The sequence below is a fragment of the Coturnix japonica genome, chromosome 1 (assembly GCF_054131305.1).
Source record: "Coturnix japonica strain WE chromosome 1, WE-NBRP24, whole genome shotgun sequence".
Taxonomy (NCBI): domain Eukaryota; kingdom Metazoa; phylum Chordata; class Aves; order Galliformes; family Phasianidae; genus Coturnix; species Coturnix japonica.
In genome coordinates, this window is record NC_140663.1 from 117,219,657 (window position 1) to 117,363,835 (window position 144,179).

Here is a 144,179-nt window from a genome sequence, read left to right on the forward strand (position 1 = left end):
TGCCTACCTGTGCAGCATGCTGTAGGGGGCCTGCTTTGCAGAGTGTTGGACTTGATGATCTGTAGAGGTCCCTTCCAACCCCTACAATTCTGTGATCACAGCATAAACCACCCAGACAGACAAAACTTCAGTCTTCTCTTTCAAGGACAGATATTTTAATTCACACTTCAGAGAAGTTGGAAAGTCTAATTGCCTTTAATTCCTTCGTTAAGACATCAGAGAGTCAGCACTAAGTTAAAAGTTGAACCTTGAGATACGGTGAGCAACAGGACTGCTCCTGTGTCTACTTTTGAAAGTTTTCTGTGGTGAAATGAATGGGCAGTTGTAACAGCCTCCATCTGTCTTCAGGGTATCTCGCAGAAGACCAGTTGTTTGTGTCTCTGCCACGTATTAAGTGCTTTGAACTGCCCTCACCTTTCAGATATCTTCTGCTAAGCTGCTTCAGAGCTGAGATATTCTTCATTCTGAATGTAATGCAAGCAATTTCTCTGCCAACACAACATTGCGCTGTGACACTGAACCCTGCTAAAACCTTTACTTGTTTTCTCCCAACAGTCTGTCCCATCATTGAGAAGGGTATTTTCATATACACTTGGAATACCCAAGCATTTATTTGGAGACTACTCCATGTTTAAGAGCCCCTAAAAACACCATCATACCTGAGATTGCCTCAAACATGAAGAAGGAGTTTTAAAAGGGCTAATTCCAAAGTCTTACATAATTTTAATTAAATATAAATTACATTATCACTGCCTAGGACATATTTATCTTTCTGTGTAGGTAGTTCATTCAGTGGTCAATTGGTGACCGCTGTAAGATTTCACCATTATTCTGCATTTCATTCCATATTCTGTGTCATTGCCCTTCCTCTCCTTTACTACAATAAACTCTGGCTTTGCTCCTGCTGAGTCAGGCTTGCTGGTTAACCTTCTGGTCCTGTCTTGTGGAAACTCTATGTCTGTGTTGAATCACTACTGACATTTGGTCCGCTCAATATGTTTGAAGGCTTCTTGAGAAAAGATGTGCCTGGGCAGCCACCGAGCAAATTACTGGGATGGCTTCCAGATAGCATTATTCCATCTCTGGCAGGAGAGGACAACAGGTGCAAAGCTCATCTTTCTGAGCTGGTTTGTTTACAAAGACAGAGTTTATCTCTACTCATAAAAAGACTTCAAAAAGAATGCTGAGTATTCATAACAGTGGAACTAATAATAATGCATGATCTGCCAGCAGCTGTTAACACAGCTAGATAAACACATTTTCAGTCTGTTTAATGTAAAGAAAATCTGAAAGACAATAACCTATTGACTCTGGTGTTTAACAGTTCCACTAGAAAGAGTTAGGAAGCACAAATGAAAGCATGATAGTTATTTTCAGTACAGTAATTATTCTTGGTAAATGCATGTTTACATTTTTTTATAAAACACTTCACAGACTCACAACAGTCTGTCCTTCTGTGAACTGTTCAGAATTACTTCAGTGACTGTATACAATATGATGGATTTTAATTACAGTGGCATATGCTTGTGGTATGACTGAGCACTAAGATCATTTTAATGAAATAGTGTGGCAGCAGTGGGATCTAATGGAGAGGCCACGGGACCAAGGCTGAATAATACCATTTCCAGCTCTACTGTTCCACCTCCTCCTTAGGTGGTCTTAAACAGTCTCCCTCCCTTTTCTGTCTTTCTCTGGTTATAGAGGGGACATAATATTTATCTTTTCTGAAATGTACCTTTATTTAGACAATGGAAAATTGTCCAAAAAAAGCTAAACAGCATTTATTTTTTAAGGTATGACTTAATAGAGATTACTCTACAAGTGCAGTAGACTGTATCTTACAACTAAAACAGCAGGTAAAAAGCCTGAAAGCTTGCCTGAAAGCTCACCTGAAAGCTCTATATGCAGGGACATCCATGGAAGACTGTGTTAGAATACTAACAAGAGTCATTTCTGGAAGGGTAAAGGCATTCAGTCATACCAATCAGTTCAGACCTATTAAGGCTGAAAGTCAGGAAGTTCTAAAGGCATCAAGCTGATGGTTTGAAAAGTAAAGAAATCAGAAGAAATCAGAAGTGCTTAGAGTTTGGAAGTGATGCTGGATTATCTTTAAAATAAATAAATAAATAAATAAAATTACCAGTAGTCTGTTTCTGTCATTATTTATTTATTTATTTATTTATTTATGCATTATACTTGCAGTGTATTATGTCTGAGTAGAGACATCCAAGGGCACATTTTTGAAAGAGACAGGGAAAATTAATAAAACATAAGCAGCACATCTGTCCGACCGCACTGCTACTTTATGGAGGTGCTGAATTGGAAATAAGCGAAGTAATTTAAGTGCAGCAATAATGAAAAGAGATGACAGCACTTCTGAGGACAACCCTGAGAAACAGATTGTGCTTTATGCATTCAGAAAGCATTACCAGGGAATGCTTTTTAGAGCAGTCTAGGGTCACCTGGTCACCTTCAGCCATTATGTCTGATCACATACATCTGGAAAAAGCCATTGCTGAATGAAGTCTTTTAGGCTTAACATACACATCTTTGGAATAACTGATACATTCTAAGAAAATGCAAAAATGTTTACACATTTTCAGTCCACGACTATATAATATCCAAGAAAAGTGTTGGACAGGGCAGAATTCATAGGCATTCAAATAATAGATGTTCCCTGTATGATGCTATTAAAAGAAAAAGGTGCCACAGGAGAGTATTTGCTGCTACAGTTGTCTGTAAAAGGTAAACTTAAAGAAAACACAGCAGTTTTTCCTGTAGATTAAAGCTGTGACAAGAGTAACATTTATATCAGTTAATTTCAGATGTCAACATGAGAGTAACATAACATACATGATAGTAAATAAGGGTTCAGTTCATCTCAGCTGGCTTAAAACCCTGCCTATGTGAGATGAAAAGAGATGAAATGAGGACTGATGAGAAGAAGGGCATCCTGAAAACATGCTTTTCTTTATGCAATTAAGATAGTCACAGAGTAAGCATCTTCATTTAGTAACATAAATTTAAAAGGAAGTATCATATGTTATGAATAAGTGTAAGTAATTGTAAGTGTGGGTCCAACCAGCAAGAGGATCTACAAATATAAAAAGAAAACAAACAAACAGAACCAGAAAACCTTTCTGAGATATTTTGTACAAAGTAGCTACAGCATTATGAGCAGAAATGGAAATAAAATGAAAAGTTTCATAGATAAAAGCAGGGACCTGGTGTACACAGATAAGCAAAGCTACAGAACTGTTTGGATATAGGTAAAATTACCCACCAGCTGGGAAAATAGGAGAATCAGAACAGGTATGCATGAACCATAGCAAGCTTGGATTTAGCAAGACCTCACTCAAAAAGAGTGCAGGCAGTAAGAGGGAAAACTAAGCCTGTGAATGACATCAGCAATGCAAGCAGGAGAAAGGACATTGCTTAAAAAAAACCAAAGTAGATAAAGGAGCCCTGGCAGACTAATATCCAAGTAGCTCTTCTTCATACATCAATACAGTCCGTGAAGTGTGTTATTTTTCCAGCATGGCCTTGCCAATTGCTTTATCTCAGAATGCTGTTCATGAAACACCATATGATAAGAAAGTGTTTAGATTGAACCACCGTGAAAGATTTCAGTGTATAAACAGCCCACAAAAAAAAAAAAAAAAGGGGGGGAGGGGCGGGGGGGAGGGGAATTTGAATTCGGATCTCCTGGATGATCTTGTAGAGGTTATAAACTTAAAGGAAATCAACTTTTCATATGGGAAGACAGCAATAAGAAAAGGGACAATGCTAAAAAAAAAAAAAAAAAAGGGAGAAGTTCTGATTAGATGTCAAAAGGGGAAATTGTCACTGAGAGGATGGTGATGTGCTTACACAGCTGAGCAGAGAAGCTGTGGATCCCTGGAGGCACTCAAGGCCAGGTTGGATGGGACTCTGGGCAGCCTGAGCTGCTGGAGTTAAGTTATTAACTTAAGTTATTCTGTGGTCTGTTAAATTATGGAACTATTTCATCTGAAGAGATTTGGAAGTCATCCTCAGTTTATGTCATCTAAGAGTTTAAATAAAGTGTTTAAATAAGACAGTTACTAATTATATTTTACTTTTGGCATCAGTGTAATTCCTCCAGGGCAGGCCAAATGCTTAAACCAATAGCCAGTGATCACAGCCTGTTTTCATCATTTCACATCAAAGTACACTGCTATGCATCTTTTCTAGGAGCCTGCAACTTCCTGTTAATGTTTTTGCAGTCTCCTTTAATGAAGTAATGACACTGCTCAAGATAATTAACTTTATCTTCTGCCTTCAAGTTACAGCTCTTGGAAAAAATATTTTGCTGTAACTGTCTCTTCCTTTTTGGAATCCACCCAAGAAGAAGCAAACATGATATAGGGATAAAAATTATTGGGAGGGGTGTCCATGCCATTTCCACAGCCTTGAGTAGACTCAAAACAGGCAATAATTTCAGATAAAACTTTTCTTACGAACGGTAGCCTATGCCCCCAGAAATCATTGTATCAAATAAGGAATGACAGATTGGTAGAGACGCATTCGCCATCTTTCTCCACATCTGACTCGTTTGTTGATGGCAGCACAAGAACGACAGACAGTCATCTCTAAATCCTGCAAAGTCAGGGCCACAGAGCTCACTCGCGCTCATGATCTTTTATTTTAGCCTTCATAGCTTATGACTTTGCATCTGCAGGATTCTACACAAGCTCAACACACTTGTTTCTCATCTTAACTACCTTTTTTTCCTACTCCTTACTTATTTCATTACATCTGCATAAATAAAGAGAATAACTCTCCATCATCTGTTGTCTGAGCAATGACGTGATAAGGAGTTGCTAATCTTCCCTCCTATGAGATGCTTACCTTGCAATCTAATAAAGCCCAAGTGACCTGAGTCCAAAAAATGAAGCAGGAATGTAAAGTTTCTGGATTAGCAGGGAAAGCTCCCTGACACAGGAAATTTTAAGAGATTCCAGCTATTTTGTCCATTCCCTTCTTGTGTACTGAACATACAAAGGTTTACTTGAACATAGAAAGGTTTGCTTGAGGCCTCTCTTATATTTTGTAGTTGTACGGTCCTACTCCATTCAGGAAAAATGTTGTATCTTTAGAATACGAGCAAAGGAATTGTTCTGACAATTATCAACAGTTTAAGACGGCTATCTGGGCAGAAAATCTGCATTACCTTGACACCTTTCTCAGCAGGAGAGCCTTAAGGTTCAGTAATATTAGTTTTCATGCCTAACAATTATCCATGGTAGCAAAAATAGATACAGTGTGGGGGGGAATCTACTTATTTACATTGAAACCACTTGGTTTTATTATTAAAACTGCTAGAAGCTGCAGATTGTGTATAGACACTGCATATCATCACCAAAGACCCACTAAAAAGACCAGCATTAATCTTTTTCAAGTGAGTCCCTTGTTTTCTTCCAGATTCTGAGACAATTTATCTTATAGATAATGCTCTGTTATCTAAGCCAGAGAAGTGCTTCAGAAGTGGCCAGTGGATGGGGAATTTATGCTTGAAACACCTGCAACACTTCTCTCTTGCTTGACCCAGACATACAGAAACATGAGGGAATCACATCACTTCCTGCAGTGGGATCAGTTTGCAGACTTATGCAGACATTTACTGTGTCAGAGTGCTCTCCTCTGCTGAGAAAAAAATGCACTCCATAGAAAGATGTGGCTAAGCTCTTACTGACATGTTAGTGGACACAGTGACCGAAGAGAGTCAGAAAACCATAATTTTGAATCTGTGAAGCTCAATTAATTTCTTTATGCACTTGTTTATTTATAAAGAGAGAAACAATTTATGCATTGTGATAAGTGGTCTTGCTGCCAAGTGGAGACAAATAACCAGCCACCTCTTCTATGAAACACTGTAACAGTTTTTGTACTGTTTTATTAAGTGCATAATCAAGGTGAAAAATCCATCTCTGGTCAAAGTTCTCTCTGTTCTAGCTTTGTAACATCCTTCCAAAGCTAAATGAAGCATTTGAGTTACAGCTCCCTCGGGTGTTCTGTCATAATTGATAGGTTGCATGCAGAAAGCTTTTTCGCAGGTTTAGAATGAAGGGACTATGCAGAAATAAAAACTCATTTTCCTTTCATGGAAATCTGTGTTCTTCAGAAACTGTGTTTAGATAGGACATTCCTAATTATCTCTAAAAGGCATTGTGCCAGCAGTCTAAAATATACTTTTAGAATTCAACAATTCACTTATTATTATACTTCACTTGCTTTGTTATCATTAGTTCATTTTTCTTGTCCTCTTACAATAGTGTGCATCTATCTAGCACTAGATCAAGCCTTTTCCCTGGCAGAGACTCTTCAACACTCAGATACAACTCCTTCAGTGCAGCTAACACTCGCTTATAGCTCAGTAGGTATTCTGTGCGCATGGTGGTTTTATTTGGTCTTTTCTATGGCGTTAATAAATGATATTCATGCCTAGTCTGACTTTAAGCATACATTCTCAAAGTCACATTTAGAAAAGCTTCACTTGCTTCTGGATCTGTGGCTTTATGACACCTAATTTCCTGTTCTCAATGTACTTTTGGATAAGAAATCAGTTTTTGACTGATTTCAGATACTGTAGACTCAGAAATCCTACCAAAACCGAAAGAAGCTAAGTGTGTTCAGCATGTCTGGCAGACACTGTATAAACTTTTTGCCATCATATCACCACCATACTGTATAAGAAGTCAGTATACTTTCCTGCTTGTAAGCTTCCTCCAAATACTTCAAAGTCTCCTTGGAGCCTTCTTTGCTCCAGTCTGAACAAGCCCAACTGACTCAACCTTTCTTCACAGGAAAGGTCCTCCAGCCCTTGGATTATCTTTGTGCCCTCCTCTGGATCTGCTCCAACAGTTCCACATCCTTCCTGTCCTGGTGGCCCCAAGGCCCGGACACAGTATTCCAGGTGGGGCCTCACAAGGGTAGAACTGGGGGTGCAATCCCCTCCCTCGCCCTGCTGGCCACCCCTCTTCTGACACAGCCCAGCATACTGTTAGTCTTCCATACTACAAACACATACTGCTGGCTCACATCCAGCTTCTCAACTCCCAAGTCCTTCTTTTCTGGGCTGCTCTCAAAGGGTTCTTCTCGCAGCCTGTACTGGGGTTGCCTCAACCCAAGTACAACACCTTGCACCTGGCCCTGCTGAATCTCATTAGATTCTCATGTGCTCATGTGTGCCCAGGTCCCTCTGAATGGTGTCCCTCTCTTCTACGGTGTCAACAATCATCTCATTACTTCTAAGTAATAAGGCTGTACTTTGCCACAAGTAATGGCTGTTGTAAAGCCACTATCATCATGTAGGCCACTGAGTCGCCACTTTTCAAGTATCTGTTTCCTATTTCCTTTCCTTTTACTATATTTCTTTTCTTCAAGTATTCCAGTTATCTTCATTCCTCATTCCATATAGCAGCTGCAGGATGAGCCTTCACAACACACAAGTGACATCTAAACCAAGACTGAGAGAATCTTGTATTGAATCTTGAATTCAGATTCACAGTTCTCCTACCCTTTCCTGGATGTCACAGTTGACATTTTGTCATCCTGCAAGACAAACTGCTCTAGCGCACCATTCAGTATGTGTTCCGAGGTAGCACTAGTCTGTGAGCCCCTGCTTGGGCTCTTACTATGTGTCTATCTCTGGAGCTAGGTGGATACACACACACACTTCAAATGTAAATGCTTTTTACATCCCAGGTTACACTGCACTTCCTACATCAACTCCTGAAATATCACAAACAGCTCCTTAGAGACTAACAATTGCCTAATAGTGTGGCATTCACAAATCCTTAGCATCTTTTCATTACACATTTTTTAATTAAAAGTTTGCTTTAGAATGTCTAAAAGCTTTATCTCTGCCTTAGTTCCATTCATTTCCCTCTTTTAATCCCTCGTGCAAATTTAAACTGTTTGATATTATATGGACATTTCAGAATTTTCTATCCTGCCTGTTATGTGGGGAAATATTTTCCTATAATCTCCAAACTATGCATAGACAAGAATATAAAAGCTCTCAAAATCATTCTTAGTATACTTCCTTCTCTGAGGTTTGCTGTTTCTTTCTGAGTCTTCCCACAGAAAAGCTGGAAAGCTTTCAATTCCACAGAAAGGATCTAACCCAAAAGATGACCATAAAGCCCAACTGCGCATTAATACGTCAAGTCCTCCTCGAGTTCTGTTTGAAGCAATAGAAGAGGACCAAGTCTTCTCCATCTTTAGAGCACACAGCAGAGGAGGAATGGACACAAGAGACAGTGTCATCCTTTCAGAAAGAAGTCCCCTCTAAAGGTTTGCTTCACGCTGCAGGAAGACCCAAAGTCCAGCTCATGCCTTACCCCAGCAGAGGGTGCTGTTGCTCCTGCAGAGCGATGGGATGCAGCAGCCTGCGGACAGCCGGAGCCCGGCCTCTGCTGCCCGAACGGGAGCTTGAGCTGCTCCGGCACGGGGCAGAGCTGGGGCGTACCATTCTGGAAGTCACGTCTTCAGTGACAACAGGGTGGAAGGGTGGGCAGAAAGATAAGGGTGTGACACAGAGTTCGAAATAAACAGATTAAGAGGCAGACCAAGGGGAAGGAATTAACAAGAGGGAACGACTAAAGATATTTCGTTGAGCTGTGCTAAAACAGTTTCTACAAGTAAGACCAGGATTTAAAAAAAATAAAAATAAAAATAAAAATAAAAATAAAAATAAAAATATCAGATTGAAGAAAAAGAATAGATGATCTAGTGCTTTTATGGCCCAAATTTGTGCATATGTGATTCCAGCAATTTCAAGTAGGCACTAAAATAAAGTCTTGGTGAGTATTCAGTAAGCTTAAAGCTCAGAATAGAATATAAAGGCACTATTCCACAGACACACAAACAAAATAATAATAATAATAATCTGGCCTACTGCAGGTGGCATAAAAACTAACATAAGAATAGAACTGGAGGATTTTTGTGTGTATTTTTAACAAGATGATGCCTATTTGCAGGTCAGCACTCCTTAGTCCCATGTGAAAACACAGAGCAGCTGAGATATGCACAACTTGATGATTCTTGAGGTCCTTTCCAACCTAAGTGATTCTATGATTCTGTCACTCAACAAGCTGTTGTCAGAGCAGAAAAACACTGAATCCCCCCAATTTCAAGCCCATGTCCCAGCAACTGAGACAGGAATACCGTATTAAAAAGACCCTGATGGATATATCTAAAATAGAATAAAATAAAATAATAATAATAATAATAATAATAATAATAATAATAATAATAATAATAATAATAATAATAATAATAATAATCTAACACCTTCTAAGCCATTTAAGTCTTTAAACTAAGCAAAATTCTGTGGTGATGAATTTCTGCACTGAACTTACATAAGTCATGGTAGCAGGGGGCTGTAAGGGCGTCCTCTGTGAGCAAAGCCCAGCATAGCCCCACATCAGAGCAGCTGCAGCTGTTCCAATGGGACCCACTGCTGCCAGAGCTGCAGATTTAAGGAAGGGAACACTGCTGTGCTATAACAGCTGGGTGAGAGGTGGCCTTGTGATCACTGAAGTCAGTGCAGCAGGAGGTAATCCAGGCTGGAGTAGAAGGAATTTTTTTTCAGTTTGATTTTAGTTCTTGATGCTTCTGTCTGTTAATAACAGGAAATAGATTATGTGAATCTCCCTTAAATTGAGTGTGCTTTGGCCGTGATAGTAATTGGTGAGCTATCTTCCTGTCCTTATCTCAACCCACAAGCTTGTTTTCATCACTTTCTCTCCACTCCCCATTCTTTTGAGGGGAAACAAGAGTGAGAAGTGATGGAACTGAGCTGCCCATCAGTACAAAACCACTATGGTTCCATAAATTAATTACCTGTTGAAAAAAAAAATTACTTTCCTTGTTGTAAATCTTCTGCTTGCTACATTAGTATTAGATTATAGCACTATTTCCTCCTCCAGGTTCTAGAACAACAAGAACCTCTCCTATAATTGACTGGAAGAAAGGTATCAACAATTTTACTTGTTTTCACAAATTCTAACTTGCATAGTTCTGCTATATGTGTTGACACTGGATATCAAACAGCAGATTCAACACTGATAAAGATATATGTTGACTTCAATTATCGGTTTCTAAGAAGTTACTCTTTACAACATAAAACACAAAATTTATCAGACTTCTTGTGAGTTGGGAGCAGTTGTTTTTCTGTTTTTGTGTGAAATATCCAGCGTTAACCACTGAGAGAAAGAGTATATCAGCATAGATGGCTTTTGTTCCATTTCTCTAAGCCTGTTACTATATCCCTGTGTTATTTTTAGGGAGGGAATCTGAAACTCAATTAAAGATATGACAACACGGACAGAACGTAATTGCCAGTACCAAGGATGGTATAGTTTTAATTAGCCATTGTCTGCAGCATGTTTCCATTACTTGCTGGTAGTAAAGGGTTAGGTTAGGCACAAAGGGAGCAACTCTGTCTGTAAAAAAGCAGGAACAAAAAAAGATGAGTGGCTTTCGCACAGTCCTCATCAGTCTTTTAGTATTTCCCAACCATTGTGTCATGTAGTTCAGAAAACTTTCCCAGTCTTGTTCTGTTATGTTGTTGCTCCAGTTTTATTCCCCACCACCCACCCAAAGCTCCTCTCTCACTTTTCCAGGCCTTTGTAATTGCAGATAAAGCAGTATTGTGCTTTGTTGCTATATATTAAAAACAAACAAAAACCACTCTGTACTTAAGAACTGCATCAAGCTCTTGACTGATCAAACAATAAAACTATTCATTAACATCAGCTGATACTTCTCTGTAACAATTGCGCTGTATGAGTGAATCAAGGGCTAATATATTACAGATGATTTTGATAATTAACTCTCTTGAGAAACTCATTTTCATCTGGGAATAGAGACACTTGTTATCCAAAAGAAAGAAAAGGACAATTTTTCCTTTACAGTTCCCTCATGATGTAGATCAAACTTGCAATTAGTCCATACAAGAAATAAACATGATTTTAAGGAATAGATTATGATTCTTTATGCTAATTTCTTTTGAGACCAAAAAGGTTAATCAAAATTCCCAGTCCTTTTGATGTTATTTTTAAAATGTCTTGGTATGTTTAGCCTTTAACAATGTCTGATGTGACACAGCCACTGCAACGTTTAATGAAGTTTAATTCAGTGGAGTTTAAAGGTCAACCAGCACTCGTGGGTCCCCTTACCTTCTCATGATTTAGCCCATAGGCTACCTCTGAGGAGGTCTTTGAAGAGTTTAAAGTTGGCTCTGCTGAAGTCCAGGGTTGCACTCCTACTTATTGCTTTGATTTTTCCACATACAATCTTGAACTCTACCACCACTAAATCCCAAGCTGCCCTCAGCCTTCACATCCCCTACCAGCTCTTCCTTGTTAGTAAAAACAAGGTCAAGTAGCACACCCTTCCGCATCAGCTCCTCCATCACCTGTGTCAGAAAGTTATCACCAACGTATTGCAGAAACCACGTAGACTTTGTGTTCTTGACCATGTTACTTTGTCAACAAATATCAAGATGCTTTAAGTCTCCCGTAAAAATAAGTGCTGGGTATCACAAGGCTACTTCCAGCTGTTTGTAGAAGGCCTTGTCTGCTTTCTTCTCCTGATCAAGTGACCAGTAGCATACACCCACAACAGCCACCTATGCTAGCCTGGCCCTTAATTCTTACCCACAAGCTATCCATTTGTTTATCATTACCCCTGCAGTGGAGCTCAATACATTCTATCTGCTGTCTCACGTAAAGAGCAACTTCAGCACCTCACCTTACCTTGCCATCTACAACAGCATGCCAGTTTGTGAGCTATCCCACCATGTTTCCATGACTGCATTGAGATCATATCCCTGTAAGCACACACAGATCTCTAGTTCTTCCTGTTTATTCACCATGTGTCATGCATTGCTATACAGGTGCCATAGGGAAGCAGAGGGTGCAGGTATCTCTAGAGGGATGCAGAAACGTTTAAGTTAGGCTCTTGGCAGTGTTATCTTCTCTGAGAAGTCCTCACAGGATCCTACTGGACAACTGTTTATCTTCACAGTTTACTAAAAAGACAGCATTCCCAGGCTGTTCTCTGTCACAAGGAACTCCATCCCCTTCCTCCATTTTGCTCCAATTTATAGGAGGGAGAAGAGATTCTTTTAGTATATGTATACCTGATGTGAGATTAAGACACAGTGTTAGCCTGACCAGTTTATTACAAAACCTAGTCAGTTAGCGGCAGCTTCTGGCTTTGGGATCTCTGCAGAAACTCCTTTGTTCCCTTCTTCCGGGCCTTGCCAGCAGATAAGAGGGAGCAGGGAGGTGCTCGTCTGCATCCTGTTTTTCACAGAATATGATGGTATCATTCCCCAGTTCTCCTATACCAAGCTGGAGTTTTTGGTCACAGGCCAGATCTTCTGCCAGCAAACAGTCCTGAGCACTCTCTTCCAAAGGCAAACAGCTCCAAAGAAATGCTTTCAAATGTAAAATTGTTCACAAAGTGATGCTGACTGCCAAACGGCAATACTCACCTCTCATCTCCTAGATAAGTTAGAGTCTTATTGCAAGAAATGCCTCAGAAACAAGCTTTGAGTCAAAATCAAAGAAGGGTCAAAACTGTCAAAATCAAGTTTAATGCTCTGGTAATTAATCCAGCCAACTTTCTCTCCAGAACACTGGCCCCAATTGCTCAGTCACATTCCATCTCATGCCCACACACCTGTTCTCTCAAAGGTGTGCCCAAGATCTTGGTACACAGAACCTAGATCCTAATACCATCCTGTCAGCCAATAATTTACCACCTCTATTCTCCTCCTTCCTTCTGGGTCCCAGACACTACTCAGGAGGACAGAGAAGAACACTTCTGGTGCTCCTGATCCCCTTAGCACCTTTCCAAGGGATGCAAAGTCCCTTTCTGACGTTCTGTCATTTCCTCGTGGCAGCCTCCCGTGACCCTACTTGAATGACAACAAGTGGATGGTGATCTTCTTGTTTGATCAGACTCTTTTTAAAAGTCTATTTTGAAGTAATTCAGAACAAAATAAAATTTGGACTGGCTGAAAAGAAAATGTTTATTTTCCTTTTTATTTAATGATAAAACAAAGATTTTCCCCTTGGCTTTGTATTGTTCACTTGATATATGTTCACAAAAAGTGATGGGATGTTTCCCAGCAGCATGCCAACATCCTATAACCACTTTTCTCATTAAATGTTTGGTACAATCTGATGAATAATGTTAATGAAATGGTGCATAAGAAAATAAAAATTAAAACCAACCAAACAAACACATTATCAGTACTTTTTTTCTTTCAGTTTCAAAGCAGGGAAAACTTACAATCAACAAAAAAATGATACAAAATTTTTCTATAGTTTTCAATTATATACGTATTTCATTTTGGACAAACTGCACTAGGGTATGCTGTTACTTTTTCTTTTTTTTTTTTTTTTTTTTTTTTTTTCCCTGAGACTATAAATCCATTTATTTGTAAAAGAAATAAATAATTGTGGTTGAGTTTTGTCTAAATCTCTCAAAGCCTTGCTAAATGTGTTTTTGTTTTGTTTTATTCATATTTCTTGCCACTACATTTCCATAAATTACTTTTTCTATCTTAGGACTTTGGGGGATGTCATTTCTACTCACTGTAAAAATTCATTTTCAAAACAGTCCTTTTGGCAACAAATGGAAAAATGCTATCAGTGGTAGAGGAGCACTGTATCATATTACAAATGTTCACTCCTATTACGTTTTTTACTGTTGAGAACTAGAGACACTCACAACTTGTCAGGAAAGATACAGAAACCCATTTGATATACCTAGCAGAACTAATGAGCTAGGGCTGCTTCATAACCAGCTATAAAAGCATGTGGAAAGACAAACCAACCTTCTCATTTTGGGTGAGCATTTGAAAATGTTTCATTCAAATTACCTCCAAGTCTTTACTTCACATGTTGGCTTAAACAAGTTTCTTGTAATTCTCCTGGGAGTCAAAAACTGACTGAACTCCAAGGACCAAAAAAGACTCTGAGCTGGAAGCAGCTTTGATAAAACATAGAATGTCTTCAAAAATAAAAGAAAGGGGAAAAGGGGTAGGAAAAAGGGAAATGGGAAAATCGGAAAAGAGGGAAAAGAAAAAAAAAAAACAAAAAACAAAAAAAAACAGGGCAGCTATTATAGAATGGCTTGGGTTGGAAGGGACCCCTGAGTACAACCCCATGGCTTCTCTGGGCAGCATGTTCCAGTGCCTCTCCACTCTCCAAGAGTAAATTTCTCCTCTAACATTTAATCTGAATCTCCCTTCTTTTAGTTTAATTCTGTTCCCCCTCGACTATCACTATCCGCCTGTGTAAAATGTCAGTCTCCCTCCTTTTTATAAGCTCTCTTTGAGTACTCTAAGGTCACAGTGAAGTCTCCCCAGAGCCGTCTCTTCTCCAAGCTAAATAAGCCCAACTCTCTGAACCCTTCTTCACATGGGAGATGCTCCAGCACTCTGATCATCTGATCAAATCAGTTTTCTTTGGACAGAATTTATATATATATATATAATATATATATATACAGTAATAATAATAAAGTAGAAAGGAAGAAAGAAAATAGAATAGTGGGATACTTTTGTGTGTCCCAAATGAGTAGAGCCTACTGTTGCAGAATTCATTACCTTTTAGTCCACACATCCTAATGGTGTAGTCCCTCCAACAAGCTTCCTGAAAGGAAAAGAGTGGAAGAGTTGAAGACCACAGGGAATTACACACAAGGCATAAAGAAAACAAATACCAAGTAGAAAATGAAAGGAAGTTTGGTTTGCTTGTTTTTATTTTAAAAAGTAAAAATAAAAATAAAATAGTTAAAGTTGGACAAGAGAGAGAAGGAGCAAAAGAAATGTGAAAATTAAGAGAGGGACATTTGTTTTGGAAGATGCTATATTTCAGTCATCACAAGGAGAGAGTGGAACTAGAGATAAGAGACCACTTTTTTCTCCATATTTTTCTTGACCAGACTGTCATCACATAGCCTTTATGGGTCCTTTTTTTTATTACCATTATCTCAGCAAAGAAAAGCCTTATACCCTTCAACTGACACACAACCTCACAGGTGTTAATACCAGGGATCTTAGAAATCTCCTTACTGGTACATCTTTTCCTCTTCTCTTAAGTGTAAAGTCAGAGAAAATAGATGTGAAAGAAAGAACAGGTGGAGATATAGGGGAAATTATGCTGTCAAGATCAGGAAAGGAATCATTATACATTCTGAGCAAATTTGAGTTAATTGACTACTTGATGGAGGAAAGAGAACTAATTCCTACTCATTATGCTTTCATTTAACATAACAAAAAAAAAAAATAAATTAAAAATGCTGTATCTATACCACTGTTCTTCATACTTGAGGAAAAAAAAAAAAAAATCATACAAGTTTCCAGTTCCTTACAGACGAAGAAAAGCGCAAACAGCTAAAGCACTGTAGGGAAAGAACAAAAGTGAGGGCATTTGTGTAAGATATGAAAGCCCAAAGTTCAGTGATTTGCCATGCAATTCCTAGACTGGAACCTATGGTCAGGCATTCTGACATGCTGGATATAGGGTCCAAAATGCAAACAGAAGTTGAATACATGGTATTTTTTCCAGGTGTATTCTATCTCATCACATACTGAGCTGTAGCTTAAACTACTAGTGAGGAAATAGTGAAAATAATTTGCTTCTGAGATTTGGTAGCTGAAAGTTGAAATCCCCTCCACCTCCACAGCCAGTATATCTGTATCTCTGTGCAATGTGCAATAATGTGAATTTGTCTGCAATATGTATCAACTGACAAGATGATTTTCTTTCTGAAATTTAACAGCAAATAAAGCATATAACAGAAGAAAAATGTTAATATGGAGCATTTGAAAGATATCCTTTTTGAGGATGATAATCACTTTAATAAGACCTTGGTTTGCTGTTTTTCTCTGTGTTCTGCCTTGTAATCAGTAGTGGCATAAATATTAAAAACAGAAGTCAGGTATGAAAAGTCAGGAAACGAAATGACTTTGCTTGACATCTATTGTCTTAATTAAAGAGCAAAGGAGCAATATATTCCCCTACTTATTCTCTCTGTAACACAAATCAGGCTAAAGGTTAGAAGAAACTGACATAGACACAAAGACTCCTTGATTGCCCTTACTTACACTAAGATACTGGGAAGTAGTGCTGTTTTGTACTGCTGCTGGTTGTGCAGGAGGTGAATTTGTGACTCCCAGCGGGAGCATGACCCCAAGAGAAGCTACTCATTACTGGCACTGCTTCACCGCTTGCAGAGGCAGAATCCATCAGCTTGTCTTGCCAGGGTTTTTTTGAGTAGCTTCCATCCAGCTTGGTTCTTGCCCACTACCCTCTTCCTCCAGCACACCTCTAGGTGTTGCCATTTCTTTCTGCCTACACATCAAAGAATTTTTCAGCTTTTGGTCTTCCTCCTTAACAGAACCTCAGTGAATACAGGAGAAACCTTGATCTGTATGCTAGACACAGAGGCAATATTCAAGCAGCTTCTGAGTTACTTTTTTCTCTTCTCTGCAAAACAGAGTGGAAAATTCCTGAATGTTTCCTTGTTTTTTTCTTTTCTTTCTCTTTCTTTCTTTCTTCCTCTTTTATTTTTCTTTCTTTCTTTCTTTCTTTCTTTCTTTCTTTCTTTCTTTCTTTCTTTCTTTCTTTCTTTCTTTCTTTCTTTCTTTCTTTCTTTCTTTCTTTCTTTCTTTCTTTCTTTCTTTCTTTCTTTCTTTCTTTCTTTCTTTCTTTCTTTCTTTCTTTCTTTCTTTCTTTCTTTCTTTCTTTCTTTCTTTCTTTCTTTCTTTCTTTCTTTCTTTCTTTCTTTCTTTCTTTCTTTCTTTCTTTCTTTCTTTCCTTTCCCCCCCTAGATTCCCTAGGATCTGCAAATGTTTCACCTGAGTCAGTTTTGAAATGCAAGATTTATTTGCCTTTCTGGAAACAGTGTAATGGGGTTGCTGTAGGTGCTGGAACATTGTTTGAAAAAATATATTGTTGCCTGAGTTTCATGCAGGCACTCACAGAACCAAAACTGATGTTATGATATGACATAGTTTCTACAAATAGTTACAAAAGCACATTTAATTTATGGCATCTTTCAACGTTCATTTTAGCTGTCACCCTACATAAGAAATATGAAGAATGTAATGGAAAATAAATAATCCACTGTAGATTTGTATATAAATACATTGAAGTAATAAAATAAAGTTCCTACCGTTTAGTCACCATAGGTGTTTATTACAGTTATGAAATAAAAAAGTAGGAGAAAATGAAGTCAAATTAGAGTTAGGTAAAAACATAGACAGCACTGAGGTGAGACTGATAATGCCCTTAAATATATTTAGCATTCTTCTCTTTCAGCTTCTCTAGAGTCAGAGGCCTCATCTTTTTTAAGCAGTCGTTGCTGTTTACAGTGATTTTTCTTTGATCTTATTTCTAACTACGAAATCACATAGCAGCTGCAGAATTATGTTTTTCCCACCAAGATGTAGACTAGTTTTTTTTTTCTTTCTTTATGTTAAAGAATTTACAAATGTAATTCAAATTCTTTACATTTCCAGATAGAAAATTGTAACCTGTCATATGGAACTCCATTTGAAGGTCTGGACTATACTTCTTCTCTAACTAATAACTGGAAATAGTTTCAAATTTAACATCTTGTATTGTCATATTTATCCTGCTTTTCTTGATGTGGCCTTTGGTTTTGCTTCTGGCCTTCTGAAAAACAACTTGATTTTAGGGAACTGTTTTGTTTCCTACAATCCTGAGCTACCTAAGAGTGACTCATCCTGCCAGTTATGATAACAAAGATGCTTGATTTAGAAACACAATATTCCATAGAGCCTTTCCACTTCTGCAGAAGTTTTCTTTTATCAGCCATCTCATCTACATAACTGTCTAGAGACAGCTGAGAAACTCCAAGCACTGCTGCTAGACCAGCTAGGTTTTCCTCTAGCTGGGACAGATATTGATACACATCTGGAATGCTTGTGGTTATTGGTTGTTCCTGTGGAATAAGATTTCTATTTCATGGTTTATTTAAGGAAAGACAAAGAAGACATAAGGACTGACAGAGCACAGTTAAGATGATTCTCTGAGTTGATGGAACCTAAGTAGGCATATACAAAAGAAAGAAAGACGTTCAAAGATGTATGGGTAAGTTAAAAGCTCTAGCACTGAAAAGACAGAAAATGGAAAAGCAGTGTGTCTAGTGCAAATTTTAAAATACATTACAATTTTAACTTCTCTGGACTTATGTGCATTTTTCTCCCCACTAAATTTCTGTCTTTTTCAGGGCACAGACTGACCTGTTTTACTTCTTGTGCTCCTACTACTTCAGACTTTCAAGTAGATGAGCCAGAATCATCTTACCTGCTAAAAATTATTTGCAGCCAATATGTGATACTTGATACCAATGCTGACCTGTCTTCTTTCCACATCTTGTTTACTATTCATTGTCCAAAATATAGCCCACACCCTGTATAATGCACGTGACTCAAGGCCTTCCCTAGATACAAAATTATTATTTTTCTCCTGGGCTTTCCTGCAGCCTGCCCTAGCAGCCAAGTGATGCACAAACATTAATTAAGTTATTTTCACAATATACCAGTGAGACAACAAGGTATTATTATACCCAATTTAGACATGGAGAACTAAGGTATGAGAAACTGTGGTTCTACAGGTAAGCTATCAACACCTTTAACTACACAGCTTGGACCACTCTTGGAACAGGGCTGAGCTATTGACTAAGTGAGGTAGTCTTACTGTAGAAAAAAGAAGTGTTAAGTTCATGTAATTAAAGACTAAGTCATAGCACAAATGCCTGATAGAGTCAAAAAAGGTTTCTCAATCAGCTGTAATTTTGATATTTCCTAACCTTCCAAGCTTAATTTATGGTCCTTAATAATATTATTTCAATATAGTTAATATTTTTAAATTGCAGGATCAAACTCCATACAATATCAGGAGAAAAAAAAAAAAGAAAAAAAAAGAAAAAAAAAGTAAGGAAAAAAAGAAAAAAAACAAACAAACAGGAATTCAGTTTTAACACATTACCCTGACTTTCTCGTGAGTCACCAGAAGGGTGTGAGCACATGCTCCTGGTATAGTCCTGGGTTGCCACAGGGTTCATTTCTTCAGACGTCTAGAACCACCTGCTGCTAGATAAAAAGCAATTTGAGAGGAAAATAACAGCACAGTTTCTATTCTGGATTATCAGAGCAGAGCTGGTTAGCACCCACAGTAGACATATGCAACAAAATGATAACCTAAGAAGAGGAGTAAATTTCTTATCAGGTAACGATGGCCAAAGAATTGGAATGGTGCTAGAAGACACAGTTGAGTGAAAGGAGTTGGTAGGTCAGATTGACGTTTGGATTTGTTGATCTCAAAGGCTTTTTTCCAAGCTACATGATCATATGATTCTAAAATTCTAAAGTCATAGTAGTAAGTTGTTACTTGTTTTTTTGTGTTTTTTTTTAAATTTATTTTAATTTTTTTATTGAGTCTTAGTTTCAGAGATACTATTTTATCAGCCAGTTTCATGAGATTATTTTCTAATATCAGTCACTGATATGGTAAATTTTATTCCCAGCGCTGAAAAGAAAGACATGTTTTTTTCTCAGTCTCCAAGTATGGCCTCTGATGTTCTACTTTTTGCACCTTGGGCTCTGTTGACCAGACACATCTTGAGCTACCTGCAAGAATTCCTTAATAAAACACTACAGATTAGTTTACTTCTAAATAATTAAACTGAAAAGCAGAATTCTCAGGCACAATATCCAGGAAGGAGAAGAAATTTAGTTAAGTTTAGATTTAAAGCTCTGGAAATCACACTGAGAAATAGCAGAAACTTAATTCGAAGAATTGGCCTGGTTTTACTGGATTGTCTCAGTAGGTCTTCAGTAGGTTAAAAGTCCTTTTTCAAACACTGCAGGATGTCTTAAAGAGAGATTCAATTGTGGAGAGGTGTAAGGTGAGAAATAATGAAAGTCAGAATGATGTTTGTGGGCTCCTATATGGGCAAGATCAACACAGAGAAATTGAGTTATTTTAAAACATTACTCTTTCTAGTTTGCTTATATTTCTAGTTTAGTGAAATCAGTGCTACATTTCCTTCAGACTCCTAAAAGTCAGCATCTTTCACGCTGTCAGATTTACTAGGCAATCACAATTATTATGCTAATAGAGTACTCCAGAACCTTATCTAAAAATAGGAGAATCGTAAGATCTCACTGTAGATAAAAGCATGAGACAGATCAGGCTGATAAATACAGCTAAAAATAGACTAGAAAGCAGATATAAACATAGCTGTATATGACATAATGTCCCATCAGACCACTTTTTGCTTTAATCTCAGTTTCCTCTTAATGCAATGGCCACCTCCTTCACCTTCTTTCGCTCCACAGGTACTTACCCTTCATACATTTGTCCATTCTTTTCCAATTGCTTCCCTGCATTTGCCAGTAGTGACTCATTAGCCTACATTTATTCAGCTCGCTGTATTCCAGTTGCAATCTCCCTTCATATTCATTTTCGTGTGTTGTAACAATTTACAATTTCTTCCATTTTTATTGATATAGCTCTTTCTTTCCCACTTGCCACTTCTATCTAGACTTTCAGTTATTTTTACCCTTGCTTCATAATTCTCTTGAGCCAACTCATCCCAGTCTTCAATTTGTTGTGTACTCTTTTCCTAATCTATCTGCTCTTGTGGACTACGTTCATTCTGTTTCCACAGGCTCTTTATCGTCGGCAACATTGTCCCTGTTCTCTTCATTTACACCTTTCCTCACACACATCTTTCCTTATTCAACCTCAGCACATTCAGCCATGATCTAAACAGTGCCTGACACCCATTCCAGCTTCATTTGGTTTAAACCCTTTCTTCCTACACAGATTCTGTATTTACTTTAGAGCTCAGGGAAGACAGATGACATCTGTTGAGTATCCTATAGGTAATTTACAGTTGCAACTGAGGTGAAGACAAGCCCAAATGTTTACCAGACACGAAGCACTGAAGGAAGTCCACAGGAAAATAGAAAAGGGTCCCATTCCACAAACCACTAAGCATATAATGGGAAAAAAAATAATAATAATAATAATAAAATAATAAAAAAAAAAAAGTTTCTGTTTTTCCAGTCTAATTTATTCCTCAGTAAAAATGTTACATTCTTTGTCACATTAAACAATTCCTATTATTTAGCTATAGTTTTGGTTTCGGATGCAGATAGATGGCCTGACACCAGTCCTTCAGTCTGCAAGAATTTATTTACATCATTATTTTGTAAAAAGACAGTGTGAGCAACGAATTCTAAATCAGCAGATTTATTTTACGTTGTAGCTTGACAGCAGTCCGCTCATTCCTCTGGGCATCCAGGCACAGAGGAACCAGGAGACTGCAATGATATCTTGGTAAGTCATACATATAGCTTGTGGCTCGGCATGTCAGCCTAGTCTGTGACTTATGCCAAGATAGCAATGCATCCTGTTGATACAACGGTTACTTTATGCAAGGCTGTTTTTCAGAATGGAACTGTATGGTCTCTAAGCCGAAGAGAGCATAAGAAAATATAGGAATGTTTAATGAATTTATTTTCTGGTGTGTTGGTTTGTTTGTGTTCTATGCAGAAAATGATGCTTTCCTCATATTATTTCAACTTCATGTTTTCTCCTATTTGTACAGCTAAGAAAATCCTGGTAAATCTGCTAGCAGCTGGAGTAGCTTACAAACTGAAAGTCCTAAAAATACCTATTGTCATTCAGGTTTTATTCTGAAATAGCTTTTCCAGAACTATAGAATAGCATGTTTAAAAATGAAATTAAAATATAAATAATTCTAGATCTTAAAAGGATTACTTTAAAAAGATTAGCTCAGAAGGATTTTCCCCTTCAGTGTGCTTTGTTTGCAAACAGTTACTGTAAGTCTCTTCTTTGGCAATGTTTGCTTTCTGAGCATAGAATTCTCAAGGGCTGATCAAGAGTGCTCTATCACTCGCACAGATGCTGACATATAAGTGTTCTGTAGATGAAAAGGCAACACTCCCGCTGGCATCTAGGGACAACACCTGATTGTTTCTAGTTTCTCTTTGCAAAGAGTGACCACTTGTTTCCACTTCTGAGAAACCACCTCTTGCATAAGCACTAAATACTACTATGCATGCCTGGAAAACACTCAGTGTTTAAATTTAAGCATGTGAATATTCACACTCAAATCTTATTTAAATGTAAACAATTAATGACACTTATTTTGAAGATTTATTTTCTCCTTCATCTTTTCATAGCTGAATTCTCTTCCTCTGAGACCTGAAAAACAAGCTCAGAAAAAGCCCCTGAAAGCATTTGCAGGCTAAAAAGCTTCAGGAATATTTGGCTGTGTTTCTAGCTTTGTGCTTCCAGTAAACAATCTTATAAATAAAATCTTATTCACCTGATGCTAGGCTCTTTTAATACAAGTTTGGTTTTAATACGACAGTGTAAATCAATAAGAAATGGGAAGGAAGGAAGGAAGGAAGGAAGGAAGGAAGGAAGGAAGGAAGGAAGGAAGGAAGGAAGGAAGGAAGGAAGGAAGGAAGGAAGGAAGGAAGGAAGGAAGGAAGGAAGGAAGGAAGGAAGGAAGGAAGGAAGGAAGGAAGGAAGGAAGGAAGGAAGGAAGGAAGGAAGGAAGGAAGGAAGGAAGGAAGGAAGGAAGGAAGGAAGGAAGGAAGGAAGGAAGGAAGGAAGGAAGGAAGGAAGGAAGGAAGGAAGGAAGGAAGGAAGGAAGGAAGGAAGGAAGGAAGGAAGGAAGGAAGGAAGGAAGGAAGGGAGGAATTTGCAAGTTTAAAAAGTTCGGTTTCAAGCCCCTGGAGTGCTCTGATCATGCACTGAACAAAGCAGAACTTTCCAAAATAAGCTTGCTAACGTCAGAGCCTCTTGTTGCTAAGAGAAGAGAGTATAGCCTGCTAAAAGTATGCTGTTTCAACAAATCCTTTTGAACTGGCAGCCAACCTGTCTAAAGACAATGGAAGTAGCTTTAAGCAATACATATCAGATTGTTACATCAGCCTGTTTTAGCGGTGTAAGAAAAAAATCCAAGGGTATTGAGGAAAATATCAAGGGAGAAAAAAAAAGTTATCCTTTACTTAAAGAGATGGCAGAATTTAAATGTGTTCCATCAGTCAGAAAACTAATGGAGGTGAGAATGACCTACCCCAGGCTAATAATGTACAGTACAGGAAAGTTCTTAAAAGAATTTCCAATTAAGCTTCTTTTCATTACCATCCTAACCAAAGGCTCCACTACTGCATGGTACATTACTTCTAAGAACTGGACATTAATTTCTATCAGAGATAGGTATCCCCATCCTGACTAGGCGGAATGCTATGTAATACTGGCTATCCTATGTGGAACAGTATGTCAGTTCATAAAGCAATCTATACTTCACAACATGTACAGTTCTCATTGAGCTACTGATCCACTTGAATGGATTTCTGTGTCATGATTTTTGTTTCTCTTCAGTTATTGGACCATTAAAAATGAAACACACTAAAGTCTTACATTCTGACCTTAAAGACACCTATGAACATACACACACTGCTACGAAGCTGGGGATAGAATAAAATACAGGAGGAACTTCAGGATTCACAAATTACAAAATGACTCATGAAGCTGGTTGTATTAGTGGCAATAAAAACCTTGTCAGTTTTTGGCAGGCTCGTAAGCTCTGCACATAAATTTTAGATATCATGTGCTTAACAAAATGTAGTGGAGTACAACTTGTTAAACCCTCTTTGATCATGGCGAGCAGCAGAACTGGCTCCACAGACTGAAAACCTCCCATGAGTTACAGTGTGAGACATCCACCGGAACAGGCATATATGCATATTTGTTGCATTTATAGCCTGTTCTGTAGAAATAATATTTCAGTGGGACTTATTTGTTTTTCTTAGCAAACTTATTATATCTTAAAAGTACTGGATGTTGAAAATAATTACAAAAACTGGTTCTGCCAGTCTGTGTTCTAACTTTGCATCCCTATTTTGAACTTACTGCATCTTAATTCCCTCTAAGGTCATTGTAGTATGAAACACAGAACCCACGAAGGATTAATTTTCATAGCTTTTGTAGATAAACACGCATTTATACTTCTTTTTATTTTAAATTACTAAAATAAGATGTTACTATTTGTGAACAAAAGACCACATGTACACAGCTGACACTTGCAGAATATATCTGAATCAGACACTGTACATGTGTTTCAGTGATATGATTTTCACGGAAGTTTATTTCAGATCCTTGTATATGAAAACTTGAAGGTGAAACATACACTTACTCAATCACAAAGCAAGAATTTAATGTCCCTCTAACCAGAAACATGACCAGTCTTGCTAAATTACCTGAAGGGGGAAAGGCTGTGCAACCAAGTAAGCATTAATCTGGGCCTCAGGAGAATGCCACTCAATTCCTTGCTTTTCCAGGTACCTCCTCTATGACTTTGTATGAATCACACATACTCAGATTCTGAAAGGCATTGCATTATCTGTCATTAAAATCTCATTCATTCTCAGTCAGATGCATAACTCACAGACCTAAAAATAACCATACGAAAAGAGCCAGGTACTTGAGCTATCTCAAGGTATTTCCTGCTCCACTTAAAGAGTCCGGACAGCAAGATATACCAGGAAGCGGCTGAGGTCCCTTGGTACGCTCGCCCCAGAGCAGAGCTGATGGAGGCCTGATGTTGGCTGCAGCTGCTCACAGGGAGCGGAGGGGCAGCGCTGAGCTCTGCTCTGTGTGACAGTGACAGGGCCCGAGGGAACGGCATGGAGCTGTGCCAGGGGAGGGGCAGCTGGGGGTCAGGGAAAGGGGCTGCACCACAGGGCGGTGGGCATGGAATGGGATGCACAGGGCTGTGGGCACAGCTCTGAGTGCTGGAGTTCAGGGAGTGTTTGGACTCTGCTCCCATACACAGGGTTTGTATTTTGAGTGCTCCTGAGTGCAGCCAGGAGTTGGACTCAGTGATCCTTGTGTGTCCCTTCTTACTCAGGACACACTGTAATTCTGTTATTCTATTAGATTCCCTATAGATATCTGCCTAGTACGGACACATGTTTGACCTGTGCATATACATATTCCATTAAAGAAAATGCTTTACTTCCCCGGAGATCCATTCTAGTACCTACTTAACCTTAAAAAGACTTCTGCATAGCAGAACTGAAAACATTCCATGCTTCAGTTCTTCACTTAGCAAACAGTGATTTTTATCACTTAAGTGAGTTGCTGAAGGAATAGATACACTTTCATCAGAGAAAATTCTATTAGAATAATCAAGTTTAGCTACTGAAATCAATGTATTGCATATCTTAACAGCTAAATTAGAAAAGTAATCAAAACTAAGCACTGCAATGTGGCAGCTTTTAAAAACATCCACACAAGGTAGATATCTGTAAGGTTGAAATTTAGCCAAACTACGCAGAGGTGTGAGTAAGACAAATTCTGTTGACAGTGAAAAATGTATGCATTTTAAATATCACATTATATTTCTCCATAGTTATTTTAAGAAAATATAAGAAGGAGTAAATTGTTTCATTTCACTCTGTTATCCTTTGAAATTGCTACTGTGAAGACTGAATGTGTAAATACTGTGTGTGGTAAGAATACACCCCAATGGAAACAAACTCTGTCTCTTCATTAGAGCACAATGACAGGATTCCTTTCAAAACTGGTCTCTACATAAAAGAGCAGCAAATGATGCTAAGCATGAAGATTCAAAACAAATAATGTCATGTCCCTACACTTTCTGAAGTTTATAGTTGAGAATTCATTTTTATATCTTCAATAAAAAGTTTGTTTTCTGGTTCACAATATGAGTTTGCATTAATTTTATTTCTAGTTAAATAGAAATTTGGAATGTAATATTTTCAGATCATCAAAATAAAGTGTTTGAGTGGTTACTTTGGTTTGATCATGGAAATGAATTGAGCCGTGCTTTACTGTTTTGCTGGAGAATTTATTCCTCCTGTGTGGAGGAACGGAAATTTCTTCCTGAACACTGATAAAGTTAATGTTTGGTTTTGGTTTTGTTTTGTTTGCAGGGAATACTCAGTTGAATTTATTGTACAGCTAGAATTCAAATGACAGTTTGATCTTAAACATTCTATCACATATATTTTGGAAAAATAATCTCTTTATCTTCATCACCTTTCCCACAGTAGATTTTAAAATCTGACACTTTTATCCTACGGACAAGTTAGCAACAAAGCCTTTTCTCTATTTCTAGTCTGGAAACCTTATCTGAGTTTTGTAGTAGAATAGGGATTGTTAATTTTTAAGAACTATAATTGAATGCGTTCTCTGGATTCAATTTGCTCAGCTGTGACTAACTCATTTAAAACAAAAAAAGAATTAGAACCCTTTTATCATTTTAGGTTACAAAACACTGAATTTGTACTGTGGCTTGGTTTCCAATCATCTCCGTAAGTACCATCTGTGCTTCTTATTTATGTTCACCTGCTTTCTAATTAACACTTTGCAAAGCAACACACCTGCAGCAGCTCTATTCTCACCTCACTGCACATTACCCATTAAGTCTCCACAGCGCAGCTTGTGCAGGAACAATTTTGTTACCTCATAATTATTTCTCCTCCACTTCAAGGAAACATGGGCAGAAATCCACTGCTTAGCATTATGTTCTGTTTGGGGAGCAAAAACTATTCCTTTTCTTTTGCATATTTACACACTTGCACATAATGTATAAATCTAGCACATCTGATGTCAGTATTGCATAGGCGATGTTGAGACCAAGGTGGAGGTTTGAAAACAAAAACAGAAAGCCAGAGTTTTCTCTTTGATGTGGAGACTGTATCTCATTAATGCCATTCCGCAGCTGAAAGTTTTCAAATGTTCTCTGTGTTGAAACATGGGTTAGACCATCCAAGTTTGGTTTATGAGTAGTCTGTTGTACTGGTAGCTCTTGATGGGGATTGTTTAATCTTACTGTGTTGCATCACATTTCATGTAACTCACACACACGGATGTACATACCACACCACATAAACTCAGTTGCTCACAAGTGACTGAACTGTGAAGTTATTCAGCAAATCTTAGATATCATGAAGACAAAAAGCATAACTTCGGGGAAGTCTGACAATTAGTTAAATTATGAAGAATTTCAAGGAACATTGCTTCAAGTGCATTCTCCTGCAGTAGATGAACTATAAACCCCTGAGCCTCTGCTGTATGATCAGTGCACATTGTTACAACCTTTATTTTCCTCAGATTTTCAAACTGGTGCACATGTATGTGCTTGTGAGCGCAAGTATATAGGGAGTAGAATGATAATCAGCCCTAATAATATTTAAATCGTCATTGTACATCTGTGATTATTAATGGTAAATTCCATGCATAGTAGAACTTTATTTTTTTAATGTGTCATCTTTTTTTCCTGTTCACCTATTTGTCATGTCTTACTTAAATCCAAAATATGGATTGTTCTGTGAATTTTTTTAACCTTCTGGTGCCTTTCAGTCTGTTCCTAGGTGATAATTTCTGCCTCTCTGTAGGATGCTAAATGCTACCCAAGCAGAACTATAATGAATCACTCTCATTCTGTGGCCAAGTGGCATGTTGTAATTGACTTCACGAAAGCCACAAAGCACTTCTCAGACAATCACACATTCTCATAAACTCTAAAAGGATCACAGTTTTCACAAATCATAAAATCACAAAACACTCTAATGGAAAATTATAGCTAGAAATAAACTTGAATCTGCATTGCTAAAGTTGGTGTTCACAAAAACAAGGTGTATGTGTGGTTATGACACTTTTGACATGAGCCACATCCTCTGCTTACCTGGGTCTGTCTGTGCCTCCTGTTTGGTAGATAACTCTTCTGTCAGCCAAGGACTGCCCTGACAGTGTTATGCTTGTGAATTTAAGTGAATATCAGTCTGCTACTGGTATGCTTTGTTGGTCACAATGCTGATATGATTCTGGAGGACATCTGCCCAATAATTTCGATATATAAACACCTGCCTCAAAGAGTATTAAGTGCTCTTTTCAGTTCTAGTACAAAATAAAAAATATTTAGGCAGATTCATGCAATGCTTTGATTGATTCATAGAAGGAATTATTGTTAAAAGGATCTAATGAACATTTTATTTTGTCTTATTTTCAGGCAAAAGACTATGCATCTGATTGAAGAAAGCAGTCACAATATGTAGATCTTAATAGCAAAGCAGAGTTAGAACTAAGAACACCTGCAAAAAATTTTGACTAAAAGCATTTAAATGAAATTGCGTACAGTATTTGAGATGAGAATTTTTAACGATGGAAAAATACTTCAAAAAAAGTTAGAAGCATGCTAATGTATGGAAATACTTAATACAATCTAAATGCCATATACTTATACAGAAAAACCACAGACATTTGTAGAGTTGTTGTTGCTTGTTTGCAACTCAGCAATAACCAAATACTGGCTTCACAGTCTGCTTCTTCTAATATTACTCAGAGAATAACCATTAAAGGATTTCTGATGATAAAGTACAGTTAATGAATATCTGAAGTTGTTCTTATAATGCAAACACGGCTAAGGACTTAATGTAAAATCCTGGGGGAAAAAAAAAAAAAAAAAAGAAAAGAAAAAAATCCCACAAAAACAAAAAGAAAAGAAAGAAAAAAAAAAAAAAACCTAAAAAAAAAAAGGCACAAAAATAAATGTGGACTAGAAAGCCTCATTAATCTGGAATTTATTGGCTAGCAAAATATTTCTCTGCCACACCTTCAGAAGGGGAAAACCCCATCCCTTTTCCTGTCCTTATCTCTGTTCCAACTTGCACAGTATATTTAGTTCCAATAATTGCACTGTGTAGCAAATGCATTCCTGACCAAGAGACCCAGCCAAGTGTTGAGATTATATCTTTATGCAAATACTAAGTTAAAAATAGTGTCTTTTGCATACTTTTTGTTTTGTTTTGTTTTGTTTTGTTTTTCTCTATACCCCATAGTATTAAGGGCTAGATATAAATCTCTGTGTAATAAAAATTCAGTGAAACAAGCCATAATTCCAAAATCCATCTGCACAGAACAGAGTTATTTCTGGAGTTTAGAGGTAACCTCCTGCATTCCAGTTTGTGCCCACTGTCTCTTGTTCTCTCACTGGGCACCAATGAAAATAGCCTGCTTCCTTCCTCTGTGCACTTTCCCTTCAAGAGTTTATATACATTTATAAGGTAATTGGAAAAAGTTCCAATTTAAATTAAGATATCACAAAGACTAGCTCTGACCTGTTTCAGCTTTGGATTAAATTCTAGATGGCTGCACTAGACAGCAAACAATTACTGAAATACCTAAAACATAAACATCTGCCCTCAGCAAGTTGAGTCTCACATACGTAAACTTTCAGGGCTTTCTATATTTACATGAGGGTTTTTTGGTTAGTTTGTTGATTTTTACATTTTCACAAATCATCCTGAGATTCCTCCGCTTGCTTTCAGAGTTGAGTCAGAAGAAAAAAACAACTGCTGGTTTAGACAGGAGCCTGTCTTTGTCTATGCCATACACTCCAGAGGAGGGACAAAGTATTCTGACTATGTAGTTAACCCATCCATGTTGTTAATTCTTCCAACTGGACAGATAATTAGTGGGAAAAAGCAAAATACCTTGATGGGTTATTTCAGCACTTGAACGCTGGAAAAGAAACTGCCTGGAGATGCCTCAAAGGACAGGCCAAGCCCATCCCCTCTGGGCAGTCAAACCAGAGTGATCTCTTGGCCTTTGTTCCCAAATTAGCCGAGGTCCTGATCTGTAAAACAGGAAAAGGAAGAAGTTATTTGCAACACATATTACCAACCAGCTTTTCTAATACCTTAGTGGTTGACAGAGTTAGATGATGTGATATTCTCAGCACCACCTTCTTGTAGTAAAGTGTCCTGGTACTTCAGGATGTACTAGGAGGGACTCACTACTGTTCTGTAGCTGAGACATAAACAGAGACAATTTTCTTCACGCACACTTCTTACTCATAATAAAAATATCGTTTCAATTATACTGATAATGTATAATGTATAATTGATTTGATATCTATCAGTCAGTCTACCCTGTTTTTTCTTCACTATATACATTCTGACATGCAGTGCTACACAGTCAGAGGAAATCACTTATCATACATGAACCAAACGAGTCCCAGCAATTTTATCATTCATAAAATATATCTCTTACATGCAGATACTGAAATGAATGTGGTTATTCTACAGTACCAATAAAATTAAGTCCTGTCCTTTTTACCTACAGCTTTGGAAATCACAGCATCATTTTATCGTTAATCGGAGAAAAGGATACAATGTATGCTAATCTGCTTAAAAAAAATAATTTCTTCGTTTCTCACCACTTCTAAAAATAGATGGTGAGAACATAAGTTATTTATAAAATGTATATAAACTTAGTCTACTTAAACGTAATGCCCCAGTGCTAAGCAAAGGATATAAAATAATTTAGTAACACAATTATGAGGCATAATTACAAATATCAAACTATTTATCCAAAGAACTCTGTTGTTTATGAAAAATGCATCAAATTCACAAAATATATTTGATTTTATTTTCTTTTTATTACCCTCTATCATTTCAATTGAAAACTGAAGTAAAGCTGACTGTGAAAACTTCCATGAAAGCAATTACGATTCAATTGAGTTACTTTCAGCTATAAAGTATGGCTTATGCATTGTGAACAGATGAGTTAATTGTTCTTTTTACTTGAATGCTTACACCTTCATAAAAGACTCCTTGAACATCAGTGCAAAGAATTTTAACTTTTGCACCAGTCTCAACTATCTACACAGGAATTTGCACATGCAAATATAAGTTTTCCATCAAACACACTGCAAACAGTTCTACAGAGCAGTAACGCTTGTATCTACTGAGCAAACTCATAACTTAAAAGTTTCTCTCTGACATCTCTGAACAATTTGAGAAAGAACATATGCACAGAACTTGTGTTCTATATAAAACATTGATAATCCTGATCTCTGAATGAGCATTCTTGTCTAAAAGAGTTATGTCCCACACAAGCTGAATAACAACATTTTTTGACAGATGCTTTACCTTGTTGCTACATAGAAGTATCAGTATGATTCCATTTGATCTCAAAATGTGATACTATATTCAGACTTCCTTTAAACAAGAATATCATTTTGACTGTTATAGCTTTTAAATCAGCATTTTACATTTTCACTGTGGAAATTACTGCACGTTTTGTGTCTTATTTTGCTTCTGCAGAGTTTTGAACAGAGAAGGAAAAATAATCACATGAGAAAACAGGGATTACAGATATATCCATGTGAACTTTCTGCTGGCTGGTAATCATGCTGCTCACTGTTACCAAAAAATGAGCACAGTTCTCACATCTAAACAATTCAAAATGGGGTATTTGTATCCCCTCTGTGTCAGTGAAGTTTTAAACTAGTTAATTTGGCCAAAGTACATGCAAGTAATTTCACATTAATGAAAATAGGTTTCACAATGAAAAATAACCCACAAATGTCTACAAGTAACATTACATTTATCTCTTAAACTTCTAGAAGGCTATGGACAAATATGTTAACCAAATATAAGAGATTCTTCTGTTTTGTAGTTTAACCAGCACTTCCAGTAATTTGTCAAACTCCGATCATAACAAATGCTTAAATTACTTGGATAAGAGGGAAGAGGAAAAAAAGTGTTTTCATTAAAGTACTTCCACATCTACAGCACTATTGTTGCTAGCTGTTTATTCAAGAAGAGTACATTTTATCTCTCTTTGCTTAAATTTACAGTATTAGTAGCCAACTAAATACACAATTGCATAATGCACACAGTTAACCAGTTTTGTGGCTTTGTACTTTCTGAAAATCAAATACATCTTCACTTGTAGTATCTATCAGTGCACTGTAGAATAAATTCCCCTACAAAGTAGCTTGTTGAGGAAGTATAAGCAAGCTGGATTGCATCTACAAATGAGCAGTGTATTTGCATATTTCAAATATGTAAATCTTCATGGATGAGCAAGCAAAAATAATCACTACTGCACGTATATTGTATATTTTCTTCTGCTGAAATCTACAGTTTTTTAGTGTGTAATTACTAAAGTGTGCAGAATGCCAAGTACCGAATTAATATCCAGAAAGCTAAAATAAAAACACTGTACCTGTGACAGTTATTTACACTTAGAGGCTTGTCTGTGGTCTTTTTCAGTTGTAGTCATAAATACAGTTCCAGCCATAAATATTTACGTATGCATAAGCTATTTTAAAGAAGCTCTTATGAAAATTAATTGACATGTTAGCACAAGAATATCTAAACAGCTTAAGAAGGCATAATTTTTAGAAGCAGGTTGGTTGAAAACTGTTCTGGAGTATGAACGTCATCGTTTTGTTTTCATTAAAAACAAAGAGGAAACACTGAATGAATCACTGGAGAAGTACAGAGGCAGAAATGAGCTTTGAATCCAGAACAAACAAACAAACAGAAAACCCAAAGAGTGATCTACATGTGTTCACAAATGCCTCACAGCTGCATTTATTCCTATGGGAACATCTTAGAACAAGTGGAAGGGAATAATTAATCAGTGTTTCATTTAGGTGTTTGGTTAGACTTTACACTTTAAAACCAATTTGTTTACTTATTCCCTTGCGCACTGCACCTTGGTGGAAAACCCAGTAAAATGAATTTGAAATTAAGAAGGCAAATACAAGTTAGAAATGAAGCATATATATTTGTATTGATAATAAGCATATTTTGTAGCTATTACTAAATCAATTAAGATTTAGTAGACAATTGTTTCAGAGATTTTGTGGGATGGTTTAAGAATGCTATGCAATAGGATGAAGGAATATTCATTTACATAGAACATTAGCTTAAGAAACATAGATCCATCAGTACAGAATACAGAATCTTTCAAAACATGAAAAAAATCCAAGTTTTTGTTTGTTTGTTTTATTTAAAGTAGAAGAAATCCTACTGACTGAGGATTTAAAAGATATCTATCATGCATGCCAGGCACAGATTGTGGGTCTGTAACATTATGCAATGCTGTGAAATAACTGTAACAGCTGTGAGTTGTGCTATTAATTGTGCCAATGAACTGAAAAGCAGAACCTATTTCAAAGTACAGATGACTGTAAAATAAAACAGGCTCTAGCAAGCACTGTGCATCTTGCTGTATACTTGGATTAGTCAAACAGATTTTTGGTTCATACAGATTTCACCAAATGAACATTTGCCTAGTCACAAAAAGAAGAAACAACAGTCAGGTAGAGGTAGATTCACAAGTAAGAATATTCAGTATTGTATAAATTTCCTACAAAAATAGTTAGAATGTATACATGCCATTTCACAGCAGCGGGAAATGTGCTGCTCTTTACTGTCTTCTGGGTGCAAAGAAGTTAGAGACACACTATTTTCAGTGGTGCCCAATGGCAGAACAAGAGACAGTAGACACAAACTGAATCACAGAGAGCTCCTTCTGAATCTCAGGAATAACTTCTTCACCCTGCAGGTGACTAAGAATTGTCAAAGGTTGCCCAGGGATACTGTGGAGTGTCTATCCCTGGAAATCAAAAGCCATCTGGATACAGTCCTGAGCTGGCTGCTCCCAGGGCAAGAGGTGGGCGGTGACAGGTCGCACCAGGATGAAGGCTATGTGGTGTGGGCAGGCCAGTCTGTCTGAAGACACACAGGGGAGCCCAGAAACAGTGTGAGAAACATCAGCCTTAGCAAAGCTGCAATGGAGGCCATCATTCATAGGGATGACAGGCAAGAGAATCAGAGTATCGGTAAATCGCAGAATTCATAGAGTTGGAAGAGATATTTAAAGGCCATCTAGTTTACCTCCCCTGCAATGAACAGGGACATCCACAGCTAGATCAGGTTGCACAGAGCCTGGTCCAGCCTGGCCTTGAATGTCTCCAGGGATGGCTCTTTCACCACATCTCTGGGCAGCATGTTCCAGTGCCTCACCACCCTCACCATGAAGAACTTTTTCCTTATATCCAATCTAAATCTCCCCTCTTTAGCTCTGAAAACTTTTCCCCTTGTTGTATCATCACAGACCTTGCTAGAGAGTCTGTCCTTTTCTTTCTTGTAGATTCCCCTTCAGATACTGAAAAATACTCAGGTCACCTTAGAACCTTCTGTTCTGCAGGCTGAACAGCCCCAGTTCTCTCTGCCTGTCCTCATAGAGGAGATGTTCCATCCCTTGGATCATTTCTGTGGCTCTCCTTTGGACATGCTTCAACAACTCCACGTCCCTTCTGCACTGAGGACTCCACATCTGGATGTATTACTCCAAGTGAGGTAAAGTAGCATGAAAGCTGATTGATGTGGATTACTCTCCAGGCCTGGCTAGTTGCTGCAGCCAGGCAGCAACCCACACAAGGATCAGTGTCTCTTTCTGGGAGGACTGGGATGGGCATGGTGGGGACTTTCCCTTGCTGGTAGTGGGCATTAGGGTCTCTGTGCTGGAGCCTGTCCCCATCTTGGCAGTGACAGCAGCTGCCTTCCATTTCAGGACAAAGATGATGGCATTCTTCTGAAGATACCAGGTGATGATGAGCACATAAAAAATGTACAATTTAATATTTAGTGACACTATGTTTGTGTCTCACAAGGAATACAGAATGATTTACCTCTAAAATTTATAAGAGGATGGAAGGAGCAATTTTTTATTCCAAAACCAAAATGTAGCAGTGTGGGGTGCTGCATTTAGTATACTCTGTGCTGAAAGCAATTAAGAGAAGTAACATAAATCAAAAGTCAACTCAAAAAATGTAACATAATAATTAAGAAGTACTTTTTATTATCATACAATCATTAGCTCTTCCCTTTGAATATCTTTCTCCTTAATGACTGAGTCAAAAAGCTGTAAAAAATCAGTTGTACCTTTGCTGCAGCTCTGTTACCTTTTAGTGAAACATAAAAAGAACAAAGTAATGAATTATCAGTTTGGTATAAGGCCTTATATAAAAGCTGTTCAGTATCTTGATATGACCTGTACTAGAGAGGCTCACCCTGTGGTGGGAGGATCATGGAATAAATTGTCCTGGAAGCAATGTTAAGGCATATGCAGACCAAGGGGGTGGTCCAAGACAGCCAGCATGATTTTACCTAAGGCAAGTCATGCCTAACAATGTGGTAGCTTTCTAAATGGAGTGACTGCATCAGTCTACAAGGGAAGACCAACCAGTGTCCTCTATCTGGACTTCCATAAGGCATTTGACATGATCCCATGTAACATTCTTCAGTCTGAATTGGAGAGATTCAAAGAGTGGACCAAGGATTTGAACAGTGGACTAGTCAGTGGATAACTAATTGGTTGGATGGTTGTAGATGGAGGTTTGTGATTAATGGCTATAGGTCCAGGTAAAGGCCAGTGACAGGTGATGTCCCTCCGGATTCCATCATATGTCTGGTACTCTTTAACATCTTTATCAATAACATAAATAGTGGGGAAGAGCAAGTTTACAGACAACACTGGGCTGAATGGTGTAGCTGATAAAATAGAAGGAAGGAATGCCATTCAAAGGTACCTGGACAAGCTTGAGAAGTGGGTCCATGTGAACTTAATGGGTGCTGTACTTGAATCAGGGCAAACACAAACATGTATACCAACTGGGAGAAGAACTCACTGAGAGCAGCCCTGCAGAGAAGGACTTTGGGGTCCTGCTGATGAAAAGCTGGATGTGAGCCAGCAGTGTGCACTTGCAGCCCAGAAAACATATCCTGGGCTGTATCAAAAGAGAGGTGACCAGCAGGGTAAGGGTGGAGACTGTCCACCTCTATTTTGCCCTTGCAAGGCCTTGTAAGTGAATTGTAACACCTTCATAGCACACAAATCCTTGCAATTGCTATCCACTTTGTGTGTTTATGTACAGAGTACCTAATTCCCTGTGGTATAAAACTGAAGAAACTAAGAGAGATGAAGGAAAAGCAGAATGACTTGGCTGAATGTGGGCTGTATTGATGTTTTTGCAGAAGTATTGACACATGACTGAACACTCATAATCAGCTCTTTTTATTAGCACTAGATAATATCACATTCATTGCAAGATTAGTCTCCAGTCTCACAAGGGCACCTTGAAATCCATGTACCTCTGAGGCAAAGAAGTCACTATAATTTTTCTAGCTGTAATCTTTAGCAATAGTTCATATACACATGCATTATTTAAATGGAGATACTCTTTATCATATTGCCCAACTGTCCATTTGCACATTAAAACAGAATTAAGAAATAAAAAAGAACAAATGTCTGAAAGATAATGTGGGGGATAAAACACAGTCTTGATCCAGGAGACAGAGGAAAACGTTCTTTTGCACAGTCACTTTGGAAGGGTGGGAGGTAATTGTCTACAGATTGCCAGCGTGTAGGTGTCTGAAGATAATCATCAAAGTTTATTTTTAAAACAGCATGTTGTCAAAACAGGCATATAGATTGTTTAACTACAAATCCTTATGACATATACAAACAACAAACTAACCATTACAGTGATGTTATCCCCTTCTTAATTCAGCAGGGTGGTAATAGTTATAGCCTAGATGATTTTGAATAGCTACAAAGTTAATCATGTTTATCCTGTAAGTCCCAATTATTTGGACTTCTATTACAGTGTAACATAAATGTTTTCAAAATATTTTGGAAAGAATTTCAGAAGACAAACAATCCAGTCCTTTCTGCCATAGCATCCACACACTGAACCTTGAAAAATCACATCACTGCCTGAGTCAAGCTTCTCTAATCTTTTCACCTGATTCCATTCTCTGATTTATATGCCAAAGATATAAATTTAGAAATGTTTGTAGTCATTGCAATGTTGGACTGAAAATAAGCTCTATATTGTAAAATCAGTGAGTTAAGTGTTGTCATTTGAACCCGGAGAGTAATTTAAATTATTCACATAAACACACACTATTTCTGGATGCTATTTTTACCACAGCTAGTGCAAGATCTAATTAAAGACTTGGATGCCTTAAACAGAGCCTAAGTGTCCTATCTTTTTTTTTTTTTTTTTTTTTTTTTTTGCCTTGTTTTGATTTACTTGTGACTGAACAAGGCATTCCCAAGTTTGAAGAGCAAATGGTTCTTTTTTTTCTCTCAAGCAGCTGAAGAATTACTCAAGAAGAAAATGAAAACAGAGTGTGTTATATTGAGAAATGGGCATGTTCATGCTTGAAGTTCAAACAAAATATGCTGGCAACACAGAACAAAGTTCACTGGGTAATTCCAAATACATTCTTTGGGTAATTTTTCAGAGGGTAGTGATCACAGAGTCAGCATAATAGCTCTTTCAATAAGTAAGTAGACTGCTAAAGGAACTAAAAATGCCCTTATTCTCACACACTTCTCTTGAAGTCCAGATGTACTGCCAAGACTGTGCCAGCATACTGGAGTTGTTTGCTTGTTACGTCGTTTTGCACGCCTGCTACTCTGCTTTGTATGGTCTACTGGCCAGCTTTTTAATTTTTTTTCTTCTTTTTTTCTTTTTTTTTCTTTTTTTCCCCTCAGTTTTAATGTCCTCTGTTTAATTTTGCTCTTCTCCAGGGCATGAGTTAGTAAAAAGATGATCCATTCTGACAGGCTTCATCCCGCTTCCTGTTAGAGTGTCTTTGACTAGAAAGGACTCCCCCTGATAGCATACAGAAACACAAGTCACATGCAATCTATTTTGAGCTAGTGGAATGCTCTCATTATAGTTCCAGGTCTATAGGTGTGGCCTGGGAAATGAATACAGCTGAAGCTTTCAGGGTCAAGATATGTAGTTTAATTAATGCACATGACGACCACAGGTATAACTATATTAATGCAGAACCCCAAAAATGAAAAGGAAGTTTGGAGTTGATGTTCTCAAATGTATGCAACCCCCATAAACATCAGAGAACGTGACTAATAACATTTAGTCCCCTTGAAAATGTTACCAAGGAATCCAAGAGTTAGCCTGGTGTAAGGTATATCAGAATATCCTTGATGATAACAGACATTGTTCTGCACTAAGCTGAAAGGAATAATACAAGGGAACATGTATGTAATGACCAGTCACCCTTGTATCTTGATAGGATAGCCACAGGTTGATCAATTCTGTATCTTTGGTGTGAGCTAGCCTATACCCATGTGCATATTTTAAAGACATTAATCTACACAGGATCATGAAATTATTTTTTCCCTCTATCTTGTGAATATGCAAATACATTTTACATAAATATTCACATATTTTACAATATTTACACATTTTAAATACTTTTAAACAGTTTTTTTTTAGCTCTGTATGCCTTAAGATATGTAATGATAATCAGACCACAAAAAAGTACGGTGGTAGAGCCAATCCACTGTATATTGACAAAGAAAGCCTAAAGCTAAAATATGTACATAAGAAATGGAGATTATTCTATGAAGCACTTTTCAGTAATTCTCTACTGAATAGCCATGAAAAAGCATTAGGCATAGAAATGGTTGAGTACAGCTGTGAGCTCCTATGTGATCTTGTATCAGGAGCTAGTCTATGGATAATCCATTTAAAAATGCTCTTTGGCCTGAGCTAGCACGTGCCAAGATTCTGCGTCAATCACGGCATTCTGCCTTGTCCAGATAGAAGCCAGTCAATAACTAATGCGATTACACAGCCACGATAGCTTTTAACAGGAAAATGGGGTTAGAAACTCGCAATTGGATTTGAACCAATAATCCCTTGAAAGCAAAGGTAGTTTTTCTCATGATGATGTTAAATGACAGTTTCTGGTAAAGGCAACAGGAGGCAAATGTTAAAAATATTTTTTTTCTTGTTTTTTCTTTAAGGCTTCCATGTGTTAAAGTGTTCATTGCTTAGTTTGGAAGTTATAGCTCAAACATTTCACTGAAAAGATCAGAAGATCTGTTGAGATCTAGCGGGAATTATTTTTACTGTAAGCTGGCTGTGTTCTTTGCAATCTACATTGCAGGCCATTGCAACTTTATTAGAAAGCAGCAATATTAGAATGTGTCATTTTATAACATTTAATTCCTTTTGAAGGTGCAATTATGATACAGTGAGGTTTATAAAGAAAATTGCTTTTTAGCTCTATATGAAAATGTAAAATATTATATCTTAGCAGCACTATTCTAAGTCAATTTAGCAATACTAAATTCTATTTTTGTTTAGAAGAATTAATTTTATCTACACAAAATTCATTACTTTAGGCCACAGAATGAATAAGGGAGAATGCAGATCACTCCAGTAATGCAGTTGTTTTCAGCTCAAATCTGAGTAGTCAGAAATCACTGCAAATCCAGAATAAGATGAAGAATAAGTATGAGGAATACCTGAGCAGATGCAGAAAGAACCTACATTTGTCTACTTCCTTTCATCTATCACATACAGCACTTTCAGTGGAAAAAGTGGGAACCTTTCCTGCTTCACAGAATTATAGTCATAGAATCATCAAGATTGGAAAAGACCCATAGGATCATCCAATCCAACCATCCACCCATCACCAATAGTTCTCACTAAACCATGTCCCTCAACACAACATCCAGACATTCCTTGAACACTTCCAGGGTCAGTGACTCCAACACCTCCCTGGGCAGCCCATTCCACTTCCTGAACACTCTTTCAGAGAAGCAGTATTTCCTAATGTCCAGCCTGAATCTCCTCTGGAGCAGCTTGAGGCCATTCCCCCTAGTCCTGTCACCAGTTACATGAGAGAAGAGGCTGACCTCTAACTCACTACAACCTCCCTTCAGGTAGTTATAGCTATAAGGTCTCTCCTGACCCTCCTCTTATTCTTACTATAAATTAATAGATTGCAATTACTCCATAAGTTCAATTATTTCATATTTACTTTTTAAGTCCCTCAGCAATTGTAAAAATATGCATTTTCCTCACAATTCTACCCAGGAAAAGCTATTTTCAGGAGCTGTCCATAGTCTGAGGAGCTCTAGGCAAGTGTAAGCATTGTGAATCCAGGAGTCCTTACATGACCTTAGGTTGCCCCTTTCTTGACTCAAGTAAATCTAGGCTATGAGGCTATGGCATAACACTGTGGCTTCTCTGCAACATGATATGTAGAGCACACCCCTCATTTTAGGTTCCACTCCCGTCTAAAGTTTTATCTGCCTGCCCATCCTCCATCACTGAAGAAATAGAGAATCCATTTTCTATGGTGACTTTTCATTTGTCAGTTTTCTCTACATTTTTTGCTCTGCTACTGATATTAGTACTTCTTTATACCATGAGCTTTGGGGTGAATAATGTTTTTTGGGTTTTTTTTTCATTTTTATATCAGTTTTTTTTTCCAGACTGTTTATTATAGTGTTTAGTTTTTTGTTTTTTGTTTTTTGTTTTGTTTTGTTGGGTTTTTTTTATGTGAGCCTTTTAAATATTACAAGTGAGTTTGTTGTTGGCAAAAGACACAGAATTTCTTGCATTAAAAATAGAATCAGTCATCATTCTCTCTTTTGAATAATTTATTCATCCAAACTCTAAGAGTATCTAAGAAAAACTTGAAACCGTACCTCCCATGAACATACCACACCCACACCCACAAATGCTGAGCAGCTGAACTCAACTCCTACTACCTCATTAGTATATCTGAGCCATTTGCTTTTGTGCCAAAGTAATCTACGGTCAAAGACTCAGCCAAAAGAATGTCAACTGTGAGTGTTTTTTGTTGCTTTGCATCTGAAGTTAAATGACTTTTCAAACCACACAACATGTTCAAAAAAGCCTGATAAAAATGCATTACCTCTTCATATGGTTGGAAAGCTGGCAGGACTGTGTAAGTTCTCTTCACCAAAAGTTCCTGGGTCTTGCTTCAATATAACGTGTGAAATGTGGGCACTGTCTGAAAATGGTGGGATTTTTATGGGTGGGATTTTTTGGATTTAAACAGCACCAAAAGTTTCAAAGGGCTCATTCACATCCAAAGAGTTGATGTTCTGTTTAGAACTGTGAAGAAATCAATGACCTAAAACTAGTCTCTGCACTAGTCTGTGTCATATCTACCATCTTCCTTTTTGCTTTCACTTTTACTTTTCTTACATCAAAAAACCTGCAGTGATAGTAGTCCTCAGGATCAGAAAGAAGACAAGGGAGGTGTATTCTCAGTCATTTCCCGCTGGACAAAGAAGTGATCCAACTGACAAAAGGCATGCATGGTTTGCAGTTTACTCAAGGCAAAGAATTAAAGAAACTAAGTCAAATCCATCTATCCTTCTTTTTTCTATAGCTCTTTCATTTAAAAGCAAAACAAAAAAAAAAAACCTTCTAGCCAAACGAGGTCAACAGACTACTGAGGCTGCCTATTATTTCCTCTTTCATCTTAATTATTTTACATTTGTTTAATTAATTTTGAGAATATTAACCTTAGCTTTAATGTTAAGGATACTAGTTCTTTGTAATCAGATTAAGTAATTCCAAGGTCTTTCATGTGCTTTCTGCTTCTCCTTTCAAGGGCTTTCATAACTACTTGCTTCTATTTATATTTCTCCTACCACAAAGCCAGTGTCACTGAAAGACTTCTGCTTTTGCTTGTAAGATCTGCTATTTTTGGAAAGGTGCTTGGCAGCATTTGTGCAGACTAATTACTTTCATTTCTTTCATCTTGTTTTCTGTTTTCCGTCTCTTTTATTTTGCATTAACCCCTGACTGCTAACACTGTCTGGGCAGCACTCTAGGAGAGCCATGCTGCCATGGTGCTGACAGCTCCTTAACAGCAGGCAGAGACATGGGAGTATTCCAGTGTGACAGGCTGCAGAAAGCATCCTTGATAGAGTCACATGCAGAGATAAGCCTTGATGGGTAACATGTTTTCCTTTTGCACTGTTTGTTTCAGCCCAGTTGAGCAATGGCAGCAGGGAGACATTTTTCTCCTAGTACTCATCAAGATGTAATAACAGGGTTCCTATTGTCAGAGAGACAAGCCTTGCTTTTGTTGGCACTGATAAGGGTTTTAATGTAAACACCAGCCTTGAAAGACAACATACTTGTAGTTAAGAGAATACAAAAATGCCTAATAATAACACAGCTTATTTCTGACTTCCGACACGTGGTTCTGAGATTGGCAGCCTTTCCTGTTTTGAATCACAAGCCTAACACCATACCCTAAGTTACAGCTACACAATAAAAGACATAGAGGTCAGAATACAAGATGTTTTTATCCTCATGAATCTTGTTTGAGGCCCAAACTGACAACAGCCAGAGCCTACTCACAAAGAAAAGGATGAGAAAACAAAGGTCAGGATCCTGGCTCTATCTGCCCCTTTCTTGGACAGAAGAACCTCAAAAAGCTTAGCAAGAGTGACACTGACATGTGGTATGCACCAAAACACAGTGCCTTCTGTTCTTTGGTATTAGCTATCAGAGTAGATTTTACTTTGCTCCAGGTCTACAGGTGCACAAAACACTTCAGGAGCAGCTGGTGCAAAATAACTCCTAGCTTAGGACATGCTGTCCTTATTCTGCTTGCAGACAACAGATCTCAAGACAAGATTTGGCACACTGGAAGTATTTTCTAACTATTAAATATTGTTTAATATTCTAGGTCTACCTATTAAATCTTTCTACAAACTACGTAATTTCAGATGTAGTTGGAGTGAAAAATATGGAAGGAATGAAAATGAAGCCACCTGGTATTTGGCCACTGCTATAGTTCTGACTCAGTGGAACAAGATTATATCATAGTGAAATGCAAACTTCAGAGAGAAAAAATAAACACCTTTAAAATTTCAAGCTTTTTACATCTAACACTAGTGATTTAAATCTCTGCCAAGGTAAGAAAGCCTAACACCCACCACTGAGGTCACAGGACCTACACCAAGCACTGGTTTTGCTGATTTGGTTCCAAAGCACAGTCCACGTGTAATGAGGTCTTTCAGGGCATTATGTAGTTTACTTTTAAAAGTCACTAGTTGCCTGAGAACAATTAGCCAGAAGATTCGTAATCTCATTTGAAACTAGGGAGACCTGTCATAGCGTCATTAATTTTTGCAGTGCCCACATAAAGCCCAGGGAAATAGATATAGCCCATACATTTTGCCTAAGTCTTATTGTCTGGGAATGTGAATAATATGATTGTGAATCTGGGCACTTTGCTGTATTATGTCAGATTTTTTTTTAACTTTTTTTTAACTGTCATATAATTATCTTCCAAATTCATGATTTATTTTTTTTATATGCCTCTAGTCACAGTACTTTAAAACATAAAATGCAGGGGTAATCAATGTAAGGACTTCTCTCTGAGTTTACAGACTGGAACATTGGCTTGAAATGGGATAAACTGCCTTGTACTTTCCAGCGGGATGCTATTGCTAAAGTCTAACAATAGCTTAATTCTCTTAACATCAGTTACTTTGCTACTGATTTTTGTGTTAGATCATTCACACTGAATGGACATAAGGCTTCTAGCAAATGGTAGATGGGCACAGTTAAAGACGTTCACATATTTTCTCTGCACATTTAAAGTCATTCTGTAACAGCACATTCAGGGAATGAAAAAATAAGTTCCTTCCAATACAAAACGCTCCCTTGATACCAAAAACCAAACATCCTTTTATACTGTATAAGGTGCCTGAGGACCCAATTATTCCTTGTCTGACTTCCAACCTTCAGCTTTCTTTCAGCTTCTTGCATGCCTCGTGTTGCTGTGTTTCATATAAACTATATGTAATACGAATGTAATACTGGAAAAACAAATGTATATTCAATACAGCTGTGCACAGAATTGTAAATACAGAAGAAAGGACATCAAGTGATGCAGATGCACATTTTAATGCCCATCACTCATTTCAAATCTAATGTCTGTAAGTCACCATATGTACATTATATTAAAATCATCAGTGATACCCATGGACAGATACTGATCAAGATACAAGATCCAAGAAGTTATTGCTTGGTCTACAAAGACACATCTAAATTGCCTTCAACTATCTAGCAAATACCGCAACATGCCATGCATGTACGACCATCACCTTTCTGTCTTCTGTCAATTTTATGAGCAAGCTTTTGTCAAGAATAGTTAATATTTTACTGTACAATGTGCTACTGTACCTGTGGGAGAAACAAGCCAGAAATATTTTTATTTACTAAAAATATATGCTGCCTTTTTTCAGATCACTTGTTTTCATTTGGTTAGTATAATGGGAAGAGGGGAAAAAGGAGAGAGCTAGTAAATGTAGAATAAACCACATCATGCTCTCTCTGAAAGCAGATCACTACTAAGACATTCTTATTAGTGATAATCAGCAAGTTAGCTTCTCTCTGCTTGTCTGTCTCCTGTTCAGCTGAGCTGTGTTTTGTTGACACAATAGTTCCAGCCAGCTTCTTTTTTATCTTTTTTCTATGAAGCATATCTACCAGCAGGAGAATTATTCTGTCACAATTTAATAATTCATTTTTTTGCAGTGTCCACAGGGTTTGCATGTACCTATTTTTATAACACGAGTGAAATTGCATTACACTCTGATTATTTCTGAACATTTGCCCTGACACATCTTTTGCAATTTTAATTTTTGTGGAGGATGAGGTGAACAAAGTAGTTCATGAGCTAGATATAGCCTCTCCTAAATGAAGGAGTAACTTGCGGTAGCAGCAGAATTCATTGAATTAGAATTACAGAATGGTTTGAGTTGGGAGGGACCATTAAGTGTCATCTAGTTCCAACCTTTGTCTCTGACATTCAGGTGAAAAAGGGGGAGCATGGGCCTTGGAGAGAATGACTTTACATGTCTTCTAGAGATTATAGAGACCAGTTAGTCCTTTTTTCTAAATGGCATTTCTCATGTACAGTGCTGCAAGCACATGTGTAATGACAGCTTATCCAACACTTATATAAAGGAAACATTTAGGAAAAGACAAGTGTGCACCTTGCTAATTTTGAGGCCTTCATACACTGAGGCAGAGTCTTTCAAACTATTTGCCCCTTTTTCTCTTCATGAGACACATTCATCTTTTACTAGGTTTCTTTCATTTTTCTTTACTCATCTATATTCTTGCATTCTACTTGATCTAACATTTTATAGAATTTTTCATTCTATTTCCACTAATTCTTCCTTCAGTTAACTTTTTATTTTTTCAAACCAGGGTGGAGGATAGGAGGGTGGTTGAAATCGTGATCAGTTATTTTCCCTAAATGTCAAAATAGTTTGCTTCACACTCCCATGATGTTTGAGGCAGAGATGATCAAAAATTCTATTTTGCTTTCATGAGCCATTTAAAAGATTTTTAAAATCTTACCACTATTCATCTAGATATAATCAAGACATACATCCCAAGTGTGGTTAGAAAAAACTATGATGAGAGCAATAAAGCTGCAAGATCAGTAGTAAGCAGTCAGCAAGGCAAAATGGCTCTGCCAGACAAGTGTTTACAGCTTTCTTGAAAAGGCTGGTTTGGAATAATGAGAACAAACATAGCTAAGAACATCTAAATACCTGGAAAAATTCAGTGGACAAAATAAAGCTCCCAGAAATCAGGAAGTGACTAAATTAGGGTCACCTATGACACCTCACTTCACACTCCCACTATGTCATCTGCATTAGCGTGGATGCTACTTATTACTTGTTCACGCTAACTGAAGTGCACAGAGTAGATGGTGTTTATTCAATAGGAAGTGAGACACTAATTTTTCAAAGCCTCCAGCTGCAGTGAAAATAGACTAAAGGTACTGTGATTATAATCATCTTCATTATAAGAGTGGGCCTATAGAAATAGTTTCTGCATGTGATCATGCAAATAATGGTAATAATGTATCATAAGATATATGCCTCTTAATTTTGAGTGCTTGGAAACATGGTATTTCCTTAACAGGATCTTTCCTGTATGTGTTTTCTAAAATGCAAAATGAAGTAAAATCGAATAGACCAGAAACCATTGTTTCATGCCAATGGTTTGGACAGGTCATCTGTATAATGGGGAGCTACAACAGTTTTGCTGACACTCAAATAGTGCTTGCTTCAACTCTAATTCCTGAATAGGAACACATGACTGTGGTCCCAGAGCCTTTTGTAATCTTTACCTATTCTTTTCCATCTCCTCCAGTTTCTTCTGTAATAGGCTTTTCCCTATTATTTTTCCCATTGCACTTGACTGCATAATAACTGTACTCCCTTGGCAAGCTTCTTACTCCTCCAGTTTTTTCCATCTTGTCTCAATACTTATCACTCTTTAGTGACAAGTAGATTTGTTGCTGGTGATCCTAGCCTCTAGGCTCAGGCTCCACCCTTCCTTATCCATGTTCTCCTGAATTGTGCATCACAGCCTCCTCCTTCTCTTCCAACGGACAGTTCAGGACTTAGAACCTCTGTTTGAGGCAGGCACTCAGACATTTTCATCTCTCCTCCAACTCGTGGCATCAAGCTTTGAAGCTAGATTCCTGAGGTTACCCATTTAATCAGTGCTGAGCAGGGAAAAATGATCCCCTGGTTTAGACAAGAGGTCTATTTTAGAAGCATATCTCTCTTCAAAGACTCCAGTAATTTGTAATTTTCAAGCATTCTTCAGGTAGTACATACATAATCTGTAGTGCCTGGACACTCACAGCAATCATGGGACATAACAGAAGCTAATGGGAAACCTATTCTTAGATAGGTATTTAAATGTGATCATTCAAAACATCATAATGTAAAAGTGCATAAATATACCTCTACTTGCTATAACGGCAGTCTCAGTGTAAAACTATCATTTCTCTGTCTATTCAGAGTGAGCCAAGAATTTGTGTGGCTTTACACTTTGCAGTTTCAGTGATGTAATGCTTACTTGCTGTTATGGTATGTACTTTTCGTCATAGTAAGTGCTGTTATTAAAAATGTGTTTGGGTGATACTTATTTTTTCTAGTTATATCTCCTAGTCAGACAACATTACTGCAGGCTGAATTTCAGAAGTGCAAAAACTGCTTGTAGAAAATTCCTCTGTAGCAGTTCTGACCCTCTCTAAAAATAGATGGTGATTTGAATGGGCTATTAAAACGTTGTATTAATTATAACACTGGTGGCCTCCATTATACAAGGCTAGTTCTTGAGTGATAGCTTCTGTATAATTCATGACTGACATTGCCTTGATAGGGAGACGTAAGTACAATTTTCTTCTTGCATTTTAAAAATTTAACTAAGGAAGGTTCTAGTGCTCAAATTTTCCTGTCATTTTCCGTAGAGTCGGTCTCTCTTCAATATTTAATGTGGGTAATTTTTTAATTTAGAACATTATCTGATAATGAAAAATACATTTTCATTTGAATTTATTCATTTATTTATGTTAATTTCTGCATTTATTCCAATTTAAGTAAGATTTAAGTAAGATTGATAATGTCACTCAAAAGAATAAGAGTTTATTGGAACGAGTCAGTTATAATGAAAATTTATAATTTTAATCAGAAAGAAAGCACTCGAGTGGGAACTATTTTTAAAAAAATTGTTAGCATTAAACTGAACTTCCATAATTTCTTATAACAATGAAAATTTTCAAATAACATGATGCAGTTGAGCTATGTGATTGCACACTCAAGAGAACTTTCTGTCTAGTTTCAGGTAGTTGTACGCTAAATCCTGTGACCTAAGGATCCTGTATAAAGGCTGACCAGAGGTAAGGAGGCATACAGCTCACTCATGCATTCATTCCACCTTTATGTTTTCATGCACTGAACCAAATCCCAGTTCCCATTCCCTGATCTGCAGAATCTAAACTTTATATCAGTTTGTAGCTCCTCTTCTAGTCACATCCAGTTCATTCAGGAAGTAGGCTCTCCAGGGTCACAGGTGGAAATGTCAGACCAGCATTAGAACAGTTACCAAGTCTATCTTTCTCTACTGAGACAAACTCAACTATCCTTAATATATATTCACCTCATCTCTCTTTCAAATCTTCCAGTGACAGAAATACTATTTTTACCCTAGGCAGCTCGTTCCAGTTATTAGCTATTCATGTATTTGGGACAGTATATTTTCAGTTTATCTTAAATCACTTTTGTTGCAAATTCAGCCAGTTTTGACCTCCATGGAAATTATTCATGTTGTTTCCATTGGACATGGAAAATAACTGATTTCTACATAACAGTCTTTGTACGCTGTGTGCATTAATATTTATATACTTGTCTGTTAGCAGTCTTATTAATCTAGACTAAGTTAACTTAGCTCTTTCAAACTGCACTCAGAGATCATTTGGCAACATCTTTTAGCATTTTTAGCTCTATTCTGAACTTAGTCTTCCTTGTCTACATCTTTTACAGAGAGTAATTCCTAAAATTAGATGCATCACTTGAGCCAAGGCCTCAATAGACACGGAAAAAGCACAATAATTACTACCTGTGTAATGTATAACATAGATGCTAATATCCCCCTAGAATGAAATTTGCATTTTTTAACCACATCACACTGTTGATTTACATTTATTATTTAGCTGTATGCTAGATCCCCAAAATACTTTTCTATAGGTCTTCTGCTGAAGAACTGAATCCCCATTTTGTATTTGTGCAATATATATATTTTTGCACTATTTTTTTAATCTCCAAAAGCACATTTATGGGATTTCATTTTACTGATTTCAGATAATTTCTCTAATTTATTCTATTCACTCAATTCTCACTTTGTAAAAAATACAAATATTTTGCTGCTGTAGCTCTAATTTAATCTCTTTTGAGCTACAGCTTTCTACATTGCTTGTTATCCTTTCATTTTGTCTTCCCAAGAGACTCTAACAACTAGATCTTTGAATGTGTTGTCTCTTAATTTGCTAATTTATTTATTGAAATATACATCTGTCAGTCTTTTCCTCCTTTTCCATCCATTCATTTTCTTCTCTTCCTAGAATCCCAGATATATTATGATCATTTACACGAACATGCCTCCTATATTTTCAAGTGTCACTGTCTGAATAGTTTGAATCTCACTTAAAACAGATAGCACTAACCATTTCACAGAATCACAGATTATGATCATTATTCAAATAAAAATATTATGTCCATATGACAAGTTGCTATTTCTTTTTTGAAAAGCAAAATTCTTCTTCCAAAGACAGACTTCATTAAAACCACCTATTGCAGCTTTGCTATTTGGATACATTATATAGCTACATAAAAATAGCTTGATCCACCTACACCTTCTGTTTGGCAGTTTATAGTAAATCCCTAGCATTATATTAACCTTATTCTTTTCTCCTTTCATCTTCATCCAACTATCCAAGCACACTGCCTCCTTCTGAACTTCAGAGTAGGTATGTGTACATTCTTAATTCACAGAGACACTGCTCCCTGTATTTTTCGTTCAGCATGGGCAGGGTTTCACCCTATATTTAAACTAGACTTGAGCACTATAACTATTTCACATAAATGCTGACATATCCTGAAGCCTCAAAACTCACTTGGATACTTTTTGGAGTAAACAAAAGATGGGCCACTGTAGTGACCTGCTAATCTACCAGCTTAAGAACAATGTAGACTTGATGCACATGTAAGGAGAAATTGGATGCATAGGGATCAAAATGTATGAATGTAAAAAGGCAGTATTGTATTAATGGACAAAATGTCACACAACACAGCTACACAAGAAAACAAGACAAATCATCAGCAGTCCTATAATTGCAATGTAAATTAAGATGAATAATAGCAGAAATACTCATCCCATGCTCTTCTAATCAACAAATAGTAGATTACAGGGTAATTAGTAGAGATTTTCTATATGGTCATTATGCTCTAGATTATACAGTGACTAATTATAGTAGCAATCTGAAGGCATGTTAATAACAACAGAATCATCTGACAAAAAGCACTAAAGCTACTAAAGGTGTAGCATGTCCGTGAATTGTATACGTGACCAAACATGTATAGAAATGCAACAAAATATTTTAATTAATCAGTTTCTCCAAAATGATGAAAAATAAGACATCTAAGTAATATTTTTGAAAAATATAGATCATAATAGAAGAAGATAATACTGGCAAGTTATTGAATGACCATCTGCATAAGTTTCCACTTCATTTGCAAGATGATTGAGAAAAAAAAAATTGAAACATTAAGCATTGAAACACTGGATATTTGTGCTCCCTAATTAATTCCAGCGAGTAACATATAGGACAATTTTTGTCTTTCCAAAAGAGAGCAGATCCCTAAGAATTTAAAAACAAAATGCTTTCTTCCTGAAAATGTAAACATAAAGTGTATGAGATTTACAACACCAAATAAAACTGGGTTTCTGTGTTAACACATGGACAACAGTAGCATGATTTTCTGAAGTAGAAGTTATGCAGAAAATGTCTCAGATGAAACTTTCAGATACTGAACATTAATGGAACTCAGCCCTTAGTTTAAGAGCCAAATGTGAGCTTACACTCTTCAATTTAGACAGCCATTAAAACAGTCTTCCAAAGAAATAACCATAAAGCACTATGGGATCATTATTGTAGTGGTTGTTGAAAAATGATAATTTATTTCCTGAGAAAAACAGAAGAATGGGTTATTTCCTGAGTAAGAGAAAACATGTGAACAGGCACTGCTACATCCACCATCTAGCAGTCTGCTTTCTACTGCTATCCAAAACAATAGCAATTATCTTTAAAATTGATACAGACAGTAAAATGGTCATGAAAAGAGAGAAGAGGAGGTTGTGGAACAGAGTATGTACTCAGCTAAATGTACTTAGAAGAATGGAAAAGTTAAATGCTACTAAAATGGAATAAAGCGTGGGAGAAAAAACATCTCATGAGAACTAATATGGAAAGATTGTGGACCATATTCCTGTAGCTGCCTAAACCAGCTTGACTTTTATGTTCTAGCTGTAAATGCTTCACAAACAGGATCAAAAGACTTGTTCTCAGGTGAACAATTTGACATAGCATGCTTCATTCTCATATTAATAAAGACCTGGGAATGTGCTAGAGAAAGCAAACCATCCACTTCTGCTTAGCCATATGGAAGATGCCTCGGGAGCTCTTTCTTAGCAAAAAAGACACAATTCCATTTATCAATCAGCAATTCTCATAAACAGTGAAGAACATTTAGAGACATACAACATTTGATCTATGAATCTTCCATTATTCAAGGGAACAACTGTTTCCAAAACCATAGAACTGACTGATTTCTTGAGGAGACTTGCAGAGAAGGACTTAGGGGTTGTGGTTAAGAAAAAACCAAATGTGAGCCAGCAGTGTGCACTTGCAGCCTGGAAGGCAAATGGTATCCTGGGCTGCATCAATAGAAGGGCAGGCAGCAGGGAGAGTTCTTTACAGAGAGTGAGGTGCTGGAACAGGCTGCTCAGAGAGGCTGGGGATGCCCTGTTCCTGGAGGTGTTTAAGGCCAGGGTGGATGGGGTCCTGGGCAATCATATCTAGTACTAGATCCAGCAGCTGGCAGCCCTGCTTGTGGCACAGAGAATGGAACCTGATGATCCTTGAGGCTTCTTCCAACCCAAACAATTCTATGATTCTGTGATTTTATGATTCTATACAGTTCTTCCCCTACAGCACAGAAGACTGCCCTGGTTGCCCCTCTGGGGCATTCAGCATTCTTAAGCAGTTATAGGAATGTTGTGGCCCTAGAATTCACAGAGAATAAGAAATGATTATTGAATAGCCCATTTTCTGGAGCTAGTGATACAGAGATAAAAAATAGAGGGTTGTCCTCAACCTCAAGAATATTGCCAAGCCTGAGGCTATTTCTTTTTATTTTGTGATAATATTTTACACCTCCTCCGTCAAGCTTTTCTCCAGGGCCTTTTGCCAGACAAAGCTTAGCTGTGAAATGATTTCAGGATTTCTGTGAAGAGCACAGCAAGGCCAGCAGTGGAAATGGGGAAATGAATACTCTGGATTGCAAGACTCAATTAAAGCAGCAGTCTCTATAATGACTTGTATGGCTTATACAGTTCTCTGTCAGCAAGTTTTTCCTCTTCAGCTGATTTTTTTTTTTTTTTCCACATGTACTCTGCACTATTGTTATTTAAAAAAAGAAAAAAGAAAAAAAGAAAAAGAGAAAGAAAAACCAACACAGCATTCCCATACTAAGGCGACAGTTAGAGTTAGTACATTCACCTGGCATAAACCAGAAGCAGCACTGCTGCATTAGCCATCTGTGCACCAGAGTTAAAAAAGCCCTAATCAGATGGGTACTTGCCTGACTGCACTATCTCTAGAATACAGATTGAAGATAAATACTGACTCTGATCTACCTTCCCTTTCTTCCACGATGAAAACAAATTATTTTCCCAAATTTTGCCAATTTTTTGTTGTTGTTGTTGTTTTGTTTGTTTGTTTGTTTGTTTTTTAGGGAAAACCAGTTGCAAATATTTACTCTGTTCTTACGGGAAAGTTCTGCCAAATGGATTAAAAAACAAAACAAAACAAAACAAAAAAACAAGAGTTCAGCTGGTAATATAAATATACATGAAATAATGACAAGGAAAAAGAAGAACAATAGTAAAGGAAATCCAATAAATATTAATATTCCTACAAAATAACAACACAGAAAAAAAAAAACAAAACAAAAAAAAAACCAACAAAAACCTTGAATCGTTGGGATCAATACATTTTTAAAGACACATACAAGATTGAACAGCTGCTATAGAAACTGAAATAAATCTAAAACTGCAAACACCAAAACAGTCATGAGGAAGAACAAGCAAAATATTCCAGAAACAGTTACATGTTCTACAGAAGTGAAAATTAATAGGATAGAGAACTGTTCATAGGCACCCAAACAACAAAAAGTAGACAGAGATTCAAAGAAGACTGTATTCCAGAACTATAAAGGGTATAAAATAGAAAGAGAATTCACAGAAATAAACATGCATTTCTGGGAAGAACAAAAGCTAACACAGGCAAATTTAGATGTATTTTAGAGAAGAGCAGGATTTAACCTTCAGACTTACAACCGTGCAAGACTGCACAAATTTTATAACATAAATGCTGAGATCCAGTTAGAGAAGAAAGGAAAAACAAAAACAAAAACAAAAAACAACTGTTAGGAAAAAAAGAGATGTGAAATAATGGAAACAGTATTAAAAAAAAAAGGCAAAATTTAGAAAACATAGGAGCACTTTGTTATTAACTGTTGATGCACTCTTATAGGGACCTGTCCAATATTTGTGGCAATATATCTCAGAGGAAGATAGTAAATAATTAGGAATGATAAAAGGAAGTCAAAACTGGCAGGATCTTGGGTTGAACTTGGCTCTGATGAGTGATTGCCGTAATAAGGTCACAATAAAACAAACAGACGTAGGAATGTCAATTATTTTTTAACTATATGAAGATGGATCCTTCCCAAATACTTGTGAGGATTAGGCCAAAAAATAAAAAAGAAAAAAGAAGAAGAAAGACAACAAGAGATATCTATGGACTGTGAATGCAGTCCAAAGTATTTTTAAAGTCACTTTAGACAGGCTTCACTATCTTTGTGTCTTTTCTGACTATTCTCATTAATACTGATGAATCAGATTATGTCTACAGTAAAATAAAAAATTACACAAGTAAAGGTAGATAACCAAAAGTAACATCTTTTTCTAAGAATGACAGTCTCAAAAATCATTTTGATGATAGCTAGATTCACCACAAAATGTGTGTGAATCCATTCTTTAGTGAAGCACTGGGAAAATAGTTTGACAAAAACACATCAGCATTTTGCGTGGTTTTCTTCAGCTGCAGCACCTTTATACATTGGGTCACACTCATCCCCTCTTCCTGACTGCCTTATTCATGTCATTGTTCTGTGGCATTACATTAATTTGTGAACAACTGTTTTCCAGGATAAAGTACCAGAGGAAGAAAATTTCACCCAAAATCTCTGATGATTCTTAAGAATTCACAGAGAATTTTAGCCACTTCATCAAACCAGCTTGATATATTAGTTTCAGAAAAACAAGGTCAAATATCCCACTAGTTCTGTGTTTTTGTTGCTTTTTTTTTCTTTTTAAAGAAAAAATATTGAAGATTAAAATAAATGTTATTACTTACATGCATGAACTTTATTAGATATTTTATGAGAGCTACTCTGAAAGTGAAGTGTGCTATTTTAAAGTGCTGTGTCAGAGGCAGATGGTGGTGGTACAGCAGTAGAGGTTGAACCTTCCCACAATTTTCCATTTCATTTTGTTTCTATGCAATAGATGACAACAGAGGGGCACTGTGACAAAATGGTGTCTGACAGGGAAATGCATATGAAGCAAAGGTGTGAAACTGAATTTCCACCATGTGGAAAATATGTCACCTGTTGATATTCTTTGACAATTACTGAACACTGATGCAGACTAAACAGTGGATGTTAGTACACTGATGCAGTGGGTGGTGTGTTTCAGTAGTATGCCCTGGTGCATATCTTTGCAAGCATGGCATGCAGGCTCTTTTTCATTGCTAGCAAAAATGCATACTTAATGGTGGTGATTTTGTTGGGAAATAGTGTTTTGTAGCTGAGATTTTGCTCTATGAAAAAGTGTTATCATGCTCTTTGTACCTCTTGTAGTTTCCATGGAAATAAATACAAAGCATTACTTTTGGAGTGACCTTTGTGTATGCAGCCCAAGACAATTCCTGTTCACTCAGTGCCACCCAGGCAAGCCAAAAGGTTGGACATCCATGGACAAGAGGAATAGCTTTAAACACTAAAAGAGGGGAAAATTAGATCAGATGTCAAGAAGTAATTCTTTACAAAGAGTCCCTGGCACAGCCTGCAGAGAAAGACTGTGGAGCACCTGAAGGTGTTCAAAGCCAGGTTGGATGGGGCTCTGAGTAGCTTGATCTGGTAGGCAGCAGCCCTGCCCATGGCAGGAAGGGTTGGAACTAAATGGTCTTTGAGGTCTCTTTTAATCTAAGCCATTCAACAGTTTTGTAGCAGGAAGTTTCAAGAGGCTCTGGAGCTCATAACATTTGCACCATTTTAAAATAATTTCCTTAAACCTTACCAGGCCCACTTCAGAGAAATTATTCTCCTTTCCTTGAATGATTGGCATTGCTTCCTCAGAAACGCTTTTCAAAACAGCAGACTTTCATACAAGGAGTAACCTTTTCAGGATATTTTTATAATTGCACTTTTATTTTCAGATAGTAAATGCATAATCATTTCTAATGATAACTCGTGTTTTTTCTTCAATACGGAGAATATATATATATGTACATATAGAATATATTCTTTAGGTAGTAACAACATGCATAGATTATTAGCAAATTTCCTAATTCTTTGCCTTAGCAATAGAGATTTAAATGAGTCAATGATGTATCATTATCTAGTCTTTTATCTGTGAAATACATTGTAGGTTTCAGATGACAAGAAATGACTATGTATTTTCAGCAGATGTATAAAAAGAAGAAAGAAAACTTCTAATCTTGTATTTCCTTTGAATAAGTAGTTACTCTTTAATATTTTTCCTTCTCTGTGAATTTAAAATTTAGTGTAAAGAAAAAAATGGAACAGAAAAAAAATTGGGTAGTAAAGATACACTTGAATGTGACTTTTCCAGCAAAACTACAACATGAGTGCACTTTTTCCCTCTATCAAATCATTATCCTGTCAGAAACCATCAGTGTGGTATTTTATAAAATGTGCTTTTCTGTGTGCTTATTTCATGCTTGTGGATTAGCAGAAAACAATTTCACACCCAGTGAAATTAGTGTTACATGTAATAAGAACATGTAGTTTCAAGCTTCATCCTGCTGAATCAGCCTGATTTGTTAAAAACACTTCTTACAGAACTTTGCCTGTAATGTACTGGTTCAGTGAGATCAAAGGTAATTTTTTCTCATCTTCTTTCACTGTATTCACACATCAATGGGAAAAACTGTTCCAATTGTAAGAGTTTCAACATAATAAAACGCTTACTGTTTAGTATATGCTCAGTTTTTTGTTAGTCAACAAAGTACTTAAATATTGATTTCATTCCTACAGATTTCAAATCATAAATAGGTTCAAACTTAAACATATACATATCTGCTTTCATGAAATAAAGCCCAACTGAGAAATATATTTTGTGTTAGATCTATCCAAAAAAAACCTTCAAACTGTAATCTGGTTGCATTAAAATTCATTAAAGATTCTATCCTGCTGAATATAGCTGAGTATAGCTGGAAACATTAAATTGTTTGCAACCTTCACAACCTTTCCTAAAGCTTCATGTCAAAAAACTTTAGGTATCAGATTCATCATATTATGTTCATCCTATCCTCACTGACTTTAAGAAATAAACTATGCTGAAATCAAGACTGATCTGAAGTATTTATAATAGTGCAAAATGGACACTAGTAATGCTTTTCATTGCTCCTCATTGAGCTGTCTCAGAATAACATCACTAATTATTCTCGTATCTCTTCTCAAATGCCCAAATCATCCTTGTGCTAACTTTATTTTTTCATCAAATATTAATAGCAAAATAATTTAGGTAGAACAGCAAACTATGTTGCTGAAGTTATTGAATATTTATAGGAAAAAGACCTATCAGTTGTCAGATAAAAGTTATTCTGTCTCTCAGAGTAGAATAGGACACTGAGTAACTCTGAAGAAATGTTTGATATCTCCATCTTCCACCGTTGCTTTTTAAATCTCTTATCTGAAAAACTTTCATAACATGATTTCCATACCTCAAACTTTTGATTTTCTAACTCCTGAAAACCTGCCTGCATTTATTTTGCTAAGATCATCATTCATCTTATCTGACATCGTTTGGGGGCATATGCTGGCACAGTCAGGTACTATCATCTATCACTGACAAAAAAAAACCCAAGATGGTCAGCAAACTGTCCAGCTGAATTGGGCTTTTCAACATAAGGAGCATGTGCTCATTCAGAAACAGGTGACTGGAAAACCTCTCATCAGGTATTAATGCCCTCAAACTCTTCTCTTTTAGGGAAGTACTTCACTCTTTTCATCAGTGTTTCTTCATGAAATCTCCATATCTCCTTACTGGCATTTTTTTTTTTTTCTGAATGATAGTAATTTTCTTCTTTTTGATATTCCCCAAGTTCTAGCTGTCAAATTCAGATTCTAAAACAACAACAGCAACAAAGAAAACTGATGAATCCAACTTAGTCACTCCAAAAGAAATTCATAATTCTCCAGTTTACTTTTGAACCCACTTAACATCTGAAATCTGAAGAAATCAAAGATTACATACACTACAGGCAGCGCAGATGCCCTGAATGCAATGGATTTGGGTATCTTTTTTAATGGAGAAAGTATAAAAAATGGTTTCACAGAATCACAGATTTGTAGGGGTTGGAAGGGACCTCCAGAGATCATTAAGTCCAACCCTCCTGTAAAGCAGCCCCTTACAGCAGGCTGCACAGGTAGACGTCCAACTGGGTCTTCAGTATCTCCAGAGAAGAAGACTCCACCACCTCCCTCGACAGCCTGTTCCAGTGCTCTGTCACCCTCACTGTGAAGAAATTCCTTCACCTATTGGTGCGGAACTTCTCATACTCCTGGTTACGGCCATTTTCCCTTGTCCCACCCTCACAGACTCCTGAAAAGAGGTTGACCATGTCCCTTTGACTCCCACACTTAAGATATTTATAAACATTAATCAGATCACCTCTCTTCTTTTATCAAGGCTGAACAAACCCAGGTCACCCAGACTTTCCTCATAGAAGAGATGCTCCAGACCCTTTATCATTTTTGTGGCTCTCCACTGGACTCTCTACAGGAGTTCCCTGCCTTTTTTGCACCAGGGAGCTCAGAACTGGATACAGTACACAAGGTGAGGCCTGACCAGGGCAGAAATAGAGGGGGAGGATCACCTCCCTTGAACTGCTGGCCACACTCCTTTTAATACACCCCAGGATCCCATTGGCCTCCTTGGCCACAGGGCACACTGCTGGCTTATGGCCAACTTGTCATCTCTGAGGGCTCCCATCTCCTTCTCCACAGAGCTTCTCTCCAGCAGGTTATGCCCCAACCTGTACTAATACTTGTGATTATTCCTTCCCAGGTGCAAGACTCTACACTTGCTTTTGTTAAACCTCATCTGGTTTCTTCCTGCTTAGCTCTCCAGTCTGTTCAGGTCTTGCTGAACAGCTTCACAGCCTTCTGGTGTGTCCGCCACTTCTCCCAGCTTTGTATCATCAGTGTACTTACTGAGGATGGACTCTGTCCCCTCATCTTTCTCAGCTTCGTTATCAGGATGTCATGAGAGACAGTATCAAAAGCTTTGCTGAACTCAAGGTAGTCAACACCCACTGCTCTCTCCTCATCAACCCAGCTGGTGATGCCATCATAGAAGGCTAGGAGGTTGGTTGAGTACAATTTTCCCTTGGCATATTGTTCATTTTCTAGTAATTACTTTTTCAGCTCTGTAACTCTCATTGGGAGATATGAACCTTGTTCTATGCAAAGAGACTGCCTGACTCTCTGTGAAAGGGTGTGTAAAAACAGAAGTAGGTAAGAAACCTGCAGTATATAAACATTAGGTGAACACCTTTTCATAATGTGAAAGCATCACCACTGGTTAAGACAGTAAAGTACCTGAGGAATAACAGTCACAAAAAAAAGGAGTAACCAAAGATCAAAACATTCTGCCTGTCCTACAGGATCTGTATGGCTTCCATGGAGCAAAGAGGGCTTCCATGGTACACAGAGAGAAGACAAAGAAGAAAAATAGAACAGTTCTAATGTCCATGAATGTGTCAAGAGCCATCTGTGGCATTTCAATCTGTTACAAGAACTGCCTATGATAATGGTGAAGAATAGACTTGGTTTATTTCAGTGATAATGCTTCAAACTGAATTCCAAGTTACAACAACCAAAGTAACTTTAACACAAAGTTATAATTTATAGGTAGATATCACAGTAAATACAATTAAACACATAAAACATTTTAGAAGTTTACTAAAAATAGAGAGACACTTCATAAATAGAGATCCTTTCTTGTCTTTTGTTGGTGAAACTAAAAAAATCACTTCTTATTTTACAAATTCATATTATCTACTCATCTTTGTCAACAAAAGCAAAAACAAACAAAAAATGCCAAATATGGATTATATTTGGTGCAAAGCCTCAGTCATTACAATTTCCCTGTGGCTTTGAGGAGGGGGCAGGTGGATGAAGAAAAAAAGTCATGGCAAATAAAGATAAATATGTTGAGAAAGCTCCCATAACACTAGGAATAAGTCTTGAAAAACTGAATTTCTTAACAATAATATGATGCTTCTCTGCCTCATGATGGAAATGGTCTGATTTCTAGACATACTAAACTCAAAGCTAGTGGAAAATACTAACACTTATTTTTAGCTGCCTTATAGCATGTTTTCTACCTAAATGATTTTTTCCTCTACTTCAAGCCATTGTGTCATTTATTCTTCTTGGACATGTAGAGAATTGCACTGACAGTGCACCAGTTGTATGTGGTTAACTATCTTCAGAAAGGCTGGTAGCTTCAATGCCAGATGACAGATTTTACGTTCAATTAAATAATCCTAATTTCATCTATCTAAAGTTTGTAAAATTGTATCATCTAAAACCTAGTAAGCAGAATGGCTGTGCGCATCTTGGCTTTCTTAAAGTCCATGACCTTAGCAGAGCTATGACCCAGCGATCCACTCCAGATGTCCAGACAAATGATCCATTGCTTTTCAACAATCACGAAGAGTGGAAAGAAGATCAGCTCAAAGGGCAGAAATCAGTTGCTAAAGATAGCATAGGAGTTAGGTAATTAGATATTTTGCAAGATTGATGAGCTACTGGTTGACTTTTATGCTGCTGAACTCATCTGTGTTACTGTTTTGCCTTGCACAATGTTCATTGTGTTATGCTTTTGCCATGTTGACTGTTTTGCAGATTTACTATGAAAAATGAGATACAGGTGAAAATTCACTATACAGTGAAAATGCGCTATAAAGCCCTGGAGAGTAAATTATCTTTCTTCAGGAGTGAATATGTGTATGCTTGGAGATAGTCTAAGGTTTGCTCAAATCTGTAACAATCACATTAACTTAACTGTTCTAAAAAGTCACAATGTTATTATTATTATTATTTTTTTTAAGTTCAGTGGGCAAGATGCCTGAGTAGAATGCATTTCTATTTTATATTTAAAAACAGATTCTCAGTTCCATTGCTTGCATAGTTCTATGTTTTTTGTTTTATCTTCCCATTCATAAAACCACCTAACTGTGAATGGAAACCCAGCTGTAGCCACTAAAACACTGCATCTTGTTGGTTAATTCCATTGGTTTTAGTAGAATTTAGGCAACTGCTTAAAATGCATAGAGATTAGGTTGGCACTTAGAGTATTTTACTTAATGAATCTACAATGACTCATGCAGTGAACAGTTCATGAACTGGAATGTAAACAGAAGACTGAATCACAGTTATATCACTCTGTATTTGTTTGGTAATATATATATTTGACCAGCAGAAAAAGAGCTGGAAAATACCATATGTGTTTTATTTCATACAAAAGATTACAACAATGAATTTTAAGTAATCTAAAATCTACTGCTTCACTTTCAGCGGTAATCAGTTTGTAAGAGTATAAGCAGAAATATTTCTGAAGGTCTTTCTATCTGTTTTAGCTCATGCTTCTGTAAGGAAAATAACTGATAATGAAGAAAAATGTATAAATCAGACCAGTTTTGAATGTTAAAGCAGTGTGGCATTACAGAATGAATTTACAGAATTTACATTGTATTGTTTTTAATTAAATTAATGAATTACAGAATACGAGAGAACGGGTTGAGAAGAGAATATGTTACTTTGTGGCAGAAGAGAGCAGTTGTGGGCAATAAAGATTATGTTTAATGATTATTCCTGCTAGATTCAACTTGTCCTTTTCATAATTCCATTCCATTTTTAAAGATAACAGCTTTTATGCATGCAAGAATTTTGCTCTCAAAATAATAGCAAGATTTGCTTACATTTACCATTCCATTAAAATATGGATATATATATATTTGTAGCATGTCTACATAGAATTTGTTAGATTGTAGCTGACTTTAATTTAACTTAAGAGACACAGTGCTAACCTAGTGTCTGGGGCTGCCCTGGGTTAAATCTGACTCTGTTTCCTCATTCAGTTGGGCAGATGCATCCAGAACACAAGAACTTCTGCTAACCTAAATGAGGTGCCCATCTCTTTTCCCTGGCTTTTTTTGTTTTGTTTTGGCTGTTTTTTGTGGTTTTGTTTGTTTGTTTGTTTGTTTTTGGCAGCCTCAGTGGCACTGTGAAGTGAATAATTCACCCAAAAGACTGAATGAAGATCTACCTAAATGCCATTCATGGGCAATGCTAAATTTAGCTGTAGCTGTGTACATCCACAGAGCATTCAAAGCGCTGAATTTCTTTTTTGAGGGGCAATGGAAGGGATACAAGGACATAAGCAGAAGAAAGCAGAGGATAAAACCGAAGCAGCCTGATGGAAATGAAGCCCTTTTTAAATTCCCCAGAGCTCACCATGTGCCCTAACAGCCTGTGCATGGCAATAATCTGACTAAAACCCTAGCAACCTTGTAAGTAAATGCCCAAACTAATTCCTGAACTGGCTCACCAGGGAGCTGCTGGAATGCTGAGTGCACACACCAGGGTGTAGGTGGGGCTGATGATCTGAGAGAGGGAGGAGGACAAAATCCTGGCAGCCTGGATTAGATCAGCTCAGCAAGAACCACACCTTTACAAACCTGATGCCAGTGTAAATTGTGACAAGTGGAGAATCTGACAGTAAATCAAAGAAGATACAATGGATTCCCACACCTACTGTCTTTCTCACTTTGATGCTTGTGATTAGAAGCAAATTCCTTTTCCTCACACAAGTCTTCGTAATCATGGATATGAGAGGACCAAACTGTTTTTTAAAAGAGCTGAATTGAAAGATTTAGTCTGTCCATGCACTAGTTGTATGCATGTGCCCTTAGAAGAGATAATATTAGACTTTAGAAGTCCTAGAAGAGATAATATTAGACTTTAGAAGTCCTCTAACTATTTTGTCTCATATAAAGATAAAAAAAGTCCTGGCTCAAAAAGTTTGCATCTATCTAATTGAGGTCTCCTTGATGAGATGGCTTAGTTCCCTAAGGCAGGTACCAAAAGGTGCGTTTTATCGTTCTGCCTGACAACTAATGTGTTATAAAGTTCACGTAATGCTTGTCTTGCTATAAAATTTTGATAAAGCTCACTCTAGCCAATCATTTGTGGAAAGTAATGATTCATACAGTAATCTTTGCAGGACCTTGTTGAAGTTTGTGAAAACACACCACAGTAATATACCATAAAATGTATAAATAAATGCAACTAGTACTACATTTCATTTCTAAGGCTTCAACAGCAATCTGACAGCTTAAAGACATTGCAAAAAAAAAAAAAAAAAAGGAATGATTGTGAAGTAGAGGTGCAGAATATGTCCTGCAATTGCCTCTGGTAATTTGAGGGAAGGAGGGTGGAATAAGAACTCCTTTCATACCATTAAGATCAAAACTGCCACATAACTACTTACTTGGGGAAAAGAATGAAGAAAAAAAGACATCCTGGTACACTGCTGTTCTATTCTGCCTTCCATCTAAAGAAAATATCCCCTTCTGCTTTTGAGAGCTTATCCAGTGCCCTGGTATTTCAGTGTCACTTACAACATGCAACAGTATTCGTCCAACATCTTTGTTTCTGAAAAGGTGATCACAGCTTCATTTGGTGAGGGAAGCTGTTTTGCATATACATGAGATATGCATTGAGAATATTTAGCATAAATAGCTCTTCAGCAAACACAGGCAAAGCAACATCTAGTTTCCAGATCTCAATCTGGTTTCAGCAGAAGATAGGCACAAACTTGCTCAGGCTGGGCATAAGTCTAGACACCCTAATAAGAACACTTCAGTCTTACAGCTGGAGAAGCCGAAGCATTCCCAAAGCCAGGCATCACTTCAGTGAGATGCTACAAAATCATGGTTTGGGATGTTGGCAGCTGCGTGGTGGGTTTTTAGTTTTTTTGGGGGGCTTTTTTGTGCTTCAATTCTCATTTGGATCAAGACATGATATTCATAACCTTTTAAACACTTTAAAGAAAATTAAACGTAATCATATTAAAATACAGGTATGATAGCTGCCGTATGAACCCATAGATATATTTGCATAATATGTGATTGTTCATTATACAAATGCTCTTATTTCCATACATTGAAGGAACTTCTTCAGATGGGCAGTACAATTTCCCCCTTTCTTTGTCTCAGGCAGGGATTTCTTGTATGAAATTCCTGCTTGTTTACTTCACGGAACTTGCCTGATCATGAGCTTCTTTAGCAAAACAAAACAAATGAAAAACACATAGCAGTACTAATTACCTTTACCAGCTATTCTTCTTCCTCAGATCAGTCCCACGCTTTTAGGCACTGTACATAATGTGACAAGAGAAGAAGATGCAGAACTATTTATTAATAATAGCAATCAGTGAAGAACTTATTCACTTCCTCCCTGCAGGTTTGGGCAGGTTCTCTAACAAACTTGCTGTAGTTATTTCACTGTGATGGTGATGCTAAAGATATGCTTTAACAAGATTTGTAAGGAAAATTATGAATTTATAGGGAGGAAAAAGCATGCTTTCAGGTGGGCAAACACAAAGTCTCTCAAACCACAGGAGAGCCTCTTTTGTCTGCAGTCATGGAGACATTTAAATGACTGATTCTCTTCACAGAGAACCACAAGACCGAGAGTCCGGTGCTTAAATCACATCCATTTTTTTGATATGCATATCACAATGTCTTCTCTAAATGACAGTGCAATGAGTTCTGTTATGAAATTTTATATCGTCAGGCAGAAAGCCTGGAATCCTTTCCATTAATTTCCTGGGATCCTTTCCAAAGGTTTCCCAAAAAGGAAAAAAATAAAAATAAAAAAGAAATGGGAAGTAGGTTTGTAGTTTATCACCCACAGAATCACTGTCTGGACAGCGTGGATCTGTGCGTAGAAAGCTGAAGTCTAACAAACGTATGTACGAGAAAGGGAACATGCATTTGTGTTCATGGAGGAACACAACACCTGGAACTGCAACTTCCTTAACAGTGTGAACTTAGTCTCCCCAAGATCCCGAACTTATAAAGGAATATAAGTAAATGAACACTTTGTACAATGGAAATGGAAGGAAAAAATAAAAAAATAAAAAAAATAAAGAAAAAAAAAAGACTATCACTCAAAATCACAAGTGTGGAATGGAAACATAAGACATGAAACTGAGCTTTACGCTAGAAGAACCTGGCTGAAGGCATCTACCACATGTGAGAGAAAACTGGAAAAGATGAGTACTGTGCACTACCTATGAGGTAATTTTCCTCTAAGGGAAAATTGAAGATTATTCAAGAAATACCTGTGAGCAAATGTTCACATATTAAGTTGAAACAGTAGCAAAAGTGAAAGACAAAAGGAGAACAGGGCAGACCCTGCAGTCAAATTGGGCAAGAAACTAAGCTTAGTATCTGCTGCTGTTACCCAGTGAGCAGCTCTACTTCTACCTGTAATTCATGAAGTTATGAGTTTTGATTCTCAGTTTCTTTTAATTTAGAAAGAACAGCATTTTATTTCCCTGAAATACTGTACTAATTGGTAGCTGCAAGATAAATTCTAAGTAGGTTATACAGAGGTGGTAAAGCACAGTAATAATATGTTGACATTAAATATAAACATTGCAATTAGATTGCTACAACTACAGCTAGCAAATGCTTTGGATACCAGGCTAGCAAAGCAGCAAGCACAAGGCTGTTTCATCATAAGGAAATGGACACTGAATTCAATGGAGCTAACACTGTTCACAGACCTCACTGAATTCCAGCCTTTTTGAATGGGTCTCACCATATAAACTACACGACAAGCCACAAACCACTGAAGTATAGAAGGAGATTTTAAAAGAAGTTTTAAGTTCTTGAATGCAAGAAATTTAATCACTAAAGTTCATATCGTGAACAGGAACGTGACTTGAAATTTACCCTCTACAAGGTATTTTCTGTCTTCCTTAACACCTGAGCAGTGAACAATTTCTCTGTTTTCAGGACAAAACTGGTTTCAGGCAGATCATCTCCAGCAGACTGAACTTAGGGTAGCCTTTATTGGTCATAATTTGCTCATACATTTTTCTATATTTATATGCACATTCAGATTTCTTCAGTGGATGAGTATTTATTTTTCAAGCAGTTATCAAGATGTTTCTGTTCTTGTCAAGAGAGGCTTGTTGGCTTGTTCAGCTTTTGACCAAACTAAATTTACCGTCCACCAGAACATTTATAATTTGCAGTTTAAGAAATCTTTCATGGAAATCACAGAATATCCCAACTTGGAGGGGATCCATGATGGCCATCAAGTCCAACTCCTGAAATACATCCATCCTGTCTTTGAAATATTCCATTGAAGGTATGAATCATGGTAATTTCTTGTATACAAAACTTATGATACATAATGCAAAATGAAATTAAAAAAAAAAACAACAGTAAATAGAAGAGTAACACATTTCAAAAAGCACAGTAAGGAAATCTGAAATTTTATAGCAAAAATTATGTCATCATCCTTGACTGATGATTCGTTTCACAGGCTGGCAGGAAGCAGGGATGACCTAGCATTTTTCCAAATTAGTCATAACCCCCACGTCAACAAGGCGAAAGATAAAAATAGATAATACATTCTGTGAGTGTCACAACTATGAACAAGAACACAGGGATCTTTTAAAATTCAAGAGTGATACTTAAGTTTGTAATTCAAATCATTGAATAGAATCATACAATTGCTTAGGTTGGAGGGCCCTTAAAGTCCATTGAGTTCCAACTACACTGCCATGAGCAGGTTTGTCAGCCACCTCTTGTCCAGCATCTCAGCACCCTGTAAGTAAAAAAACTTGTTAACATCTAACTTCAAGCACCCCTCTTTTAGTTCAAAGCCATTCCCCCTTGTCCTATCACTATCAGACCGTGTAAAAATCCATCCCCTCCTGACTGCAAGGTCATTTCAAGTAATGGAAGGCCACAATAAGGTCTCCCTGGAGTCTTCTCCAATAATAACAGTTTCTATTGTGACGCTCATTTTTGTATGTGCACATATTTATTTCTCAGTATCATTGAATGTGCTCCACACCAAAGTCAGCAGATCATGCACTTGCATGCAACACAAAGGAAGTGCAAAATGCCACTTCTGTAACCTTACACTCAGCTTTACACCCGCTCCACTCACTGGAGCAAAGGCTAGGAGCTTTAACTTGTATAGAATGGGGCCAGAACAAGACATGGAAAAAATTAGGAATTCCTCCCCCGTTTTGACATGACCTCTTCCCAGTGACTTGGCTCATACACCAATTTTCCCCAGCTTTCAGTATAATCATCAGCAGCTCCTTGGCCAGAGCTACTCAGTGCTGCACAAGGGGCCCTTCCAACTAGCACAGTGTGGACATACCCCATCACCTCATCATGTACTGCAGCAGGGAACTCTAGGGCTGTCTTCAGCCATACCTCTACCCATTTGAAAACAGGCTACAATCATGCATAGCCTTCTGACATGCTTGGGTGGGGAGTGCTTGAGGTTCTCCAGCTCACTCGGGACTGACAAAGCCTTCCCGCAGCTCGAAGGCAGGTGGGCCAGGAAACCTCCGTGCCACCCACAGCGGGCACCGCCGCTCCTCTCAAACTTTTCGAGAGGACGAGGAGGGAAGAGAGGGGACAGCAGCTCTGAGGGGGCTCGTGGACGGCAGTAGCGCCACTCGGGTCTGGAAAGACGGAGCGCAGAGCGCCTGAGTTCCGCGACACGCAGCCGGGCGACGCCTCCCCAGGGCCGCGCCCGCGGCGAGGGCCGAGCTCCGCGCTCCCGCCGAGCACCGGGGCCGCGCTTGCCCCCGCCCCGCCACCCTGTGCGGGCCCGTGCCGCAGCGGTGGCGGGCAGACCCCGCCCCTCCGCCCGGCGTGTCGCTCGGCGCGGCACGGCACAGCACAGCGCAGCGCAGCCAGGCTCGGCCCGCCCGGGCTCTCTCTCTCTCCATTGTCTGCCTGCGCGGCTGTTCCTGCTGCGGGTCGCGGGCGTCGCGGCGGCTCGTGATGCTGAAGGGCTCCGCGTTCCCTCCGAGGCAGTGGCAGCGGGCTCAGGCTCGAGCTCCGGGGCGCAGCCACCCCGCCGCCTGCTGAAGACTGAAACTTTGCGTCCCCGCCGCTCCCTCTCGTCCGCCTCCGCCCCGCCGCCCTCCATGCGCTGAGCGGCTCCATGGACGCCTTCAGCGCCGCCAAGGCCAAAATGGGGGCGAAGAGCGGCGGCGAGGCGGCGGCGGCGGCGGGGTTGGCCGCTCCTCAGCCCGCCGCCACGGCCCCCAGCCCCTCCGGCCCCGGCTCGCCCTCGGCGCCCGAACCCGCCGCCTACAAGCTGGAGGACCTGGAGACGCTGGCCACCGTGGGTGAGTAGGGAGGCTGCGGGAGCGGGGAGGAACAAAGAGCCGCCCAGGTGCTCCCGGCGGGCGCGGCCCCCGCTCCGTCCCCTTCCCGTTGTCGCCGCGCTCCTCGTTTCTGCCCGCGGCCGTGCGGGGCGGGAGTTTGGGCCGTTAACGGGCGACAGGTGCCGCTGGGGCAGCCCCCTCCTCGCACACACACACACACACACACACACGTCCACGGCGGGCGTTGTGCCGCCTGCCATGGTGCTACGGGCGCTGGGTGCGAGGTGCGGTTCGGCGCCGCAGCCGAGGAGCGCGCCGCACGGCTCGGCCGTCTGTGGGCAGCGCGGCCGCCCTCCGGTACAGGGCTGCTTCGGCTGGTTTAGCTGCATTCGGGTGCATCGGGACAGAAATTCATCATTTAAATGCAGTCGTAGGACCGGTGAGAGATCAAAAAAAAAAGTTAGCTGAATGCGTTTAAGTGTATTTCAAAGCCCCAGCGTTCTGAATGCTGATGCGGAGGTGTTTTGCCCTAGAGCTGAATGTTGGTGAAAGGCAGTGTTACATCCCACATCTGCCACGCTCAAAAAGGCTCCTGTGATCAACGGCACTGAGGTGTAAATGCACGCACTTAATAACCTGATACATCCACCAGCAGTGGTGATGTGCGCTGTGTTCATGTCAGTGGAACATCTGCCCTCTGTGCAACATACAGCTGGTTTTGTGTGTGGTTTGAACATCTCGAGGTTCAAGAGTACGGAAGTTGGATGTTTTTCATTAGAGATCTCTGGAGGGATTTTTGGATAGGTGTATTCGACTTTCACTTCATCTCTCTTCAGTCACTAAGGTGGATTGAAACCCTTTCTTAGTGCAATTCGTGGTTTGAAAAGGTCTTTAAGAGTGGAGTTGGAAAGGCCTAGGAGTGTGGTGCTTGGTGAAGATAACACTACCTTCTCTTGAAGAATGTTGTTTTATGACATAATATTTCCACGTTGAAATGTCAACAGGGATTTTATTGAGACGTTAATTGAGATTCCTAAGAGTCTGCCAGAAAGGTTTGTGATGCTTTCCCTCTGCCAGGAGTGGTTTGTCTCGTTTTTTACATCACGGCTGGTTGCTGTGGATACAGTTGTCATCACCAAGTGTTATGACTTCATGTGGAGCACAGTCTGTGGGGAGACATTAATTTCTGAAGAATGCAATAGTCACAGGAATGTTGCTGAGGCCTATGAAGAAATTGACGTTGGTTGCTCCAAAAGTAATGCCTCCTGTTTGTTTCCAAGGAAGCTACAACAGATATGAAGAGCACAGAAACACTACTTAATAGAGCAAATTCTCAGCAACAAAACACTACTTTTTAACATGGTTGCCACCTTTAGCTGTGCATTTTTGCCAGCAGTGAGCAAGAGGCTGCATGCTGATCTTGTAAAAATCTGCACCAGAAGAGGTAACCTACTGCCATCTCTGCTGAAATGCACTACCCATTGCCTCTCTGTGCTTGCATCCACTGTTTGGTTTCTCGTAAATGTTCAGCAAGCATTGAGGAATGTCAGTGTGTGCCATATTTTTGACATGGAGGACTGCCCCTCTGCTGCCATCTGTTGTGTGACAGCAAGATGCAACAGGATCTAGGTAGGAAGGTTCAACCTCTGCTCCCCTACCACTAATACCAGCCTCTGATGCTGTGGGCCAGCATAATAAAATAAGAGGCATTACTTTCAGAGCACAGAAATGATCCTGATGATGGTTTTAAAGACAAAACACAAGATGTGATGTGTTATGTCACAGATATATGCATGAGAATTTACTTCAAACAAGCTGAGCCAGTCTATTTTCAGTTGGTTTTGAAGTAGACTTAAGAGATGTCTGCACTCCTCATTACAAGGCTGTGAGCAGGGAAGGGATCTCGCTTCTGACCAGGAAGCAACTGGCAGCCTCAAAGTGATACTGAAAGTGAACACAACTGTACCAGCCTCCAAGTGGCAGAGTTTGTAACCTTGAAGATGTGGTTCCCTCCTGAAATGGCTGTGGTGCTGCTGAGGTGAGGGTCAGCAGTTCAGTGTGCTGCAAGCGATGAAAGGTGTATTGTAGCCTGAGAAGCACGTTTTTGCTTGGCTTATTTTGTTTTGTTTTGGGGTTGTTTTATTTTATTTTAATAATTTAAATATAGTTTAAGTTTATGTCACATGTACTGAATGAGCACATCTAATCTTTTTGTTCGTGGTTGACCTAGTCTGTACTCCTTTTATTTGATCTCCTTGCAGAAGTACAGGAGATGAAGGTACTGTCATCGGTTGTACTGCAGCAGCCCAGAGCCTTGTGTGCAGCTTGACTGCTGTGAGAAGAACAGCCACTGTCTTTTGACTGTGTGCTCAAAAGCTGCGTGTGCTCTGTCTGAGATATTTGGAGATAGCTATGGCATGAAGGGGGACACCCAGAAATTACAGGAGGTGAAGTTCTGGTATCTTTTCTACAAGGATCACTGTTGCTTGTAGACATACTCAGGGTTAGAAGGGCAGCCTTGGAGACTATCTGCAGGAAAGTGATAATCTGGAGGTAAGCTCCATGCTCCTACCTCTGTGTGCGAGCAGGACATAAGCTAAAAAATTACTGTCTGTGAGAGCATGGTCATCCTTGGGATTGGGCACCTCCTCTTGGAGGATGAAATAAAGTTCTTAATAAAAGCAAGAAGTGTTTGGAAGTGGTACTTTGCTTTGAAGGTAACAGCTGCTGGCTTTAATATCCTCTGTAGGTTGAGAGGATTACTGTCTCTACTAATGTGAACACTCAGTGCAGGCTAGCTTAGAACTGCTACTCTCTGACTTCTCTTGGAAGTTAGATCTGGTTTAGCGGAGAACTGCTTATGAGGGAATAAAGGGAGGAAAAAGACATTGTTTTACACGATGATTGGTGAGGGGCATTTGTCTTCCTCTGAACATCCCAGGGCTTTGATATTTGTAGGCTCTCTGGTAAAACATGGAGAGCAGAGACTAGAGTATGCTTTCTGGGGCACTACACTGGAACTTGGCCTATAAGGTAGTTCTGAGTTTGGGGCAGGCACCAGGAGTGGGGTGCAGACTGGTTTCTAGCGCTAAGAACAGGAAGAACATTTCTTTAAGGTTACTTCCTGAGAGGTTGAAGTTGTGGCTTTAAGCTTTCAGGTACATGATTGTTTTGTTAGTTGATTGTTTTTTTGTTTTACTACCCATCTTACCTAAGAAGGTACGTGCTCTGCCTCTGGAGCTAACAAAGGTGCCTTTTTTCCACTTTTGTTTTTTAATTGATTTTCTTTACAGTGAAGGTTAAGCCACGTGTGTTTGCTTAGTATGTTCAGAAACTGCCTCTCAGACTAGAATGAAATATTTGTGAATCAGTTGAGCTTAAATGATAAATACTCATCTGTGCCAAGGCTGTGGTAGTACTATGCTGCACAGAAGCAAAAATGTAGATGTCATAGCTATGTTCACTGAAACTTAACAGCTAAAAGTTCATGGCCCAGCCATGCCTAAGTTATCAGTTTCAAAACATTTGTAGGTCTGGGCTGTGAAAAAGAGACTGTGAACAGTGAGTGAATCATCCTGCTGGGCTGGGCTTTTAACAAGGGCACCCTTCTTGTTCCTGGTGTTGGTGTCTGCAGCTGGACACCTTACACGTACTGTGGTGATACTATATTTTTAGTTATGCCTTAGTGGATAAATAACATAGATAAACTAGAGGAATAAGTACAAGTGATAGAGGCTTACAAGCTATTTCTTTACTTTCAAGTAAGTGAAAGCAAGAGAAGAAATCTTACGTTCCCAAATTAAATTTAGGTTAGTGCAGGAGTAGCAGGCAGCTTTGGATGGAGGAGGGTGACAAACTTATTCTTGCCCTCTCCCCTGCAAGATAAGTTTCCTGCCCAATTTTGAAGTGCAGTGAATTCCAAGGCATGCATTTTAAATGCAAATCAGGTTTTGTAAATCTATTAAATTGATTGAAACATTTTAATACTAACATCTCCATTTTAAAAGATTCTTTTAAACGACTGTTCCCATGATGTGCTTTAAATGAAGCAAATGCAGAATAAAAAATTGGGCAAACCAGTATTGCAATTTTTCTGAGCATGGGAAAATTTTAAAAAGTACATGGGAAAAGTGAGACGCAACATATTTTTAAATACTTAATTTCAGTGTCTTCACAGACAAAATATGTTAGCCAAATCTATTTTAAATGACTTTATACCGTAGGGACAGTAGGTACAGAACTGCAGTCTAATGCTGAGAGAAGGAAGGAACCTGCTCGTGTATAGGATGTTACAGGACTATTTTCCTACTGTGTAGTCTAAATGAAATCTTCCACACAAGGATAAGGTTTTTCTTATATCTCTTCTGTTTCTTACTAAGCCTTGCTAAGCCTTGGTTTTGGTTTTGCTGCTAAGAGCAGCTGTTTTGAATAGTGTTCAGGGAGGTGTGAGAGCATTTTTTTCCTGTTCTGTCACCTTTACTTGATATTGCGATGATAAACAATAATCACTTATTTTACTTGGCAGCATCCTTAAATACCACAAGTTTTGAAGGAAAACATGGTCTGAATGTTGTGACTGTAATGGTGACCTGAATTCACCATTGCATTTGTACATCCTTGAGACTTTAGTCATCTAGCTAAATTAGTTGGATTTTATTTTCACTCTTCTGTGGAATGTCTTGCTTCATTTTTCCCTTCCACAACATCATACTTGTCCAAAAATAAACCTTTAGTACCGTTTTAGCTGATCTAGGGCGAGAATGACCAGGTGTGACTCAGCTTTCTTCTCTTGCTTGTTTGAGCACTGCGGTACTTATTGTGGAATCAGCGGCAACGGGTCCTTCTGCATGAGGTTATTGTTTTTATTTTAGTCTGGAAAATGTAATTTGAAACAAGTGCTGTCTTCTGTCTTTCAAAAAGGAAGGTCAGAAAAAGGAAAAGTATATGAAACAAGTCTGAGCACGTGAAATCTGAAAGTTCACATTTCTGCTTTTCTGTCGTTCAGTTTTAAAGTCAGTGTGGAGGTAAATGGCTTACTTAGTATTTGCCTATCACCTATTAAGTCTACAGCTACATTTTCGTATATAGTTAACTGCAGAAAGAAATTAGAGATTCTTTCTCTGATGCTGAGAACTTTGTACATTTTAGAATAGGCTTTGACTCTCAAATGTATTTCTTGAAGATAAATAAGTCCTCTGAGTAGCTCAGAGAGACACAGAAGTGCCTTCTGTGATGCAAATCATCTGGAATCAAACTAGTTCTGATATTTCAGAAATAAGAAGCATGCAAAACTCCTCTCCCACAAAATCATGAGCAACTAACACCACACCTTCTCCACAGAAAGTCTCTGCTTAAACAAAACCTAATGTCCCAAGTGAAGATATCATTGAAAAATTCTACCATCTAAAGTATCGCATACCAACCCAAGCTTGAACAGATAGAAAATGTGAACAGAAATAGATAATTATTTATTTACATACTTAGTTTTGAAATACATAATTTGTTAGGATCCTTACTGCTTGATTCAGCTTTCTGTGTTTAGATTCCAGAGTTTGCCTGTCTGAGCTTTTGGTAGTGGACAGCAATAGTAACCATTTGAATATTCAAGAGGTAAATATCAAAAGGAATAAAAGGGTGTTGGAGTTTATGTGCTCCTTCTGTTTGTTGTGAAGAGTGTAGACACACAAACAAATTCACGGAATGAGTTTTCCTGAAGTGGGAGATGAGAACTTCTTGTTTACCTTGCAAGGACTTGTCTGGGCATAAGCTGTACTTAACTAAATTAGTTTAGGTTAAACAGTACAACTCCTTTACTGTTGATACTTTCTAATGTAAAACATCTTTAGCATTAGCTTAAGGAGTAGTTTAAAATACATTGCCTTGGTAAAGTGTAATATATATCCTTCCATTCTGCAAAGTTTTGGTGCTGTTCCAGCAACTTCGGTGAGTTGGTAAGTAAGATTTTGCTGCATGCTATGTTTTGCATGCATCTGGGATATTCTGGTGATAGGGAATGGCACATTTCTTTTCGAGCTTTTTTTCATATAGGGACTTTAAATGTATGACTGCTGAGGAAATACCTGTAAGGCAGGTAAATTGTAAAAGTAATTAATAAAGCAGTATATTGGAATGCGAGTGAAATGTTACAGGACAGAAAAATATTTTCAGAACACTTGGGTCATCCCACCGCTCTCTTTGTTTGGATTTCTGTAGTCTTGCTTTGTTAAGTTTTGTAAAAGAAATGTTCAAATCTTTGCCCATTGTTTTATGTTACTTGTTTTACTTTGGGTAGCTATAATATACTCGAAGGGATTTGAATTAATTTCAGTTGTGATGGTAAGTCTAAGTTGGCAAATTCAAGACTTGCTTCTTAAGAGATTTCAGGGGACAGTGCTTGAGAAGATGTTACTTCTGAAGCAGTGAATGGTGCCAGCCTCCTAAAGCCTGAAAGGAGCAGGGTGTAAAATAGAAACAGGATTTCTGTGAGCAGTTTTGCCTGACACCCACTGGTAATCTCAAAAGATAAAATTTCTTAGCCTAATACTGTTTTATCATTTTGGAAAGCTTATTTAAACAGGAATGAAACGTCTTGTTCTACTCTGAGGAACACTCTGAAAATGCTAAAAGGGCAGTCTCATGGGGATTAACTTAAGCTCCCTTCTTGTTTTTATGCAGTTTAAGGGCCCCAGTCTTAGTGAACTCTGAATAATTTGTGTTTACAGTTCAATTTAAGCTGGTTAACTATATCCATGTAAATACCTAAGCTCTTTCACTGAAAGGCAGAGAGATGGCTGAAGTTGGGGGAATACTGCTGAAGCCATAAGTCCTTACATACTCGTTTTATTCTGAATATGCTCATCATAACATACCTAAATTGTACATACAATATACTATTAGAGTTCTCTTTTATAGGCATCCCTAAGCTAGGCTTTAACTGTTTGTCTCTAGGTGACTCAACTGTGAGATAAAATGTATTTATGTTTGTTATAATGAAAACAAAATGTTACACTTGGCCCTGGGGTTGACTGCTCCTGTGATCATTGGAACTACTCTTTACATTCCTCTTTATGACCCTGTACTGCATTGGAAAGCACAGCAATGACAGCAGAGTGGCAGGATCCTAGGTATGTGAGGATCTGCTCAAATGCAACATCTGTGGGCACAGAAACAAAGGAAAGAAACTGCTTACCTTCAGAAGGCCTCATGTAAAGAGGAATCTCTAGCAAGATACCCTTGACTCCACTGCCAGCCCTTCATTGAGGTCTTAGAGCAGATCTTGTCACCATCCCCATCAGTCACTCAGGGGCATTGCATGCACATGAGCAAGTGCTCATTGGGTTGGCCCTGCCTTCTCACCAGGTGCTCAATCACTGGTTCAGTCCATGACTTTGCATTTCTGCTCCAGACCCCCAACTTTATAGGTCTTTTGGGGAGCAGGGAAGTTCAACTACATCTCTGAACTAATTTGAATATGGTTTTCTAATCGTTAGACTCTGCTTAGTGTTAACTGTTCGTTTAACATAAAAATAAAATAAGAGAGGTTGTATGGTTTTATTTGGTTTGCAGTGTGTGTTGTAGCCCTAACCCCAATAGTTTGTAGGGTCTAGAAGTAAAAATTTATATATAAAACCTTTGTATTTTGTGTCTTTTCTGGATATTCAGTGTGAAGATCACCTGTAGCTTTATTGGCTTATGAAACTTAAAAATATATGTGCATACGTAGTTAAATTTATATAGAATTATAAAAAAAGCTCTTTAATCCTGTAGTTTGAGGTAGAAAGGATGAGAATATGAGAAAGTCTTTTACTTGGTTTTTATCAGAGTGTAGTTACATAGGACTTCCTAGGTGGTTACCTTTTAACATTTTGTAATTCCTTATTTATACAGAGCATTAACACAGTATCTGCTGCTGTGCTTAATGTATCTTTAACTTGATTCAAGGATGGATTCTGATCTGATTTTTCATAAAGATCACATTAACTTCTATTCAACTCTACTGTGCAACTTGCAAGATTTCAGGAGGTATAATCTATGTATTCATTGACTACTTTGGAATGGCAACCCTAGGCAGAAAAGCTGTATCACTTCAGAAGTTACAGATTGTGATTTATACTTGTATTTGCTTTTCATGCGTACACCTCACGTTGTCCTATTTGTGCATCAAAAAAAGACAAAACACTAAAGCTATTAAAGCATTATATTTTTACTTGGAAAATGAAAGAGGAAAATGTGGTACTGCTAAGTTTTTTCCTTTGGTTTTCTATGATACTTTCAAAGGAGGCAAAGCTTTGTTACAGAATCATCAGAAGTGCCCATTTTGGGTTCCCACTATTGCAGTAATTGAGTTTTGGAGTGGTTGCTCATTATGACATGCCTTCTTATACAGAGTTCTTGACATTTGCTTAAATGTTGTTCTGATTGTACTGGGGACTGAGCAATCTGAAATGTTTAAGGTAATGACACAGCCATTACTAGAAAAGGTTCAGGGAGCTCCCTGGATTAAAGCAGAATATCTGGTTTGTATTTCATTTCATGTCTCTCATGTAGTACTCCAGTCAGTAAATTGAACGCTTCAGGATATTTTAGGGAGACAGACTCTTCAAAAACAGGCTAAACTGGGTGTAAGATTTTTACCTTGCTGATCTACTAATTAGGATGAACTGTAATAGTTATATGGGTGGCAAGTTTACAAATTAAGAGGCTGGATGCTGTCTGTATTTATGTAAAACTTGTCAGTACTGTAATAGCAGACTCTACCATCTCCCCCCAAATTGAAGACAGACTGGTAGCCTCAACCCCTTCCCTCCAGCTTGGTAATGTCTCCTTGTAGCTCCTTGTGTGCAACAGATGATAGCCTGTACAGTTCTAATTCTGCAGAGCTTGCCAGAAATAACTTCGGAGTATGCATTTTAAAATTTTAGATTGTTTTCAGAACGATTAATGTGTAACTCCTTCTGTGTCCCTGGGGAACTTAACAAACAATGAGGACAGCTGCTGGTCAGCTGGGATTCTAAACTGGGGTTCTTGTCATCTCTTTCATGAAAACGTGTCAAGAATTCTGAATTCTGAATGCTGAATTCGCATTTCAGCATCCTGAATTTGTGTTCTGTTGCCACTAAACTCTTCATGATTTTTTGCGAATTTCGAAGGCTTCTGAAGACTTCTGCTGTATATTGTTGTCATACTCAGAAGTGGTAGATACAGAAGCTACACTGAATCAACAACATTGTTCTTTCTTCCTTTTTTTTTATTTTTTAAATTTTTTTTTTTAATTTATTTAGTCTTACCAACATATTTTAAGCCACTTACAATAAATTAGCATTAGCAACTATAAAATTTTCTCATTCCTGAATCTCTTTTGAAATAATGGAATATAATCACTTTGAAAATATTCCATAAGTTTCCTAGAATTGCAGCTAATTTCTTATAGTTGCTTTTGAAAACTCCGTGCACCTCTTCTAACAATTTCACCATGAGTAGCAGTGATTCCTTGGATCTCTTTCTTGAATTTTTTCCTCGTTTCCTGTTAGGTTTTGTTACTTCCTTGTTTAGAAATGTAGCTGGGAAGAAGCTTTGTGAGAGGCAGCATGTCCCACAAGACAGAGCATTAGAGGCAAAGCAAAGTAATTGGAATTGTAAAGAAGCTGAGGGGGAAAAAAAAAAAAAAAGACAACATAAAAAGGAACAACTCCAAGGTTAATGCAAAATATTTTAAATGAAATGAAAATACATTTCTTCCGGGGGAGAAAATATATTTAAGTTTTTGAATGTGTGTTGTGAACATTCTGTCTTTCATCAGTGGAAGAGTAGAAAGAAACTGGGGCATATCCATTCTTGACACATTACAGCCAATGAAAATTTTCCCTTTTATGTTTTAAGCACTCAAACCGGGCAACCCTGTCCATGACAGGAGGTTGGAGCTCCATGATCTTAAAGATCCCTTCCAATGTAAGCTACTCTATGATATTATTAAACTGTATCTTCATTCTAAATGTTGAAATCTAAAGAGTTCCTAGAATTGTTTTGACTCTTGTTGTCCGTAACACTTAATTTAAGCTAGAAGATTATTTTGTTGGAGATGGCGATGACTGCTTTCAGTGCTGCTTACTTGGTAGGTAGGCCTACAATTTTCAGTGCTTCTGCAACAGTCAATTGTGATTTAGGCAGTGTGCAGCATTGTTGCTTGATTTGAGATACTCCTGGGAAAACAGCTCTCTGGAAATATGTGATAGGACAATTTGAGAGTATCTTGTGCATTTTGTGGAGTAGCAGCATTGCAGCGTCTGAAATCTGAAAGCTATTTTGAAATGGTGTCTTCCCCTGCACCCCAAAGTAGTGTAGCGTGACATAATTTTGCAAGCAGGAGTTGAACATGAGATATGCGAGTGGCTGGGTTATAATTCCATAAATGCTCAACTTGACTGATATCAATGTTAAATTGAGAAACTTAGCAATTTTTGTTGTTGTTGTTATTTTAAATATTCTTTTAGTATGAAGTATGTATGAATTATATGCAGGTGATGTGACTTATTAGTGAATGCTTTACTTTTTGGGAGGAGACTGATTTATATGGTATTATTAAGTAGAGAAACGATATTGTGCAGTGGGAAACTTGGAAGCTGACTGGCTGTGTTTCTAATTAGCCAGTTCCTCAACAACCTTGTTTTTTTCTGATGTCTTCAACTAAACACATCCAGCTTTAAAGCAGGAACTGGTTGCACAGTCCTTAATCTTAGAGTATGCCTGTTTCACCTTGCTTTTATGATTTCCATAGGACACATTCCTTGGTGATAAAGCCTGCTATATAAATAATTTTCTCTTTGAGTCTTGATCTTAAATGTTTACTTGCAAATGAAGTGCTTTGAAATAATATGTGTGGAGACAATGATTCATTCCTCTATATAATTTTAAATAACTATTTCAAAATTTGTTGGCTTTTTTTTTTTTTTTTTTTGCCTGGTTGTTATTTATATTTTAATAGAGGCTGCTTAGTGAAAAGAGAACTACTGAAGAGAATGGATTGTTGGAGAAGGGCTGGCAGACAGAAGCAGTGGTGAATGCTAAGATAAAGCTATAACTTTGTTTGAGAATGTTGTATTGGTGAATTCATTGGTATCCTGAAGTTGGTCACTCCTACCTACAAGTATTGCCAGTTTATAAAATACATTGAAAAGCTTCTCTTTAATCTTCACATGTTTCAGCATTTAAAGTATTTGTGGGAGGGATAAATGTCTTCGCTTGCAGTTGAATGTAACAGAAATCCAGATAATCCCAGGCTAATTGCATTTTCTTGCATAATTGTATTTCATTTTTGATAGAGAAACTCCGAGCAGTGTTATTTGAGAACAAACATTACTGTTACCTGGCCTCCCTTGTTCCTACAAAATACAGTGCTTGAAATAAATTAAACAGTGTTTTCAGTAATGGAAAAGGGAAAAAAAACCATAGAGGTACTGGAACATTTGAGGGGGATGTCAGAAGAGCAGAGGTATTGAAGAAACAACAGAAAAAGTTTTGTTTTCTTTTTAGTTTGTTTTCATTTGAGATCCTTCTGTAGCACAGTTGCTTAGTTGCATGAGCAAGTCAGATCCTTTCCTGTGAAAACTTCTGAATAATTTATCATGCAGGACTTATCTAATTTTAAATAGTAAGGAGCTGACTAAAAATAACAGTATAGAGAAAATAGGGACTCTTTAAGCATTGGTGCTACTTAGTAGGATTACCACAGATACACAAACAACTGATAACATTTAATTTTTATATCATGATGATATTAGTAATTTGTGCAGCTTTCTTCTCATGCTTCATGAGTACTTCATTTCGGATTGTACAATGCCAGTTTTCCATCAGTGGTGCAGGAGGAACTCTTACTATGAAATAATAATTTCTTCAGTCTCTGTCCTGTCTTCTGAGACTGTTAATGCTCCACAGCATTGTGAAATGGTGGTGACAGTCCTGAAGAAGAGTGTTATGTAGTGGAGAAACTGCTCTATCAAATAGTGCTACCGTGTTCTTTAGATCTGTTGTAGTTTCCATGGAAAGAAATAGAAGACATTGATTCCAGAGTGACCTGTGAAGAACTGGTGCTTGTGCACTCTTTCTTTTAAGTGTAGTTCCTGAATTATGTACTATATTAAAATGCTTATTCTTTAAAATGAAGAACTGAAAATACATTTCTATTGAGAAATGTGCTATTGTCAACTGTAATTGCAAATGAATGTCTTAGTAAACACCAGTGCTACAGTTCTTGAGAAGTAGTCTGCAAGGGTATGTCAAGTATTATTGCCTTGAGAACTACAACTCATGAATTTGATTAGCTGCAATTTAGTCTGTCCTATCAAAACAGTGCTGAATTTACTGCTTGCTCTTTCTACTGCAGACTGTGATGCTCCTTTTAGATTTGTCAATCTATGTTCAAGTAACTTATTAGTTTTTATAGGACAAGAGAATGAGGGTGAGAACTGAGAAGCAGACATGGCAGTGAACAACAAAATAAATTAACCTGTGCTTGGATTAATGAGTGTACATTAAAAAGCTTCATGTATGAAGAAAATGTTCATAGGAAAGCAGTGAGAAATAACTGAAAATCTTGAGGAAAAATTTCTTATGTCAATACAAAAGCTTTATTTCAAGTATTGGACTGTTAATGAATGTGACTGTTTTGGTGACTGGAAAGTGAGAGCAAGGAAAAAGGGGCTCTCTGTGGTGGCTAGATGATAAATGTAACTGATAGAACTGGAAACTGTGTTTCTATTAATATGATTTATCTAATAATAGTGTTCATATTACTACTATCAGATAATATGGTTGATATCCTTTCTGATCAGGCAGAACATTATGAGTTAAGTTCCTGGAAATAACTCTGTGGCCTGGGGCAGAGACTGACTGGAACATCTCAAATGTTGATAATTGGTTTCCATGCTGTACTTTAAGTGTTAGATTTTGTCTGGAGTGGAGCTTTTTGAGAAAGGTACCACTAATCGTGAACTGCTTATGTTTAGGTCTCAGCACTGCAACTTCAGTCTTTTCTGCTTTTCTGATGCTTTTGTCTGTTACAGATAATGGAGATGGGACTTCTGTTTTGGTTTGTTTTCCATTTGGGGCATGGTTTAAGATCAGCCAGTTCACTTAGGATAGTGAGTTGTCCATGTGTATTAAATCAATGTATTTGTCCAAGCAGTTATCATAAACTGCAGTTTTTATCACCTCAATTTATTATTTCTTTTCCCTTGTGTTTATGTATGCCACTATATTGCTTTGTACAGAGTTGCCAGCAGGTTAGTGGCTGAATCCTGTCCATCACCAAGATGAGTTTCTGCAGCTTGAGGTGGGTCATTACATGTCACTGAAAGATGCCAGGATGAAATTTCATCAGCTTAAACTCACTGCATGTGAAAGGAATTAAATGGTCTTTTCTTCTCAGTGCAGTGAAATACTGAATTTGTTTGGCAGAACTCAGAAGTGCTTCAGGTTTTATGTCCATTGGTCACTTTTAAAGAAGGGTTTGTGTCAAGGTACATGCTTTTGTGGGATTCCACTTGAGAGGGATTTTCTAATTCCCATTTGTTTCTGTTGTTGTTCAAAGTCTAAATATGGATTTGAAGGTGACTTATTCTCTTTTATTTTTTTATTTTTTTTAATGGAACCAGTCCTTGAACAGAGAGATGATATTTAAGAAAAGCCTAGTTGTTTGTAACATGGAAAACATAGACAAATTTGAACAAAACTGTAATTAGAAATTACACTTGATCTACATTATGAGAAATTATATGCAATTTAAAGAAGCAAGTACTGTGCTGTTAGTGGGATTTAGTAGTGTTCTGTAACAGCTGTAATAGAGGTAAATGGGAACATTCTCACACTGCACATGCTGTTGTATATGGGGTAGGTTGGTCATTATATGCATAGATCACTCTAAAAGTAATGCCTCCTGTTTATTTCTGCAGAAACTACAACAGGTGGAAGGAATACAATAGAGTTGCTTGTTAGAGAAAATTGTCAGCTACAAAACACTCTTTTTCAGCCCAGAAAAAATGTTGTCTCCAAAATGGTGTCACTACCATTACATGTGCATTTTTACCAGCAACAAACAAGAGCCAGTAGTAGGTTGTTGATTTGTGGGGTTACTTGATAGATACTCAGATGTCTATCATTAAAGCAAATTTGCATTGGAGAGAGACAAAAACAAAAAACAAATAACCCAAACAATAACAAAAACTGAAATCAGAGGGAAAGAAATACATGATAAGGCTGATATAGGCAATTAGCTTCTAACTGTGGAAAGCTGGCACAGTGGCTTTTTTTCCTATTTAGAAACTATATGGTAAAAACAAGGAAGAAAAAATCTCTCTGCTTTGTGTGGCTGAGCTGATGTCAGAAAGCAGAAACTTTAAATGAGGTTAGGTTTATGTCTTTGCATTAAGTAGGAAATTACGTAGTGGTCCATACAATCCCAAGTAAAATGGTAGATTTAAGTGAGCAGTCCTTTTCACTGTATTGAAGTATTTACAGTAAAGAAGACTGTTAAATTAACATTAGTGTGTCTTTAGTAGTGTTTTGCATTAATACTAAGAATATTTACACTTCATTTTTATCAATAATAATAGTTTCTAGAGCCTTCACAGATATTTTCTTCTGAAAATTTTAAATGCTTTGAGAATGGATTTCTGAGGTTGGGATTTTGAAACTTAATATTTGTATTAGTGCATTTGTTCCAGTTCTGTATCAGATAGAACTTCTTTTGGATATTCTAGATTTATTTCCTCTTTCTTGCATAATAGCTCTTTATATGGAGAATATTATGTTCATTCTAGTGCCAAACAACAGTGATTTCATCTCCTTGTTTTGGACAATGTTACATTATTTTCTGTATGGTATAGTATGAGTGAATGTGGAAAGGTAATGACCATGTGAAGTAAACTCTAGACGCCTAATGCATCTTTCTGTAGTCTCTCAGGAGTATCAGTTGATACTGTCTTAGGAATATAAACAAAGCCTTCCCTTTGAGGAATACTTTGTTCCACTTGCAAATTGTTGGTTATCTTATTAACCCTTACCTCAAAATAAATCAGTGAGTATTCCAGACAGAATACTGAAATAGTCTTTTAGGACTTATTGACTCGCTACTTGATTTATTGTGTAAAACTTAATTTACGGAAAATGAAATATGGAGTCCCACTCACCCAATGTACTGATGATAGCTTATGGATAATAGATCATTTTGGTCATCTTCAGAAGGGCATTTGTTCGCTGCAGTTACAACACTGAGTCCTTTGTGAGTATGATAATATGAAAATGTGATAGTATGAATATCTTCAGTATATCCTATTCAGAATAAAGATCGAGCTAAAGTTTTTTGAAAAGTGCTTAGTTGCATCAGAAATCCTTTTCTATTTTTCTCTGCATAAAAGCTGAAGTGGTACCTTTGGAGACTTCCATGCTACCTAAGCTTCAATAACTGATATAAAATTGTAGACTATCTGTAAATAAAGGTTTACAAATTACGCACAATTCTGAGGCATGACTTTGCTGTTATTAATTGTAAAAACTCTTTCTTTCTTGCGTTTAATGTCTACTTATTAACAACAATCACAGAATCACAGAATGACCCAGGTTGGAAGGGACCTCAAGGATCATGTAGTTCCAACCCCCCTGCCTGGCAGGGCCACCAAACATACACATTTACTAGATCAGGTTGCCCAGGGCCCCATCCAACCTGGTCTTGAACACCTCCAAGGACGGGGCATCCATAACCTCCCTGAGCAGCCTGTTCCAGGGCCTAACCACTCTCCTAGTGAAGAAATTCCCCCTAACATCCAACCTAAATCTTCCCTCTTTTAACTTAAAACCACTTCCCCCTGTCCTGCAATGTTATTTAACAAAAAAAGAAAAAAAAAAAAGATAGATGAATGAATTGACTTTTTTTCTTTTTAATAGCACATTCATGAAATCGTGGTGTTTGTTTTCCTTTTGACATGGCTGGAGATTGTAGAATCAGAGAATGGTTTGGGTTGGAAGTGAACTTAAAGTCATTTAGTTTAATCCTCACAGGCAGGGACACCTACTAGATCAGCCCTCTGGTCATCTTTGTGGCCCTGCTATAGACCCACTTCCAAAGCTCCGTGTGTTGTGTGCTGTGGGTTCTAGAGCTGAACAGAGGTGGGATTTCATCAGAGCAGAGCAGGAGGGATACAATCACCTCCCTCAATTTGTTAGTTATGCTTTTTTTTGAGGCAGCCCAAGGTAAGGTTGGCCTTTTAGGGCTACAAGTGCTCATTGCTTATTTCTTTTGAATTTCTCATTGCAGTCCTTCTTTGTGTGATTGTGTAGGCATCATTTGGCATAGTTTTGGTGACAGATATGAAGAATTTAGTGGGCTGCTAATGTAATGTCCACAATGTGATTGTCAAACCCACATATGTAGAACCATTTCTGGGTCGGCAGAGAAAAATAGGTACTTTGGGTTCATAGACTGGATACGTGTAACTGCTCAACTCAGTACAGAAGTGCCTTTTTTTGCCCTTTGGGAAGGAGGTTTACCTAGTTTGTCAAAGGCAAGCTTGTTCTGTAATGAGATGAGGTAATCCCAGCTCTAGGTGTGAGGAGAATGTTGATCATATGTTTATAAGATGAAGAAAGTCTTATCAGTTTATGTTTATGGTGCAAATGGTCAGTTGCTTCTTCTGCAGGATTAGCCTGCAACTTTACTACTACTACTGTTCCTTTGCTTTGTGGAAAGTCTTTTAATAAGTTCTCACCACGCATAGCAGCAGGGCAAGAGGTGTGACAGCCTTTGAGGACACACTCATCATACTCTGTGGTGTCCAGCCTCACAGAGATAATATGGAGCTCTGTGTTCCATTGTGGTAAACCCGTATTTTTGAAAGAAGGAAGAACTCCAGCCTTGAACAACTTGTCACTGTGTAGGCTTTGTCTTTAGTATTTTTTGGCATGGTGAATTATCTCTGAGTCAGTGAAATTAAAAAATAATAATAAAAAATAATAATAAAAGAAAAGGTTGATTGTTAATTATATTTTTAAGTGCCAAATGTGGGTACTGGCTGACAGTGAACTTTATTTTTGGTGCTGTTTAGTTACGGTTTTCTTTCTGAATATTAATGTGACTTGACTTCAACCTGGCCTTTTTACTTAAGTCTCGGGTTCTCAGTTTTGCTTCTGTTTAAACAAATACACTTGCAAGTGTGTTTCTGCACAAAGATCTTCTATGCTTAATTCTGTAGTACCACACAACATAGCATATCCTATTGTATCTTCAACCGTGTATTTCACTATTTAGTTATTTCCAAATGTTTAATGAATTTTAAATAAAATAGACAAATCCATCTACTAAATTTATTCCTCAATGTTATACTTTAAAAGTGTTCTAGAAATACCACAGTAAATAGTGGGTATTTTTTAAAGTCTTTTAAAATACAGATTTTGTGTACTATGTGAAATGATTTTCTTCTCCTTTAGAACTACTTTGCATGAAGATTGAAGTGAAATGTAATTGAAGTGTCTATTGTAAGAGGTAACAGTTCCTCAGAGGCTTCCGTCCTGTGTTGGTCAAGTACAAAGAATGTGGCTTTCATTACATTCATTTAGCAATAATAAACCTCTGTACTTCTGAAAGATTTTTTCCATTTGATTTTTAGAAGGACACAGTCAAGGATATTAACCCTGATACCTTCTTTGAATTGATGTGGGAATGACTTGCATCAAGTAGTTCTTCTGGGGAGAAAAGCAAAGCGAAAAAAGGAGAGAAAGTTACCTACAAGATCGATTGTGGGATAGACATAAATACACTGATTACGTAAGAAAAAAATAAATAAATAAATAAATAAAAAATAAAAAATCCTGGAAATCCTAAAAAGGTTGTAAGGGCACATATTTAGAGGCTGAAAAGGAAAGTGGCTAAGAGGTGTTTAGTACCAGTATTTGGCTTTTCATAATTTAGATGATTCTACTGTAAAAATTTGGACATAGGGTGTAAGTCATGTAACTCTGATGTTTATCAGATGCCTTGCAACTTCACTTTCTGTAGAATGAAGTGACTCTTCAAGTCCTTCTTGGCTTACTGTATTCCTAAACCTTTTTTTTTTCCTCTTTCATCACCAAAATGTTGGTTTTTATGAGGTGAAAACATATTTTGGGGCATAGCTGATTTCTTTAGGTTGGTCAGCTTTATTTAATGGTTTTCAGTTTATTGTGGGTACTGTTATTTCTGTACATGAAGTAATTTACCATAAACATGTAGAAGCTAATAGGTTCAACTACTGCAATTGACAGAACAAAAGCTACTGGAACAATGTATTAAGTGGCTGAACTATGCTGTATCTTCTATATAGGTGCTATTTTAAATGTTCAAGACAATGACAGCTCCCATTAGTTAGAAGTGCTTGAAAAAGTCCTTGACCTAGTAAAGAATAAAACATTTCATGTTCATTTTCATGTAAAAACAGCTAAATATCTCCACGAAGAATGTTAGTAAAGCAACTGATCAATCATGTATGTGCTTACAGCTGAAAGAGAATGTGAAGAAGATAATGATGAGAAAACTTCAATGCCATTTTAGATAAAGATTTGTGTGTGAGAATCTACAACAAAGCTTTTGTGTGTGTGTGTGATTTTTGTGTGTTCTCATGCAAGCTCTACTCAACATCTCTGCTTTTGCCTTCACTGGGAGGGAAAAAAATCACTGGAAAGCAATTCTAATTCATCAGAATAAGTGAAAAACTGAGTATTAATTATACAGTAATTCATTCTTTATCATAGAATCATAGAATGGCCTGGTTTGAAAAGGACCACAATGATGATCTGGCTTCAACCCCCCTGCTACGTGTAGGGTCACCAACTACCAGACCAGGCTGCCCAGAGCCACATCCAGCCTGGCCTTGAATGCCTTCAGGGATGGGGCATCCACAACCTCCTTGGGCAACCTGCTCCAGTGCGTCACCACCCTCTGTGTGGAAAACTTCCTCCTCATATCTAACCTCTCCTGTCTGTAAGACCATTCCCCCTTGTCTTGTCAGAGGTACATTTGAAGTATTCTTTCTTCACAGTAAAATAGGATTCAGTTCCTTTTGGCTTGAACTACTTCTGGGACACAGAGTTATTTTTATTTATTTATTTTTTTAATTTAGTACTAATCCCAGTTCAGGGGGGAGGAGGTACAAGAACAGATGCAAAATTTAATATCCAGAGAAAAATTAGGATTAATCATTTTGAGTTATAATACAAATGTAGTTTGAAGCAGTTTACTAATATCATGAAATCAGAGAGGGCATCCGGAGGAGGGCTGCAAAGATGGTGAAAGGTGTAGAGGGCAAGACATGCAAGGAGCGGCTGAGGTCTCTCGGTGTGCTCAGCGCAGAGCAGGGGAGGTGAGGGGAGGCCTGATGGCGGCTGCAGCTCCTCACAGGGAGCAGAGGGGCAGCACTGAGCTCTGGTTTGTGTGACAGCGACAGGGCCCTAGGGAACGGCATGGAGCTGTCAGGGGAGGGGCAGCTGGGGGTCAGGGAAAGGGCAGAGGGCATAGAACAGGCTGCACAGGGCAGGGGGCACTGCCTCAAGCTTCCAGAGTTCAAAGGTATGTCTGGACAGTGCTCTCAGTCATAGGGTTTGAATTTGGAGTGGTTCTGAGTGTAGCCAGGAATTGGACTTCATGGTCTTTGTGGGTTCCTTCCAACTAAAAATATTCTTTAATTCTGTTGTGAAATAGCTGGGGCTTATTCACAATGAAGAGAAAGAAGAAATATCCAAAGATTCTGATAATTTAGTTTAAAATCACCCAGATATTTATAGTATTTTCATAGATACCCACCAGATTGTGTACCAATAAATAAATAAATAAACAAATAAGAATTATCTGGAAATAGAAATTAACTTTGGCTGTGGTTGTTCTGTTGAATTGTTCTTAAAATCAAGAATCTGGCTCAGAACTGTTTGGAAAAACAGGAAGCTTGTCTGGTATGTTTTAGTTTGCGTGGTGATTCCTGGTGATTCTTAGTTCAAACATAATTAAGTGGATGATTCATCACCAGGAGTTACAGACATAATTGCTTAATATTCTTCTCTGGCATATCACATTCGTAGGAAATTGAAAATAGGCTAAGCCAAGTTCTGTAATGTTATGTACAGTTTTAGTATTGTGTTGTTCTAGACTCTCTTTGTACATAGAAAGAAGTGACACGTATTCAGGACTTTTGGTATTTGGAAGTAGGAAAGAAGTGGACTCTTATTTTTTCTGGCAGGACCAGCAGGAGCTGTGAATCTTTTGAGTCAAGAGCAAGGCTGTGTTAAGAACATGCATTGGTTTATATTCTACTTGACATAAAGAACTGATATTGAACTTTGAGTTGAAAGTGGCTTGACAAAGAGATGAATCCAAAATCCAGAGTAGAAAAAAGAAAAGATCGCACTGGAACACCACTTCCAGAGGTATCTCTCGGGCAAGTAGTACTGTATCCTGCAAAAAGTGATAATTTCATTCGGAATCTAGAGGGCAGTTGTTTTTTTCTGTCTGCTGTCTTAGATTGTTGCTGCGTAGAAAACATGCTCATCATCCAAGTAGTTCCTAGTGGAAACTGAGAAACAGTACAGTGAATGAATGAACAAAGTCATAAAACTCTGACAAAATGCTGTATGAGGCAGTTCGGTTTTATTTTATATGCTATCAAGCTCTTACACCCTTGATAACTGAAGGATATACAAAAGCTTTGCAAAATGTATTGTTTAACAGTCACTTTTTTTTCTTTTTTCTTTTTTTTTTAATAATGTGACATAGAACAATAGGCACCATACAAAACCTCTACATTTCTTTATTTCTCTGTTGTGTTTTTTAGGTGTAGATCCGAACTCTCTAGGAGGGTGTAGGTATAGAGGTGCTGGTTATGAAGAGCAGCGCATAGTTGTTTTATGGTACAACATGAAGACTCTGGGCATGTTGAGTCTGCAAACCATTTTGACTTGGTACTGGTCTGTGTGTTGAGGAAACTTGTTTTACTTTGCTTATCTGCTGTAAAAGTCCCACAGCTGCTTGTGTTGTATGATTTTCCCTTTGTTCTCCAAAATATTTCTCTAAAATATTATCTTTGGGTTAGCTTGGGCAGGCTCCTCTTCTTTGCTGCATCCCTTCTTCCCCTTCTTTGTCAGGAATAACGAAAGCCCTCTCTGCCTTCTAAGACATGTAATGCTAGGCTGTTAAAGTTCTATCAGAAGATAAGACCGATTAAGGAGCAGACAGATTCGACACTGGGTATTAAGATTGTAATCTGATACAGTTTGCCTACTTTATCTCTGAAATTCAGTAGAATTGTCTGCCTTGTTTGTAGCTGCCAACAAAGACTAATACATGGCATGGTATGAAGCGTTTATCGTAACTGTAATAACTGTAAACAACAAATGCATCTGATGGGTTCTGTAGGCATCTGTGGAAATCAGGACTAGCCCCTTTGGGACTCAGAAAACAGCCCTCAGGGCTGTGGAGCTCACTTGACCTAATTTATTCTTTGTTAAACAGATGGTATCTATCTGAGCAGGGCAAACTTATTTTTAAGAAAGAACCTGGGGATTGAAAAAGTGGGAAGTTGGAACAGTTGGGCCTAATTAATGGGGCAAACAAAGAGGCAAACTGAGCATTAAATCAGTCATACACATCAATAGCAAAATAGTCAGTGCATGACTAGTCACTCTATTATATCAGTTGATCTAAAGTTTCAGGGTTGGTTTTCCAAGCATCAGAAGTACCTGATTGAATCAGAAAAATTCCTACCTTTACTATTGTTTTCTACCACATTTCAAAGAGAGCAAAATCCTGGATGTTCTTTTGGGCAATGTTAGGGAATCCAGCTTGATTTACGTGACTGAGAATGCTCATTTTGTGTTTGATACCCAGGTCAAGCTGGTCCCCAGCAGTATTTGCCTTCCTCCCTTTTTGTGTGTTTAACAAGAGAAGGTTGCTTAATTGAGAAGATTGCTGACATTCCTTCGAGTTCTGCTACCACATCAAATTTGCAAAGAGGACGCAAAAAATTTATTGTTCTTGTTGTAAACAGATTATATTGTGTTAGTGGTTTGCATTTTGTATGCTTGTTCTGTTTATTCCATTCGACCTGAAAATTTTGGAGCTGTGTTGCATAGTACAGATAACATGAGCACCCTACGCTGCTTTTGTTACTGGTTTTGTTACTCTGTTTGCTATGAACCTTCAAGGGGAGATGGGGTCTCATCTAGAATGGTACAATTTTTGAAGTCCTCTTGTTTTGAACTGAACATTAAGTAAAAGTCAGTAGAATATTGTCCAAATATGTAAACGCTCTATTTCCTTTTGTAGCTATCACAGAATCACAGAATGACCCGGGTTGGAAGGGACCTCAAGGATCATGTAGTTCCAACCCCCCTGCCTGGCAGGGCCACCAAACATACACCTTTACTAGATCAGGTTGCCCAGGGCCCCGTCCAACTTGGCCTTGAACACCTCCAAGGACGGGGCATCCACAACCTCACTGGCTATATGTAAGGTGTTCAAGGATTGAATATTAAAATGTAATTCCAAGGTGTATTTTCTTACCTATCACAGAGGGTGAAATTTAGTCTGTTTAAATACATGAGCTTTGAGGAGATCAGGACAAAAAAAAAAAATTGCACAAGCATTAACAGAAGTTGTTCCATGACCTTAGTTGTCTCCTTCCTGGAGGGCAAGAGGCCAGTGGTCCTTTGACACAAGACAAGTAACCATGCCTTTTTCTGCTTCATAGAACTTTCTCTTGGTTTTACGGCTGCTGAGCCTCCATTTTACCCGTAGCTGCTTCACTGTTTCAGTTTGTTAGGCTTTTTGCCATGAATGTGCTAGTGGTAGTGTGTAAAAGCAGAAATGAAATTACTGTACATTTATACTGCTCTCATCTTTGGGTTTCTGCAAATTTTCCTGCTCTATGATTCTTATTAATGACACACAGTGGGGTTTTTTGCTTGAAAAAAAAAACAAATAAATATGTAGTTCTGTTTACCATTTTTTTTTTTCTCTTTCTAAGAAGAGGAGTTTGAATGAAAAGCTTAGTGTGTAAGCAGTCCTCAGTTTAAATTGCAGAACATCACTGTTGTTTTTGTTTTTCGTTTGGGTTTTGAGTATGTATATTGTTTGGTAAAAGCTCTGGAAGGATGCTGGTTGTGTCTGGATACTGTCGCTGACAACTGATATAGGTGTAACATCTCAAAAGATCTGAATGGGAGGAGGTTCATCTCAAGATATCTAAAAACAGATGTTGGAGGACTTATTGGTCTGTTGAGTTAGAGGGGTTCTGGATTGCCATCCTTATTTCTAAAGTCACTTGGAGTCAGGCTAAAGCTGCTTGTAGGAAGTCTGTGTGCAGCCAGTCTAAGAATGAGACTGGTTTGGGTAGTTGTAGGCTCTTGCTCACTTGTGTGGCCTTCTGGTTTACCCCCAGGCTCTTTGGATGAGGTTTTGCCACTCGTCTGTTATTGCATGCTAGGCTTTGCAGCTCCTGGCAGGAAGGCTTTTAGAGAGGCCATTTTTTCCAATGTTAAAGAAGTCTCTTGCAGATCCTGTTGTAAAAGTAGTTGAATGTAGTGTTGATATCAGATATATGACCAATAGCGGAGTGAAAATAAAACATTCTAAAATAAACATTTATTGGACATACAAGAAGTCATGAAACAGGAGGGCATTAAAAACCTCTGGCTTTCCACCTGAATATGTTTGTGCAAGATGTCTATTGAAACAGGTACCAAAACATGTATGACAACTGCGATTTTTCATGCAGTAGCTACTGTTGCTTTCGTGAGACGGCATTTGGAGTCTTTAATTTTTAAGACAGTTTTTAGTTCTGATGTGTAATATAACTGTAGTTATTCTTGACAATCTTTTTCAAGGTACTTGAAATTGCATTTCAGCTCCTAATTCTGAAATAACCAAAGCTGTTTATTTTCAGGTACACATCTATTAAAAATGTAAATAATAACTATTTAAGTCTGGACAGATGGCTGGATGTTCTGTTATTTTTTTTTTATGGTGTTTTTTTTTTGTTTTGTTTTGTTTCCTGTGTAAGCTCATCCACATGAAAATGAGATTGTTTACAGTTACAGTCATGCAGTGTGACTGCATTGCTAAGGGATTTAATTGCATGATAAATTTTCCAGGGTAACCTGGTGTCTTACTTTGATATAACAGCAAGCATTGTCTGAGACCTGTTTACAATTTCTGTGGTTAAAGAGCTGTAATTGAGGACAGGTGGGAATATGTGTTAGTTAGTTCTTTCTGTTTGGGGTGTTTGCTTTCTGTTTTTGTTTTTCTAAAGAAGCTTTGATTATAATCTTTTGGATGACTGTAATCCTTGGTGGGTTTGTGTAGTGAGAAATTTTATCTTGAGAGCTGTATTGGTAGTGGGATTGCGTGCTTTGTGAAACTGAATTGCTGAAGTTGTTAGTTCCTGGTTTGTGACACAAGTATTTTGTTCTGGTTTTAGTAAATGCTGTGCTCCTAAAAATACAAGTAACTGAAAATAAATAAATAAATAAACAAACAAATAAATAATAATAATAATAATAGAGGCTTAAAGGAAGCACACATGATGAAAACAAATACTGGGGGTGGAGAGGAAACAAACCAAAAGTTTCCTGAATTTGCTATGGGCAAAAGCTCTCTCTTTTTTTTTAATTTCTTTCCCCCCCCTCCCTCCCCCCCCCTTTTTTTTTCCTCTGGTCTCTGTAATGCACAATGTTTTTTTTTTCTCCCATTCTTACCCTTTCCACATACATATTCATCCTCTTCCCCCACTACACACCATAGGAAGTTTCCTTGTACGATAGGCTGATCATCAACCCACTCTGCAGTCAGGTGACATACCAGCTCATAACTCTGCAACAGGTCACTGGGCTGCCTTGCTACAGTGTGTGTGAGGCAGTAATTGTGAGCAGAAGTACACAATTCTGACAACCTTGGAAGGGACTTCTAAAGAAGGGAGTGGCCCTTTATAAATCGGGACAATTAGCTTGAATGCCAAATGTCTCTCGTTATGTGGGAAGTACTTCTGTCAGAGAAAAGGATTCAGATGCACTGTTCTAGTGGAACTTCCATGGCACTGTTTAATGAAAATAAAACAATGAGCAACCAGCCACCCAGAGAGCTGAAATGGGAGTTCATCTTGAGATGTGCAACACTGTGCTGCTCACAAATAGAACTGTGGCTAAACAGAATATTTTTAACTCTGCTTTCTCTGAAATAATAAGTTCAGTTCTGTATAATTATCTTGAGTGCAAAGCATTTAAAAGGAACTTTAATAATTGCTGTGTTGCCTGATGAGAAATGCATAGTACACTATTGAAAGCAGCATGTTTTTGACTAGCTTTTATTTGCCTTTTATATTTTTTAGAAGGAATTGAGAAGGGAATGCATGAACTATTATTACTTATTACTATTATTACTTATTACTTATTTATTTATTTTTTTTTTTAAGAGAGGTGTCTGAAATCTGCTAACAGGTAATATAGCAGTGCAGCACTACAACAAGATCTTATTGGTATTTATAAGTGAGCAACTTTTAAGCCTTTTTTCCCATCATGTACTGAATCGTTTCACTGCTCTGTACATATTTAAGGGAATAATCTCCTTCCCTGACTACTTGCCAACAGTTGTTTTCAGTCACTGAAGCCTTGGTAGATGAATATTTTGTATTGTTTGTTTTGTTATCTGTTTTGTATATTCTTCTGTGTTTTGAGTTCCTACATTTTAAACTCCAATTTAGTTCTCTGGCTTTAATAAATAAGCTGTGGAAAGTTAAATTGTTATTTTTGTTGAGTAAATGTTAAGTCTGTTACAATTCTTTCTCAGTGGTGATTTTTTCCCTTTATGCAGCATACCGTATATATATGTAATTGATGTTACCTTCCCCTTCCAATCTGAATTAAAATTGATCTCTGACATTTAAGAGAATGTTTCCCTGCCTTCCCTCTGTACATGAGAACAGTTTTGCATGTTTTGTTTCTTTTGGTTGCATTTGAATTTTCTTTATTGCATATCAGGTTTCTTTTTATAGATCTTCTTTTGTTTTTCTCAGGACCAGTTCTCTTATTGGCAAGAAATGCTTCTAGTATTTATCCAAGGAGTGGCAATATGCCGATACTGTTATCTTTATTAAAACATTATCAGTGAAATTTGACAAATCTTTCCCTTACTCTCTCCCCAGAAAATGATATGTGGGAACAGGTAATACAGTGTAATATTGATGAGAAGGAAAAAAAAAAAACAAAAAAAACAATACAAAGAAAGAAAGAGAGATCCTGTGTTTTTAAACCCAGCAAACTGTCTAGGCTAATTTTTTTCTTTTTTCTTTTTCCCTTCAAAAATTGATATGGTGGTTTTTTTTTTCTTCAATTTTTCAGGCACTGGTACGTTTGGGCGTGTTCACCTGGTGAAGGAAAAGATGGGAAAACATTACTTCGCATTGAAAGTAATGAGCATTCCAGATGTCATTCGACTGAAGCAAGAGCAGCACGTGCACAATGAAAAGTCAGTTTTGAAAGAGGTCAATCACCCATTTTTGATCAGACTGTAAGTATATTGATTTTCTCACTTTGCAGTTGAGCTAATGCATTTTAAATTAAGTGTTCCAGTATCTTCTTGCAAGCTCTTATATGTTTAACAAACACTAAATGTTTAATTTCTAAGTAATCTAAAGTAAGACTTCAAACTAAAATACCATGGAAGAATCATGAACATAAACTTGAAGATCACGGTTTTAAATGTTTAAGCAATAATTTATTAGAAGCTTTATTTTTATGCTGTCTCTGTAGTTGTTTCTTTTTTTCAAATTTCAGTAGATTTTCTTAAGGGAGGAAAAAAATATAATTGAAGAAAGGTCAATCTTATCAAATTCAGAATTATAATTCTTCATGTTAGAATGGTGTGAAAACAACAATTTGTATATATATATTTACTGTCAGTATATTGTTGAAGATACAGCTAGATTAAACTATAACTTTTGAAAACTTTTCTGAACCTTTTTTGTTGTTGAGGTCGCAGCAGCACTTCATATGTTTTGTTATTCTCTATTTGAGGTGTAATTATGGTACAAGTACAAATTAAACCGTTAATAGAGAGTACTTTTCTTTTTTTGTTAAGGTCTAATAATTTTATTGATCTCTTTTATTAATGAGAGAAAGGAGCACACTTCTCTATTTTAGTCTTTTTTAATTGGATAACTAAACATCTGTTTAATTGTACAGCTAATTTCCATTTCCATTTTCTCATTCATGGATATAGGGCCATTGGCCAAGATTTATTTTGCATTTATCTGCCTTAAATGCTTTTACTAACATGAAACAACTTTAGGTTTCCTTAATCTCTAAGCAAAGGAAGCGCAGCCTCCTTCAGGGCTGCGAAGGTATGGGAGAGAAAAGGCCCAAAAGCATGATAATCATGCTCTTGTTGTGTGGAAAAAGCCCTGCAGGAGGAGTCTTTTTCCCTTGTGTGCTATTGCTTTTTCCAGAACAATGATGTTATTAGTTTCTAGCCAGTGTTCACAAATCCTGCATGTGCGCTAATATTAGGGAAATGAGTTCTAGGGTATGTAGCATTTGATATGCATGTAGGAAAGTGAGTTGGAGAGGCTGAGAATGCATCTGGTTAAACTGGTTGAAGTATGGACAGAACAGGACAAACAGGATGATTTTACATGTTGACTTAAGTACATGTATAAATTCTATTTAAGAAAGGGAGAGGGAGAAATGCTGCATGCCTCTAGCAGCACAGATTTACAAGTGTGGGAACAGGAAAACTTGTGTGAAAAGTCAGACAGGATCATTATGTCCCCATAGAAGCAGTGGTCAGAAATGCAACTGGACAGGATTTGTTGCCTTGTTTCCAAAATGTCAGGTTTTAAAGCTTCAAGAAAGGGATGCAAGTCAAATGAAAGTTTGTGTGCAAGGCAACTGTTTGTTATGCGTTTCAGCTCTCTTTTTTTTTTTTTTTTTCCTGTGGACATGCTGCGTGTGATGCTACATGAACTGTGCTTTTTTGTTTGTTTTTTTTTTGACTGTGTCCCTTGGCAAAAGAGATTTAAAGCAACCAAGCTGAAATGAGTTAGTTAAAATTTAAGTTATGTTTAAATATTATATTTGTGTGCTTTAGGTTAAACAAGCATTCATGGACAGTGAACACTAACTTTTTGACAAACAGGTCTTTTCCCAGCCTTCTGCTTTCTTTCTTGATACATATGTTTCTTCCATTATTTTTTCTTACTATTACTGATCAGAAAAAAGTATAACATTTTTGTATTTTTCTGTATCAGATCCTTTAAACCATGTTATTTTCATCTATTTATTGTGTTCCCATTTAGTATCACTAACTTAAGTACAGGTAGTATCATCCTCTGGCTACAGATCAAGGTTTATATGCCAGTGCAGCTTAATTCTATATTTTGTAGCACTTTATGATGAGGAATTTTAAAGTAATGTTGTGCATCATCTATTTCTGGCTTTCGTCCTTCCTGTATCTTCTCCTATATAAAAACGTCAAGATTTTTCTTTTCCTTTTCCTTTACATTTACAAAAGAACATAAACAGAGAATCTTTATGAGTTTTCCAACAGAGAGCTTAGTTATTTACTATATTTTTAAACTGTTGTTTTGTTATTGTTGTTGTTTTTTTAAAAAAATATTTATGTTCTTGGGAGAGGTGTTCACTGGAGACTCATAGGAAATTTTTACTGATACATTTGAGTGAATTATCATAATTCTGTGGGTTCAGCAGTTTATTTGGTGCTGTGATTTTAACATGAATCTTGACATTTCAAGCAAACTAGAATTAATAAGAATAATCTCTCAGCCCTATCACAGTCTCGTTTTGTTGGTTGCCCACAGTGTCAGTATCAAGAAAGAATATCTTATTGAGGAAAAATCAATCACTCCTTGATTTGGAAGCTTGATTTGCTGTTTGTCTTTCTTATCTTTCTTGCTTATCTGCCTTTGTAGACTTACCAGCTTGATAAGGAATCAACTAATAAAACAAAAAATTCTTGATCTTTAGGATTTTTTGATACTGCAGGAGGAGTTAATATAAGCTGAAGTATCTTTTGTTCTGCCAACAGAGTGCATGGAGATGGTGTTCTTTTTTTGACTGTAGCAGTAATAGGGATATTTGTTTAAGAATAGTAAAATATTCTTCCAGGCATTATCAGATACTGTTTTTCTTTTTAATTAGTGTGTTACAGTTGGATATATTAATCAGTAGGAAAAAAAAAAAAAAAAAAAAACAGCTCAAGGAAATGTGAGACAGAAGATTCCTGTTTTCTGTATGAAAGTATCTCTAAGCCATGTGGAGTTATTCTCTTTATCCTTGACTGTTCTTTACAGCACTTAATGAGTGAATGTATCATGCTATTTCTTAAATAATAAACAAAAATTCTTAAAGACAACTATCTGAGCAAAAAAGGAAGTAGTTCTGAAACATGAAAATGAAAGAATGCTGTATTTTTTTTTCTATTATTTTTGTAAAAGATAGAAGAGAAAGCATTGTGATCTGATGCTTATTTACTAACTTCATTTGAGGTTGTATGTTTCTATGTAGGAAGGAATAAGGAAAGGGAAGGGGAACACTCTGATGTCCTCAGTGTGAATATTTTGACAAATATGAATTTATGAAAGTAGCTTCTGCTCTTCCCCCCACATTGTTTTGGTGGTATTTGATTAAATAAAATACAACCATGAGAATTGTTGGGTCTTAGCAGACTAGCAGTAATGAGAAATACGTTATTAGGTGCTTAGCAGATATCTGTTTTGTAAAAGGCAAAGGAATAAGTTTCCTTTTCTAAATGCTAGCTGAACACATTGTGAACTATCTTTTTTTGCTTTCCATGTTAAGTCTGCTACTTAAACAGCTGTTACATAGTCCTAGATTATTTGGGTTTTAATAGTTGCACAGAAGTAACCATAGGTTGATCTGAAAGTAATGCCACCTATGTATTTCCATGGAAACTGCAACAGATACAGAGAGCACAATAATACTACTTGATAGAGCAAATTCTGATCTACAAAACAGTACTTTTCAGCATTGTCACTGCCATTAGCTATGCATTTTTGCTGGCGGTGAACAAGAGCCTGCATGTCATGTTCATGCAAGTCTGTACTGGCAGAAGTGACCCACTGTTGCTACTGCTGGAATGTACCACCCGCCACCTCACCATGCTCACACAGTTTGGTCTCTATAAACATTCACCAAGCACCGAGGAATGTCAGAGGGTGCCATTTTTTCCACATGGAGGAATTCAGTTCCACACCTTTGCTCAGCTACACTCGCATGTGAGACACCATTTTGTCAGACTGCCTTCCTGCTGCCATCTTTCACACAGCAACAAACTGTAATGGGATATTGGTGGGAAGGTTCAGCCTTTACTGCCATACCAACAGCCACCTCTGATGCTGTAGGCCTACGTAATAAAACAGAAAGCATTACTTTCAGAGCAACCCTTCTATATTATCTACAAACTTTGGGTAATAGGATTCAGTTTACAGAAATTTAATTCTGAAGCAAATTACTGAGATAAACTGTTTATTCGATAAAATGATATTTTTATTACAGATTCTGGACCTACCACGATGAACGTTTTCTATACATGTTAATGGAATATGTACCAGGAGGAGAACTTTTTAGTTACCTGCGCAACATGGGGCGTTTCAACAACAGCACAGGACTGTTTTACTCTACAGAAATTATTTGTGCAATAGAATACCTGCACTCCAAAGAAATCGTTTACAGAGACTTAAAACCTGAAAATATATTACTAGACAAAGAAGGACATATCAAGCTGACTGATTTTGGATTTGCTAAAAAATTGGTGGATAGGTAAGTACGTTCTTACTGTTTAACGTACAGAAATTACAATTGGAAAAGCTTGATTTCAGAGATCAGCATTTCACAAATGTGAAGTCACGTAGTATAAAGAAAGTGGGCTTTCTTGAAATCACTATAACACCTTAGGCATAATTAGGAGCACGTGAGCTACTATAGGAAAATATTCTTATATGCCTATGTTTGTTCATTTGGGTTTTCAGTAGTCCTTTTTAAAAAAGAGGCTTCAGTAATGTAAAATGAGGAGAGAGCGTATCTAACAATATGTGTGTCGATATGTTAAATAGGAGATAATCTTCCGAACAAGTTGAATTGCTAAATGCTTTGTAACTGCTGTTTCCTTCTGATTTCTTCTTAAAGAGATTTTTGGTGACGTAGTAATATTTTTAAGCTGGATGCTGTGTTTTCACTACCTTGTTGTTAAAATGAAACTAATATGTAGAGAGACGGTTCAGCAAAAATAATTTAACTGATTTCTACACTACTGTAGGCCTTAAATCTGTTTTACTAATGTTCTGTAAACATTTTGGCAACACGTATTTTTCTCCTTTATTTCTGTCTTCTCTCTGTTTGAAGTACTTTTCCAGAATTATGCATGTTCTAGAAGTGTCATTAGATTGAACAGAAGGGAAAAAAACAACTGTCAAGTTAGAAAAATGTATTTATAAGGTTTGATATCATGCCCTATCTCTTTAGAGACCATATCCAGTTGTTCTAGATGAGATAAATGGATGACTCTAGTTGGGTTAGATAGCTACTTGTCTTCTTCACTCACCTATTAGCTGCTACTTTTCCTACAGTTAATGTGGGGGAGCTATTCCACAGCATATGGGGGAAGTCTAAAGGAATGTTTTGAAATGAAGGAACTGTGAGAGGTCTTAGGAGAAAATTCAGATGGGACAGATTAAATCATGTCACCGTGGTCCAGAAGGTTGCTTCTTGTGTGCTATGTGCTTACGGTGATGTGTTGCCTCAGCAGAGTACAATGCTAGGCAGAAATAAATACAGTTGTTCTGTTCACCCTTGGAATTGAAAGATCTGTTTTATTCAGTTCTTAGTGAGCAAACAGATTTATACATGTTGACATTTAAAAAAAGAAATAAAGAAAAAAAAATAATGATTTAAATTGGAGGCTCTCTTTGTAAGACATCTTTGCACTAAATTTTATTCCCTCCGTTTTAGATGTAGATGCTGCCACTTAGTGGTTATTCTTAATTTGGATTTCTGTGGCTGGAAGACAGGGCATGAGTAACCATTCATATAACGTGATAGTTCACTTGAAAGTGTATCTTTTGAACTGAAAAGTTAATCTATGAGTCAATTTGTTCCAATACATTTTAGGATGTATTACTGTGCATGTAAATGTATGACAGCTAATAGAAAATACAGAAAACATTTGGAATGAATGAGGACTTTTTCATGCAAAAAAATAGGTAACTCAAGTCTTTGTTTTTTGGGTTTTTTTGGTAACTACATGCTATTCCTCCCACAAAATCATTTTCACAGTATTGTTTTTGTCACTGTAAAAATATGTATTGTTAAAAACAAGAGAAAAAAACAAAAACCAGACCCTGGCTATCCACTAGCTATCCACTAACACACTCCAGTTGGTTGTGGTTATTATGTCTAATAAACTTTTTGTTGCATAGACTATTGTGTGTACTAAACATTTAGACCAATACAAGTAAGTATCTCTATATGTGAAAACTGTGAGTCTGTATATGTATATATTTATCATGAAAATGAAGAGAATTTTTGTTTTTCAAGTACGAGAAGATGTTCCTAGAGGATGGAAGACATGATTTGTGAAATAAATTATAAAATGTCATGTGCCTGAATAGTTACATGTTCTTGATGTATATTACATAAATGATTCTATAATACTTAATTTGAGGTTTTCTGAACACATACTTCTCTCTTCCCACTATGGTGCATGAAGAAGCGAAGTTTTTTTTTTATCTACAGTTAAAAAACAAACAACTGTGAGGCAGAATAAATCACTGTTATTGATATTGTGATTGATATGGGAAAGATTTGAGTTTTATAGTTATTACAATTATAGACCTTTCTTCTTATGGAAAGGGCATACCACTGCTCAGGCATAATATAACAAGTAAACATATTTCTGATTTTTCCCACAATTATTTATGTGTTATATCAGTGAAATGTACAGAAGTTTACAATTTTACATTTTCGTGCACATATTTTACTTAGTTTTTGAAATTTTCAAGTAAAATAATAATTTCCATGTTTTTTTTTAATGGAGTGTTGTTCACTGTTAATTTTATTTTCCTCAGTGTAAATCCCATTTAAATAAAAATAAATAAAATAGATAATAATAACTTAGGTGGTTAAGTTCAATACACTTCTTCACTCTTCCTTAAAGTGGTTTTGCCTCACAACAGTTCTTCAGAGTGGACTTGAATAGAGAAAACAAAAGGCAAGATGTAGCAAGTCATGTTCTTATGTAATTGTCTTGTGCGTCACTGTAAAACAAGAATATCCTGAAGAACAAACTATTGAGGGCTGCAAACAAAGCCATCTCCATTGAATTTAACTGTGGAGGAACTTCCAGAAGACAACATGAAAAAGGACATTACATATCTCTGGATCCTGTGTGAGAAGCTTGGCAGGGACTGTAGAGATGGAGGGTAAAAAATGTAGAGCACTACAAAATAGTACCATCCAGACTTTTAGCTTCTTCAGATGACACTGTTAACAAGTCTGACAGATGCTATTTGATAGCTTATCTTTGTTACAAGCATATAGTGTGATTTCCTAACTTTAAAGTTACATGTTCAGTATTATCAGTTATTTCTTACCTGCATTTCAGCTCTTACCCTGGAAACCCATAGAAATGGAAATTCTGAAGCAATTGGAAGGATCTGGTCCATTCTTATTTTTATGCTTTATAGTTTTCATCCAAAAGAATGGCATCTAGAGGTTCAGATTAAATACTACAAGCAGTGCTCTGAAAGTAATGCTTCCTGTTTTATTATGTTGACCCACAATGTCAGAGGTGGATGGTGGTGGTATGGCACTAGAGGTTGAACTTTCCCACTAACGTTCTGTTACATTTCATTGTCATGTGACAGATGGCAGTTGATGCCAAATGTCATCTGACATTGGAATGTAGATGAAGTAAAGGTGTGGAACTGAATTCTTCCATGCAGGGGAAAACAATAGCACCCATTCATGTTCTTCAGCTTTTGCTGAATGTCAGTGGGGACCAAACAGTGGATGAAAGGACAGTGAGGCAGTGGGTAGTGCATTCCAGTAGTGGCACTAAGAGTAGTGGGTCACCTCAACTGGTGAAGACTTAAATGAGTGAAACATGCAGGTTCTTGTTCATCACTAGCAAAAATGCAGAGAAAATGGTGGTGACTTCATTGAAAAGTAGTGTTTTGTAGCTTAGAATTTTCTCTGTCAAATAGCGTTATTGTACTTTTTGTATTGGTTGTAGTTCCCATGGAAATAAATAGGAGGCATTACTTTCAGAGCAGCCCACATAGTAATACAAATAATACTTCATACATTTTCCAAAATACAGAATAGTTTCTTACTTGACCAGCAATAGAGTACATTAAGTCATGATCATGTGGTACAAATACACAGCTTGACAAATACACCAATTACTGGCAGCTGTTTACTTGCAAGACAGGCTAAGTCAGCATAAATAAAAGTTTGTACACTGGATTGTAATACAGTTTCTTAAATCTTCGGAGAGTGGGTCATAATTTTGTTTTAAATGGTAGGCGTTATCTTGGCAACTGCTAGATGGCAGCAGTGTGTAAATAGTGCTGCACGTAGGAATTTTCTTGGATGTGATTGATTTGGAAATTCAGTTTATATTTTCCAGCAATTTATATTATGTCATCCATTTGTCATCAAAACTGAGGATTTACTCTTACAGAAATGAACATGGCTTCGATAGTATGCACAGTATATTAGTAACATGCTCAATTTAGCCGTGGATTAATTTGCATTTGCTGTTTTAAAAATAGGGCTGAAGAAATTCAATTCCTTGTGTCTTGAATTTTTGAAAGTTATGTCTGGTTATACAGCTTGTCTAATCTTAATTCTTAATATTTTAGGAACAGTATATATATATTTTTAAAGCTCCAGTTAAAGTAGTTCTGCAATCTTAGAAAAGCATTTTATTTAACCATCTAAAAATCAAAAGATAAAACAAAAACACTGATAGTCTGAGATGCCATTATACAATTTTTGAATGTTTTCTTATGGTTGTGAAGAAGTTTGTTAAGTAGAAAAATGGAAGGAAAGGAAAAATGGGAAGGTGAAAGATGTATATATTGCTTTTTAAAGGTGATTGCTAATCATATTAATGCATTCATTTCTGGTTTCATTGCTTTCCTTGGAGAAAACTCATACTGCATTCACAAAACCATCAGAAGTTTTTCTTTCTGTAGGTTGTGTTTCAAAATACGTTGTCATGTGAAACCAGGCAAATTCTGCACAAGTGTTTGTACAAATACAAGTGCATACGTAGATTGCTCTGAATGTAATGATTTTGATTTGTTTCCATGGAATTTTCAACAACTACAAAGAGCACAGTAGCACTATTTGATAGAACAAATTCTCAGCTACAGAACAGTTTTTCACTGTAGTCACCACCATTAGCTATGCATTTTTGCCAGTGTTGAACAACAGCTTGTATGCCACGCTCGTAAAAATCTGCATGGCCATCTGGAATGTGAGTTGTCTTTCACACTGCTGCTGCCACTGCTGGGCCTGTCAAATGTCTGTAGCTTACAGGGTGAAAACTACTGTGAATGATTTCAAAGCAACACATAGTCTGATGGGTTTGGTACTGTGCTAGCAGCCAGGAGGCTGAGTGTACTGGTGTCTCCTGCAGTCAAGAAGTTTCTTAATATCTATATTTTTCTCTGTATACCTGGATTATGTTACAGCAGTCTTCTGAGATATGTAGAGGTCTTGCTTTTCTTTTATTCCTGTATATGATAAATAATGTAGACTCATCTTGAACATTTCCTGTTTTGTTGTTTGTTTGTTTTTTTCCATACTTTTAGTTCCAATTCAGTTTAATTTTATTATTGTATTTTATGTTTTCTGTTTTCCTCCCAGAACATGGACACTTTGTGGCACTCCTGAATACCTTGCACCAGAAGTCATACAAAGCAAAGGTCATGGGAGAGCTGTGGATTGGTGGGCCCTGGGAATTCTTATATTTGAGATGTTGTCAGGGTAAGTGTTAGTGGTTAATATACCACAGTAATATTACGTCAAATATAAGGTTATGATTCTTTGCTGATTCTGTTTGTGATACTCTGAAGATCAAATTTGGATAAAATTTGTTATTACCAGTTTTCATTTTTTGTCTTTAAAGAAAGCAATTATGGTGCTATATTAAAAGCAAGCAAACAGAAAAGTACCATTATTGGCAGGATACTTGGGGGGAAAAGCTAAAAAATTTCCTTTTAGAAAGCTTAAGTACTTTTAATCAGTGGCTTTTTTTTTTTTTTTTTTTTTTCCCTAATCTCTCGTGGACAAGAGTTATGTTAAAATTGACATTTTTATTTGCAAAACCATGTAAAGATGAAGATGATGAATACTGGTTTTCTTTGAAACTTCTGTAACCAGTTTCTAGCAAAGCAAAATAACAGTTGCAGTGAGAACTTCAGTTTGTTAATAGATAGGAAGCAGGAAGACGTGTCAGTGCAATTTGCGTTAGTACTGAGCTTTGGTTTTCTTTAAACCAAAGTAAATGGGGAAAAGGTTAAATAGTCTATTTTGATGATAAGATTTCTCAAATGTTATTTCTGGTGTTTTGAAATTTGCTTGATAGCATTGTTCACAGAAGACAAAAAATTTATATGAGATTTTTTTCGGCATTAGTGTAAGTAACTGTTTCTCACTTTTAAGTATTAGGTAGATAAAAGTAATTGCCTGACTTTGCTCTGATTTAAAAAAATATTCATTTATATTTTCAGTAAAATAAGTAACAGGGTTAGAAAGAAAGTGAAATTGTGCACGTGTGTCAAACAAAACATCCAAATGCTTTTTCTCACTCTAAATATATATATATATATAATATATATATATTTTTTTTTTAAATCACGTTTGTCATTGTTACTGCCATAGAGTAAGTACAGATGAAAGCAATGTTTTCATAGCTTCCTAAGAAAGATTGTATTTCAATAAGTGTTTGCTAGTGTCAAGAGTATCAGTCCCAGTGTGCTCAGTGCCTTCTCACAGGTTGAGCTTACATCAGGTTGTCATTATGGCTTTTTGTTCCGAATCTTTGACCCCATAGAGAAAAGTAAGAACAAAAACTTCCTTCCCTGAATTTGTTCTTACTTTTCTGTGATGTGCCATTAGCACAGAGCTGTGGTGCTTGAACAAAAAAATTGATTGTGTGAGCAGAACATCAGTGGCTCATCATTTCTTCATTGCTTCAGTATACAGCAAAAGCTTGGTGTGAGTGAGCCTACCTAACACTATCCAAACTGTGTCTGAGGACAGTGCTGCAGCTCACTACTTGGTTTCCTTGCTGTGAATCTTAAGGCAGAAAAAGCATAGAAATATACTAAGTGTTTCCTACTGAAACGGGTGAGTTCAGCTGACTCATCTAACAAAAAGTATTTTATATAGGTTGATCGGCATAGAGGCCAAGCTTCACCTTTCTTCCATGGATATGGGTGGGATTCACTTCTTGTTTCTTAGAGGGATGAATGAAAGGAACAAGATTCCAAGCAGCCCTTTTGCTGCTAATCTTAGTTCTAGACAGCATGAGGATATAAGTGCCTGGGGCAATAACATTAGCTCAGATGTTACAATCTCTCAATGGTTGTATGAGTGATTCAACTTCCTGCCACAGGATTTGGTGGGGGACCCCTCAATATCAACTTTTCTGTGCTGCCTACTGAGTCCCACTGAAAGTACAAATCTGGCAGTTCTCTCTCTTTTTTTTTTTTTTTTTTTAACTCAGGTTGATAGGATTTTCTCTACTAGTATAGTAGCATAGTAGTGGGAATGGTTTCTAAAGTTAACATATTGAATGCAGTTGATATTCAAGGAAGATCTCATCTGTGGACTCAGTGAGATCTTGAGATACAAGAACACTGAACTATGACTGCTGCATGTTCTGCTGAAATATAATGGGTGTATATTTAACATAATGGGAGCAGCTGCAGTCATTTCTAGCTGTAGGATTTTCTGTGACCTGATATTGTCTGATGAGATCTCAGTTCCCCCAAGCTTAATAGGAACATTTCAGCTATTGAGACTCTTAACTAATAGAGATAAATGATGCGTTTTCTAAAAGACAACAGAGGTCTTGCATTGTCTGATTGACAGAGCAGCTGCCATCTGCAAGTGGTTTTGTAATGGTCTTTCTTTTACTACAGTATTTCTGATTTAATAAAAGTACTTGTGTTTATATGCTCTCCAGAATGATGTATATATGCATCATTTCTTTAGTGGTTGTTTGGGGTCTCAGTCCTCATCTGGTTGATTTAAAATTCTGATGTTTTGTGGGCAAGGGGTTGAGGGGAGCAGAGACTGTGTTGTCCATCTTTTCTTTAAGAGGAAATGTTATCACCGAATGCTTTAAGCATTTTATCAGCTTTTCACTATTGTTGGCCGTAGCAATGTTTTAAAGCACTTTCCCTCATCCACTCAAGAAATGGCTTGATACTTAGTATTAAGACTTTTAATGCAAAAACAGTCATGAGTAGTTTTGTTTTGTTTAACCCCTTAAAAATTCAAGGAAGAATTAAGAAGCAGGACAGTTATTTGAAAGTGAACAAAAATTGACTTCATGACCAAGTTACTATTTGCAAATAAATGGCTTGTGACATTTGGTAGTTATTTCCTGGAGTTACTCTTTGGACCCCAAAAGCAATTGAAAAGAATAGGGAGATGTGTGTGTTAGGAAATGATCTCTCTAAAAACAAACAAAATAAACCACACTTTCCTGTTCTTCAGTGTCTTATTTCACTAACTCAGTCCCTGGAGGCTCATGGAATTCAGGTTCTGCACACTCTAAGATTAGGGCAAAGTCCCGTTTAGGATTGTGATAATAAAATATGGGAAGGAGAAAGAAGAGGGTGAGGAGAAATCTTTACAAATCAGATTATTAACGTCAGAGGTTTTTTTTAGTTAATCTGAACAATCTAAACAAAGTGTCGATAGAAGAAAATAGAAGTTAGGAGATTTATGTATGTTGAGTGATAGTGTTCTCTTAAAATCTACCACAAAGGAAAATATTCTTGTTATTTAATGTATTACTTGTATTAGATGATTATAGTACTGTCATCAGAAATACAACTAACAGAATTTTCTCAATTAGTGAGAACTTTGGGGTTTGTTTTTTTGTTGTTCTGTTTTGGTAGTCACGTGACATAAAATCATACAATCTTTTGAGTTGTAGCAGTCTTTAAAAGTCACCTAGTCCAAGTCCCCTGCAATGAGCAGGGACACCACAGCTAGACAAGGCTGCTCAAAACCTTGTTCAGCCTGACCTTGAATGTCTGCCGGGATGGAATGTCCACCACCACTCTGGACAACCTGTTCCTCTGCTTCACTACCATTATAATAAAAAACTATTCCTTATATCCAGTCTACATCTCCCCTCTTTTAGTTTTAAGCCATTTTCCTTTGCCCTATCACAACAGAGCCTTTCATACTTGATCTATCTTTTATGGTTAGATAATGATTTCTGCCTACAGTTTCTTCTTTCAGACTTGTTTTTCCCTTGAGGTTTTGCAACACCCCTTCTTCAGTGTTAAAACGATCTGTTATTTTTGAGACCAGTGTCAATGCCATTGTTACGCATCAATTAGCAAAAGGAATGGCTTGCAGCTGTTGTCCTCTTTACAGAGAATTTTTAGCTTTTTTTTCAGTAGGTGGAAAAAAGGCAGCTGTTTATATTTGCCTTCTGGTGTGAAGACGGTTTGAAGCTCAAGGGGTTTTCTGTTGATTTATAAGGTAGCTTCCAGCACAATACTTGTGCTGTTGTGTTAAAATACCATGCTACGTGTTGCAGATTGACCAGTTGTGTGTAGTATCAAAGTCAAGTTATTTGGTTTTTGAGTAAGAAAAGTTTTCACCTCAAATCTCATACTGCAGTACAGCTCCAATACACTTTAAGCAATATTGCCCTTAATTTTTTATATAGCCAAATGTAATTTAAAAGAGTAATTGAAAGATAACATAGTAATTTAGAATTTTTTAATTAGGAAAGCACAAAGCAAACTTAACAGGCACAGATATATAGAAACATATACAAGGTCCTCCTTCTTTTTAGCACCTCAGAAGCATACAGAACATTTGGAGATGAAGGAAAAAAATATCCTGTATTACATATCAGTCTGCTTACTGCAGCAGGCACCTTCATGCTAAGTAGTTCAAAGGTCAAATTCTGATTGCTTTTTATAATTCATTAACACACAATAACAGATAGAAAATAGTAAGTTGAATCTACTATTTGTTGCTTTGCTTTGGAGAATGTGAAGGACATTACACAAGTGAAAAAGTTTATATGATATATGATAGTGTCTGGTTTGCAGAAATGTTACATGTTTTAAATATGTCCATTTTTCTTCTTTTCTATCAAAGTAGTAATTCATAAAAATGTAAATATTCTTCCTGATATACATATGTTCATCGGTTTCAATAGTGAGAATGTTCAGTTTTTCATAATAAAAGCAAATAGTTTGTTCCTTCAAAGATCAGAAAATTATAACCTTTTTTCCCCGTGGGGGGAAGGGAATAATTGTAGTCATATAGGGAAGAATTTGGTTGTGTATGTGACTGAATTTTACATTATTGAAAAGGAAATGCTAACTCATTTCACTTTTAGCTAAATAATAAAACATTTAGTACTTCTGAAAATATATACACAGAGGAAATAAAGTGTGGTACTTGTTGAGGACTAATCTGCATTGAGTAATGTAAAATTAAAGAAAGACTTGAGATGAAGAAATGTTTTTGCCCTTGTTTCTGCTACCGGTGACTTCTAAAACTATCAGCACTGTATTTGTATTGTGTACACGTGCATGCAGTTTAAGTCTGTTAGAAAGTAATTACAAAGTGTTAGGAAAATGTGAAAACGTTTTAGGAGTTGAGGCTGTTGTAACAATGTTTGGGATTTTGAATACCACCTGTATTAATTATATCCAGTTTCTGTTTTGTGAAGGTTTTGAGGTAGAAGCACAAGAAGGGGGTGTTGTGTTACAGAAGTCAAGGTAGGACAGATTAGTGAATGGTTATTCCATTCCCCTAAATATTTCCTGTGGTAGTTTCTAAAAAGATGACTCTGAAAACCTCTTGGCACTTGGTGAAAGCTGAATGTGCCTGTTGTATGGAAGTTACCTACACTCCGAGCCTCATACACTAATTGGGGTCTGTCATATACTGGTAAGAAAAGCCCAGCAGATTTTCTCAAATCTCACCGTAGATGTTAAGACTGGAAGCGGTCTCTCTGATAGCTCACAACTTTTTTGAGAATTCTGTAGAAAATGAGTGTATAATTTTAATTTTATCTTGATTTCCTCATCATCCCAGGGAGATTAAATCAGTGCTTTATCTGTCCCAATGAAAAGATAGCTGCACTTCAAGAGACTTTTGGGTTCTGAACAGTCTGAACAGCTTGTCTCCTTCAGACCTTCTCTAACAAAGCCTGTACTTAAACTAAAGAAGTACAATAAACTGAACTGGACAACATGTTTGTATGTAGGGCCTTTGACAGTTCGGATGGAAGCTAGTCAGTGGTTACAGGACAAAATTTTTTGGAATGGCAGTCTCAATATGGCTTGATAATTTATTTACCAAATTAGTATTCGATTGATGATGTCCTACCAAAACGAACCATGTAATCAGGTTGGGGAGATTACTATAAATTCATAATATTTGCACGATCCTTTTTTTTTCCTAACCTCCCTAAATTTTTTGTGTTAAAATAGGTTTCCTCCATTTTTTGATGACAATCCATTTGGTATATACCAGAAGATTCTTGCTGGCAAAATAGATTTCCCACGGCACTTGGATTTATATGTAAAGTAAGTCTGTGATTCTCAACCCAGTCTTTCATATTCTAATTTCCTTCTCAGCTTTCTTTCTGAAAAGATCTTCATAGAAGATTCTGATTTTCTGAAATACTAAGTTGGGAGGTATTTTAGATTACCTGTACTCTCACACTCAAAGTAAAATTTTATGTCTGATAGACTGTAGGCAGGAGATACAGTTGTTATATACTGTCTGCCTCTCATACTTTTCTGCATATATTGGAATATTGAATGCCTTCCTGCATTAAGTAAAGCTTATTGTTGCTAGCATTGTGTGAGAGAGGTAGAAAAGAGAACCATGAGGAGATACTTCAGCATGGATAAAAATTAGGAGGGCACCTGATGCTGTAAGTTTCCTAGTTATGTTATTAAGCATGTATGTGCAGGTTTTGCTCTTCAGTCTAGACATGAATTGCAGCATACATTAATCAGTGTACTTGCTGATACACCTCTTTGCCAGTTTTTGTTATCCAGATGTTCTTTCAGCTTGTGCTTGGCAGTTCATTCTCATTACATTCCTGCCTTTAAGGGGTCTTCTGGGATTCTGGTTTGGACTTTCTTCCTTTCACACTTTGGTTTTGAGTGACCTCATCCATTGACTTCACCTGCTTTCCTGCACCAAACTGTTAGCATAATTTATGTGTCTTGTTGCAGCAACTTCCCTTTTAAAAAAAAAAAAATAATAATAATACACAGAACAGGGAGACTCACATCTTTGCACTGTTTTTTTGTTGTTTTTTTTTTAAACACACTTGCTAAAATTGTTTCATTCTAGTAAGACAGGCTGCTTTCTTACTTACATCCTTTTCACTTTCGTTATCTTCTTCCTAGCAGCTGGTATCTCAGCAAGAATGAGGACTGTCTTGCATCCTATCTGACACATTCATGCTATACTCAAAGTATTGATGTTATACAGTGTTAGCAACAATTGTATTACAAGACTTTTCTCTTAGGCAACAAAACTTTTCTTGCAACAACAATTTTGGAAAATGCCAAATGAAACATCAGTGCTACAGGAAATCTGGAAAGGCCTTGATGTAGAATCTCATTCTCTTTGTTCATACAGCAGCATATCAACTGATTCAAATTTTATCATTTCTAAATTGTTCTTGAGAAACGGCAAAGTAAAGAAACACTCAGCTGTCACTTGATTAAAATTAATAGGCACTTGTTCTATTGAATGCAGTATTTCTTTATTTTTTGTGACAATGCACATCACTAAGTTTAGCCATGTTATTCTAATACCAGTTTTTGAAGCTAACGAAGAATGATCCTTTGAATGTTTTCTGGTTATACTGGAAGAGCAATCTCCGTGATTTCACTTTGGCCGTATATCCTGTGTCTCTTGTTTTATTTTTCTGGATTTCTTTTAAGTTCTACTCAGTTTATAGCCACTTTTGGAGCCTTCTCTGTGAAAAACTGGAAGGAAATATTTCACTGAAGGTCACTGTAAAAGGAGTCAGTTGCTTTATTTAATCTAATCCGAACAATGACTGTCTGAAACTATCATGAGAGTTTAAAAAAAAAAAAAAAAAGATTTCTGCTTTGACTTCTTTATTCTCCTTTTATCTGGCAATTGAGTATTTTTCCAGTTTAGTTTCAGAAGTGTATCCTGCCAAATACAACAGCTCTTGAAACAGTTCAGCACATTCACTGTGAGTTCATGTATTCTTTCTGCATCCACTTTTGTGATTCCTAGGATACATGACACAATATTGTTTTTGTATTGGGGCAGTAGGATTTTGAACCAAGGGCGGAAAGAGACAGGTATGCCACGTTTGCCTCTTCTTTTTTCCTTTTTCTTTTTTTTTCCTGTAAATCAGCTTGCTTAACCTTCTGCAAGGTTGAAGAGTCTAAATTGCCCGTATTCTCTAGATCTTCAGCATTCAGTTTAATATTGGAACTTTCAAGTCTGTTGAGGCTGTAGATACAAGAGAGGTGGCTAAATTGTTCTTACCTTTGATTGGAAGTTTGTGAAAGCAGAATGGTATTGTGCTTTACTACGTAGCACAGTAATAATTGAGATACAAATTAACTGCTTCAAATATATGAAGCCAGATTTTCTCCCAGATCATAAGTAATCAAGTGAACTCAATGAATTATGCTCATTTAGTTTTATGTTGTTTGGCACTTAAAAAGCACTTTGCTCTTAAAACACAACTCCTTTGTGTCTCTATATATATTGTCATCTTTTAGAAGTTTGATGTAGCTTCATGGAGAGTTGCTCAGTGATCTTGACTCTCAGAGGAAGATTTTCAGTGAAATAAAAGCTTATAGATCTTACTAATTTTATAAAGATGAGTAGTTCTTCCATGTTTTCCCAGAATATTCAGCTGTCATAGAATTTAAATTTGAATGGATGAAGTTTGGGGTGTGACTTTATCTGTATTTTAAGTATAAATTAGGTTTGTGTTCTGCCAAATAGATTTGTGATCAATTTTGATATTCAGAATGCCCAGACAAGTACAGCAATGCAAAGAAAGATAGTAACACTTGGACTCTTTACTCTCCTGAAGTGCAAAATAAATGAATGGATAAATTATACACAGTATTAACTAGCCAAAGTGATGTATGCTTATATTCTACAGCACTTGTACGGCAGTCAAATATATATTGCTTCTGCTGAACAGAGAACACATATTCTTTATTGCAGAGACCTTATTAAGAAGCTACTTGTGGTTGACAGGACAAGGCGATTAGGAAATATGAAGGTCAGTATAAAGTGATAGATGTAATGCACAAGGTAAAAGAATTCTACAGAAAAGACTTAAGAATAGTTTTGAGTTTTATAACCATGAGTTTGAGTTACATTTTTCCAAATGTGACTTTTGTTGTACTGTTCTAAATAAAAAGTTCAATTCTGTATTTCTGGAAGTTATACTCAAATTGCTATCCCCCTCTTCTGAAAAGTGAAAAAACAAAGAAAAAGACGGGTTTTTTTTCTTAATGTATATAATTGAAACCAAGCCAGCCAAGGGAAAGTAATCACTACAAAGTAATAATACCTTTAGCCCTACATCTGAAATGAAAAAATAAAAATAAGTGGTTTTATATATGTAAATATTTTATAACAGTATTTAGGACTTCTTGTTGTCAGTACTAATCATCTGTAACATTTGATAGAAGTAGTTCCTAGTACTTTTTTCTACTTTTTCTACTTTTCTAATGTTTTGATTAGTGTGAGAATTAGAATGCAGGTCTGAATAAGACTCATTCTTTAAAACTCCAGAGTAAACTGAAGTAAATAAAACTGCAGTGGATGGCATTGTGGAATATTTTAATTTTCATCTTCCTTGTGTAAGAAGAATGCTAAAAATAAATAAATTGGACCATCCTGCTGGAACTCAGGATCTGCTGGGGAAATAACACCTGTAAATTTATTCTGTAGAATCTTTTATTGATTATCTCCTGAAAAAACAATATAAGGTTAAATAGACCACTAGGTTTTTGTATGGCATAGTTCTTAGGATGAAATACGTGTCTTGGCATTCATATCATTTAGTAAATGTTTTGCTTTTCTTTGTTTTTTAAAGAATGGAGCAGATGATGTGAAGAGACATCGATGGTTCAGGTCTATAGAATGGGATGCTGTACCTCAAAGGAGACTAAAGGTACTTTCTGAAAAATACTGGATAGGACATGCCAGTGAGAAAATATTGTTCATTTGAAATGTTCTCTTCATTTCAAACTGTAGAATTTTTTTTATTTTTTTTTTTTTTTTGCTGTGTGTGTGTTTTCATATGTGTATAAGTATGTGAGTATTTGTATTTATCAATAATTATACTTTCCCTTTTGCACTGCAAAGTTAATTTATTTGAATGTCTATTCATAGTTTTTATGCAATACCCTTATGAATAGTCAATTTAAAAAAGCCTACTTTGTTTTGCCCAAGTCAGGTGATTAGCATTACATACAGTAAGCTTCAGTTTTCATTTATAGGTCTTTGTAAGAAACTACTATTGTAGAATTGAAAGAGCGTTGGTGTGGGGTTGTTTTTGTTTCCATTTTTTTCATCCCCTTGTCTTTGTGGGAATATTCTCTCTGGGCTTTAGTTTTTTCTGCCAAGTTCAACTCAGGTAAATGCTTTAATAAAATGTAAAGCATATGGGACTAGGAGGAAGAGGAAAGGTGAGAGAAGGATTTATGAATGTAATTCTAACACAAGTTTTAGCAGCACTGAATTAGAATTCAGTATTATATAAGGGCAGATGTTTGCAAAAGCTATCAACAGCGTAAAATGCTTTTTAAAGAACTCTGGAAGTAAACCTTTTCTCAAAGTTCGAACTGGAACAGTTTCTCACAGAAGTGATTTTCGATAACATAGATTGCCATCTGCAGTTAGTCAAGTACTAATTAGATGTTTGGATTTACTTTTATTTGCATGCCTTTTTACAGTGAATTTCTAACTAGATAATTTGGGGAAAATACAGAAGAAGTGAAAATGCTCATGAGGTATTTTTGCTAACAGCATCCTAACGTAATGCTGTAGGCAGTTTTTTCCTCTATTTTATGTTGGAATTACAACACCCAATTGACAGTTTATCTAGAGGTGTTATAACAAAGGCACTGTAAATTCTGGTCATGCAAAAATCACAGATTGGAATATAACAATTCACCTCTGGTTTACAATGATCTGTATCACTGATTTACTAAATAAATAGCAAATAGTATTTAACAAGAGAATGTTAGTCTCAGATCCAACCACCCTTCAAGCAATATTTTTATTAATAAAAGCATTCAGGTGATGATTGCATTGAACTTTAGAAAATGAGAATGAGATGCTACTTAATTATTCTTCAGATCAAAGTCATAAATTGGGTCAGTAATTTGCTTTGTGACTCTGCTTCTAAAAATAACTATTTTTATAATGTTAGTCTTTTATATACTGATGAAGAGGTGGAAAACATGACATAATACGTATGTTTTCCCTCTAAAAAGTATGAGTTGTTCTGTTGTACAAGTGGAGCATTGAATTACACTCCTGAAATGATTTTAAATGTCAATGTTTTGCAAATAACATTAACTGCTGGAAGAGAGAACATACTTTTATTGCTGTTAATTCCTCTCTCTGCCTCTCTGTTACTTAACAAAACTTGTTTCCCTGGTAGTTTGCTTCTAGGGAAGCAGGACTATCAGGCATTCCCCCTCGTAGAGCAAATAGTTTGATTTTTCTTGATAGGCCTTGAGGCTCTTTCACCTTTTGAAAGCTAGATGAGGATAAAGTAGGTTTTGGGCCAGGCTGCATCTTCCCTTGATTTTAGCAGTAGCATTTTGGCAGTCTTCAGTCAGTTTGGGTAGCTGTCACTGCATAGGAGTTTTTGAAAGTATGTTTTCAAGTCGTTTTTGGGAACATTGGAGGATTGAGATTATGAAAGTCTATGACTTGGAGTGCTGTCCTATATACCTGTGTCCCCCACACACAGTTCTCCAAAACTGCATTAAACATTAAAGCACAGAAGCTGAGCATCTGGTACAAAGCAGACTGTGGCCATCTTAAGAATCTGTACAGTATTCTGTGACATATTGCCAAAACAAGGCTTTATTTTTGATTGAAGTGTGGAGATACTGTCTATAAGAACTTTTCTTTCCAGCTGGAAACTTGCTAATGCCATTTTTCAAAGCCTAAAATTTCAGGTTAGATCTCAAAGTCAGTGGAAACCTTTATCAGGGAATGGAGAACAACATTGCGCTTTGTAGTTCTTCTTGTGCTGTAAGTTACTTTGGCCAGTTTGGTGTCCTTTAGGTTTTCTCAGACTAGAGCAGTATGTTTGGTATGCTGATAATTAACGTCTCTATGTCACTGAGAAGGGGACAGAAATGAGTAAGGAAATGTTTTGTTGTTTTTTTTTTTTACCTGTAACTGATTGTTTCAGAAAGACGGTTTGTCATATTTCTGTGCCCAGAAGGGCAGAATAATCTCAGCACTGAACAGAAAATAGGGGGAAAAAAAACTGTGAACTGGAAACCCAAAGGATCTTCTGAGAAAAGAGGTAGAAAACAAATATTTCTCATTGGACTTCCAATTTCCATAAGGCATAGTATGTAGTGTGAGGCACATACAAATTAGTCATTTCAGCCTCTTTCAAGTGCAACCAATCTGTTCTGAAAGCAATTAAGGCTTTTTTTTTTTTTTTTTTTTTTTTTTCCTTCAATTACAAAGCAATTACCTGCACTGCTATCATGGCTTTATCTTATTTGAGACGGACCTGATGGTGATTATGCAGCTGCTTGCCAGTTAGCCGAAGTGTGAAGGATGAGGAGAGTGGCAGAGTACTCTGTTACAGAACGTGCTTGGAAGTTTAACTGAAATAATCTTTTGAAATAATTAACTTCCATTTGCAAAGTAGCTGATGGAAAGAAGCAGGTTGATAAACCATACTACCTTTTTTTGTGTTTTTTCTCACTAGCCTCCTATAGTGCCGAAAGTATCCAATGATGGAGATACTTCCAATTTTGAAGCTTATCCTGAAGATGACTGGAACAAAATGCCTCCAGTACCCCCTAAGGATCTAGAAATTTTCAAGAACTTCTGAATGCAACATCTACACTGGACAAGGTATGTTAACAGGCCAGGAATCCTCTTCAAAAAATTGCAGGTCGGAAAGTTAGAGCCTTGTGCAAAAACCACATTTTCCGATTCATAATAGTGATTAATTCTTCCATGAAGCTCTTAGAACCAACATGAATTGACCACAGCAATATATGGTATAAAATAAAATTGAAATAATATACTTTACAGCAGGCTTACTGAATGATAGAGATATGCCACAGTCTTCATTCTATAGTGATACTTACCCACATGTATTTTAATCTTTCCATTTAACTTTTTAAATTGAGAGTGAAAAGCAAATATGTAGATTGATCTGACAAATAACAACATTCATTTCTTAATTCCAAGAATTTTGTATTAAGAGCAAATGCTTTAGTTTGAACAAGATTGTCAGTTTAATTCAAAGTATTCAAAGAATTATGTTTTAGAACTGTGAAAGACTGAAAACTGACATTGAAATAACATGTTCTGCATTGTGTTTTTTAATTCTTTTTTCATTGTTTTTTTGCCTTAGAAACTGGAAAGAAATTGAAGAGCAAGTCTGAAGAAAAATTAAATCAGTACATAAATGAAGACTTTCCTTGTGGATGAGAACTATAGTGCATTCAGATATGCAAATAAGAATATAATGAATATCTAAGAAGTTGGAGGCAGGCAAGAATCAGTTTTAGATGTAAACATTTGGCATTGGTTTAGTAAGTTGTAATATTGAGTCTACTCCGAAGTAGACTTGAGTAAAGTGATATATTTTAGGATTTTTTTTTAACTTATGGTTAGTTAAGTTCCCTGCTATTCCCAGATCCTTTTTGCATAATTAACTCATAGATTTAATTTTATAAGTTTATACTAAACTTGTGTAATTAAAAGCACAAATTAGTATATATGTATATAATGAATACAATACAACTAAAGCACAGGAACTGTGCAAAGATGTAAATTTTTGTACTTTGCAGAGTCTATGATTTTTATTTTTCAAATAATGTTTTTCAAGAAGTTCTCTAGGGATAAAAAAAGTTGAAAGGATAAATGAGTTTTTCATCATCTTATATACATTTTATAATTCTTTGTAAAAATAAAAAATAATTAAGTTTTAAATAAGATTTGTACCTAAAATTTCCAATGCCTCATACTTGCAACCATAGTACTTGAAAGCAGAAAGACAAGGGCATGTTTTATTGTTGATTAAGATGCATTTTAATTGTTAATTTATGAAATTCTGTTACACTTTTGTCTCTACAAACCAGGATATTGAGTGATGATGTGCTGTCTGAAATGTGATTCCTCTTGTGACAACTCTCTGTAAACACTCAGTTCAGTGCATACTGGTATAAGGGCTATAACTGGCTCTTACAGGAGTTGTTCTCTCTATTAAGCTTGCTATCTTCTCTAAATTTAAAGCATGAGCCATAACGGCCTTTTTTCATTATTGGCATAGTTGTGGTGGAATATTTGGCACTTCTGAATATCAGAGGGAACACTAAATTTATGTTAGAACTTTATTTTTCTGCTCCTGCTTTTGGATATAGCCTGAAGTCTCCACTGCCAGGAATTCTGTATGTACAGTGTTCGAGCCTTAGATGAGAGGAATTTCTTGTAAACTGGATAACAGCTTTCTGACATCTTAAATACACTGAATTTAGGAAGCATTTCCAGTACTGTTTCATTATAAGTAGCACCAAGTATCAGTACGTGCATATCTATTTATCTTCATATATGAGTACACTGTATACAATTCAGGATTGTTTTTAGTCTTTTCCATGTTTCATATTGTGATATATGTAGGGGAAATTAAGTGCTTTGATTTCAAAAAGTAAATACCTTTTGGTTTTAGATAACTTTTAGGGAAATCATGATAGAACTTGTTGAAGTTGTACCACTATGAAGGATGGCTCTATATAAAACGATCTCTGTTGATCTTATTGACTGTTTTCCCTATAAAGAATTCTCCACATTTTTGTTAATCTAAATGCCATTTAAAAAAAAAAAAAGGAGGCCAATGATCATTTTTCTGAACTAAATTCTGTGTGCTTATTATACAGGCATTCCAGTAATTGCAAATTAAATTACTAATGTTGTAATTTTATGACAGATATACAGCTGGTCTCTCCTGGTGGAAAAATTACTTCAATTCTCTTTTGTTTAGCTCTAAATAATGCAGAGATGTAGTAAAATAGTAGATGTACTTTGAAAGCTTGCAACTTCTAGTTTATTAAATCTGTGTATTTATAAAACAGATTAATTCTTAGAGACTGTATAACTTTTTGCAGAAATACAGTATATAATAAAGTTACCCTTCTTCAAAGAGGTAGTTCTGGAATATTAGAAATATTGAAAAGTGCTTCAAGTTGATTACCCCAGCTGAAAATCAGTGAAAATGATATAGGAATATATAATAAGGAGAATATCCAGGGAACATTATCCTTTTAACACAGTAAAAATACCGCATTCTCTTGAAAAATGAGTCTAGTCTTCTTCATTGTATCCATAGAGTTAGTTATTCCAAATCAGTTTGAGAAACTGAAGTACATAAAAGAGCTTACTTTGTCTAAGAGGAGAGGGAACAGTTTATTTTTTAATGTGAAAGTGTTTTTTGGGACCAGAAGTACTACAGAAAAAGCATGGTTTTGGTTTTTTTTTCCTTTCAAATTTAAAAACTGCACTGTTTAAATCTTTATAACTGAATAAATGGAGTTAGAAGTTGCATTTGACTGATTCGCTATATTCATGGTCAGAAGTTTTGAAAGGCTGAACAGAAAATTGTGCATTTTCTTTCTAACCCATTCTTACTCACATACCCATTGCTGGCAGTGGATGCACTGGCACTCAACTATGATAGAGACTAAAGAAGTGAATACAGCTTTCTTTATAGTGCTAACCCATGGACTTCACATTGTTTCCAGGGCCATGCGTACTTAAAACTAACTATTGACCTCGTCAACATGCTTTCTAGTACAAAGCTACCTTCAAAAATTTTTAAATTAAAATCCTTAATAAGACACCTTTTTGAAACATTATTATAAATGATCAGTTATTTTTTCTACAGTCTTCAACTTACCAAAATGTTATTTTACATACCCATTTTATTTATTTGAGCAAGTGAGTTGGTTTTATTTTAAGTCTTTGCTGGGACTTCATGGACCACTAACAAACACAGTTCTGTCTGAGTGCTCAAGCAGATGTTTCCAGATACACACTGCTCTAAGGACTCTGGATTTATTTTATTCTTCCTTAAGCAAGCTAGAAGACTTTTTTTTTTTTTTTCCTCCTTCCTCTATTCTGAAGTTCATTTTATTATGGTTGCTTTTGTTAAGATATATTTTTGCATATAGACTGTTGCGTAAGGACTGTTTTCTTGCAAGAGCCCATAGGCCTTTCATATTCTGCTTTGGCAAACAAGAATGTTAAACATTAAAAAACAATCTTATTTTTGAGTTTTATATATATATATTTTTAATTGCCCAAATTAAGGTTTTAAAGTGATAAACATGCATTGTAAACTTGATTGCCTTGTAACCAAATAATAAAAATGCTTCATGACTTAAGTGGAGAACATGCTGTAGATTTTCCTGTAAATTAGCTTGATCAATGAATATGTGTGCTACTGAGCTTTAACTAATGTGATCTTCCACTGTAAAAAAAATAAAAATTAAAAAAAAAAAAAATCATTGTTAATTGATCAAAATATAGGTACTGAACTATGTTTAAATAGATCAACAGGGATTTTGCAGGTTTGAAAGCAATTAAGATATGGCTGTTTCTCGGCCCATCTGCTTGCCATTCAGAAGAGTTGTGATGCAGTGCTTCCTATGCTATGGAGTTATTTTTCAGCTTTCAATGACTGTAGCATGATTCCTTTTGTACTGTACTGTGTACAGACTTCCCATGTTTTGCACTTTTCTATGGCAAACCTAACTAACTGCTTTATAAATACTCTGTTGTGTAGTAGGTAGTGATAGTAAAAGCAGGCATTTGTGTAGTACATAACCAGTTTGAATTGCTAGATTTGCGAGGTTAACTTGGACTAATGCTGTATGTTGCTGGTTGCTTGTTGTAGCTCACATGTATAAGTACTGTTCAAAGTTACAAAGTCAGCCCTCATTGCACAATGAAAATCACTGTGATCTGTACATAAACCCTAGTAAAATTTTATTGCTGCTTAATTTATGTAATATCTGTCAAATCTGGATTCATTTAATAAACCTTTATAACTTTTTGAATGTTTAAACCTAGTTTGCTTCTATTTATGGTGGGAGGTGGTACAGGTTTTCATCCAAAAAAATGATGAAGGAGAGAGGAATTGGAAAACAACCATTCCTTCTTCTCAGGAGTAAAGTCTTAACAGAATATGACAGAAGTGGTGGAAAATATTTCATTTGGCATGGAAGTAGTACCAAGGAGTGCATTTTCCAATTCATTTCAGGTAGTACTGATACTGAAAGCTGTTGACTTGAACTTTTCATTAAACTTTGATTATATGGCCCTAAATTATTTGACATTTTCACAATTTAATGACCTAAACACCATTTGGAACATTTATTTCAATCTTTGCTGTCATTTTGCTCAGCACCAAAGAATATTCTTAAAATGTCAAGCATACCTAACTGAACCTTTTCTTCATCTTCCATCGAGAACTTCAACCTTGCTTTTACTAGAAATCATTTAGCCATTGGTTGTAAATTACTTATCCAGTGTCAGTTGCATTTTATTTCTTACCCACATGTAAGTTAACCTTGCAGAGGTAATTATGTAGGCATAGGACTGACTGACTGGATATGATATGAAATACTGGAGGGTTTGTTTTTTAGCACAGTTCTGTGCTTTTTTTTTCATACCTGGCTTAAATCTAAACGCTGTACATTGACATTTTTCACTCATAAAGCACTATGTTGTGCTTTAAAAAACAGCTAATCAAAAGTGAAGGAACACTGTAGTAAGCCCTGGCAAACTTTTAGTCATGTCTTTGACATGAATCAAAATAACTGCTCACTTAGAGCATACATGCTTGGTAACACTGAAGAATTTAGTGTTTGCGAAGAATTCAGTTTGGCACCTTGTTCTTACCTAAAGCTTTTTGTTATGTGACAGAGGTTTTTGTTCATTTTCACATACTTAAGTACTGAATATTTTTTGGCTTCACATGTAACTCAGAATCTTCTCCAACAAAGGTCATCTAAAATATGATTTTTCACTAATGCAGAGCAGATAGGTTTAACTGATCTGTAACTGTCTCTGTGGATCATACTCACATAAGTAATGGTCACGGCCCCTAAATGTGTCTCATGTACATGGTTCATTCAGCTTTCACTTTTTTTTTAAAAAAGAAATTGAAACAGTTTGACAAAAATCTGCCTTTCTGTGACCTCCTAAATAATAGTTGCACTACTAAATGCAATATAATATTATTGTATATTATTATAATATTAATAAGAAATGATTGTAAGCACTTGCCACTTTTGCAACTCTGAATATTGCCCTATGCTTTGTAAATCTGCATATATTCAGATACCAGACTGTTTCCTCTAGGAACTCTTTATTGGCTACAGCCTTCAGGCCACTTTTCACTGGGACAGTAAATGCATGTCCATTTGGAAGCTTAGCCTTCCTTTGGATTACTTCCATCTACCCTCCAAAGATGTGCCAGATGTGACTGTAAGTCAAGCTTTGAAATTACCTGTTAAACAAGGAATAGATAATAGAGTTTTATCAAGACGAGTTTTTTTTTTGTGTTTTCAGCCTATCCAGGAAAATTAGAAACTCTTGACAGCAAAAGAAGCCCACAATAAACCAGCAGCAACTACAGTGGAAAGTCAACTTGCAAGTTATTTAACAAAATTTATGTGATTGGACTGGGAATGCAGAATTCTATACTTAAAAGTTGCATTCATAGAATCACTAAGGTTGGAAAATACCTAAAAGATCATCTGGTCCAACCGTTCACCTATTACCAATAGTTCCCACTAAACCATGTCCCTCAACACAACATCCAGTTGTTCCTTGAATACCTGCAGGGTCGGTGACTCTACCACCCCCCTGGGCAGACTGGAATGTAGATGATATCTTTATTACAGCAATACACTACATGTACTTTACTGTTGTTTGACTGGAAAGATTGGGAATGAGTGCTACGATACAAGAGTTCTTTTCCCAGTAAAAGAAATAGAACAATATTTGCATATTTTTTACTGTATTTTCTTTAATTTGTTTTAAAAGTAATAAAATCTTGAGCTAGTGCAACAACAGTTTTATCTGGCTGCTGAGAGAGTCAGGTAGATGGGTCCAGGTTGTCCTCAGTCCTTGCTCAACCCAGACATGCCCCTCCCCCAGCTGCAAATGCACCTCATCCTCACTCCTGGGGCATTTTGGGAGTCTCCCAGTCCCACAGGCTCCCTGCTAGCCCTATAGTGCACCCTGACATCCTTAAACTCCCTACTTTCCCCATTTTATCCCTCCTCCCACACCTCCACCTGTGTTGTGGTCCAGCCCCAACACACTCTAGCCCTGGGTACCCAGCATAGAATGAAAGAAGTAAAAGAGAAGCAGCCAGGATCCCTCTCTATTACTTATTTGTAGCCATGCTAACACTGCCAGTAGATGTTAATATAACAGTGCTCCTACTATTACAGTGTACAATTAACAAACGTACAGTTAGCAGAGCAGTGTGATTAGGATGATACTTTAAAGGTTTATAGTTTGAGAGATTATCATGGTGGAATAAAAAGAAAACTTACCTGTGTCCTATGCTCACAGTAGAAAACTCCAGATGAAGCAAGCTCCAAAAAGAAATCATTCTCCATTTGCAGTCAGCCCTTAAATGGAGGCTCTAGGAGAGGAGCTGCCAGGCTCCACCCCTTCCAGTCACACAGCTGAACTGCCTTCACCAGTGCTCCCATGGCTGACTCAGTGCTTACCTCAGGTGATCAATCAGTGGTTCAGGCCGTGACTCAGCAGTTCCCATACACATGGCAAATGTCAAAAAGAAAAAAAAAAACAAACACCTCCCCGTCTTTACTCCTTTTTATAATACAATTCTTATCAGCTGCTCTCTTAAAAATATGATGTAAGTCACTTGAATTAAAAAACAGATTTCTCAAGTGTGCCGTATATCAGGTTTGAGATCCCTGCTCTGCTCAGACTCTTATCATAAGCCTTCTTGCTATGCAGGGCAGGGCCTGTTCTCTTTCAGCTGCTTTAAGTGTGTGATCAACAACTTAGCAAAGAGTAACACTGAACCTTAGAAAAACTCATCTTTTCTAGGGCAACACTCTTAAAGTCCATTTTGTTTTTCTCTAGAAGTTGACTATTAGCTCAGTTTTTTATGTAGGATGCTGAGAAAAGATTCTTAGCTATTCAGTGCTTAAGTGTTTCAAGTTGTGTGTAATACACAACACTTTCTCTGACTTGGAATTTATTTCTCAATAAAGAAGAAATTCATACTTAATTTAGGAACCTCTTCTAATATAGATGTTTGTTTAACCACTATAGGGTTATTTGATTGTGTTGATAGAGTAAGACCTTCACAAGTGGTGTACTTTTCATTTTTACTGATATGAAGAGGGGTTTTTTTAGAGATTTATCAGCACTTCTCAACATTCTATTCTTGTTTTTTGGTCGATGTTTTACCCATTTTAGGATGTATTTTGAGGAAAAAACTTTAAAAAATGCTGATAAGTATTTACTCTTGAGTCAATAAAGAGAAGTATTAAATATTTTGTTTCCTTGTTGTAAGTTAAATGGTGGGGGAAAAGCTTTACATCTGCATAGCTGAGCTGAAGTTCCAACAACTGAGAGTAGCTGAAGAAGTCCTGTTCTCTCTTATGAGTACTTCCCCCTGGAAAGCATTACTATTGCTAAACAATGCAAAGCAACACAAAATTCAAAGAGCACTTTGAACCCATTTTAAAATCTAGAGAGGACTGTGCCTGGTTTAATTCACAGCAAAACCTTGCTTGATTCAAGAACAAAGTTTTGGTCATGGATCACTTATGTGAGCGTTGTTAGAGTGTGGGTCTGTTGTTTCATTGTCTGGCCGATGTGGAATCCTTTTAGACAAGAAACCAGTAGTGGAGTGACCATTACTCTTCAGACCAGTTTTCCTGTTAACCCCTGATTTTGAGATAACTGATTTTTGGGGTTCTGAATGTGCGTGTGCAAAATCTGTTTTAAGACCCTGCAGATTGTTCCAGTGATTAACTACTTAAGATTTTATTTATGCAGCTGGTGATGGTTAACATGAAAAATATGACATGCTTGAAATTAATGCATTAATTTGTTTAACACATTGTAATGCTTTAATACATTGACTTGGCAAGTGAATAAGGAAAATCTATGAATTCAAGAAGATATTAAAAAATACCAAGCCTTTTCATATAAAATATATTGTCTGAATAAACAGGTATCAGGAAGGTGGGCTGTTTAAAATGCTTCACTTTGGGGATTAAATCTGGCAACTAATGAATAAGAGGAATAAAAAGAGAGGAAGTTGGAAACTATTCCTCTCTCCCACCCGCATGTCAAAACTTATGAAACAGAAAAGCTCCAGCTACATCACCAGCTAAAATCTAACAGTGAAGCTGACATATCTATGGGACATTTCTCAAATCAGGTCATGGTGAATTGTTGTAGGTTGTCCTCTGCTCTGTATTAGGGGTGCTTTCAGTAAAATAGCATTGTGACATGCTGGGGGTTCCATTTTTCCCCTTCCTCAGGTTGGGGGTCACTTACCTCCTGAAATCAAACTGTGGATTGTTGTCATTCACCAGAACTCTAAATAGTCTGTGTATTGTATCAATGTCCAAGTCTTTGAAAGAAGTGTAAAAACCTCTTTTATTCCCCTTAAAAACATCCTGTTTACCTGGATGGAAAACAATAATAGTAATTGGTGCAATAAAAATGCATAGAAGAAGAAATATATCTTGTGGTATCCTTAGCTTCTATACAATGAGCAGAGGACACTTCATGGCACTCGAAATAACTTAGTCAATATATTCTAAATCTCTTTGGTTGATCTTAGATTGGCATAAGCTTAAGGGCTAAAAAAAGGAAAAGCTTCAGGAAGATAAAAACGGTCACTTTTAGAGTGTGTTATTAAGTGCCAGGTTTTTTTTCTCTGTACAGGGGGCCATAGCTTATGATGTATTAGAAGGAAAAATAAAACCTTGAAAATCAAGTTGGAGTTACAATGTTTCCGTATATTGCCAAAAGTTGTCACACTTACTGGCTAATTCACTTTAAAGACATCCATAGCTGTATTTTCCTGTATTGTTTTGGAAGCATTTTCTTCATATTCACTTCTGTTTCCTTGCTGAGGGTGACATTCAGTGGAGTTCACCTCTATTTATTCTATGTGAGACATCTCTGTTCCTGTTTTTTGTCAAGGTGTTATGGGGGATAGCAACAATAAATTACAGTCTGAAACAATGCATTATTGTGACTCATAAAAACACTAAATCAGAAATAGACCAAAGTATTCTAAAAGAAAGAGAGAGAAAAAATCCTATCTTGCTAATGTCTTTAAAATAATTTTCACTAACATGTTTTAACTAAAACTCTTTAAAATAAAGTTTTAGGTTACAATACTAAAGTTCTAAAGACAATTTCTTCTATTACTGTCCTTTGTTTCATTTACCCAGTCTCTCTTACTTTGCAGGTTTAAAATACCAGGAAGTCAGTAAGAGGATTTGGGAGTAATTGTGTGTGGGGGAGGGAGGGAGGCTGAGAAAGAAAAAAAGATCTCTGAGTAAGAGAATAATTGAAAAAAATACATGCTCTGAACTTGTCTAACTGAAATGTTTCACGCTATCACCATGGATTTCTTTTTCTCAAACTGAAAAAGGGACTTCAAAAAAATGTAAAATCTTCAGTGCTCCTTTCCTTTGACACTGTCTCCCCTATACAGAATAAAGAATAAAACCAAATCCAACTGAAAACACCGCCACCCATGAAGTAGTTGATGTGAGGCAGATGCAGTCTTCTATGGCTGGAGAGAGTCCTTGAAACTAAAGAATAGCAGCGTCTCGGGAATGGGAGAGGGAATATTTCCTTGGTTTTGAAAGTTTTCTACAGAGTTCTCATGCTTCGTATCTTATGCGACACCAGAGGGACTCAGAGTTTCAAAGATCCAATTAAGTTAATTAATTTGGGTGGAAAAAAAAAAAACTTGGGAAAAGTTCTGCTTAAACGTTTCAGAACAATGATTTGCATTCATCTCTAATGACATTTTTGGAACCATCTCTGGAAGTTAAGCAAATAAAATACGCAAAACTTTTGTTTTAGTTTAAAATCAAACTAATTAAAATCTAAAAATAAATTATTTATTGAATAAAGTTTTCCAAACAGCCAAGAAACTAATGTATTCCTTATTCTCTCAACTTTAACTTCAGAATTTCAGCAGAGTTAAACAACAGAGCTAAGGAACGTGCGCAGCTCTTCATCCTCTCAAAAGATGTGTTCAACCTCATGGAGGCATGAAGCCATGCAGTGGACCGTGCCGTGATACTAACTGGTGCATGTTGGTTTTGTATGTCACACAGCTTACTGTAGGAAGAGTGTTACTTCATCCAGTTCCATGTGTCAAACCAAGTTTCCAGCAGCTCAGAAACCTTTTTTAAGCAGCCATGTTATTCAGCCTCCTTCTTTCAGGTCTGGAAAGGTGGCACAGCCCTTGGCTTTGGGGGGTGCTGACATCAGGGACCCAGCTCTATGTGAACCAAGGGGCAGAAAATGGGTGTACACTGAGTACAAAGAATACCGACTGCTGCTTAGAGGACGTCTGCTAGTTAAAGAAGTTTCCCAAGAAACTTTCCACCTTTTTTTTTTTCTTTGATGGTAACATGACAGCCAGGCAGATAGTGAAGTCATATAATGTGGTGCTTGCATTTCTGCCAGCTGTGACTGCCTGGATGATTCATAAGTCCAAAGGAGCTTCTGTACAGTTAATTGGAGTGAAGACAGAGAGCACGTCACCACCAAAATGCCCTTCCAGGAACCATGAGTGCAAGCAGGACTGCTCTCAACACACCGGCCAACTCTTTCATCACAAGCACACGGGAATAGGAGCACAGTGGGACCTCTTGGAAAATAAAAGTTAACTCTGGCATAAAAGGCAATCAAAGGCAAAGGCTGCAGCAGCCATGCGGTCGTTGCTTGGGTTGTGTCACAGAGCTGTGCAATAGGGCTGAGGACATGCATATCTCCGCACCCACCCAGGTTTGTTCCAGCAGCCTATGGCTCATGCAAGGCTCCTCGTGTAAACAGCATAATTTGCTTTGATACTTCGGCTTTTACTAAAACAGAGAGTGCATCTTTCCTTTGCAACTGAAAACTGTGCCATGGGAATTGGTCTGGAATATATTTAATTGGAAACAGAGGAAGATTAATGCCCTTTCCAAGTAATGCCTTTCTTGTGATATGCTCTTTGTTTCTTTAACAATCTGTTTATGGACGTACAGTTACAACTCCATCTATTTATTTTTTAATCCCCCTCTTCTGAAATGCCATGTAAAGAAAAAGAAAAACATTCCAGACAGATTCAAGGAATGTGTGTCCACCGTTAATTAACAGAACCTGAATTGTTCTTGGACTTTTGGTGACTGCAGAATAAAGGGAGAATTGTTCTCATACTAAAACAAATAAATTAATAAATAAAGTAAAATAACCACAGAAGTGCTATACAGAATATTCCAGAATGGTTGTGTTTATTTTCAAACAATGGAAAATAGTTCAATTGTTTCAGCCAGGCTTAGTTCCAAACCCTTCTAAATTTAGAGTTTAAGAATTAATCTTGAAAAGAAGGACAGGAAAATGAAATGGTCTTCCTCACTCATTTCCTATTTTAATTGATGAGAATCTGCGTTCCTCCTTGAATAACTTGGCAAACATTAGTCCCCAATGAATAGACTTTTTAGTCAGGGATCACGGAATATCCTCTTCTCAGATGAAAGCCATGAATTTATAATCCACTGTGTGCTGCAAAAAACCAACCAAACAAACAAAAACTGCACCTCTTTAAAAATGAACTACACCTTTAAAAATGAACGACAGTGCTACTAAAAACACTTTAATGGCTTGGGGAAGATTGGCTGGAAAAATGACCATTAGAAAAGGACCTGAGGGTGTTGATCAACAACCATCTGGATGGAAGCCAGTCACCAAGGAGCCTGATGGCATAGAATCACAGAATCATAGAACAGCTTGGGTTGGAAGGGACCTTGAGGATCACCAAGCTCCAAACCCCCACTCTGCTGCACATAGGGCCATCCAGGCCTGCGTCTGAAATAGCCTGCAGAACTAGGCCAGCGGAACTAGGGAAGTGAATTTCCCTGTGTAATCACCACTAATGAGACTGCACCTTGGGTACTGTGTTCAGTTTTGGGCCCCTCACTATAAGAAGGTCATTGTGGCTTGAGCCTGTGCAGAGTAGCGCAATGAAGCTGGTGAAGGCACTAGAAAAAGAAACTTCTGAGGAGCAGCTGAGGAAACTGAAGTTGTTTAGTCTGGAGAAGAGGCTGAGTGTAAACCTCATTGCTTTCTACAGCTGCCTGACAGGAGTTTGTAGTGCAGAGACTGTTGGTCTGTTTTCTCAGGTGACAGGACAATGATAGGACATGAAATGGTCCCAAGCTGTACCAGGGATGTAGCTTTTGGAGTCAACTTACTTCTTAAAATTCTGTAATAATTTTATCTCTGCCAGCACTAACAAAGCTTATCCTGCTTTCAGCATCCTTGGACATGGACAAGGACTGGAGGTGTGCCAGTGAAACGGGAATGGGGCAAAGCAGATCTCTTTCATACATCACAGTGCTGGGAGGAACACAGGGGGGTGTTGAACCTATAGGTGGCACAGAGCAGTGCTTCTTTGCTAAGTATCTCCTAGCCACCTGCACACAGTCTGGGAACGTGGTTTAGGAGGTGTCTCTGTGGTGAAACACTGCTGCATGGCACTGTGTGGGTTGAGAACCAAACAGCTGCACACCTCTGCTGCCTCTCAGTGCAGTTTCTGTAACAGTAGCAGAAATCTGGGAGCCAAAGTAAGGAGTGGTCTTATTCCATTTTTCCATTTTTCATTCAGTCTGTAAGCATGGTCCAAGGGAAAAAAAATATATATATATTTAAAAAGGACTTGTGGGGTAGAGCTTGTGGTCTGGGGTTTGCACAGAGATGTTAAATAGCAGCTAGAGAGAGAATGCAGAGCTCTGACAGCTCGTGGGGGGAAGAGACCAGATCTGACAGAGCACTGGGGTAGGAATGGGAATCTGTCACCAAGCCAGAAAGAATTAAAAAGGAATGAGGCAAAAGGACTTGAATTGAGAGCTTTAGTTTGCCTCCTCTCAGATGGAACAGAAACCTCCTTAGGAAGGAAAATCTTTTAGAAAATGTTTTTAGCATGTTGCACCCAAGACTAGGCCTGTCTGAATGGTGCAGGTATGTCTGCTGTGGTGCCCCTGTTCCTGGAGGGAGCTGGGGATGGGGGCAGGCACTGCTCACCTTGCATCTACAGGCAGCACTGCTCCCTGCCTTGCAGGAACTCTTCCTCTCAGAAGGGAGTTGCTGCTGAGCCTCCCAGTCCCCATGCAGCCGCAACACAGTTGTGTCTACTAAGCACCCATGTGAGTAACCTGTCCCCTGCACTTCCATGTTTACAGGTCCTTGGGGGAGGCCTCTATGTGCAGGATGTACCAGCATGAGTTTCTTTCCTTGCTCTCCCAACCTTTTTAGGCTTTTTCCAAACTACAGGCAAACAGCTGTGAGGTGGGTGTGAACCCTTTACTCCAGGTAATTGGCTGCAAGGTCCCTAAGCTCTTTCATGACAGTGGTGATCTGTTAGCATTTACATGCAGTGCAGTCATGGTTCAGCTGCACAGCACAGCAGTGCTGCAAGTGATACAAATGAGGCTGAGCCAAACTTCTATATTGTTGCGTTCTCCAGCTCTGGGTTTTGCACTTTGTGTTGTGCTACAAAGACTATGGCCAACCTCCCTTCCTTGCCAGGAAAGCTAAGCGCAACTCCCTTACCCATCACAAAATTCAAATCAGAATCACATTTCTGGACCATGAGCTGGACTACTGGCCCCTGTCCCAACTGCTCTATGGGGAAGCATATCACAGCCTTGAAAACTGCCCTAAACGTGCCATAGGGTAAGAAAGAGAGCAAAATGGCTTTTGACTGTCCTGAGTGCTCACAATGGGGAAATGGAAGTGCCAGAGCAGTCCTGAGCTCCTGCTGGTGCCTGGGTGAAAGGCAGCACAACCCTCCTCCCACTCCTCAAATATCTGCTCAACTGATTTTGGGCTGATTTTCCTCTAGAAGGGGAAAATTAGGGGGTGGAAGCTGAGATCATTTTCTGATAAAGCAGAAACATCTGTTAACCTTGAGTGCTGTCATGTCTGCATCCAGCAGCCAAAAAAACTCAATTTCTGTTCCACATTATCACTGGGTGACACTTTGATCAGCAGGAAAAGTCTAAGGAAACCAGATTTATGGAGAGCAGAGCTTTGCTGGTGCGAATCAGAAGGGTGGCTGCTCTCACCCTGCCCTGAGGTCCCTAGGAAGGCAGCTCCACTGCTCTGACTGGCTGGTGAATTAGCTGTGCATAGTGAATACTGCAAGAAGGGCTTCCTATTCAGAGGGACTGAAGCAGAGCTAGTTAAGGACTAATTGTCTTAAAGCTTGCTCTGATATTTAATTTTTCATTTCTCTGTTCCTGAATCTTACCTCTGAATATGGTGAATACCACCATAGTATTCTTTTTTTCTGATATTTTTATTCTTCCCTGATTATCTCTTATCAGAAATGTTTGTAACTGCTAATTGTTTGTATAGCCCCAGGTTACCACAAAAACATTGAATAATTTATTTAGCTCAAATCCTCGATTTGATAATCGAGGTAAAAAAATAAAATAAAAACGATAACGTGTTCTGAATAGACAAGTTCACTTTGCAGTGCTATCTCTGATATCTAACAGATCAGCGATGATGTCAGTAGGATTTTTTACCAAATATTACTATGGCCGTACAGTTATTACTCCTTCAAGGTCCTTTAAATACATCTCAACAGCAAAGCGAACAGCTGTGGTTTTGGGAATGCAGAATGCAGTTATTCAAGAGGTTTACTGAATTTGGAAGCTTTCCTTGCGATTTACTGTAATTATATGGCTGCAAGAGGTGCTGTTAAACATTTTAAGGGTCAATGAGAGAGAATTTAATTATATCATGATGACAGTTCTTTGCTTTCATCGCATGAAATATTAGGTGTTAAAATCCTTGGACTGATTACTAGAAAATCAAGATTAATGTCTTTGTACACTGCTAAGAGAATGAAATGTGGGCACTGTTAGCAAAAAAAAAAAAAAAAAAAAAAATGTGAACTCTGATAAAGTAGACGACTGTAATTCTTTTGTAGGATGGGCTATGATAACAGAGTAGACATTTTGGCTTTTTTAATGAAAAAAACCTTATGACATAAAACAATGCTCAGATGTTCAATCGCTCAAGGGTGACATCATGCAGGCACTAGCTGCCTCCATGCATCCCAGCCTTATATATGATATGCAGGACTCACTGTGGAGAGAGTAGATGAAAACAGCTGTTTTGCCTCAAGTATTGCAGATATCAGCTTTTCAAAACAATCTGCTGGTGAGCAGGAAACGTGTTGTGACTAAGTCATTTTTAGTGAATGTTTCATCTATTTGACTCATTTTCAAAGCTCTGCTTTCTCCAGGATTTGCTAATGTAAGAGCCATGAAAGACAGCTAGTATTAATGTTGTTTGCATTATGGATCGTTGTTGCTTCGTCTCTAACACATGATTTTACAGTCTGTATGTGTATGTTTATCTGTTTTGTACTGTGTTCAGTGCAGATGGGTTGACTCTGTGACAAAGACCCTTGGATATGTCATGCAAACAATTAATAACAGAGCCACCCACACAGAAATTTCGGTGTCACATATGTTACAAATGGCTGTCCGAAGGGAAAACTGATGAGCAGAGGATAAAACAACTTCCTGATTGTCACTCAAGTGAATGTTTAAATTAAATCCTGACCTCCAAAGCCTTTTTCTTCTCTTACTGATTTCTTGTTAAGACCATATGGCACAGGAGCATGGTAGGGAAAAAGGCACCATGTAGCTTATGTGTTAAAATGAAACACAGAAGATAGAGGTGAGTCACCAAAGACTTCACAGATCACGGAATTCTCAACAATATTCCAGGAACACATTTATGATGGTTTAGAACAACGCATTGTGACATTCTTTCACCTTTATCAAAGGCCATATTTGGAAACCAGGTGTAGGGATATATTTCAGCTAGTTCTTCAGTAGTGAAGACAAATTCATTGCACGTACAGACTCACGGAAAACATAGCATAATAGCACAAGGTAGACACCCTGGTCTCCCCTCTCACTTGCAAAAGAGCAAACAAAAACTTGTATTATTTTCTGATTTTCTCTCGACTGCGTAGAGATATTATCAAAAACATCATTGTCTGAATTTTATGCAAATATGAATGGGTTTTTTTAGCAATGAAGATGTTAGACAATTTTAGATCGCTTAGGATCATTTCCCAGATTTTTAGCATGCATTTGCCATTGTGTTTTAAATATATTGATTAGTGAGTACTTCCTCATCTCCCCACGGTATTTCACTCCTTACAATATTTTCTACAAGCCACATGGTGAAAATGTTTATCATTTTGGGGAAATAATGAAACTGACCTTCCTTGATTTCCTTGTGTACTGCTGCCAAAGACTATAAAAATAATGATGATAAATAAAAACTCAGAATTTCTTAGCCAAGATTCTATTGTGAAAATGGATCAAATTCCTTGGAGATTATGTTCAGCTGTGTAATTGCTTTACTAAACTATGAAACAGACCAGGTGGCTGGGAACAGAAATAGTTCCACTTGCCTCATTTGGGTGTGTGTTTATACAGTGAAATACTCTTGATTTGTATATAAAAATTGTACAAGAGGTGAAAGACAATCCAGAGTCAATGTATGAGAGTACGAAACTGCAGCACCATGAAGCAGAGTAAGAGAGGGACTTTTTAAAGAAATGTGAATCTCTAAAACACCCTCCAAGAATATCAAATTGCTGCAGTAGCTATCTCCATTTCCATGTTTGCCTCCTAAAAATTGTTATTCGGTCACTACAATCAATATACCAATTAATATACCTACACAGACCTCTCTCTTTTCTGGTATTTGTGTGCCAAAACTAATTAGCTGCTCCCCTGGAAACTGCAGAGGAAGAAAATGGAAGCAACCCTTTAGTGACCTATCAGATTTCACTGAAACTGCTCTGTGGATTAAGCAGAGACTGCAAAGAAAAAAAAAAAAAAAAAAAGACTGGAAAAATCTGAGGTAATATGGGCTACGTATGGGCTGTTGCACCAATAATTGGTATTTCACTGTCTAGCTGATTTGCTTAGCTTCTGAGAAGATGAAAGCATTTCTGATATTAACGTCTGACTTGATAACACCAGCCTTGATGTGTTCTGCTATTGCCTTGGTTTCACAGTAAATATGTAGGTGGTGAGTGGGCATTTCCAGTCAGCAGAGTCTATGTGCTGTGTTTAGCAATATCCATGTAAAAACAACCAAGCCAGACTTCCCAGCATCTATCTTTCTCTTATGCTGAAAGCAAGAATGACAAAACACATTTCTGTACCCTGGGCATGATTTTAGGGACTTTATTTTTAAGTATTACACACCTTGGTTTCCTTTCAACCCACCTACTCCATTCAAAAAACACTATATTCATAATTAAATCATTAAACAAAGCCTCAGGTGGTGACAAGTCTTGAAATATATATCTATCATAGTCCCAGTAAGGCTCTATGTGGCCTTTGCTACTTCAAAAGCAGCCTAATCTCTCCTCTTTTTCCCCATCTTATTCATGACTTGTAGCTCTCCTTTCACTCACAGGAGGTGAGAACATAACTCACCTCCTGTTACTTTCTCTCTAAAGCTTTTACATGATTTTGATGAGTTATAGTTTTGAATCCAAACCAAATGTCTGTCTCAAGGGAATTATAGCTGCTCTTGAATAGATTTTGATTGTTAACCTCTGGATACACTCCTAGGTTTTGTTTGGCTTTGAAACAAGCAGAAATAAACAGCGCACACCCACCCCAAAACTCTCCATTGCTTTGGTGTAGCCAGTTAGGCTGGAAGGAGCCCAAGAAAACAGTCCACATTTACAACATCTGCAGCTTCAGTCTGCAACAGCGTACAGTAACAGGTAACAAAAATTAAGAAGATATTTTTTTTTACTGATGATAATATGAAAGATTATGTGAAGTCTGAAAACTGGGGGGAGGATCTGTTGTGATTGGAACTTTTTTCCAGTCAGTGAATGCTGGTTGAAAAGAGTATTATATATAGATGAGTCAGGACATCTCTTTACCTGTACAGTCATGCTGCACGTGACTCATTTTCATGTGTTAAATCTAATTTAAAATGTGACAACCTCCCCTATTAGGACAGGCTGAGATAGTTGGGGCTCTTCAGTCTGAAGAAGAGAAATCTCCAAGGAGACCTTACAGCGGTCTTCCAGTACCTGAAGGGGGCCTACAGGAAAGCTGGGGAGGGACTTTTTATAAGGGTAAATGGCAACAGGATGAGGGAAAATGGCATTAAACTGGAAGTGGGTAGATTTAGACTAGATGTTAGGGATAAATTCTTTACTGTGAGTCACTGGAACAAGTTGCTCGGATGTGCAATGCTGTGGGGGCTGTGGATGCCCCCTCCCTGGAGGCATTTAAAGCCAGGCTGGATGGGGCTTTGAGCAACCTGGTCTAGTGGGACATGTCTCTGCCTATAGCAGGGGTGTAGAAATTAGGTGATAGTAAAGATCCCTTCCATCTCAAGTCATTATATGATTTTTGACATGGTTTTTTTTCTACTTTCTTACACTGCCTGTTCTTACTCAGAGTTGATGTTACTGTGAGGAGGTATTTTTTTTTTATTTTCCAGTGTTTGCTTTCTTGATTCTATCCTATTATTCTGAATTGACTCCTTCATGTTTAAAAACTTCTCTTCTTTTTACTTCCAGCTGTATACAGGCAATCACATTTCCCTGTAGTCAGGCCTTTATCAACTTGCACATACTGTAAACGTTACTGCCTTCCAGAGCTTGTGTGCAGGACAACTGGCCTCATGACCATGAGATGTTCTGTAAAAAGCCAGTCAGTCACACACATCAGTGACCTGGGAGCATACATCAGTGGTGCTGAAGGGTTCTCCAGTAGGGGGTTGGCCCAAAGACATTTGTCTGGCAGGAAGTGCAGCATAGGCATAGAGAAAGTGAGATTTCATTCCTATGTAGCACCCAGGAGAGAGCCTGGGTAGGGGATACAGGGAACTGAGCCACAGCTTTTCATTTATCAGATGCTTATTTCTATCAATTCACGGGCTGTGGGCTGTTTGAGAATCTGCTCCAGGAGGCCCTCCTTCCTAACAGCAGAAAGTGGAACGAAGGTGATAAATTCTCAGCTCATTATTTCCCAACACACCTCCTCCTCTTCCTTCCCTGACCTTTTTCCTCATCTTTTGACCAAGAGTCAGTGACAGTGTGTGACAATGACCTGTGGGACCAAGAAGTGATTCCCCCAACCAACAGGGAAGAAACAGGCAATATGGAAGGAAGGACTGAGAGGAAAGAGGATGTTTGGATAAGGTAACTATTATATCTACTAAATAAAATAATAAATGCATCCACTAAAACTTATAAGGATTCCTCATATGTAATCCAGAGGGAGGTAGAATATGCTTTACTACTTTATTCTTCTGAAGGGATTAAAAGAACAGATCTTTTTCATCTCATTAAGTGTAGTTCTTTTTAAGCCAACTTCCATCTCTATACCATGAAGGAATTTACGTCAGTATAATGTGCAACTTTCAAATCTCTCCTTCAGCTGCCATCTTAGCTCACAGGAATACAACTTCCTCTGCCAAACCAGAGTATGTGTGTCTAGTCTATAAATGATTCAACAGGAATCAGTATATTTCTAATAATTCCTTTCAAGGGACTGCTTTTATAAATCTGTTCTGAGTATTTAGACTGCATAAGTCTGTGCTTAAAGCAGTGGCTCCTAGCTTTCCTAATTTTGCACTGATGAGAAAATTCATCCAAATCATGCAGTATCCTGTTTGATTTCTTCTTTGCCTGTCAAGATTTGAACCAACATCACCTCCTGTCCAGTGGGTATGCCACTGAGGAAAGTCTTTTTCTCAGTAATCAGTTTTACTTACAAAACATATAAAATACTTGAATACTGCAGCAAATAGGGAATGGAACCTATTGTCTGCTTTTATGGAAGAAGCCTGATCCTCAAGGTTGTCATTCCTTATTACTTCCCAAATAATGGGAACCACTAGGTTGTTAGATGTGATTAATATTATTTCTTTCATTTTGCCCCTAATGGTTTGTTTTAGGCAGCTAATTCCAAAAGAGCACTCCCAAAAATAGCTGGGACAAACACTGATGTTTTGAGACAACAGCATGCCCTACCAACGTGGGTCAACTATTTAGTGTTGGGAATTACTACTAGGTCACTCGGGAGCTGTACAGATCTCTTGCTTGGGTGGTGTGCATTTCATATGAACAACTGCAGACTTTGCCAATTTGATACTAAAAGTAAATGCACAACTGTTCTTATGCCTCCCAGTTGAATGTTCTAGACGTTATACTACATAGTCATGCTTTCACTGCCTCTCTCCATGCTTCCTCTTGCAATGAGCTTTAAGTCATCTTTAACAATAGCTTGAGTGGGAAATGCGAGGAGAGTTTCCTTCCAAGTTTCATGGCCACTTTGGGTCTGAAACTCTGCAGGAGACTCTCAGTGCTCCCATACTGAGGGATTAATTCTGTCCAGACATGTATTCAGCAAAAAAACTTTGTCTTTATATCCTCCATGGGCTGTTTTTAATGAAAAATTACCTTGCATTCTCCTTTAACAAAGGCTTCTGGTTTTTAAGGAGTAAAAAATAATAAAAGTCATTTATGTATCAAAAAAAAAGAACTAAAACCTTAGCATTTTCCTGTGAATGCCTTCCTACTGACAGGATTGGTGTTCTCCACTTATTTTGCTTGTGTTATGGAGGGAGGCCTCAGTGCTTTGCTCTCTGTTGTCACTTTGACTGGGATGCAAAGAACAGAAGTCTGTGTGAACACCAATATTGGACACTCCTGTCAAGGAGCTTTGTTCACATTGGAGAAAAATTGAATCTGATTTGTATCAACTCCAAGTTTGTACCTGGGAATATAAACAATTTAAGTTCTATATCTCTGTTTTTTATTTACTAATACAAATGTGTCAAGCATGAAAGTGACTAAGATAAAATACAACTTCAGAGTTTTCTTCATTTAAGTTTTGAGAGTTGTTTGTTTTATATATAAGCAATATAACTGTCCAGTTGTCCTATATTTGAGATCATCATGTCACTTGAGTGAGGATCATGCCTTCTTATTGTTTTCTGGCATGTGAGAAGATGGTAGCATATTTTTAGGGAGTACGTATGGAAAAGGGATAAATTAAAAAGAAAGGAAAAGAAAAAATTAAAAACACGGGAGAAAAGGTCTATATAGATGCCATTATGTCATTGTATCATTGTGTTAAAAACACTCCCATTCATGGCATCTTCCTCTGTCTGACTGTTTTTCCACCATAACACTGACTAAAAGGAAAATAAATTGTAACCACTTGCATTGTTTTGAAACCTGGAATTTAAGTTAGAAAAATAGTGTGGGATCACAATGGAAATTACAAAAGAAACTGAAGTCTCAGTAGAACTGATCTATTACCTACTCCTCTACCAGTAAAATTAAGCCTTGAATGTACTTACTGCTATAGGCTAAAGGCTTAAATTCCTCCTTTTTGATACAGAAAATTTCTTTTTGAATGGTTAGAAAAATATTGAGCTGGAATTAATTGGGGAGGTTTTGTTGTATTGGAGAGAATAATGGCAACCATATCCATTTCTATCCTAACGATAGGATTGAAATGCGCTGAGGGTGGAGGAAATGTCTGGAAACTGTTCAGTGTAGCCTGTACATTTTTTTTTAACTTTTTTTTTTTTTTTTCATTTCAACTGAAGTCTGAGCTCTTCAGTCATGAATGAGAACAATAGTGGCTTTTAAAGAATGTAATTGGGAAGGTTGGCTTTTACTGGCAGTTTGTGCAAGGTCTGTGCTTCCAGCATGCTGTCAGATGCAAGCCTGGAGTGACTGAGGAGCTGGACCAGCTTTCTGGTGTTGCGTAAATGCAGATTTGGTCTTCCAGTGCGCAGACTGTGAGAGTGGCATCAGCCCAGCAATAATCAAAGACAGACAGGAAAGAAAGAGAAGGGAGTCTCCTCAAAAAAGAGCACTATAAAAACTGAATTATAAACCAGAATGCACAGATTCCACTTGGTAACATGGAAAAGCCCAGTGTTTTTCTGTTGTTACATTCAGGTTTTAACTAAACATAAGTTCAGGCTGTAAACTGTAGGGCAACCACATCTGGATGGTTTCTTGACCCTTGATGATTAAAGGTGTGGCTTTCCCTAGGTTGCACAAGGAAAGTTTGGTATATTATTTTCTCTCAGCTGATTTGGAGCTTCTATAAAACAAAGGATTAAAAAGAAATCTCCAGCAATTCACTGACTATTGCTGAGCAAATACAAGGTTGTATCTATTATGTCGTTTAATGTCCTTCTTAATGGAAAATCACAAAGATGTAGGAACGAATAAATAGTTTCCATAATAGGGAAGAAAAAAGCATTGGCCCAGCCAAAGATTATTCAAGCCCACCATAGTAATGTTCTGAAGAAAGAAGCCTGGCAGGCAGAATTGGTAGCATTTCATTATTATTTTCATTCTCATCACCCCTCAATGAAACCCCATTGTGCTAGACTTGCCCGGGCAGTCCCAGAGTGCTCGTGACTTATTCTACACAAACTTCTTTTCCAAAGGCAGTGTTAAAAATGTGAAATGCAAATTAAGCACTACCAGACTTCTCTATGTCTGCTTCGTTTTTGTTGTTGTCATCGTTATTTTCATTTTGGTTTGTTTTGAAGGAAATCTCACTTGTGATGAATAGACAGTGTAATAGCAGGTATTGCGATTCTTTTGTTGTGGATATTTAGAATCCTAATATGCAGGAAAAAACTTGTCAGAGGAGAAACAAAACAGTAATATGTGATTATACTTCAACTGGTAAACAGTACAGCCTCGTAAATCTTTTTATTAATTCTTAAGATGGAAAAGCTCACAAAAGTTTAAATCCTGTTGCGAGCCATGTTTCTTTTCCTTGCAGTGCAGCTACCAATACTGATGAGACCCTACTCTGCTATGCTCTATACAAAAAGTAGAAACAGCCTAGAGAGCTCACAGCATGCATTCATAATGCACAGATGAGCAAGTCATGTAAAGGGAGTGCATAAATATGGAACAACTAATGGCGAAAACAAATGGATTACACAGAAAAAGCCAATTCTCTACAAGCATGAGATTTGAGTCCTTGCCTGTCATTATCTATTACTGATAGACTCAGTCACGGGTTACAGAGCAGTGATTTGTTTTGACGTTTTTATAATTTGATTCCTGATGTTTGTCTGATCTTGGCTGAATGGTAGCCAAATACGTAATGCATAATATCTCTAAAAGCTTGGTCGAGATATTGGGAATAAGCTGCACACAGGGCACATAATTTACAGTAAGATGACTTTTATTATTGACTTCATTAGAACTCCTGCACCTGTGGTACAGTGACCAAGTCGGATTATTTAACTCATTCCACGTTGAAGCTGTGGAAGAGAAGCAAACTGCAGCAGAGTCCTTGGCTGCAGAGACTGCCTAGGTACTTGCACACCCTTCAGAAAATCTAGGTCTAGATCATACTTAGGGCTGCCAGTTGTAGTACGTGACAAAGTAGTAATTGTAGTTTAGTCAAACCTATGACAGTGCTACACCAATTACTTGTCACTCAGTACTTCACCAGGTTTCTCTAAATTTGGCCACTAAATAGTCATGCAAAGGTGCAATATTCTTTTAGAGACTCTTCTCTCTTTTTAAACCCGCTGAATTAGAGAAAAATGTTCACATAATTTTTGACCATTTGAATTTTAGAGCTCACAAAGACATCTGCATCTCACAATCCCCAACCACTTCAAAATATCTGTTAATTGCAGTACTGTATACTTTTTTTCGACAAAACATGTGCTGAGCAATCTTCATTTAGTTTCTATTTCTCTGTGTAAGTTGCTGACTCTGATGATTTGCTTTACACGGTTACAGTTAGTACACATCTACACAAGTCCCACCTAATTCACAGAATAAAGATTTACCAAATGAAGATTTGGCAATACAGAAATGAGAAGGCACATGCTTATAAATAAATAAATAAATAAATAAATAAATAAATAAATAAATGAGACAGTTGTTGAGAAAATTTGAGAAAGAAAGAGATTATGGAATGCCAAAACAAAAAATAAAGGACAAGGAGTGAGTAGCAAATCAGATGAAGTTTAAGTAGGCTTTATCTTTCGGTAATATTAACAATATGGACGTGACCTGATTTACTGTGTCTTTACTCAAGGACTGCTGAGGATACTGAAGAAAAAAAAAAAATGAGCATCAATCCTTTTTGTTCAATTCCCTTCTGAATTGCTCTGAAAAAAAAATTTTTCTTTGTCTTGCCCTGCCCCACCTCATCTCACCTCACTCTGAGGCTGTGACCTCATTGCCATGCTTTGTAGTTGTGGTCCCCTGATGCCAGTGGTCTCATGGACATTTTTATGTACCTTCCTATATAAATCAAACTCTTTGAAAGTGGTGCGTACCTATATCTAGGATGAGGATAAGGTTCCTGCCTATACACAGGAACTGTGAAGGACTGTCTGATACCTATGTACTAATCAAGAAAGTAAAACTGTTTTTGTTCTTAAATGAGTCTTATGGATTTTTTATTGAGTCTGGAAGATGTGAGCAGTTCAACATTTTTGCTTGTTTTAACAGAAATCAGAAAAACTCTCGTTGCATTTAAAAATATAAATAAATTCAAATAGCTTAAACTCTATCCTCTGTGTCTAGAGTTAAGAATGCTATGTAATGCATTAAAAATGAAAACCTTTTCCCAACAGAGATCAATATTTTATATGAACATTAAAATAGGTGTGGTTTTACTGCTTTCCACTTCTTTAGTAATACAATAGATTCACAAGCATCACAGAGAAGGGTAAGTCAGCATGATGTCTGCTTTACATCTCTGAATAGCTACCAAGAATAGTAGTGAATGTGATCTCAGCGGATTCATTATAAAGAACATTCTAATTAATTTTTCCTCTTGAATAGCTGGTTGGCTGATGAACATGGCTACATAAAGGGGAAAGCTAGGGAAATTAATGCGTAATGGTGTCTGTTGTTAGGATATTGTTGCTAACAATATATTATTCCTTTTTTATATGGGGCCTCCTGTAAAACTATATTACAGTTGAATGCAATGTACTACTTTACGTTCTGATGTCCCTTCCATGAAACTTGGGAATTGAGAGAGTAAAAGAGGCCTTCTAATAAATAACCAATGGAGTGAAAACATTTATATTCCTCAAAATCCAGCTGCCCTGCTGCATTAATTCTCCTCTTTTACTTGTGGCCATCTTTCTTGGAAAGTATTTTTCATTTCCTAACTGTCTCAGCTGTCTTAGTTTCAAAGAAAAAAAACTAATAGCTTTCCTTCTTTTGAATCCAGTTAGGAAAGCAATTAAAATGTCTCAGAAATCAAATAGTTGTGCTGCATGAGTAAGAGATGGGGAAGAATGCTGCCTTACAAAAAAATAATAAAAAAAAATTGTGAAGACTATTTTCAATTTGCACAAGATCTGTTCATTGACTAAGTTGTTTGCTATTCTAAGTGTTTTGTACCTCATTGAAGACAGCAAAGTGCTCCCAGCTTAATTCACTCAAAATCAACCCTTGATGAAACCTACATTTCTAAAGATGGAAATAAAGAACTCAGACAAGGCTGACTGAACTTCAAAGCTTTCTTATGCCTTCTGAGGAAGTCAGAAGGACTTTATCTTTAAGCCCATGTTTATTGGGAAGATCATATTCAAGTCTTCGTTATCTAGGTTTGATCAATATGGGTTTTGGATTATCCATTAAGACACTCTTTACTTCATTTGCTGATAAAAAGCTCTCCTGTGACATGGATTCCCCGACTGACACCATCTCCAGCTCAGAGCATATTCATGCAACCACTGATGCAACTATCCATCTCATAGAATAGTTTTCTAAACTAGTTTTCATTTGTTTTATGTTCTTTTTGGTTTTGTACTATTCGTTACCTGCAGCAACTGGATATTAGGACATTTGAGTTGACAGACCCTAGCAATCCTGTTTCTACCTTAGTTTCTCCTGAGAAAACAGTCTTTCTACGGTACAGGCAGAACAACATTCCTCCCAAATGTACTTGACCACTGCCAGATCTATAGGCATAAATCAGGTATAATAAACATAGAGGAGATTTTCACACAAATACAGAAAGACTAGGGTTTTTCAATGCAAAGCTGCACCACAGTTTTAGCTGCTCTTATGTGTGTGGTGAGGGTCTAAAAGAATCTATACTGCATACACAGTTTACTGAATATACTGAATATATTGAGTATACAGTTTGTATACTTCAGGAAAAACTCATGTTTTCTATTCCAGGTTCAGAAAAGTGTGTGGATAGACAGACTTCCTACAGACACACATCTACTGCTTGTTGGTTTCCATGCAATTGGTTTTCTCTGGTTGTTTTTTACGTTTTGAACAAATAAATCTTCCACTGAAAAACGATAGTATTAACCTCTTTTATTATGAAATTGTCTTCTTCTGTCTTAAATACGGACTGTCTTTTGTTCCTTTTCTCACACCCTGTAAATTCATGACTTTGTGAACTGTTTACACATCTTCGTTTCAGTGTTTTGTTGATTAGTGGGATTATATGGGCCAATTTACATAAGAAATAAATAAAAGCTCTTGGAGACAGAAAGACATTATTCTCAACAGGCTAATATTGTCAACTCACTGACATCTGTTAACTCCATAAAAGAAAACCTGCAGGAATTACAAGATGAAACATATTGACTGGCCTATGCCAATGGATAGCCAAGATTATCAAATGAGTATTATTATTTTTCAATGTAGGAAACTGCATTATCAGTTTATAGCTCATTTATGTGCTTTTGCACTCTTCTTGGATTAAGGAATTATAACTGCATGTTCCAACAACTATTTGTTTTAGTACAATCAAGGCATTAAATACGCTTTAATAAAATAAAATAAAATAAAATAAAATAAAATAAAATAAAATAAAATAAAATAAAATAAAATAAAATAAAATAAAATTAAAAAAAAAAAAAGGGGGGGGGGACGGGGGGGAAGAATACAAAGAATTAAAAGGGAAAAAGAAAGCTTTCATCCAGATGTGGAAGAATGTCCCCAGATGTGAGCTGCCAGACAGTTTATGCGGTGTTATTGTGGGTTAAGCTTTTTATGACAATGTTAGTGATTTCCAGGAAACCGGGACTATTGAAGAGATAACTATAAAAGGAAGCCTTTGACATATGAAAGCGGTCAAATGTGCTATCAACCAAATAATCCTCTTTCTGTAGTCTTTTCATAGGAAATGTCACAAGTCTTTTCACTAGGAAGGGCCTCAATCGGCTATCAGTGCAGCTGAAATGCGAATACACCAAAATTTTCTTTGCAAACGACATCTCTTTCAAGGAATAAGAATTCATGAAGACTGAAATTTTGTAATAGATGAATTAAATACCACAGAAATCTCCCCAGAAAACTGAGAGGTATCAAATTAACTACAGATGTTAATATATTTAACAGAAACCACAATAGTAGGAAACAGATTTTTAATTAGGTTTTCAGAGATTATTTCTAATTATTTTGTTACATATTTCAGAAAACTGTTGATAGAAGTCCGTGTAAGAACATAGTATGACCAAGTACCAGACAGAGCCTGAGACCTGAGAGTAAATGGACGAAGAAAATGGATGTCATGAACTTATTTTGTGCTGTTTGGCAAGTGAGCCTTGGCTGTGTGGTCAGTGAATTGACAGATACAGATGGAGGCAGCCAATAAAAGAACAGAACATTTAAAACATCAAGGAACTTAGTTAAATTCAAGTACATAAACTGCAGATTTTCTACGTTTATTGAAACTGGTGAAGTTTCTTGACGAGCACAGTGAATGTAGTTAAAACGTATGTGTTGTCTCTTGAAAAGATGTTAAAAAACCAAACTGAAGCTTCTGGAAAAACAGTCAGCATCTGGTTTGATCTTAAAGTGGACAGTATAAATTTTCCTGGAAACTCTAGGCATGTTGATAAATTATCTGTCTGGAAAAGATATCACCACTGATTCTTATAAAAAATCAATCACTCTTTTTGTTACACAGGTTCGGATATTTTCACATGAAATGGTTCTT

The 144,179-nt window shown here is 37.2% G+C and overlaps 1 protein-coding gene across 1 annotated transcript; it reads left to right on the forward strand.

Moving 5' to 3' along the window:
- The first annotated feature begins 67,085 nt into the window (after window positions 1-67,085).
- On the forward strand, window positions 67,086-119,938 carry PRKX (protein kinase cAMP-dependent X-linked catalytic subunit). Its single transcript, XM_015848788.3, has 9 exons — window positions 67,086-67,272; window positions 93,652-93,820; window positions 97,846-98,109; window positions 103,222-103,341; window positions 109,062-109,157; window positions 111,817-111,874; window positions 112,697-112,774; window positions 115,571-115,719; window positions 116,228-119,938. The coding sequence occupies exons 1-8, from the start codon at window positions 67,086-67,088 to the stop codon at window positions 115,694-115,696; spliced, it is 1,098 nt and encodes a 365-aa protein (XP_015704274.1). The 3' UTR covers window positions 115,697-115,719; window positions 116,228-119,938.
- Window positions 119,939-144,179: the final 24,241 nt, after the last annotated feature.

Bases quoted from the DNA above. Each gene is read 5' to 3' on its own strand.
- PRKX (XM_015848788.3), top strand. From the start codon at position 67,086: ATGGACGCCTTCAGCGCCGCCAAGGCCAAAATGGGGGCGAAGAGCGGC. The intron at 109,158-111,816 runs GTAAGTCTGTGA...TCTTTATTGCAG, and splicing joins CACTTGGATTTATATGTAAA to AGACCTTATTAAGAAGCTAC. The intron at 111,875-112,696 runs GTCAGTATAAAG...TGTTTTTTAAAG, and splicing joins GGCGATTAGGAAATATGAAG to AATGGAGCAGATGATGTGAA.